This window comes from Haliotis cracherodii, unplaced genomic scaffold (genome assembly GCF_022045235.1).
Source record: "Haliotis cracherodii isolate W230 unplaced genomic scaffold, xgHalCrac1.p SCAF_8, whole genome shotgun sequence".
Lineage (NCBI taxonomy): Eukaryota > Metazoa > Mollusca > Gastropoda > Lepetellida > Haliotidae > Haliotis > Haliotis cracherodii.
The window spans coordinates 31101330-31223225 of NW_027266341.1; the positions used below are offsets into that span (position 1 = coordinate 31101330).

The 121896-nt window shown below is 41.0% G+C and overlaps 4 protein-coding genes across 4 annotated transcripts; 2 read left to right on the forward strand and 2 right to left on the reverse strand.

Annotated features, from left to right (window-relative positions):
- Nucleotides 1-52566: 52566 nt before the first annotated feature.
- On the forward strand, nt 52567-76601 carry LOC139449390 (apoptosis-inducing factor 1, mitochondrial-like). Its single transcript, XM_071230755.1, has 17 exons — nt 52567-52784; nt 54061-54269; nt 56140-56257; nt 57863-57996; nt 59191-59321; nt 61798-61888; nt 62929-63013; nt 63180-63256; nt 64289-64397; nt 64975-65019; nt 65809-65871; nt 66825-66913; nt 68254-68394; nt 69151-69293; nt 71964-72117; nt 73337-73489; nt 74530-76601. Exons 1-17 carry the CDS (start codon nt 52691-52693, stop codon nt 74605-74607), a joined length of 1914 nt encoding a protein of 637 aa, XP_071086856.1. The 5' UTR covers nt 52567-52690; the 3' UTR covers nt 74608-76601.
- Nucleotides 76602-79551: 2950 nt separating this feature from the next.
- On the reverse strand, nt 79552-83426 carry LOC139450029 (uncharacterized). The gene is made up of 3 exons (XM_071231656.1): nt 83302-83426; nt 81043-81245; nt 79552-79891 (listed from the first exon to the last, which is right to left on the reverse strand). Exons 1-3 carry the CDS (start codon nt 83351-83353, stop codon nt 79835-79837), a joined length of 312 nt encoding a protein of 103 aa, XP_071087757.1. The 5' UTR covers nt 83354-83426; the 3' UTR covers nt 79552-79834.
- A 300-nt stretch (nt 83427-83726) lies between these two features.
- LOC139450217 (vacuolar protein-sorting-associated protein 36-like) lies at nt 83727-118266 on the forward strand. Its single transcript, XM_071231890.1, has 13 exons — nt 83727-83908; nt 98709-98777; nt 100022-100092; nt 100963-101077; nt 102387-102467; nt 103574-103690; nt 104959-105036; nt 107330-107464; nt 108160-108225; nt 111118-111182; nt 111820-111904; nt 113740-113816; nt 115089-118266. The coding sequence occupies exons 1-13, from the start codon at nt 83813-83815 to the stop codon at nt 115183-115185; spliced, it is 1152 nt and encodes a 383-aa protein (XP_071087991.1). The 5' UTR covers nt 83727-83812; the 3' UTR covers nt 115186-118266.
- Nucleotides 118267-120154: 1888 nt separating this feature from the next.
- LOC139450938 (uncharacterized) lies at nt 120155-121613 on the reverse strand. The gene is made up of 2 exons (XM_071232763.1): nt 121378-121613; nt 120155-120410 (listed from the first exon to the last, which is right to left on the reverse strand). The coding sequence occupies exons 1-2, from the start codon at nt 121611-121613 to the stop codon at nt 120155-120157; spliced, it is 492 nt and encodes a 163-aa protein (XP_071088864.1).
- Nucleotides 121614-121896: the final 283 nt, after the last annotated feature.

A 121896-nucleotide genomic window follows, 5' to 3' on the forward strand; every position in this document is an offset into this window, starting at 1 on the left:
TCCGGAGTTCGATCAGCGACTGCGTCATACGAAAGGACGTAAAAAGATGGTACTTGTTGTTACCCTCACTGGCGCTCAGCATAAAGGGACTAAAACAAGGACTGGTCAGCTCGGAGTCAGTATACTGTGTCTGAGTGGGGTATTCATGTTAAACTGCGGCATGGTATCTCAGTGAGCTAGCACTAGTACAAGCAACCACACACACACACGTACATGTACGTCGCTATATAAGTGCAATAATCTTGGACGCGACGTTAAACCCCATTTCACCTCACCTTGAATACAATGTGTGTACGTTCAACATCGGCAGATATTTCTTCGTGCCTTGTTCTTATCAAGGAAGAGAGTGTAAGAAACAATAACATTTTAGGAACTTAAAAAGAAGAATTCATTACGCTTGTTTGTGAGAAATTATCTTAATTGCAGACTCCCACAGGTTTTCTCCTTTGCATACCTGTCTGGCAATACCAACAGCTGACTTCCTACTGTGTTTAAAGTATCACGGCCCTGGGGCTGCTTCTGCAAGAGGAGCTCAGTTGAAGGGTTGACATACCAGCCTTCAAAAACGTAGCACTGCGGTAGCTGTGTAAAGATAACTGTGTGTAGGTTATATACTAGAGCATATCCTACCACAGCCGTATCAGGGATAACTGTGTGTACAATATTTACTGTAGCATATCCTACCACAGCCGTAGCAGTAAGATAACTGTGTGTAGGTTATATTCTATAGCATATCCTACCACAGCCGTAGCAGGGATAACTGTGTGTAGGTTATATACTATAGCATATCCTACCACAGCCGTAGCAGGGATAACTGTGTGTAGGTTATATACTATAGCATAGCTTACCACAGCCATAGCAGGGATAACTGTGTGTAGGTTATATACTATAGCATATCCTACCACAGCCGTAGCAGGGATAACTGTGTGTAGGTTATATACTATAGCATATCTTACCACAGCCATAGCAGGGATAACTGTGTGTAGGTTATATACTATAGCATATCCTACCACAGCCGTAGCAGTAACATAACAGTGTACATTATTTACTATAGCATATCTTAGCACAGCCGTAACAGTAACATAACTGTGTGTACATTATTTACTATAGCATATCTTAGCACAGCCGTAACAGTAACATAACTGTGTGTACATTATTTACTGTAGCATATCCTACCACAGCCGAAGCAGTAAGATATCTGTGTGTACATTATTTACTATAGCATATCCTACCACAGCCGAAGCAGTAAGATATCTGTGTGTACATTATTTACTATAGCATATCCTACCACAGCCGTAACAGTAAGACAACTGTGTGTACATTATTTATTATAGCATATCCTACCACAGCCGAAGCAGTAAGATTACTGTGTGTAGGTTATATTCTGTAACATATCCTACCAAAGCTGTAACAGTAAGATAAATGTCTAGGTTATATTCTGTAACATATCCTACCACAGCCGTAGCAGTAAGATTACTATGTGATGGTTATATTCTGTAACATATCCTACCACAGTCGTAACAGTAAGATTACTATGTGAAGGTTATATTCTGTAACATATCCTACCACAGTCGTAACAGTAAGATTACTATGTGAAGGTTATATTCTGTAACATATCCTACCACAGCCCTAGCAGTAAGATTACCGTGTGTAGGCGTTATACTACAAAATATCCTAGCACAGTGTAGCAGTAAGACAACTGTGTAGGTTTTACACTATAACATATCCTACCACATCCGTAGCAGTAAGATAACTGTGTAGGTTTTATACTAGATGAATGGTCGTCAGTGAATGCGTGAACGATCGTCAGTGAATGCATAAACGATCAGCAGTGAATTGGTGAATGATCGTCATTGAATGCGTGAATGATCGTCATTGGATACGTTAATGATCGTCAGTGAATGCATAAACGATCGTCAGTGAATATGTGAATGATCGTCATTGAGTGGGTGAACGATCGCGTGAATGATCGTCAGTGAATGGGTGAATGATCGTCACTGAATGGTTGAAATCTCGCAAGTGAATAGGTAAATGATCGTCAGTGAATTGGTGAATGATCATCAGTGAATTGGTGAATGACCGTGAGAGAATACGTGAATGATCGTCAGTGAACAAATGAATGATCGTCACTGAATGTGTTAATAATCGTCAATGAATGCATGAATAATCGTCAGTGAATGCATAAATTATCGTTAGTGAATAGGTGAATTATCGTCAGTGAATAGGTGAATTATCGTCATTGAATGCGTGAATGATCGCCTGTGAATAAATGAATGATCGTCAATGAATGCGTGAATAATCGATCGTCAGAGAATTGGTGAATGATCGCCAGTAAATGCGTTAATGATTGTCAGTGAATGGGTGAACGATAGTCAGTGAATAGTTGAATGATCGTGAGAGAATGCGTGAATTGTCGCCATTGATTGTGTAAATAATCGTCAGTGAATGTGTGAATGATCGTCAGTGAATGGGTGAACGATAGTCAGTGAATAGTTGAATGATCGTGAGAGAATACGTAAATGGTCGTCAGTGAACAAATGAATGATCGTCACTGAATGTGTTAATGATCGTCGGTGAATGCGTGAATAATCGTCATTGAATGCGTGAATGATCGTCAGTGAATGTGTGAATGATTGTCAGTAAATGATTGAATTATCGCCAGTGAATGGGTGAATGATGGTCAGTGAATTGGTGAATGATCGTCAGTGAATGCGTGAATGATCGCCAGTGAATAAATGAATGATCGATCGTCAGAGAATTGGTGAATGATCGTCAGTAAATGCGTTAATGATTGTCAGTGAATGCGTGAATGGTCGCCAGTGATTGTGTGAATAATCGTCAGTGAATGCGTGAATAATCGCCAGTGAATGGGTGAACGATAGCCAGTGAATGGATGAATGATCGTCAGTGAATTGTTGAATTATCGCCATTGAATAGGTTAATAATCGTCAGTGAATGGGTGAAGTATCGTCAGTTAACGGGTTAATGATCGTCAGTGAATGTGTGAATGATCGTCAGTGAGTGTGTGTATGATCAGAGACCATATACCGGTATATGGTCTCTGGTATGATTGTCAATGAATTTGTGAATGGTCATCAGGGAATGGGTGAATGATCGTGAGAGAATACGTGAATGATCGTCAGTGAAGAAATGAATGATCGTCACTAAATGTGTTAATGATCGTCAGTGAAAGCGTGAATGGTCGATTGTCAGTGAATGTGTGAATGATCGTGAGTGAATTTTTGAATGATCATCAGTGAATGGGTGAATGATCGCAAGTGAATACATGAATGGTCGTCAGTGAATGCGTGAAGGATCGATCGTCAGAGAATTGGTGAATGATCGTCAGTCAATGCGTTAATGATCGTCAGTGAATACGTGAATGTTCGCCTGTGAATGTGTGAATGGTCGTCAGTGAATGGGTGAGCGAATGAGATTCAGTGAATGAGTGAATGGATCCCTTTTTGGTGAATGAGACCAATGAGTGAAAGAAAAGACAGTGAAAGACTGAATGGTCATCAATGAAGTGGTCAATGATTGTCAGTGAATGGGTGAATGAATCCCCGGTGGGCAACTGAGCGTTGCGAAGTGCACAGTGTCAATGAAGGTAGTGAATGAGTAAGAGAGTTAGAATGATGTGTGGAAGTATGGATGCGAACGCCATCCCGCGATGAAAACCTCAACTGAAACATTAATGTGAACCAGCACATGTGCACCGCCTCACCACCAGAATCTTTATTATTTCCCCACGAAAATAAGAGTTTCCATCTGAGATGAAGACTGAATCACGCTCATCATATCAAGAATGGATTTCTCTCTGAGTGCTTCTTCTCACAGCCAGGTAAGTATGAAAAGCTTTTATTTGCACGTTGTACTATTACTGGAACTGCGCAGCGTGTGGCGGAGGAAGCACTTCAGACGGCAACCCTGCTGCCGAGTTTGCAGACTTTGTTTTCAAGTCGACAATTGTCAGTAGGGGTATTATTGATCTAAACACGAGTCGGTTCCTGCAGACAAATTTTGAACGAAGATACTGTGGTTCGTTGTGACATGATCCAAAAGAGCCACGCGGTGGTCTTGATAGCAGAAACCATCCCCTCTGTTAAGGCATCACCTTACAGCTAAATGGTTCAGTAGAAGTACAAACAGGTCGTTTACACAGAGATAAATAAGTCATGGTGATTAATTTGCTCAGGTGTAGCTGTAACTGACGAGGTTGGGGCTTGTATGAAGCAATCTTATCAGTAGGTTTAAACATCAATTCTGAATGAGTATTGTTTTACTCCTCTCTCAGAAATATTCCTATTATATATGTCCAGAGTGGTGACACCAGACTACCTAAGTGTGGTTTTACGCCGCTTTAAGCAAGGATGTTGCTATGTCCCGACAGGAGACACAAGACTACCTAAGTGTGGTTTTATGCCGCTTTAAGCAATGATGCTGCTATATCCCAACAGGGGACATCAGACTACCTAAGTGTGGTTTTACGCCGCTTTAAGCATTGATGCTGCTATATACCGACAGGGGACACAAGACTACCTAAGTGTGGATTACGCCGCTTTAAGCATTGGTGCTGCTATATCCCGACAGGGGACACCAGACTACCTAAGTGTGGTTTACGCTGCTTTAAGCAATGATGCTGCTATATTCCCACAGGGGACACCAGACTACCTAAGTGTGGTTTACGCTGCTTTAAGCATTGGTGCTGCTATATCCCAACAGGAGACTCCAGACTACCTAAGTGTGCTTTTACGCCGCTTTGGCAATGATACTGAAATTGGCTTCAGACATTGAACCCATGTTTCGAATCGAACCCGGGCCTTCGGCGTGACGAGCCAACGCTTTACCCAATAGACTACCCCACCGCGCCGGGGTCCCTTAATTAGATTTCACACATTGTAACACATTAGCCTAGAGGTTAAAGCGTTCGCTCATCACGCCAAAGTCCCGGGATCGATTCCCCACATGGGAAAAATATCTGAAGCCTATTTCTGGTGTCCCCGCCGTGATATTGCTGGATATTGCTAAAAGCGGCGTAAAACACAACTCTGTCCCCCTACTTAATCTGGGGGCAAGTGTTTTTAGGAATGAAAAAGAGAGCTGAAGACTACTAATTTGGCTCCAGACATGTGAACGTTGATGTGCGCTATATGTTTCTTAGGACAAACGTATGTTCAATGTAGGGTTTTTTGACAAACGTATTGGTTTCAGCATATCCGTACGTAAGTTGCGTCGTGCCAGGACATGAATACGTATGTATGAATACGTACGCTGTGACGTCGATATTACCATATGTGTAAATGGCTTAGGTATGAATTTCAGAACGTGAATGGATAGGAACCTTTATGATTCGTAGAAAACAAGTTAATGTGTCCATTCCACTCGCTATCAGCAGTTATGCTATATAAATATCAAATTTCTTATTCGAGGAAAACTTCTTATTCACAATGGCGACATTTTGTTTTTGAAACAGATTAACCAACTTTCTTCCAGATCATCCTCAGCAAGCTCTCTCCTCTTGTCTGGAAACGTCTGGCCGGAGAAACCGGCAGAGCATAAGCTACTTTAAGAATCAGGCCATTGCTGGCATCAACATGATGGTTGTCATCCTCAGTCTGCAAGAGCCGTCACTTTGGGGATAAAACTCCTCCATGGGAATTAATTGGCACTGCAACCTGAAGTGACAGACAGAAATTCCTGTGTTTTATTTACCAGAAAGGTCACGTCGACCTGACACTGCTGCCTGTCCAGAGGAAATGCCTTGAATTCTTGAAAACATCCTCCAACAACCGTTCCGACTTAAGGCTGGATCTATCAGTATCAAATGCCCTGGCTCGCTGCCCGTACCCTCATAATGGCCACATGGCCTTTTTCTTATATGTGTCTTGTATAGTAGTGGGTTATCACACACAACCATCAAGGGGGTGGGGTGGTGGTGAACCAATGAAAAAGTGGTCAATAGGTCTGTCTCGAGTCAGGCCGTGTGGGGCTCTAGGTTATTGATGAAACACAATTTTATGATATGATTCAAAAAATGTATCCTTGTTCGGGGCATGTGATGTACGAGTATAGCCCCGCACTGCGACTGGGTGGATGTCTGATCATCTTTGGCATGGCGTTTAACAGTGAGCTGGTTTTATGCCTTTCCACATGTGAATACTATTTGTGAGATTTATGACCCATGAAAATGTTAAATCGTGTTTTGAAACTCATTCGTATCCATTTTTCAACACTAAAATCCCAACTAAAAACTTTTGAAATATAACATTAAACACATTGGGATTGTTACTTTATGAGATGTCAAGTTTCATAGTTTGAAGGGTTGGCATAGACAAGTTTAAAATGGAAGATTCTCTCTGCATGCTTCCTTGAAAGCGACTGAGGGGGATAGCTCGGTGCTGATTGATTAGTATGGCCAAGGGAATCTGAAATATTGTCCAAACACGGGCTGCAGTTTGATGTGGCCTTGAAAGAGCACTTGATGTTAAACCCAAAGGGAACTGACAGAGCATTTTGAAAGAGTATTTCTCACCACTGTTATTTTCTATCTGAGTTGCTCGATGCAAAGAGTGAGTGAGTGAGTGAGTATGGTTTTACGCCGACTTTAGCAATATTCCAGCAATATCACGGGAGGGACACACATTGTACACATGACGGGAATCGAACCCTGGTCTTCGGCGTGACGAACGAACGCTTTAACAACTAGGCTACCCGACCGCCCCTCAATGCAAAGAACTACCAGTGAGTGAGTGAGTGAATGACAATTGGGCTTCTTACATAGCAACCCGGGCCTTTGACGTGATGAGGGAACGCTTTAAGCACTAGATGGAGTATTGCAGTTGTCTGTGGCATAAACGAACAGCGTGCGGGGCTGCTTGTACTACAGACTGTAGTCTAGACGTATGTGGGATTTATAGTGCTGGTCCATTGATATACGAGCCGACCACTCCTTGTTTTAGCCCCTTAACACCGAGCGCCAGGCAGGGTAACAACAAAATCAGCTTTTAACATCTTTTGGATTGACGCAACCGGGGATCAAACCCCGACCTTCCGAAATTCGGGCAGACGCTCTATCTACTAGACCACGGATGCGGTCTTCAGCAACAAGCACATGTGAACTTCACCGGGGACGAAAAGGTTCCACTCAACACCTTCTGAAACAGAAATTCCACGATCTGTTTAAGGGAGGCGGATGGCAGTGACTAGCCAATGCAGGTGGACTGTCGACAGGATGGTGTTAAGAGTTCATCATTCATTCACAGCGAACAGACTTTTTGATGGATTTCGGCGTCAACACTGAGACTGATAAATGGCATCACAAAACCCGATATACATTTGGATAACTTTTTGAAAAAAGACCGGTAAAAATAGGAACAGCGAGATGATATATACTAGAGTCTAGGACGTCTTTCGTCTTCAGTCTGCTTTTGGTACAGAATTGTGTCTCGTTGTTACAAAGACAATATCATTGGTAGAAATAGTATTGGTATTAGTATTAATATTTCTATCATCATCATCATCATCATCATCATCATCATGATGTTCTTTTTGGTATTGCCACAATGACAAAAATTATTATTATCAGTAGTAGTAGTAGTAGTAGTAGCAGTAGTAATAGTAGTAGTAGTATAAATATATTATTGTCATTCTTAATTACTATTGCAGACGCACGGGCGGCCCAGTCGTCTATGGCACCGCAATTCGGTGTGCAGAGTTGCGGCCATTGGGCACGCCAGAAACATGAACATGGGTTCGAATCCGGGTTCGCCCCTATTCTGTTTCAATAGGTTTGTCAGCACCATACCTGTGCTCGTGGGTTTCACCAAAGTGGTAAACGTCTGAGACATCCATCACTTCGAGCTTTCACACTTACTTGTAACTTGAAAACTGTTAAAAGCGGCGTAAAACTCAACTCACTCACGTATCACCATGTACCGATGTCAAATTACTGCGACTTTGTAGCAATAAGTGAATATGCTAGATTCACCAGAAAAACTTTCAATGCAGTAAACCTATTAATAGTTATACCATCCTTTTCACAAACTTGACTGCCACAAACTCCATGGCCTTTCAGTGGATTAGCTGAATGAAAAACTCACCTGGGTTCAACTGTCATGGCACCTCCCGGTAATTTTTAGATTTCTTCTAGTGACTTAATTCAGAAATCAAGCTTCCTCTCCGTTTCCAAACTAATTATTTTTTTGACGTTTTCGCCATCGCGAAGATTGCTCTCTCCGGAGAATGAATCTTCAAGAGTTGTTTTTATGGTATCATCCGTTCCAGTCTTGTGTGCAGCATCACGAACTTGGGTAGTGGTGAAAAACTGTGAGGATTTTTTTCAGGAAATCGCCGTGCCAAGGAAGACAAAGCTGTGAAATGCTTCCTGTTTGTTTGTTTGTTGTTTAATGCCGCACTCAGCAATATTCCAGCTATATGACGTCAGCCTTGACATTATAGGCACCAATGACCTGCATCCACCATCCCGATCACGTCAGTCGCCTCTCACGACAAGCATAGCCACCTCTTACAAGAATGGGCTGCTAGAGATAAATTATCTACCCGGATCTTAACGGGTCGTCAAAACTGAAAGACATGTTACCCGACATTTACCCCACCGCCCGAACCCTGTGGAGACTCGGGGACATATATACCTCAATTTTCTTCGCTGGCCGTATGAGCCGACTGATAGCGTGTGGTCGATGACTGCTTGATAGTATGTCACTTTACCCCGATGGCGTGGGTCGTTGCTCATGCTATCGATCATCGGTTCAGCCGTGATGTAGTTGTTATGTTATGTTGTTAAATGTCTTGTAAATCAACAGTCACTCCCATGGGGATTCAGGATTAACTTTGGATCCCAGCAACCTATACGTAGAGTGATTGAGTTGGGTTTAACGCCGCTTTTAACATTATTACAGTTATATCACGGCGTGTCAGCTTAATGTGGGAGGAAAGCCCGAAGTGATTCAGGTCTCAGACGTTTACCACTTCGGTGAAACCCACGAGCACGAGTATGGTGCTGACAAATCTACAAACATAATCGAGGCGAACCGGGATTCCAACCCAAAATCATAGGTTTCTGACGTGCCCAAGGGACGCAACTCTGCACAGCGAATCGCGGCGCCTCAGACGACTGGGTCACCCGTGCCCCCTCCGACCAAATAGAACAGGGCGGTCAGGCTCAATGACTTGGTTGATAGCGTGTCATCGTACCCCGACCGTTGCTCACAACATCAATCAGTGGATTGTCTGGTCCATACTCGATTATTTACAAGCGGCCGTCATGTCGCTGGATTATTGCATTGTGGGGCGTTAAATAAGAAACAAACACAGCGAAACACATCAGGACGAGATTCGAACCGGATCGTTTATGTATCGGAGAAAACACGCTTACGAGGTTTTGGTAGACAGAGCATGCCCTGGGTGAGAGGGAAAAACCAGGGGGCGAAGCCCCCGCGGTTTTTCCCGACCCCCAAGGCATGCTCTGTCTACCAAAACCGAGGATTAGTGTTTTTCCATACTTATAAACCGTCTAAACTGATTAAATGTTATAACGAACATTTATATATGAGGCGCTTCATTATAGCGCTTCCTTGAAGACGTGATATCATAACTTGCTCGTGAAATTCGCTGACAACAAAACACAACTAAAATACTTTCTTTTAAATGAAAGTGAAATCTTCGGTTTCTAAATGTTTGTGTTGCAATATTCCACTTCTTTTAAACTTTTCAAAACGACAATCAGCAAATCTTAAAGGTGTCTTTTGCTTTACAAGATTTTCGACTTTAAACGATCCAACTGTTACATAAAGGTAGTTGTGACGTAACGGCTAGCAGTTACTGCACGTGCAAATTGTGCGGCATTGATAAGCACTTGTTTAAAAGCACGTGTTTTGAAACCTCGATGTCCTTTCACCAGAGACTATGAAGTGGAAAGATGAGCGACGACGACGACTTTCATTTTGTTACCCAGTCTTCATTCACTGAAGAAAGCGATGACTTTTCTTGTCGATTTGGAAAGCCATTAACCGAAGAAGAACTTGATAAACTTTTGAAATATGTGTATCGAAATTTTGAATTGCTACTTCTTGTCATTTTTTCAGTTACTTGGTTAAACCTGGGATTTGAGGTTTTACGTGTTAAGAGAGTTCCACCAAATCTGTATCATTTCCAGACAACTCATCTGATTCCAAGATATCACTTTTACCCACATCAAAATCTGGTACAGCCACGTTAAGTATTTCAATATGAGCATAAATGAGTCTTTCAAAATCTGAGTTAATTGCTGCCTGGTTCGAGCTCGTGTAATGAATGTTCATCACGTACAAAGACTGAAAGCTAAATGAGAAATCGCACTTGCTTTTCCGCGCTCATATTAGACGAGACCGCCAATAGTTTTGCTCGAACTTTAGCGCGTTCATGCGCGCAGTTTCAATCGATTCAGCATAAACAAGAACGACCCTCCATTATATATGCACGTGCATATTGGGTGGACATTAGTTTAACATGCATTTTGAATGGGACTTTGTTTTAAGTTGGATATGGTCCTCAAAGTCACGATTATTTTTGCACGTGGGGCAAGTTCTCGGCCTGACGGCCTCGAACTGACCCCACGTGCAAAAATAATCGTGACTTTTCGGACCGTATCCTACACGTAGCAGCAAGTATTCCCCAGGCCATACAAATTCCCGTTACAACTCATAACATTGATGACGCAGATAGTATTTGGAATTCCTAACCGTTTAGCAAGCCTGTGTCAGAGCAAGTCTAAATTGTAATTCGGCTTCTTCTCAGAACACAGAAAACAAGAGTCTCAGAACACAGAAAACAAGAGTAGATAGGCCGTCAACGTCTTCCAAGCGCGGGTCAAGAAAGGAAAATCCCATTGGTTACGTGATGACGTCGTGTTAAACCCCGACAGTATTGCTCTTTCGCATCGTGAAACAGATATTAATAAAAAATCTCATGCGTTTCTTGGTGGAAGTACGAAACCTAAAGGGCGAAACATATCGGGGAAATACGTTATATGAACTGATCGCGATCGCCTCATCGCAATACTATCGCCGAAGACATGATATCGAGATTAACGTTAACGAGTCTCCTTATTTCAAGGGGGTGACAAACGTCTTGGATGCTCGCATGAAGTCATTAGCTAAGCAGGGTATTGGCAGTTAGAAAAGACAGGCAAATGCTGTTTCTGTCAGAAATCATGGTAGTTTTATAGTGTTAACACAAATACAGGACGGTTCCTGTATTTGGGGTTTAGTGACCTTTTGGGATCTGCCGCCTCTGGTCCTGATATCTCAACTTCGAAAACGTTGACATCCACTGCCTCTACATCGGCTGAGGCAAAGTTGATGGCTACAGCGGTGACCTGTGAAGATCCGGGGTAGAATAGGTCTTCAGCAACCCATGATTGCTGTAAAAGGCGACTATGCTTGTCGTAAAAGGCGACTAACGGGGTCGGGTTGTCAGGATATCAATCACTGGATCGTCTGGTCCAGACTCGATTATTTTCAGACAGCCGTCATATAGCTGGAATATTGCTGAGTGCGGCGTAAAACAACAAACCAACCAACCAACCTACAGCGGTTCTGGATGAAACGTCAACTCTCGCAGTAACTGAAACAACTACACCCGAGAGTGCAGCACAAAAATCCATGAAACTCGTATTACCAGATGGGGCAACTTTGCCGTCGTCTTTCTGAAATAAATTTATTGCTAATGTGTCTCCGTTTCATTTGCCTCAGATGTCAGAAATCATGGTAGTTTTATAGTGTTAACACATATACAGGACGGTTCTTGTTTTGGGAGTCATGCGCCCTTTTTAAATACAGAATTTCAGTTATATCACGACGGCATATTACATTTCAGAAGAAAAGTCTGCAAAACCAGGTTATGTGTTGCAGGGTAACGTGCGAACGTCGACTGGTACATGCAAACCAATGGGGAGCGTAGTTCCTTAACTTATTGAGCGGGTGCGTTTCTACGTTTTGTCTATCAAAGATCACAAACACGGTTCGACTGACATGATCGGGTAATGGAGTTTAGAACTATTGGAGGGTGAACATTAGTTGATAACTATTGGAGGGTGAACATTAGTTGATAACTATTGGAGGGTGAACATTAGTTGTTAACTATTGGAGGGTGAACATTAGTTGATAACTATTGGAGGTTGAACATTAGTTGATAACTATTGGAGGGTGAAGATTAGTTGATAACTATTGGAGGGTGAACATTAGTTGATAACTATTGGAGGGTGAACATTAGTTGTTAACTATTGGAGAGTTTATCTGCAATACACCGACTACTGGAGGATTACAGTATGAATGTGCATGACCAAGTTCACACAAACATTCATGTGACTTTGTTTTAAATTCAAAGTAACACCTCCCGAACGAAAATGAAACCTCATAATAGGTTTTAATGCCTATAGAAGGAACTATCTTACTTGATATCGATCCCAATGAATTGGTTTATAAGTGAGTCAACGCATAACTTCTCAACTTCAAACGCACCATCGGGCTCGTCTGCGCAGAAGAAACATCTACAGCATCAACCGAACTGCACCCAGCATCACCACCAGTGACGACATCACCAACCCTGCATGATGCCATCTCCTCTGCTGTGGCAATGATGCGCTTGTTGTGTAATGATCTAGTTTGTCATCATCATTTTGAAACCTGCTGTCAGTGCGTCGCAGTAAAGAGAGACAAAGTAATATGTTACTCCTTGGGTGACAAAACGTTTTTGTATTTATCAAACGCACAAAACCTGTTTCCTCCGACAAATCAGTAATATGATACTTTCGTAATTACCAAGTTACGACAGAATTTTGAAGCTCTCCCTCATCCACCCACTAACTACGGTTTGATAGAGTAGTTTGTTTGTAAGTGAATTATGGCGAGTATTGTCCGCCGACATGAAACGTTCCGATCAATAAGGTGCTTTAGAGTCAGTGTTCTTATCCTGTCTACGTGGCTCGTGAGAGGTGTCGAGTGGGAAGAGGCTTGCGAAAACAAATCAGCAGGATCACGAAGCTAAGGATATTTTCTGAAGAGTTTCTGAGAGAAATACTACCAAAACATTTTTTCTAAAAACTACGTATGAAAATAAGCCATGATTTCCAGGTGATTATCTCCCTTGGTAAACAGCGTTTGGCGAATCAACAACACCACTGTTGGGCATCAAAATATAATTTGGTTTTGTTTTACCCTAAAGTAATATTCCACCTTATCATCTAAATAACAGAGACCGCCTCTGTGGTCTAGTGGTAGAGCGTCCGCCCGGAGAGCGGAAGTTCCGGTTTCGATCCCCGGCCACGTCATACCAAAAGACGTAAAAAGATGGTACTTGTTGTTACCCTGTCTGTCGCTCGACATAAAGGGACTAAAACAAGGACTGGTCGGCTCGGAGCCAGTATACTGTGTCTGTTAAACTGCGGCATGGTATCTCAGTGAGCTAGCACTATAAATCGGAATCAGTCCGGACTAGTACAAACAGCCGCACATACACGTACATGCACGTCGCTATATAAGTGCAATAATCCTCGAGGCAACGTTTAACCCAATTTCACCTCACCTCACCTGAATGATAGAGTCTGGGTCAGAGGTATTTGGATTCAATCAACAGGTGGCACTGTGGGTGTCAGTTACCTGAAAATGGTTTACGATTCTTGTAGCAGTATTCCACGGGTGGCCCAGTCGTCTTAGGCGCCGCGATTCGCTGTGCAGAGTTGCGTCCCTTAGGCACGCCAGAAACCTGCTCGTGGATTTCACCGAAGTTTTCCTCCCACATTAAGCTGACACGCCGTGATAAGACTGGAATACTGTTAAAAGCGGCGTTAAACCCAACTCATTCACTCACTCACTTTCAATGGTGGGTGGATTAAACAACCCTTTCCGCACCAAATTTACTAGGAATAGATCATATAAGGCAATACAACCCAGGGTTTTGTCGTGTCGAGCCAACATTTCAACCACGGAGTACTTTTAAATACATTGTTAATGCTTACATTTTGTAATATTAAGCACGATTTAAAAGACTTAAGTTTATACATGATTGTTAATATGTCTATTCAAAAAGGTGAGTTTGGGTGCATGGAAGGGTAAGCGGGTGGATGATGGATAGATTTGAAGGATGGACGGACAATCTCAGTCCAGGAAGGCAGATTCATTATTTGGTAGAGTGAGTGAGTTGGGTTTAACACCGCTTTTAACAGTATTCCAGTTATATCGCGGCGTGTCAGCTTAATGTGGAAGGAAAGCTGATGTTTACCACTTCGGTGAAACCCACAAGCAAGGGGATGGTGCTGACAAACCTAGAAACATAATCGGGGCGAACCGGGATTCGAACCCACAATCATAGGTTTCTGGCGTGCCCAAGGGACGCAACTCTGCACAGCGAATCGCGGCGCCTTACACGACTGGGCCACCCGTGCCCCCCTTTTGGTAGAGAATGAGTAAATGAACAGTTAACGCCGGATAAGCGTGAACCTCATTGGAGAGGACGCTCCCAACATACCTACAGCATTAGACTCTGATTGTAACATATACACTGAATACGATAAAGCTGAGGGGGAAAATAAACCCCGCGTTCCTCACTCCCTTTCCGAACTATGTCTTCAATGTCTGGAATTCACAAACTTCTGAGACGTATTTATTAAATCACGCTTAACAAACAACACACCGAGGGAGGGTTACGTAAGAGCTTCGCCTCATTCCCTCAGTACCTACATTCGGAACACACGCAGAGAAATTTCGCTTCGGGAATACGCCTCGGGAGTTGGAGAGGTGACTTTTCTTATTGAGGCGGTTTGGTAGCCAAGCGGGTGACGCGTTCGCTCGCCACGCCGTTAGCACGATTTCGAATGCCGATCCGAGTGACGTGTGTAGCCCGCCATGGTATTGTAGGGCTAAACGTGGCGTAAAACCACACTCACTCAACCATCGAGTTTTCCAAACTATAATTTGCTGCTACTTGAACAAATTGACGTAAATGAAAATGATATTCAGTAAACTGGCAGATCTTGGTGCATCTTAAAGTGAGAGTGGGTGACTGAGTGAATGAGTGAGTGGGTTTAACGTCGCTTTAAACAATATTTCATTTATATTACGTCGTGTCAGCGAGAACCGACAAGGTGCTGACAAACCAAGAACCATAGTCGTGGCGAACCGGGTCACGGTCATATGTTTCTAGCGTGCCCAAGGGAAGCAACCTTGCTCGGCGAACTGCCGCGCCTTACTCGACTGGGCCTCCCGCCATTTTGACACGCGTTTATAACTGACTACGTACCACAGACAAGGACGTTCACCAGATGAGGATCTACCTACCTTGAGTCTTCTCGACATACCTCTTGACCTGAGGAGTGATTGAATGTTGACTAGCGCCTCAGACAGTAATATCAAGGCTGTCTGTTAATAATTACAGGTGAGGTGAGATGAAATGGGGTTTAACGTCGCGTCCAAGATTATTGCACTTATATAGCGGACGCTCTACCACTATACCACGGAGGCGGTCTAATAATTACAGACAAATCAGTCACTTAGAACATAGCAAACCTTCCACGAAACCCCGAGCCACGCCATAGGGACAGGAGTGTCAGGCAATCAGCCAGGCTACTGAGTTAGGGCACCCGATACATTCTAGTCTCTGCTCACGTCTAGCTTGAATTGCTGGGGATTAAACAATTATGCTTTCGTTTGTTGTTTAACGTCGCCCTCAGCAATAGTCCAGATATATGACGGCGGTCTGTAAATAATCGAATCTGGACCGGACAATCCAGTAATTGTCATCATGAGCATCGATCCACGCAATTGGTATACGATGACTGGATTGTCTGGTCCAGACTCGATTATTTACAGACCGCCACCATACAGCTGGATTATTTGCTAAGTGCGGCGTTAAACAACAAACAATCTTTTCGCGACCACCTGCTGTCATCACTGTTTTAGTGATCAATTCATATGATTTTCACCCTTTCACCTCTGTTTCTGAAGATGTAGGGACTGATTCTCAGGCTTTGACGTTTTTTTTTGTTTGTGTGTCGTTTTAACGACGCTCACAGCAATATTCCAGCTCTATGACGGCGATCTTTAGATAATCGAGTCTCGACCAGATAATCCAGTGATTGACATCATGAGCATCGATCGACGCAATTGGAATTAACTGACATGCATCAACCAAGTCAGCGAGCCTGACCATCCAATCCCGTTAGTCGCCTCTTACGACAAGCATGGTCGCCTTTTACGGCAAGCATGGGTTGCTGAAGACCTATTCTACCCCGGACCTTCACGGGTCTAAACCATTATGATGATGTCACGATATTGTCGTTGCAGTTAATTCTGAGCCAGGAATTCACTGGCATTTCTGAACGTGAAGTTTCACATGTAAAACTGAGTCAACCAAATCAGCGAGTCTGACCACCCGATCCCGTTAGCTGCCTCTTACAACAAGCATTGTCTATAGTAATCCGGATCTTCACAGGTTAATATATTATGACAAAGCCTGAAGCCGTGCATGGTTATACGACAAGTTACAAATAACTAAACCATGTGTATATCTGAAAACGACATACCACGAGATGACGCTTAGTTTGATCTATTATAACACAGTTAATTGTCCTACAAATTATTTTATTAAAAACCGTCAAAGTGACCGAATCTAGCAGGATGCAATTCTACATGTTGTTTAAATCTTTTTATTTCGCACATAAACCGCGGGACAAAAACAACGTTTACACCCATGCCGATGTGACTAAAATGAAACAAACAAGAAAAGGTTATCGGATGGTGATGTAGTTGATACGGTTATCATTTTAGTGTTTTGGAGCTTCAGTTTGCAGTGTTTCGGCGACTGTTTTCAGCCTAGCAACATATTAATAACGTTTGTAATTCGTTGGTCAAATCCATCTTTCTTCTACCGGGCAGTTTATATTAGCAATATCTAAAGCACAACTACGTGTAATTATAACAAAGCTTTCTCAGAATCTGGAACTTTTCAAACTTTCTATCAAAGTCCATGTGGTATGTGATTCCACGAACATACAATCTAAGTTAATACACGTTTTTGGGTAACACAGTAATTATTTAATGTTTTTGAAAGTGTGTGTCAAAGAAATTACCCTCCGGTCTCTTGATCTATGAGGTAATGTACCTTTAGATCTTCGGAAAAGATAATTTACTTATTTAAGAAACGTGACGTAAACACAATAAACATCTATATGATCATGGTATGAAAGTATTTACCATAACCACCGTTCCATCCCGCTCTGTTCGCAATCCATGCCAAGTTCATAAATACATCCATTAAAAACTTATAAAATCATAAAGTTTTAAAACAAATTAACCTTTGCTACTTAACCCTATCTTAAACAAATTTTGTGTTTATCATATGAAAACCAGAAAGCGTTTTTAAAGCCAGTTTCCTCTCGACGTGCCGCATGTTGCTATACTCAATGAATCTCAACCAAAACAGATGCGGCGGGGATGTCGATAAGTTTAGGAAACATAATTTGCCGTCCGCGATATCGAAAGAATTCTTTTTATTCATCCTCTGTGAATAATGAGATTACCCTACGTTCTCAGCATAATTGAGTCTGTTGGCATAGCGCCACCTGCACCCTATAGTTTTGAAGAGCAGTTGTTTTCCTTTCATCGTCTCACCTGTACGGCAATGTTAATGTGATAGATGTAATCCCATAATCACGTCAGTGTTGTAAACATATTTATGATATGTTTACGATTGAAAAACTAGGGTAAACATGGCTACCGGTATTCGCAAAATTCACCTTTTTTTAAAAACATGCATTTTTTTAATTCACAGGAGGGCCAAACATTGATGTAAGATGTGAAGTATGTGAACATTTTTTACGTGTTTCGTGTTTTTTATATTCTGAACAAAAATGTTCATACAAATATCTTTGGGATATTATTTTATGTGAAGACTGAGAACACGGTTTTATATGCAATATCCCCCAAAATATTCATGATCACTAACTGTTATTGTTCAGTATATATACGAGCAATAAACTTTCCTCAGATAAGCTTCGCATCAGTGACACTTCAAGTCTATATTGCGCGCTCATCTCGTTGAATTAAAACTGGCGTTACACAGTATAGAGTCCCTGTTGATGTTCCAGCTCAGAACAGGTCTCCAGCCCTCCATGCTCGTCGTAAGAACAGAATAAAACGGGGATCGGTCGGCTGGTCTGTTACTTTTCTGTTTGTGTGACATCATACCCCGTCGACGTAGGCCGCCACCAGTACAGCTTCGTTAACAAGCATCGTATTATAGACAGATAATACCTGTCTGCGGTGTGCAACCACAACCACAACCACTACCACCGCTACCACTACTACTACTACTAACACTTCTACTACTACTACTACTACTACTACTACTACTACCACTTCTACTACCTCTACTACTACTACTACTACTACTACTACTACTACCACTTCTACTACTACTACTACTAACACTTCTACTACTACTACTACCACTTCTACTACTACTACTATTACTACTACTACCACTTCTACTACTACTACTACCACCGCTACTACTACTACTACCACCGCTACTACTACTACTACTACTACCTCTTCTACTACTACTACTACTACTACCACCACTACTACTACTACTACCACTTCTACTACTACTACTACTACTACTACTACCTCTTCTACTACTACTACTACTACACAGTGAGGTGCGGCGCCCTAGACGACTGGGCCAAGCGTGCCCCTACATTCCACAGACAAAACACCCCCATGGTTGGCACCAATGTTTTTCTGTTGTCAAACAACGCAGGACCCGTCACAAACACATGCAAAGGCAAGTGATTTTTTCAACAGAAAAACACGGGAACAAATCAAAATAGGGAATTGCTAATGACCTCATTTTGGTCACTGATGTTGGAAATGTTCTCCACATGTCTGTCATAAAAATCGTTTTAAAAGATTTACTGAGGCCTTGAATGCTGTAACGTTGATTTAGGAAGTTTTGAGCAAGAGTCGTATGGCGCTCTTTGAAATCTTCGTAGAGCGCATGTTGGATGGTACCCTTGAGATGTAGACACCAAGGGCTGGAGCTGTAGGAATATGGATGGACATGAAGGGAAAGTTGACTATTGGAAAGTTGAAGGGAATTGGCTGTTTGATGATTATAGAACGACTGAAGATCCGGGGTATTCAGCAATCCATGCTTGCCGTAAAAGGTGACTATGCTTGTTGTAAGAGGCGACTTACGGGGTCGGGTGGTCAGGCCCGCTGGTTGGTTTATGCATGTCAACTATCTCAATTGTGTGGATCGATACTCATGATGCTCACGTGTGCACTGGATTGCCTGGTCCAGACTCGATTATTTACAGACCGCCGTCATTTAGCTGGAATATTGCTGAGTGCGGCGTTAAACAACAGTTAAACAAAAACAAACAAAACTACTACTACTACTACTACTACTACTACTACTACTACTAAGAATCATCATCAGCAGCAGCAGCAGCAGCATCACCTGGGTACCTCAGTACCTATAGTTCTCGCCACTTGAAATAGAATCACGAAATATCGCGATTTTTAATTAACGATGACAGCTACATGTGTGTTAATACTTATAAAGTGAAAAACAATCGTTTCCGGTAATAGGGAATATTACTTACAGTTATGACAAAACTTGCAAAGAGCGATTTTCAAGAAATATCCATTTTGCCAGCGATAAACATCATCAGTGAGTTTTGATCACGTGGTTACAATCCGGGTAAGGTCAGTCAGGTGACTGCGTGTGGCTATATTTAGCAGTGTGTGCATGTCGAACTAGGTCAACAGCGCTTTGAAAACATGTGCACGTTTTGTTCTTTCTCGGATAACAATATTTCACTTGATGACTTATTTTGTTGATCGTATAAACCATGCCATTGTGGTATGTTGATGAGTATATGTTTTATTCATCGGTGCATTGTGGAGGTGTCTGAGACATGCGCTAAGATTTAACCGTGTTTATAACATGTGAAAGGCAGGGGGGGGGGGGGGGGGGGGGGGGGAACAGGAAATATGTCAGTCAGTCTGTCTGATTTATACCACTCGCCAGAACCTAACGAGGGACGCATAAGACCCACGTACCCCGAGTGATCCTGCTACAACGAATTTATCTTACAGACATGTTTTAATGTGACAGTGTAAAAGAATTAATACAAATTAAACATTAAAGATGTTCGATTGAGCTGAGGTTAACTTGTGCTATGTCACTGACACTCTTTGAAGCGGGATTTAAAGGATTTATTCTGCCTCTCAGAAATCCAGCCGGTATTGCTCGTGGCGGGGTATAAGAGATTTTTTCTCCCGCTGAGAAAATTATAACCCTCCAAGGCGGGTTACATAGTATTTTAGCAAGATCACGTGGACCAATCAGATCTCATCATTCTGACATGGAGGTATGATAATGATTGTTCAGCTACCATGTACTCACAACAACATGTTTGTAAATGACCTAATGCCACGGCCGTTGGTATGCTGAAAACAGGAATGGCGCAAAACAAAGTCAACAGACAGTTTGATTTCTTTGGAGACGTTATCCACATCAGGGCAACACTCATGACATGCCACCGACCGGTCGTCCACGTGTGACGTCACGTCAACACGGCAACCATATTCGGTTGGTGCATCTACAGAACCGAAACCAAATTGCCACATGAACAGCTCGGAAAATTCCTGGGTTCAGATCAATCAGTGGCAGATGAGGGCCTACAATATCCGGCCCCGACGTCCAGCGATAGGCCACATGTTGCTTCCACGCCTAGCTTGGTGATGACAGCATCTGTGGTTCAGAAGACGCGACTGGGACAGTATACTGTTCCCAGATGAGTCCGGGTTTCATCTGGAAAGCTCCAATGGTCGTACAAGGAACTAGAGGCGTCCCGGACGCTTACGTTACTCAGCGTCATTACTTTGGGAGTGTGGGGTGGCATCACGTCTCATGGGAGAACACAACCCATCATTGTTATTGGCTATTTGACAGGCGTACACAACCGGGACGACATTGTTCGAGGTCATATGGTACCCCATGTGCGAATGCAGGGACGCTACGTTACGCTGCATCAGGATAATGCACGCCTTCATTTTGCACGTGTTGTAACAGACCTTATTGGGCAGCATAACATAGCTGTTCTGCCTTGACCGGCTGTTTCTCAAGACGTCTTCCTAATAGAACATGTCTGGGATGTGATAGATTGACGCCTACGACAGGACCAGAATCAGTCGGAAACGCTAGATCAGTTAGGCCCATCGTTTGTACATTTGGAACAACATCCTCCAGGATGTTTTCAATCATCTTCTGTCTTCATGCGCCACATGCCTCGCCTGTTTCAACGCAAAGGGTGGTCACACCCGATGTTGACATTGTTAATGGCTTGTTACACCACCTCTCTTTCAGGTCGTGTTGCTCTACCTCCTGTACCAAGAATGGGTTTTGTAAACGAATATGTTATGATAAATCATTGATCAGAACAATGACCGAATATCATGTTATTATTTACAATAATATAACATTTACATCCCTTTATATGATACAAGATTTTCCCCGTCAGTTTCGCAAGTTGAAAGGCCACAGTGGGTAACCAAGCAATGTTAATATGCTAATAGATTTTTATGCGTATTTGTACCCAAGCAACTAAATTCATTGGGTTATGGTGATTTATTTTGCCAATGCACTATATCTTAATTCTATTATGATACATACCCTGAACCCATTATCGTACGCGCTATTTTGCACAAAGACCATACTATTCAAAAGAAGTTAAGAAAACTCGATTCTTTCCTATTGCTGTAGTTAATCTGTCATAGCATCAAGTGTCTTTAACTTGTTTTGAAAAGTATATGATAAATAACAATTAGTTCTGAATGGTATGCACTGAAACAAGGAACTAAATATTAACCTCTGTGAGGTACTTTTTATATTCGCTTCCCTTTCCCCGTCACATTGCATGTAATTACATCTAGTAGGCACCACATCGACGCAAGTCAAATACCGGAAGTCCCCTTCAAACCTAACAAGAGCAAGAAATGCTCTAAGTTTGTACATATGCCGGAAGTGAAACCGAAACCACGTTTTTTGTCAACCAGTTGGCTCTTAGATCACCGTCAGAAACATCGCTGGAAGCTTGTTTACCAGGAAACTTTGGTTATTTCGCGAACATACTAAACACTAATCTTCGACCTGACTTATCTGACGATCGTCCTTGAAGTCATAGGAACCAGCAGCAGCAGCAGCAGCAACAACAGCAGCATTCATGATGTAATGGTTGGCAGTTCTAAAAGTAAAGTTGAATTCTATTCTGGTGTCGTAAGAGTTATTAGCAGCGTCATTTACCAACAGACGAGTATTTGCTTTCCGTTGTTTCCAGGTCACTGATGTACATACGCGGGTAATGTCAAGGACGTTTTGGGTACGTTACACGATCCATCAATTTTCCATCAACGTTGAAAAAGAGAAGGATTAATATATGTCAGTGAAACTTTGTCAAAAGACTTAAAAAGCGCATGGTGTATGTATATATGTATTGTGTTGTATGGTCAGACCACACGACTTTCACTTTTTTTCACAGGATTCTATCGTTGGCTATAATGTGGGACAAACATTGGTCTTCTTTTCTGTTATTTCAGTGGAACAGCTTTTAACATGTTTCTTAAACTCTCTCGATACCTTGTACGCAACAGATCTCTGAACGTCTACACGACAATTCAAAATTAACATTAACGTTTTCAGTTTAAAAAAACACAAAACTGTGAATGCGTTATGGAGTCACTGGATTGTCTGCTCCACTATCACTTGATTTTCTCGTGTGTTTACAGGTGAGTATGGTTTTTCGCCGCTTTTAGCAATATCACGGCGGGGGACACCAGAAATGGGTTTAATACATTGTACCCATGCCGCAAGAGGCAACTATGCTTGTCGTAAGAGGCGACTAACGAGGTAGGGTGGTCAGGCTCGCTGACTTGGCTGATGCATGTCATCGTATCCCATTTTCCTGGATGGATGCTCATAATATCAATCAGTGGATTGTCTGGTCCAGACTCGATTATTTACAGACCGCCATCATATAGCTGGAATATATCTAAGTGCAGCGTTAAACAACAAACACTCTTTTCGCGAACACCTTGGCCCACTTGCACAAAGCGATCTTAGCGCTAAAATGATCTTAACTCCCATACATTAACATAGGCTTACAATAGTTGTAGCGCTAAGATCGCTTTGTGCAAGTGGGCCCTGGTGTCATCACTGTTTTAGTGATCAATTCATATGATTTTCACCCCTTTTTCGCCTAGTGGGGTCTGTTTCTGCAGATGTAAGAGACTGATTCTCAGGCATTGACGTTTTAGATTTGTTTGTGTGTTGTTTTAACGACGCTCACAGCAATATTCCAGCTCTATGGCGGCGATCTGTAGATAATAGAGTCTCGACCAGATAATCCAGTGATTGACATCATGAGCATCGATCCACGCAACTGGGATTAATTGACATGCATCAACCAAGTCAGAAAGCCTGACCACCCTATCCCATTAGTCGCATCCTCCGACAAGCATTGTCGCCTCTTACGGTATGCATTGGTTGCTGCAGACCTATTCTAACCCGGATCTTCAGGGGTCCGTTATATATTTAACTAATGCACCAATACTCCCTCAAGCAGTTGCGGTGTTGTGCTGCGGTTGTTTTGAAAGCAATTATAAAGATTTTCGTTTATTAAGTATCCACAAGTCAATTTACCAGCTGCCCCGGTAATAAACTAAATGGTCATTCGACGTGAGTATGCAACAAGAAACGTCTCACTGGAATCGCAATTCGTTCTGAAATCGTGCGAAAGGACAGAAAATAACAAACCATGACGTGTAGGAAACGTGAAATATCGATTGATGTATCTGTGAAATATAAACACCTTCATTATCCACTCAAACATCCGGGCGATAATTGCACCTCACTTTGCACGGCTCCGTGTATCCACGTCAACAATTACCACGAACTACACGGTACGCTCGTGGGCGGGCAACGCACGTGCAGAACGTGAAGGAGATAAATCGTGGATGACAGGCTGATGGGTGTTTGTTATAAAACAATATTTGGTTGTTCGAGAAGAATTGTCAGCTCTTGGAGGTGCAACAGGACATCAAAATGACAGTTTGGGTTTCATGCTGGCGTTAACGCTGCAATGGTGTTGCCAACACAGCCCTTGTGTCGTTGTCATAATGTTTCTGGATTATTTGGGGCGGTAGGGTAGCCTAGTGGTTAAAGCGTTCGCTCGTCACGCAGTAGACCAGGGTTCGATTCCCGACATGGGTACAATGTGTGAAGCCCATTTCTGGTGTCCCCCGCCGTGATATTGCTGGAATATTGCTAAAGTCGGCGTAAAACCATACTCACTCACTCTTGATTAATTAGTATCACAAGTGGCAGAAATGCACGATCCTTTTATATCCTTCTGTAGTATATTTTTCTGTACAGATATAATAGGATAGGGAATTTCTGACACTCGTGTTATTAATTATTCTAGAAATATTTAGGTAACGACACAATGGCCTGTTGTTCCCAAGTTGTTAAATGATTTAATGAGTGAGTTGGTTTTAATGCCGCTTTTAACAGTATTCCAGTTATATCCCTGCGTGTCAGCTTAATGTGGGAGGAAAGCTCAAAGTGAAGCAGGTCTAAGACGTTTACTACTTTGGCGGAACCCACGAGCACGGGTATGTGCTGACAACCAGGAAACATGATCGGGACGAACCGGGATTCGAACCCACAATCATATGTTGCTGGTTTGCCCAAGGGACGCAACTCTGCACAGCGAATTGCGCCACGTCAGTCGACTGAACCACCGGGCCCCATGTCTTTCGTAGAGCTTAAGACCAGAGTTCGATTCCAGACCATTGTATTGCAAGAAACGTCGTAAACCATATTCATCCACACACTTATCATACAACAGGTTGTTTCCTTCTTGGCAACAGCTGTTATTTCAATCTTTCTGTTTCGAGTGCCAATATATTTTTCTTTAATGGCCCATACGCTTTCAGTAATATCTCTAACCGCATTCCACTTATTTGTTATCAAAACAACCACGTATCTGTTAAACTTTAACAAACATGAATAAAACGGTGGTAAAGTTCAGATATATATTTACAATACACCCCCCTCACATTTGTGCAAATAATATCGTTTACGTGTTCCACAAAAAATAATTCGTTAACCCTTTCGACACCCGTTTTCGGAATTCTCCGGAGTACATTACAAACGCTTCCTGATTACGCCTGTACTTTCAGGAAATATCGTGAGCTAAAAACGTGAATGACTCGATGTGATAACTAGCTGGCTTTACAGATAAAACAACGCATCGCGTTGGAATTCAGCAGTAAAACGTGTTGTTTCAGCATGTGTTTTCCTGAAATATGTTTTCTTGTTCATAATGAGTCTCACTTTCTGCACCAGGTGAAGAGTAACGTGAGATGTGATTGAGTCACCAAACATCCCTCTTTTACGCTGGAACATTTGATATCACTGCCACATTTTGGGGGTGTTATCAACAGTCAGATATACTGCTTACTTTTTATTGTATTTATCTAACATATGTGCATACGCCTACGTGTATATATGGCTAGAAAAAGGGTGTTTACTTTGAAAACTCGGATAACGTAAATAACCGCCTGAAGATTGGAATATATATAAAAAAAATGGAGCACGTTTTGAGATTCTCCCTGAAAGATGTTAATTTCATAGTCACGCGCACAGCTGTAGGTGGCCATGTTGTTCTTAACGTAAGCTGATGGCCGTTTGCAGATGGTGTGGCGTTGGTGCATTTTATAGAGGAGCTGAGTGAGCTGGGTTCAACGCTACTTTTAACAGTATTTCAGTTATATCACAGCGTGTCAGCTTACCGTGGGAGGTAATCCCGAAGTGAGGCAGTCTCAGGCGTTTAGCACTTTTGCGGAACAGGGTTTTCGAACCCACGATCATAGGTTTCTATCCCAAGTATATTGCAATGCATCAACCAAGTCAGCGAGTCTGACCACCCGATCTCGTTAGTCTCCTTTTACGGCAAGCATGGGTTGCTGAAAACCTATTCTACCCCGGAATCTTCACGGGTCCTATTTTATGAGGTCGTAAATCACAGGTACAACGGTAACAATAGATAAGGGTGTCCCTCAAATTCCAAATTCATGGAAAATCTATTCTCACTCAAGTTGATAAAGTAACACAAGCATGAAAACATCCTGTGCACATTCGACCATGTTCATTTAAAACAATGAAGTATCCTGAAATATAGTTATATTATATCCCTTGAGGTCTCTGTAACGTTTTTGGATTTTATTGCAAAAACAACTGTTTTTATGGGTGCTTTTGTATCTGAGTGGTTCGTGTGTTCTGTCGTTGCAAGGGCGGCCGGGTAGCCCAGTGGTTAAAGCGTTCGCTCGTCACACCGTAGACCCGGGTTCGATTCCCGACATGGGTACATTGTGTGAAGCCCATTTCTGGTGTCCCCCGCCGTGATGTTGCTGGAATATAGGTAAAAACGGCGTAAAACCATACTCACTCACCCACTCTGACGTTGCATCATGGTCGAAGCCACATTGGTACATTATTGGAGTTATATTATTAATTGTAGCAGGATCATGAGAGATAAATTGGGTTTTATGCGTCCAGCGGGACACATACAACCCCATTTACCCCAGGTTAGGCAGCTACAACGAATTTATCTGAAAACACATGTTTTAATATGATATTGAAAAGAATTAAAACAAATTCTTCAAAATTGAGCTGTTTGATTGAGCTGAGGTAAACTGCTATGTCACGTGACTATCACTGACTTGGAAAAAGCGTAAGGCTTTGTGCTTCGAAGCGGGGTATAAGGGATATATTCTCCCGCTATGAAATTCATGTGCAGCTTGTTTTCTCCGTAGCGGGGTATAAGGGAATTATTCTCCCGCTGAGAAATTGTTTTCCCTCCCAGGTGGGATACATCGTATTTTATCAAGATTACGTGAGCCAATCAGATCTCATCATTTTGACATGGAAGTATGATAATTGGTTGTATTCCAACGCAGGGTGAATAAACGCGAGTTTGCCATGCAAATAAGTTTCAAAATAATGAACACATTCAAATTATTCTTCATTTGGCGGCAATCGACTGATGCTTGTCGACGATGTGGTGGTACGCGCCTTGAGGTTGTCATGTCGCCATGAACGCACAGTTCGTGACTAAGGAGAATGCAACGTCTACGTATCAGCCGAAATCTCGTACAATCACCAATATTTATGATGTCATTCACTGGATTGTCTGGTGTAGACTCGATTATTTACAGACTGCCGTCGTGTATTTGCAATGTCGCTGGGTGCGGCCCGGCATTAAAAAACAAATAAACAATAGTCATCAGTGTCACGTTATGCTGCCAGGACAATGTTTTTTGAGGACCAAACAACAGTCTGGAGACACATCTTTACTGTAATGAGCAACCACTTTTTTGCATATGCTAAAATAGGTGATCACGTGACAATCCCGACCACCACGTGCGTCTTGGCTCCAGAACTCGTGTCTCGACGGTGGTCACACTATCGACCACTTGTTTGTCCGGAACTGATTTGAATATGTGTACAGCTGGCACGCAGAGGTACGCTTACAACAGTTGAAACAGTCCACTCTCTCATTCACCGTGGTCCCTTTAATCACCGAGGACAGGGGTTGCACAGATGTCACAGGCATAACAACTTACTGGGTCGAGTTGTGTCCCTTCGCAGCAATGATCCGCTAGTCGTGCCTTAAATCGCAGATCACCCCGATTATGATACTTGGTTGATGACCCGCGATTATCCGGGGTAGACTTGGTCGTCAGCAACCCATGTTTGTTGTAAGAGGCGACTAACGGGATCGGGTCAGGCTCGCCGACTTGGTTGATGCATGTCATCGCATCTCATTTACGTGGATCAATGATCATGATTTTCAATCACTGGATTGTCTGGACGGGACGTCATATTTGAATAAATCTAAGTACAAAACATTCTAATGTACACCAAAATGTATCACTATATTTATGAACAAACATAGTTCTATTTTATCAAATAAACAACTTATAAATTTAAGCATTACTTAGGGACTAGGCATGTATTATAGATGGGGTTGGGGTGGGGGCTGTGTTCATGGGAAAATGTTACATTACAGTCCTAACACCAATCTCACCGACTTCGAGCATATAACATATTTCAATTATACGACAACGTGTCAGCTTAATGTCATCTTCCCGAGGCAATGGTGTTAACAGACTACATAATTCCAGTTTCCACCCTTGTCGATGTAGCCTGTAATTTCGTGGCTCGGTCGTAGCGCCACCAGTGGTTATTACGAGTTATGTCCCTTCTATGTCGCGCCTGTTGACCATTCAGATTCCACCCCTCATATCACTGGCATTTGCTTCAAACAAAATGGCAGCGCCAAGTCAAGACGATCTGATCGATAATCAATATCTATATTGTAATACAATCGGTCTTACCTAGCGAAGTTCATCAGATCATTTGAGCACCTGGATTAAAAACATGAAAAGATTTGGGAAATATCTGTCGACGTTGAAGTTGGGCGAATGGGCGTTGAATTCCTTGTTGTTTACGAACCGGGTGTCTAGTTCGTTGCGCGATTTTGATTGGACAATGCATAGAGCCAAAATGTTAATCTGGAATTCCAGCCTACTTCATCAAGGGTGGAAACTGGAGTTTTACAGTCAGTTAACTCCCTTGCCTCGGGAAGATGGCTTAATGTTGGACGAAAGCCCAAAAGGATGTACGTATTAGGCGTTTACCACTTTCATGGAACCGAAAGGGCGTGATGCTGTCAAATAAAGAATCATAATCAGGGTGAATCTGGAATTCGAATCCACGATCATTGCATATTTGTACACCTAATGAGGGTGCCAGCCCTCATCTCTGGGCATCCGACATACCACTTTATTTGTTTTGTATCCAGTTGAAGAACTCAAGGGTCACATCATTATAAACAGCTGGTTCAAAAAATAGAATGTGATTAGAATGCTTAGGGTTTACCATTTTATTGATTTGTGACTCTTTGAAAGAAAAAAAGACGAAAATAATGTCAACATTGAAATATTGGCATCAGCGTACTGGATAAACATTTCATGGCATCCAGCGTACTGCAATACCGGAATGCCACTTAACAGGGCTCGGCATCCGGCGTATCAAAAGGGAGTTGGTATCCTTCATGGACGCTATTCTGCACATGGGCATTACACGACGTGGGCTCCTGTGTCCAAGGTGGGTGTAGTAAATCATTATAAGTACCATGAATCTAAAACCCAACTCCATCTTCTCTCGTGTTCCATTTTGTCCTACTTAACCAACAACCGTGGGTGTCGGTAGGCGAGGAATTCGTGTAGATTTATGGCAAAGCCTCAGGGCATCGCTTACTCAAAATCACGAACCGCAGCTGCGAGGAAATATATCCATTCGCCTTGGAGGATTGCTGCCTGTTGGTCTGTAAGGAGCTCACCCCATCGTTTCCATTCGTCATGATCCGCCCAGTTCCGTAATCTGGAGACTACGAGTAGACTGTTTCCATTCTGGTAATCACAGTATGAAACCAGTTGCCACGAACAGTCCAGACCTCGCTCTATCTCGGAGTTTCGCGTGAATGCGTGTTATCAACTTCCGGTCACCTGACACTCTGGCCATCTGGCGTTTTCGTTCGTGATTAACCGTGTTATTCCGGGACAGCGCGATTAAGAGATGTTCTTGTTATTCAAAGAATGGGCACTAATTAACACGTGAACATCATTCCTGCAAACGTCACCTTTTTCGTACAGCGTTGTTCCAAATCAAAATGGAAACTCACAAATTTCCAAATATTATCGACTTGTAAATCTCAAAGTGAATCTCTTTGTATAATATATGCAGGTCAAGCAAATAACAAAAACGAAATTTTGCTCAAAGTGTTTGTCTGAAATGTGCGCAACATTTCAGAAACCAGTTTATTGACGTAAACACATCTTTCTGTCTAGGACACAATACTGTTTAGTGGTATTCTAATGTTCAGTTTAAACCTAAATCGGTCCTCGACTCATGCTTGTCGCCTTAAAGATCCGGGTTAGAATAGATCTCTCAGCAACCGATGCATGACGTTAGAGGCGACTTACAGGATTGGGTTGTCAGGCTCGCTGACTTGGTTGATGCATGTCATCGTATACCGATTGTGTGGCACGATGCTCATGATGTCAATCACTAGGTTGTCTGGTCCAGACTCGATTATTTCCAGACCGCCAATTAATGTGTTCAAATATTTAGTCATCCATTTCCACACCAAACACTTAGTACTCTATATATTTCCTGGAATATTGCTGAATGCGGTGTTGAACAAACAAACAAACAAACACATAAACAAATCCTACCCGATCGTCTGTGTGACGAGCGAACTAACCATCGAACTACCTCACTACCTAAAAGGAAAAGATTTGAACTCTTTAATTCAGATTCTTCCCAGCTCCTCAAGCACATTGCGAGACAACACGAAACAAAAACGTGAGACAAGGATGCTGGAATGAAAAGATGGCATGCTTGATTGTATTTAAACAGAGATAAGCCTATCTCCATGTCACGGATCCGTTGATTCCCAACTTCATGTCTACTTGTGGTCCTGTACCGTAAATGAAATATCGCTTTCTCTTTAATCTAAACCAGTCTAGATGATAGAACTCGGCAAGACTGGCGAGATAAATCAGTATTTGATTTTTGTAAAAGAGTTTCATTGGGTAATAAAAGATATCAAAGAGTATACCTTAAAGACAAAAAATAATCTTTTTTAAACAGAGATGTATAGAGTAACAAAGGATTTCACAGAATCTCAGTCTAGTCTCTCGTTAGTCTGCAGGTCACGCTGACACTGTGTTGAGAGTTGCTGCTTGAAGCAACCCAGTTTGTACTTATAAAACGTCCGATCAAAGAGATATCAGTGACGATGGTGATGAAGAGAGTTGTTCCCGATTGACTCTCTTCAATGCCAGCATCCGAGGATGGGAGTTAGGTCATTACTCTAAATGTTTATTCCCAATCTGTACGTTAGCATTGTAAGAGTACTACGTTGAGTATTGTCAACGTAAACATTTTCATAGCCGAGCGTGTACACCTAACACTCGCCGACTCCCTGCGGCGATATCTCAGCTCTGGTACGCCATTCAGCCCGCCCAATCAGGTAGCATTCGGCACCACTCGCGTCCCTCCGTAAAATGAGGTGGTGGGAGCACGCGCCCGACGGCTGACCTTGGTTATTCTAATTGGATATGGAAGTGTATAGACGTGGAACTATCTCCTACGATTTACATCTGCTTTGAAAAAATGCTCAATGGCAACGGGATGTTATGTTTATTTGAGTAAATAATTATTTACAATCTAGCAGATACAAGACGGTTGTATGGCAGGGTCCGTTCCACAAAGAGATCTTAAACGATTGTCGGTATTTCAAGTAGGCATATGATACCCCACGGACCTCTAGCTAGCTGCATGGACTAATAATTAGAAGCCGAAAATTAGAGTGGAGCTAAGATCGCTTTATGGAACCGGGCCCAAGTCCGATCCACAACCCGAGTGAGGTTTGTTTATTTAAAATATAAGGGACAAAACCCTTTCCATATTCACAAAAAAAAAGTCTCAATTGTTCACCACAATATCCTAAATACTATCTAACACTTATTTCACTCAACAGAGGCAGAATGCCGATCACAAACGAAAACGTATAGAACACGTTCATAGATCACCAAAGGGTGCGATTTAATTGAATGAAAAGATATCGAAAAAATAGATACATAAAGGAAACATGTATGACAAATCCCTGTGGCCCCCAAATAGCAAAAGGCACCACTTCAGCCCTTGGTTAATACATGTAGCAAGTTGGGATGAAACATCTTTCAAGTTATGCTCCGGAAACGTAATACAGACGGACAGACAGAGCATTGGATGACTATATCCTGTTATATACCGGGGAGATATTTGCTTCCCGCGTACCACACAGCTGAGCCCCGAATACCCAGTAAATAGGCCCTCTGATACTATTTCAATAGGAATTTGGCAGCCTCAGTATCGCTCGACATAAGGGAAAAATAAATGAAAGATTTAATTTAGAGAGCACGACATCATCCGCCATGTTTCGTTTCGAATGAACGCGCCGGAAGTGGAGAGTTTTCCGGGGAGACAACTCTGTCTAATTCTCTTCACGACTTTCTAATAGAGCCTGTACTAATAAGCCTGAGTTAATCAATTTCACAAAGTGATGATACCACGTTTTCGCGAAAAGGTAAGCGAATCCTGCTCCACCGGGGCACCCTTCATAAACAGATCCACTTTCTGCGACCTTCCAGTAAAATCACTACGGGACACGTCACATGGGCGTGGCACACTGAACAAATGTTGGATCAGGTACATTTACTATGGCGCGGCCAGAGAACGCTTTAACCACTGAGCTACCCCCAATTCCCAACATCCGGGGTGCAGCAGGATAACCGGCTTTCCGTCACACACTGGCCTGCTATTCACTGTCCAGTATACTGGTGATGAATTGACGGGCATGGGATCGTTACAATCAACTCGTTGAAAAGAGAGTGAGTATGGTTTTATGCCGCTTTTAACAATATTCCAGCAATATCACGACGGGGACACCAAAAATGGGCTTCACACATTGTATCCATGTGGGGATTCGAACCCGGGTCTTTGGCGTGACGAGAGGAGGCTTTAACCTCACCGCCCGCGTTAAACGGAGACTAGACACGAGCTGAAGCCGCTGCCGACATAACAGCATTGAGTGAACTTGAGGCATACTCTTTGAATGATGACTGTAACCACGTGCACCTAGTGGTACATTGATTTCGAGAGTGAGTGAGTGAGTGAGTGAGTTAGGTTTAACAGTATTTCAGTAAAGTCAGCTGGACGTGAAATAATGCAGGTATTAGACGTTATTTTCGTGAAACCCACGAGCACGGCGTAGGATACAGATGAAGCTAGAACCCACCAGGCCGAACCGGGATTCGAACCCGCCACCATACGTTCCTGGCACACCCAAGGGAAGCAACTGTACACGGCGGATTCCGTCGCCTAAGATTCATGCAGCAACTACACTGCCCTCCAAGAGAAAGCCTAGCTACACTTGAAAATTGGTTTTGAGTGAGTGAGTGAGTATGATTTTACGCCGCTTTTAGCAATATTCATGCAATATCACGGCGGGGCAAACCAGAAATGGGCTTCATACATTGTACCCATGTCGGGAATCGAACCCGGGTCTTCGGCGTGACCAGCGAACGCTTTAACCACTAGGCTACCCGACCGCCCCCGAAAATTGGTTTTGACCTAAAAACATTATCAAAACGTTCCCAGGTTGAAAACTTTCGCGGAAACATCACAGACCTAGATCCAAAACACAGGTGTGACACCCGTATCAAATACATCACCACCTTATAACCATGTCACCATCAAACTTGGCGTATACTTTCTCTTGCTCTGCAGTTAAAGTGTCCTTAGCAGGCAAATTGAAAACTCATTATATTTTGTTCAAAATTGCAATTTTGAAACTTCTTAATTTTTTTATGACAGAGGTATTATAACATTGTACTTTTGCATTTTAACACTGAATTTAATGCAATAATGTTAATTTAAGCGTTAAAGCCTCTCTTCCTGTCCTGTTATGAGTGAAATACAAGTCACTGCGACTGAGACATAACATATTAGGTATCACTGTTTACATGCATTTGGAATTGTGGGAATTTTCACTTCCATTTACTATAGACCAGGGCCCACTTGCACAAAGCAATCTTAGCGCTAAGATGATCGTAACTCCCATACTTTAACATAGGCTTACGATAATCTTAGCGCTAAGATCGCTTTGTGCAAGTGGGCCCTGGAGCCGAATATCGGCTTCTGTGCAGGTCTAGATACATCCCAGCATTGAACAGGTTTTTGCAACGTGATCAGTAAGTAACGAATAAATTACATAAATGCCTAAAGTTTTTAAACCACAAAGTAAGATCATTTGAAAACGTACCAGGTATCTGTGCAGTTTCTGATGAAATCCTTACCATTTGACAGATCGAGCTGACGGACGACGAACAACGAGCCATGACAAAGCTCAGTGGACCTCAGCTGGACACATTTGCCAAACCACTTCAGGGCCCACTTGCACAAAGCGGGCGTTAAGATGATCGTAACTCCCATACTTTAACATAGGCTTACAATAGTCTTGGCGCTAAGATCGCTTTGTGCAAGTGGGCCCAAGTGTAGTCCGTTCTCTCTTAGACGCGGACCTCGGAGAGAACATGATGGTCGGTTCACTACCCAGAGTAAAGGTACAATGGTATAGGTGGCCTAATGATGACGAATTCCACTATCTTTTCAAATGTAACGCCTCTGTACACTCTTGATCCAAATATATTGCATCTTGTTATTATGAATGGCCTTACCTGTATAAATAAACGCTTGTATTGGTATAACACACAACTTTATGAGAGATTGACTCGTCTATCATTGCTTGACACTGCTGCCATTGTACCTTTTTCTAAATTGCAAGTTAAAAACAATGCGAAGAACATCAAACAGAGAGACAAATCACCAGTGCTACAGTACTGATTGTAAAGAATGTATATGAACAGGACCGACCTCGGTGGTCTAGTGGTGTAGCGTTCGCGCGGAGAGCGGAAGGTCCGGGGTTCATACCAAAAGACGTTAAAAGATGGTACTTGTTGTAACCCTGTCTGGCGCTCGGCATTAAGGGGCAAAAACAAGGACTGGTCGGCTCGGAGTAAGTATGCTGTGTCTGAGTGGGGTATTCATGTAAAACTGCGGCATGGTATCTAAGCGGGATAGTACTATAAATCAGCACCGGTCCGGACAAGCACACACACACACACACATACACACACACACACACATGCACACACACACATGCACGTCGCATACCATTCACCTCACCGTATAGCAACACTCGAAAGTTCCCTTGGAGCATATCATATTACATATATACTATCAATACCTAGTAACATATATTCTTTAAAATATTTTATTCCTGGTTGAATCAATAAAGGAAACTAATAAACTTTAACGATGACGTCAGTTTAGTTTAGCCTAGCCCAGGGGTTCATTAGGTGTTGACAACTTAAGTCAACCGTAGTATAACGTAAATCAGTTAACATGTGCTTACATTGGTCAACCGTGGTTAACTTGGGTTATACCATGGTTAACACGTGATCCCTGTGGTGCAGGTCTCAGACGTTTACCAGTTCGGTGAAACCCACGAGCACAGGTATGGTGCTGACAAACCTAGAAACATAATCGGGTCGAACCGGGATTCGAACCCACAATCATAGGTTTCTTGCGTGTCCAGGGGACGCAACTCTGCACAGCGAACCCCTCTTTGAGGATATAAAACATGGATTTGTTTTATTTACATTTCTTCCACCGACTCGAATAGTCTGGCCTCTGTATAAACGTCATAACTGGCAGTGAAACAGTCTACATGTTTACGTTGTAAAACTATCCTTGTTTCAAAATACCAAAGTAAACTAGCCTTCACGTTATCCGACAATACGCAGATTCCTCTTCCAATTTGCAGACAGCTTTACGTAACCCATGTCATGTTCAAAATATAAGGCTTGTGTTGATGCCTTTCATGTGAATGACCCCAGAAGCTAGCATCCACAAAACCTTTATTTACGTGTGAAGACAGACACGGTACAGTTTGCGATATGAACCTACTTTGAGTCAGCTAACAAAATGTGTAAGGCTGTCGTACTTGTATATGGTATTGATATGTTATTTCGACAATCTTGTCATAAAAGTTGTTTTAAGGGAAACCGTATGCGCCTTCCTTCAACGCCAATATAGCAGCGTAGCATAACAGTAGCCTCGTGAAGATCCGGGTTCGAATTGGTCTTCGGGAGCCCATGCTTGTCGTAAGACGCGACTAACGGGATCGGATGGTCAGCCGGACTTGGTCGATGCATGTCATCACATCCCAATTGCGCAGATCGATGCTCATGGTGCCAATCAGTGGATTGTCTGGTCGAGACTCGATTATTAACAAACCGCCTATCTAGCTGGAATATTGCTGCGTTAAACAACATTAATTGGTACATACACAGAAATACATACTTTAGTACTTTTGTACTAATGGCGTAATGCTTTTGTCAGTCTTCGCAACTTTTGTAACACGACTTTTTTTATTACCGACTGTTCGCATAGGATTTGAAAGCTGTCGACATCACTGTTCTAAAGTAACGGCTCTCGTATAAATACGAATTAGATCGGAATACTTTCGCACGAAAAATCGATTCCCGAACTCTCCAGACATCATTCAATGGTCAATATGACCCCGGAACACGAAAAGCTAAACCATCAACATACACCTACGCAAGTCGTAACTTCTACACTTGAACAAATATGCACGCCAGCCGTAACGCCATTACTTAACTAGAAACAACTACACATGCCAATCGTAACTTTTGTATGACCCGACGGTCTCACGTCCCGGCTCTTATCCAACAGCTCTATAGTTTCTGTAAAAAAATAATTAATTTCTATGTTTATTACACAGTATTTGCACATGTTTTGAAAGTAAACTGTTACCACCATTGTCATAAAGGAACGGCCCCTGTGGAAAGTATGAATTAGATCAGAAGACTTTGGCAGAGAAATCGATTCCCTAATGTTCCGAACAGACAACGTTATACGGTCATGGTGGAGTTTGCGCGTCTGTGGTATAATTCCCAATAACGTATGTCGTATCTGGTCGATACCAGTCAAATGTCACACACACCCAATAAGGCGTGAATCAATGTGGGCGACTGCATCCAGTACCACCTGGGTTCTGTTCAGTGTTGAATCTACCGTCAATAATAATGTCTTTAACGATTACTCATTCCCACGCCTTTCAATGTTTTAGACACTTCCCACTAGAAGTAGTTTCGCTTTTATGTATACATTATATTATGTATAAACGTCTCTTATATCAGCGGGGGCGGTCGGGTAGCCTAGTGGTTAAAGCGTTCGCTCGTCACGCCGAAGACCCGGGTTCGATTCCCGACATGGGTACAATGTGTGAAGCCCATTTCTGGTGTCCCCCGCCGTGATATTGCTGGAATTTGCTAAAAGCGGCAAAACTCACACATCTTATATCAGCTGTCAACTTAATGTTGGAGGTAAGCCCCAAGTGATGCAGGTCTCAGAATTTTACCACTTCGGTGAAACCCATGGGCACAGGTATGGTGCTTACAAACCTAGAAAAATAATCGGGGTGAACCGGGATTCGAACCCACATTCATAGGTTCCTGGCGTGCCCAGGTGACGCAACTCTGAACAGCGAATCGCGGCGCCTCAGACGCCTTGGCCACCCGTGCCCCAAAACAAACAATGAGTACATGCATATTGGTGCTGTCTAATAACAACCTTATTTTTTACTGCAAGTCATGCCACTGTTTCTAAAACTGACACGATGCACGCAAGACGGAACTCTTCCAACTTGTAATTTGTGAATGCCAACGATTAGTTTGTTTCAATAAAACACGTGGCGGCACGTGGTCCTGTGAACGGCGCACACGTCACAAATGAGGTGAAGGTCGCGGAGATAGGATGAGTGGGTTCGGCAGCTTGACTCCTGAGAGTTTCTCCGGCTTCACGAATCCTGCCCCACATAGACTAACATTTAGTCTCTGAAATTTTATATTACACAAGATCCTTCTTGACTCTAAAAAAAATAAAAATAGAGCTAGCTTGAGCTGGCTAGACTTACTTTTGTATGCATTTCTGGATTATGTTTTTTCTTAAAATAAATATATTCCACGGTCATGGTGCAGGACTATGCCCCACACAGAAGCACATGTTACATGTGGGGTCTCCTTAGGCTGGTGACTTTGTGTGTCTGTTTATTGTTTAACGCCTCATTCAGCAATAGTCCTGCTATATGACAGCGGTCTGTATATAATCGAGTCTGGAACTGACAATCCAGTGACTGACATCATGAGCATCGATCCATGCAACTGGGATGCGATGACATAGATCAACCAGGTCAGCGAGCCTGACAAAACGATCCCGTTAGTCGCCTCTTACGACAAGCATAGTCGTCTTTACGGCAAGCATGGGTAGCTTGAAGACCTATTCTATCCCGGATCTTCACGGGTCGAAATGTGCATCTGTCCACCTCTATTCACCAGCAGTGAATGGGTACCAGGTAGGAAGAGATGGTAGTGTGGCAGTTAACCTTATAATGCCTAACAGGCAGCTTGGGTTGTATACTCCCCAAGGAGCTGATAATGATAAACGAGTGACCGGAATTGATGCTTTGAGCGCTATAAGCACACATGGTCAGGTGTGTGCGTTTTGATCATTTTACGATTTTTAATACAACAAATACAACTGAGTAACGTCGGTTTATTACATTTAAGGTCTGTGCTGCTGGTAGGTTAGAGAGAGAGAGAGGCCTTGTCAGAGCCGACGAAGGATCGCGGTGACTGCATGTGTGTCAGAGTGCCCTAATCTCTTTAAGATCAGATCTTAGGTCTCGCTACAGCACTTAGCGAGAACTGAGATCGTATTTTAATGAGTGCCCAGATAACATGGAGTGCTGTACATGAAGTCACACACGTCTGACTAGCCTTGACTCGATTATTTACAGGCAGCTATCATAAGGATAGAATATCGCTGAATGTGGCGTAAAAAACAAGGTTCACTCCCTCACGGGAAGAATGCCTCCATAAGATCTGAATGTCATTTTTGTGAACGAACTGATTTCACTGTAGCTGATTTTAATCATATCTAAAATGTATGTACATGCAGCTATCATTTTTTGTCGTGTCCCATCCCATCTTCCCGAGGCAAGGGCGTTAACTGACAATAATAGTCCAGTTTCCACCCTTGCCGAACCATCCTGGAATTTCTTTACTCGATCGTATCACCACCAGTGGCTATTACGAGTCATGACCTTCTTATTGATCAATCAAATTCCACCTCTCAAATCATTTACATTTGCTTCAAACAAAATCAAACCCAGTCAAGACGATCTAATCGATATTCAAGATCTATATTGTAATAAAAACGGGTCTTCCCTCGCGAATTACATCAAATCACTTGAGCAAGTTGATTAAAGACATGAAATAGAATTGGAAAATATCTGTGGACGCCCATTTGTCGGAACACGTTTTTTTACTTCTATCGACCGAAATCTGCACGGCAATTTCGTTACGCAATATTTAATCGGACCATGCATAGACTCGTTAGTCCAGCCCAATTCAACTCAGACATTCCAGCCTAGTTCGGCAAGGGTGTAAACTGGAATTTTATAGTCAATTAATTCCCTTGCCTCGGGAAGATGGATACACGTTACGACTGACTTTTGTGTTCTGCTTTAAAACAACTGTCAACCTGAGTTTCCCCGAATATGTTGTGATAAATTGCTTTTAAAACAAAACAAAATGCCTTGAAGATGTCAGTTAATTGAAGTCCGTTGAAGTCAAACGCCTACCTCTCACGACGTGTTTTATGTTTCTTGTTAAGTTATATTTTACGACACATAAATCTTAAGAAAATAGATTTATAATGCTAAACATATTTAAACCTTTAAGATTTTTTTCCCTTCATGTCATTTGTGTGCGTTTAGATCTTTTTTCCGATTTCTGAAATATTCTGCCTTAAAATGTCTATTCTATTACGTTAAAACAATAAAGATAATTCAGTTACGTCGTTTTATTACACCTAAAGTTCGTGCCGGTGAGTTTAGGAGGGGCCGTTTCAAAGATCATGTCGGATATTTTTCCAGTGTAAGAAAGATGGACCAAATTCACGATGCATAAGGAAGGATAATAGATTCAATGATACATGAACGTGTGTGAGTAAATTAACAATGTTTGCCAGAACATATCAATATCAACAACGACGATCACTTAAATAAGCATAACTATTTGAAGTAATGGGGACATTCCTTGTCGTGTACATGTAAACTATTTTGAGATTATCCCTAATGGTGAAGTCATATCTGTAATTCAACAATCTGTACTGAGATGACCCCCTACCGTTCTCTACATCTGCGCGATTAGATTTCACTGCATACGTCATCTCTCGTTACATCACGCCTAAGACGTGATCTGCAGCTGGTTACGATGCGCACAAATCATCGGCGCAATCATCCAAACTTGTGAAATACAATCCTTCACCAGGACAACTAACATGGGACATATATTCTCCCGACCCAGAAGCACATATGTTGCAGCTCTGATTTTTGACGTTTCCTTGCGCGATTGGTGTAATATTTGACGCAATGCTTCATTAAGATTCTACCACCATTTCAGCCGCCTTCCGATACACCAGTTATAACTGTTTCTGTAATTAAATATCATAACTGCATACCTTCTCAACGTGATTTCTTTGCAACGTAAAACTTTGTACGGCTTCCCTGCTAGTGACCTTGACCAACATTAGGGGCGACGGTAAGACATGTGCAGGTTGTATTGAGAAGACATTTCGCTCCTCGCGAGACGTGTTAGTATATTGGTATTGGCGAGGAGCGGCATGTGCCCGTTTGTGTAGTACGAGGAAATAAAGATCAACACGGTCGAGCCGGAAAACACCCACAAGAACTTGCAAAATGGCGTTTCTACTGCAGCTTTAGTATGAAGAGTGACGCGTCTACCGTCGAGTAATATTACAACTTATATATACTGAGGCTGGTGTTGGGTGGGGTGGGGGTAGGGGGTAGGGAGCAGATAAAAAGAGGGCCCACACAACTCTTTTCACTAAGGGATGAACTTACATAGGTTAATTAAGGGGTAAGGTTGTCTGGATTTTTTTTTTTATCATATCAACATATTTCACAGGTCAATGTCATACATAGAGTATGCATTGATGAGTTGTTACATTAAGCAAAATATAAATTGTCTGGAATTATGCATTTTCATACAAAGAGCTGCGATTGATAGGAAATATGGCCACATGTATGTCCTAGTTATAGGATTTGAGTCTTACTCCTCTCTTCTCTCATACAATAACACCTGTTTCTGTTCCGTTGTTTGTTTGTTGTTTATCCCAGCTATATGACGGCGGTCTGTAAATAATCGAGTCTGGACCAGACAATCCAGTAATTCACAATATGAACATCGATCCACAAGATTGGGATACGATGACATGCAATCAACCAAGTCACGCGATCAATTCAGACGCGCCTTGGGCCAGCTTATTATCGGGGATCTATATTCTTACTCGGAATCCCCACGGGTTGTCGGTTGTGTAATAGGGCTGGGACGAGTCCAAATTTACTACCCGGGTACCCACCGCCCTATTACCCGACCCTACCCGGTACCCGCTGTAGATATTTAGAGATAAGTACAAACTGTCCGATTTGGAAAAGTTTGACCGTAGCCCTGGCAAAATGTATTTAGATACACGTGTAAAAGGATCCGGTCCTGCATACACTGAAGTTTACTGCATGAAGTTTTATCTTTATTCAAACATAAAAGTCAGAAGGAATGGGTGCATTGTCAGAAAGAAATGGGAACGTTAGTGACTTATAATGTAACCATAGAGGTTTAGACCATTTTTGTCATTAAACAATATCTCACGTCTTACTCAGGACCCACCCGACCCGAGTACCCGAGTTACCCGTCCCTGACCTATTTTGTAAAGTCGCACCTTGGCTTATTACACACATGAGGACAGTGGTTGCGTGGAGATATGGGTAAACGAAGCGTATCACATAATACGCCTTGAACTGACGCAGTTTCAGCCTCGGTTAAATATATGAAAACATACACATCTCATATTAAGTCCCATAAGAAATCCTCAATCTTTCAATCTGTTTTCACCCGAGACGTTCGATATTTGAAAATATTGGGTTAATGAAGTGCTACGATGATGCCAAATGATTCTATCTCAAACTCACCATGATTTACGGCAGCTCCTGTTGAGGCCCTTATACAGCGTAAATTATTTACGACAATCAGACGATTGCTTTGTGAAAGTGGGACCTACTTTTGCCAGCACGAGACACTCTAATGGGAAGATAACTCTGTAACTACCTCATAAACATGACGATTGGTAAGGGCCTGTTTGACCTGTTATACTTAACATCATACAACCATAAATCGGGTTTTTACTCAAAGTCGTAAATTTACGTTACGAATGGTTAATTCGTGCCAGTCGACCACAACCGATGTCTACGATAAAGACGATACAAAAAAATTTCCTACTTTCAACGTAAAAATCAGCGCTGTTTGTAATATCTAGCTCCAGAAATATCAAAAAAATAAAATTTATACATAAACTAGAAAATATAAAAAGAAAATCCGAATTGAGCTAAAGCTTAATTTTAGAGCTGCGGCAATCTTGATTTGCTAAATCATTCCAGACTTAATTCTGTAAAATATTCGCTAGGGTTTGGGAGCCAGGCTACATTACATGATGCAAAAGGACTTACCGGGGATGATAAGGTCTAGAGTATTACGTAACCCACCCCACCCCGTCTACACACGCATCCATCTGTACTAAAGACGTATACGGTTACCAGCATCTGTTAAGGCGTGTAATTAAAGACAGGCGCACACCATGTGATTGGAAGTGCCACGAGTTCGGCCATGCTAGAACAGGAAGTACATATATACAGGAATGCCATGGACAGCACATGCACAGTACTCAACACGTTGTATGGTAGCCCCGACCCATCTCCGTCCCGGCGATACAAAGGTCACGCCAAGAAGTAGCCTGTTGTTTGCCGTATAAGATTTCATGTATTGCAACCGTTTACATTATTTCCAGTTTTGACGTTCCATATATAAATTTCAAAGTGAAGAATTGAATGAGTTAAAAATTAACGTCGCATCGGCATTATTTCAGCCATATAGCGACTGAAGAATTGAGAGCGAATAGGGAAAAAGTGTGTTTATGTGACGTTGTTTTAAGGAATACAAATGATACATAATGCACAAGTATCATTGATTTGAATATGTTTTTGTTTTGTATTTTTATGTGTCCGTAAGTAATACTAGCAAACCATTTTAGGCATTGTGGTTTATTAGATATGATAAAAGAAAACTGCTACAAAAGATTATTTTAAAATAACAAAAACGAAATCATTTTAGGCAGAGGAGAGAGCAATTCGAAAAAAAACCCAAGTAATTAACATGTGGATCCACGGAATAATTTTTTTTCAATAAATACCAAGTATTTCAGTGTAAGTTAGTTCAGACCTGGAATAGAGATACTTTGATAAAGCCAGATTTTCTAGGGTCAATCGGTTAACGTCAAGATTAACATTCGGAGATGATCGGGTTCGGGATAGATTGTACAGTCTCTGAGATACAAGGGTGTTTTGGTGTGCAAGGCAGGTGACCTTCGAAGTGTAACTGTCTGTGTTTACTGGGAGTCCGCAGCCACGATAAGTAAAGGGCGAGAGTGTCTTATGATACATTTAACACAACCTTTTAGCGTAACACACTTTTTACTTAATGTCATTAGGGGCTAAAATGGATTATTAACCACGTTCGTGTCTTTCGCTGTGAACCACACTATTTCATATAATTCCCCAGTATGCATAGCGTTAAATAGCTCATAAGGATTATCGAAGTATCGATGCACTACGATATTTGTGTCAACGATACGTGTATCTTAACACCCCTTAACATAACAGTAAGACGTAAAAGTATCGCAACACGCCTTAACATTAGGGTAAGAAAAATATTGTAACATCCCTCACTAAATGTAAAGTTCCGTGAAATTACTTACATCCCATACTGTATCGCAAAAAATAAACTATATACCACAAAACTTAAAGCCTCCGTGAAGATCCGGGTTAGAGTTAATCTTCAGCAGCCTATGCTTGTCGCAATAGGCGGCTAACGGGATCGGGAGGTCAGACTCGCTGACTTGGTTGATACATGTCATCGTATCCCGTTTTTTGTAGATCGATGCTCGTGATGTCCATCACAGATTGTTTGTTTTTTACAGACCGCTGTGATTAAGCGTGAGTACTGCTTAGTGAGGCATTAAACAACAAACAAACTTACCATATACGACACATCGTAAAGCATCGTAATACCCCGTACCATACGCACCAATACGTGTATCATCATTCCAACTCAAAGACCTACTGTTAGACACTTCCATTTTGTGTTTATTAGCAATGGACAGTTCATATTTAGGTCGCAGAGACATGATTCTGTATGAAAATGGCTTCCATGACAACCGAGGCCCTGTCAGATATCACCGCCGAGCTGCTGTTCATAGCTATCGGTCATGTGATCCGTAAAAACAAACAAACCTTTGACGCCGATCTATCTACATACGATTTCAAAACAAATGATACATGATTCATTTAACTATGAATATATGGCCCTTGTTGTCAAATGAGTCTTGCACAACCGTTAGGTAACGTGGAAGATTCGTTATTTAAATATGTCGGAGGTGAGTTGAAATGGGGTTTAACATCGCGTCCAGGATTATTGTACTCAAATAGCGACGAGCATGTGTGTGTGTGTGTGTGTGTGTGTGAGAGTGTGGCTGATTGTACTAGTCCGGGCTAATGCCGATTTTATATAGTGCTAGCTCACTGAGATCCCATGCCGCAGTTTACCATGAATATAGCACTCAGACACAGCATACTGACTACGAGCCGACCAGTCCATCTTTTAGCCCCTACTTTCGAACGCTAGGCAGGTTAACAACAAGTACCATCTTTTGACGTCTTTTGGTATGACGCGGCTGGGAATCGAACCCCAAACATTCCGCTCTCCGGGCGGACGCTCTACCACTAGACCACGGAGTCGGTCGAAATATGTCGAAATCCATACAGACTACATGCTGTCGAAAACGTCGTTGTAACAAAACAGGGTCATTTGTATTAAGACAGATAAAATATTCTTGTATCTCGGGACTTTTGACATTGACTCGTGACGTGAGAAATAGTTACTTACGCAAAAGGCTACATTACAAGTAACTGCACAGGTAAATGTCTTGTGGTGTCACGTTGTCATGGGTACTGGAGACTCTTCATAAATCAGGTGACCTTGATGATATAGGTCGCGGATAGTAGCTGCATGGGTGACAGTGTTCGCCAGCTTGACTCCTGGGTGTTGCTAGGCCTTCGGTCCTGCCCCAACAATGAAACACATGTAACACATGTGCTGTCTGCTGAGGCAAGTGTCTTTGTTCGAGGGGGCACGGGTGGCCCAGTCGTCTAAGGCGCCGCGATTCGCCGTGCAGAGTTGCGTCCCTTGGGCACGCCAGAAACCTATGATTGTGGGTTCGAATCCCGGTTCGCCCCAATTATGTTTCTAGGTTTGTCAGCACCATACCCGTGCTCGTGGGTTTCACCGAAGTGGTAAACGTCTGGGACCTGCATCACTTCGGGCTTTCTTCCCACATTAAGCTGACACGCCGCGATAAAACTGGAATACTGTTAAAAGCGGCGTTAAACCCAACTCACTCACTCACTCGTTGTTCGAAATATGCCTATGTCCACCCAGCAGTGAACCGGGTACTCGGTAACATCACAGGCAACGTGGGTTGTATACTCCCTAGGGAGCTGATAATGAAATCGAGTGCACGCTTATCCATTGACCAGGGTGATAATAATGTAGTGCTTTGAAAATGCCCCTGTGTGCATGGTGTGGATATATACCGCAAAATGACTTTTAAAATTATTACTGTAGAGTGTAGGTGCCTTAAAATTGTATCCCGCCCAAGCAGCTTGTTCCAGGATCGCTAAGCATACCTAACTCTTCGGTTAACTAAGATTTTGTTCGATTACAGGATTTGCAAAACATGTGTACCGCCAACTCGGCGTCAACAGATATTTTCCAAATCTTTCCTCTTTTTTTTAATCAAGGTGCTTTGTGTGATTTGATGCAATTCGCGAGGTAAGACACGTTTTATCACAATATAGATTTTGATTATCGATCAGATCGCCTTGACTGGGCGAAACCAAGGTAATATGAGAGGTGGAATCTGATTGGTCAAAAGAAGGGGTATAGAAGGGACGACACACTCTCCTACCAGAGTTCCTTGTAGTGTCTGCCACAGGCCAGCGCCATGTGACGATTCGTCACAACGTATACAGTCCATTCAAGATATCGCATGTGTTTTCAATCTGTTTCATTTTTGACAAGTCTACACATCTTTATAAACATATGTGGTAAACTTTCATTGAGAAAATATCCTAAAACGTAACAAACTATTTCTATTTGCGAAAATATCCTTTGTTTACATTGGTTGTATGCCATAGCTCACACTAATTACATATGGTTTTGGTTTGTTGTTTAACGCCGCACTCAGCAATAGTCCTGCTATATGACGGCGGTCTGTAAATAATCGAGTCTGGTCCTGACAATCCAGTGATTAATAACATGAGCATCGATCCACGCAACTGGGATACGATGACATGCATCAACCAAGTCAGCGAGCCTGACCACCGATCCCGTTAGTCGCCTTTTACGACAAGCATAGTCACCTTTTACGGCAAGCATGGGTTGCTGAAGACCTACTCTACCCTGGAATCTTGACGGGTCTATTTACAAATATGGAAACAGGTAGATACACTAATACTCCCAGAGACCAGTGGTTCTGTGAGCCATGTAACACGGGCTATGCGGAGGACGAATATCGTTTCTTGTTAATTTGCAAAGCATATGGTAACCTTCGCCAGCCAGTTTCATGTCCATCCCACGTCATCTAAGTTGAACATTCTAATGTCAAACCGAGAAAAATCTTTAATTAGAAATACAGTACGTTTGTACATCACGCAATGAATCGCCGTTGGTCATACTGTCTTCTGTCGACTTTCAGTTGTACCATGAGCAGTAGGCCTACACAAGTACTGAATAAAGAATCCGGGGTAGAATAGGTCTTCAGCAACCCATGCTTACCGTAAAAGGCGAATATGCTAGTCGCAAGAGGCGACTAACGGGATCGGGTGGTCAGGCTCGCTGACTTGGTTGATGCATGTTATCGATCCCAATTGTATGGATCGATGCCCATGATGGCAATCAGTAGATTGTTTGGTCCAGACTCGATATTTACAGTGCGGCGTTAAACAAAAAACAAAACAACAACAACAATTATGAATCGCCGTTGGTCATACGGTCTTCTGTCGACCTTCAATTGTACCAGAGCGATGGGGTAGCCTAGCAGTTAAAGCGTTCGCTCGCCACACCGAACACCCGGGTTCGATTTCCCACATGGGTACAATGTGTGAAGCCCATTTCGGGTGTCCCCCGCAGTGATATTGCTGGAATACTGCTAAAAGCGGCGCAAAACACCACTCATTCACTCAAATGTAGCATGAGCTGAATAAAGGATTAGAATGCGTCACACACATCTCATATGGGTATAAACCCCCTCTCACAGTTATGTTCGGACGCTTCAGACGTACCATATGCAAAGTGAAATCTGGAACATTCGTAAAAAGAACATTTTAAAGTTAATCGTTTGTGTTTACAACTTATCGCGCGTTAGATTTGAAGACGTTTTCTTCTTGCCGTGACTCAGAATACGCTTCTATCCAAACATATGTTATCTCACTCACAATAAAACAAGATGCATCGTGTTGTCAGACTGGCTTCGACTTTGTTCCTGTTTTCAAGGGAGCCCCAAAACATCCATGCCAGATGTGGAGCATGAAGACGCGTTTCTGCTGCTCGTGACTGAAACAATCTGTTACTGTTAACCTGACAGTGATGAACGTAATACAACCGCCGAAGAGGAAGCAATGAGATGGGGAAATGAACCTTTTTGTTCTTAGTGGAATAATCTCTGTCTGCAATGGGATATCACAAGAGACGTATTATCTGTCTTTGCGTGTTGCGTAGAGTGTATTCGGGTTGTATCTGTGTAAGGTCGCACTCAGCAATATCCCAGTATGTACAAGGGCGGATCCAGAATTTTTAAAACAAAAAAATCCTCTCAGATAATTTTACTGGACTACCCCCTAACACCCCCCCCACCCCCCCACCCCCACACACACACCTCTGGATTCGCCTATGATGTGACCACGGCCTGTAAATATGCTGGGCCAGACAATCCAGAAACGGTCCACACCGTCGGGGGGCGTCGTTACAGTTTCAAACCAATCACCGAGTCTGACCACTCGGCCCATTAAGCTCCGGGTCAGAATTGGCCCCCAACAACCCATGCTTGATGTAAGAGGCGACTAACATGATCGGGTGGTCAGGTTCACTGACTTGGTTGATGCATGTCATCGTATCCCAGATGTCCAGATCGATGCTGGTGATGTCAATTTCTGGACTGTTTTGTCCAGACTCGGTTATTTACAGACGACCGTCATATAGGTGGAAGATTGCTGGATGGCGCGTAAACCAACAAACAAAGTCTACTGTAACTGCCTCCACGGTGACGTCTAAAGCGCTTTCTCCATCGTACCACGACTACATAACAAGATATTACTGTTGTCAATGACACTAAAAGTTGTAAACGGTCGTTGGCCAAACACTTTTCGTTTGATGATTTACGGATAATGTTGTGAAAATTCAGGGTCGGTATGTGTAAAAATAAGCAAAACATTCAAAGACAGACTTAGTATTTGTAACATACGTGCTTTGGCAGTCATAAAAAATAGTGCTCTTCAGATTTATTCTTTCTACTAACATTTTAAACCAAACATTTTTATAAAGTCTGACATTACATTTGGGCTCCTCACGCCAAAGCGGCGGGTTCTATTCCTCACGGTGTATGACTCCCAATCTCGTTTGTAAACCAAACCATGGTTATTTTGAAGACTCTTCATTTCATATTTGTGAATAACGTATAAGGGTGCTTCAAAAACTTGAGAAAAATAGGTTATATCATCTGAGGTACGTTAATATGACATTCGTGAACATCTTAATCTCACAGAAGCCAGAAACGTCTCGCTTCACGGCTGCAGTCATTTGCGTTTTGGTGGAAACTGGGGACTCGTTTTCCGATTCTGGTTTTGTCCATCGTGAATTATCCTTGGAACCTTATTGAAAAAACTCTATAGTGATATGTCATCCGCCGGGAAAAATTGGAATATTGCTCAAAGCGGCGTAAAGCCATACTCACTCGATGCAATAGCATCGTTTCAAGCCTGATTCAAATTAGACGTTAAAAGATGGTTCTGACACTAGCTCGGAGTCAGTGTACTGCGCCTAAGTGGAGTATTCATATTAAACTGCGGCATGGTATATCAGTAGGTACTATAAAATTGGCTTCAGACCGGATAGTACAAGCTGCCACACACATGCACATCACTATATCAGCGCAATAATCTTGAACGCGAAGTTAAGCCCCATTTCACCTCTCCTCACCAAAGCAAACCCCAGAGCTTACGTTACTCTGGGAAGATAAAAGATAAAAAAGATAAAAAGATATGCGAGATAAAATAGCAAGCATTCCCCGCCATACTGGCATTTCAGTCAGTTGAAATCTAACAATATCCAAGGGTTAGCTTTTTTCTTTCATTAATTGTATGAATGCAGGTCTTGTATAAATGATTTATTTGCTGGGGTGAGATGGGTTGAGATCAAATTGGGCTGCCATAAATGCATGGTACCCATCCACAGGATATCGAACCCCGATGTTCCGAATAACGGGCGAATGCCTCAAGGCTACACACCGCTCCAACGTTCTGGATGCCAGTTAGGAAAGTTTAACCTAAACATGATAAAACGTATCTTGGGAACTTGTTTCGAATAATTATCCAACTAATTAGCATTAACAGTATTAGAAAAGGCTCCTGGCCCCGGTTCCATGAAACGATCTCAGCGCTAAGACGATCGTATCTCCCATTCTTCAAACACTCAAATATCACTTGTGTTATAAGTCCTACCCGGAGGAAGACTTGAGACGAATGTCTAAAACGCATATATATTTCGCTTGGCTCTGAAGAAAGCAATTACCAAGTTCACCCCAACACACAGAAACTGACATTGATGATTTTGTGAGGGGGAAATATCTCTTCCTTTAAGCGAAAAAGCAGTGATCGCAAAAACTGTCTCTGACAAGTCCCCGACAGAATATCAAATTGTCGATTGCTTTACTCTGTAGTGTTGACAAGTCCCGGGGGCCTGAATGTTTGTTGTTTAACGCCGCACTTATCAAGCTATGTGACAACAGCCTGTAAAAAATCGAGACCAGACAATCCAGTGATATCTATTTTGAGATAACACTTTTACGACCACGTCGCGGAGCCGGACTACCAGATCCATTATTTGCCTCTTGCAGCGTATAGGATGATGGAGACCTATTGTCATAAGAAATCCCCAGAGGTGAAGCTCTATCCATTGGAACAGAACCGTCCCCAGTGAAATCATTGTTACGGTGTCATATGTGGTGAAATCATTGTTACGGTGTCATATGTGGTGAAATCATTGTTACGGTGTCATATGTGGTAAAATCATTGTTATGGAGCCGTATGTGGATATGTGAAAAGCCTAGTGCAGTGCGTCTGCAGTCGCAGTCAAATAATGCTTGTCTAGAACTACCGATAACTCAACATCCGTTCGAAAGTCGATAGGACTTCGAGTTAACTAGGTTTCATTGTAAAAAAATTTCACTTCAAAAAGTAATTTCTCAAAAAAGAAAATGGGAAGAAAATAAAAAATGAATAAACGAACCACCAAGTTACATTAATTATACATCTCAGTGTTAATACGGGAATGATAAATATGATGTATTGTTTGAGAAATTTTCTTAGAAGTTGACGTATTACAAAGTAGACGATTTTTTGGAAATAATAACTTCTTTATTATACTGTAATACCGAAATTTCGATCCAGAACCTTTTCCGTTGCTTGACAGGATCTACACCGAAAAGTCGCTATTTCTTGAATAATAAAGAAGTTGTTATGTATAAAGTGTTTACTTTGAAATAGGAAGTGGATTGTAATCAGCAGACTCTACATCTCCCATCCAAGCATGTGGGGAACAAGGAATAGCATCAAATCAGCTGGCCTTATCATCTCTCCGTGGGAGGCTGATCACCACGCAGCAGCATGCAGAAGCCATGAGGTGCATCACTACCTCTTGGTACTCGTGACGCGGGGATGTATCTCTCCCACTGATAGTACAGGGGGAGGAGAGGGGAGGGTTAGTAAGAGTGTCTTTACTTACCGTTTCAGTCACGTACACGCTATGCCTTTAGATCTTCTTGATAAATCCAGACTTACTTCACATATATGAAAGATGTTTCTAAGGATGAACATAGCGCTGTCAGCGTATTAAATTTGGTTAGCGAAGGTATTTCATATCAAACGTGCTTCTGTCTAACTTGGTTATTTTCTTATTAAGCTGGTAAATGCCAGCTTTGTAATACGATAGTTGAGGGACTTCGTGGAACAGCTAAACAGTCTGTGCTTAATCAATTCTAGATTATTCTCAACGTGTTGACCAAAATCTGACATTCGTAGAATCCCATTCATTTTGTGGCTGTACTTTATCTAACGTAAGATGAGTTAAATACCCTATCTGGGTGAAGTGAATCTGCATAAACACTTTCCTACAGAGACCAAGGACACCAGGTGTTCCAGTCAGCTACGCACTATCATAAACAATCTGTGCAACCAGTGCTAAAATTCCCAAGGTAATATACTTAATCAAATGGTCATAAAAACGAAGATTAAAGCTGTAACGTTTTTTTTATTTTACAGAAAGATCCGAATAACGAAGGACCCTAAACTGAATTGGTTATGATATAAACTGGGATGAATATGATGGCTTATAAAACAAACAAACTTGTATAATTATAAGTTGGATAATAAATAATGTCCGAGTGGTCCTTTACACAATGGCGAAGCAGTTCACAACAGACAGTTGTTTAACAATCACCCGGCCTAGTCTTATGTTTCAGTCGATGTCCATGTCGTTTCAGCATCGTGGTAGTCGGAAGGCAGTAAACACAGCCTCTGTCTTAATATCCATCATTTGACCACGTTATTTCGTATTCCGATCCGAATTTGCGCTGAATAATCGAATGCGTGATTGAGTGATCCGCTCGCCCATATCCTTGTGAGTAGCCATATATGTGAATGCTCTTCTTGGAGGGTTCGTGATTGATGCGTCCTCCTCCAACACACTCGCAATCCAGTCCCCTTGCTTCGATGTTGGGGGAGAATTTGTCGTAAATGTCGGCGTGGTAGCATGCCTTGGTGTATCCACGGACAATGTGCTTGAATTCCCGATCCTTTTCTGGGTCGTGGACCTTCATTAGAATGTATTTGAATTTTCCACTCTTATCAATTTCCACATCTCTGACGGCGAGGAGTTTGGGATTCTTGTATGAACCAGCTGTAGCAATGTTTGCAGCCATTTTCTGACGCTTCCGAAACACAGCACTTGTCTTGTCGTCAAAGTGTTGTTAACCGAAAAACTTGTGTTAGGTGTCGGTACAGTGCTTCCTGGTGACACGCGGTGGTCTTGATCTTGCGAGTCAAACAAAGAGAACGAACACTGCGAGTGTTGTGAAAGTTTTCACAGACCAAATCGTCTCATGCCCACAACAGACAACGGAAGCTAAGTAATGTATCGCAGGTCGAGGTTCACGTACTCGTCTCTCTGATTGGTTGAAGCTGCTTTTGAGTAGAATGAATGAAATCCGATTTCGGAGCTTGCCACACCTGTTACGCTGTGTGGAGCTTTACTCTCTAACGTGAGAGGTTGAAAAGTCAACAAATATGGCGGCGCTGTTTAGGTGCGTGGTCCAGGGAAGAGCTATCCCTTTTTCAAGAGGGTTTGCAGTTCTGTCGCGACGAGTTATCACTGAGGCTTGTAAGAGTTTCTTAATTAATGCCCGACATACATTACACTCCTCGCACTTGATACATTATATATGCACGTGAATTGTTTACCGGCAACCAACTTCACATGTTGTGATTGGGAAGTTTGAAGGTCATTAATCCCGAAGGAAAGAAACAATTTTAGCCGAGTCAGTGCAGTTGGATCTAGAATGAAAATTATGCATAAACTATTTCCTATCCTTTGTTCATATGAATGAAAGCAAATGTTGAGTCTCAAGTGCCCCGATAGAACCGAACGTTGTACCGTCTCTTAGAGTTACGTCCCTTTTTTAACACGAACGATTTTATGTTTTCAAAGTATGGTTCCTGGCTCCTTATTTATATATTTTCATTCCATCATCTTCAGATAAATTTTGTCCCCATTGTTAACGTATATAATGCAAAACATTTTGCTGTCGATCTGGAATATGATAGAAATTGGGTATTGACGAAATTCAGTGAATAGCTTGTCATGGAAAGGCAATAAAACTGCTGTTGTAGGATGGCAGAGATGTCATGATATATGGATAAATGTTTTATTCCGATACTGCATAGTTACAAATGTATGAATATTGTTTCTAAATTTATAATTCATAGCCACAGAAATGTTTACATTTATAAAGATTACCATGGTTAAGTTTGAAAATGAGAAGGGGGGGGGGATTAAATTTTAAACATTTACTGTATCCAACGTAATAAGTGCCCAGGGTGCTCTCAAAATTAGAAATAGGGGGCTCTTATTAGAATAATATTTTAGTGAAAATAAAACAGAGTTGAAAGATAAATTTCGTGGTTAATGCTGTCAGCCTGAAATGTTTATATACGACATATATATTTTTCTAGAATTTAATTGCCCATAATTAAGGATGCATATAACACATGAGTGCATATTATACGCGAATAAATAAGTCTTTTGTACATTGATCAATCAGAAGGGGTGCTGATTGGGATTTCAATAGCCATTATATTAAGAAATTTTGCCATCGGCGCTTATTAGAGCGGGGCGCTTATTACATCGAATACGGAAATGGATCAGCCTAGTTGATATTTAGCATAAAATTGCAGGTCTTCATTGTTCGTGTTTATCATACACATACAGAATATGAATCCTTTAATCATGTTGATTAATCAGAAATTGTCATCTTAGATCAGTAAGCCACTTGAAACTTAAAGGCTTGTCATCAGAATCACTTTTATGCAAATGTTTCAATTCAATTGAACATGTTTAACGACCTTATGAAATATTTATGGTATGATCCACTTTTTAGTGCCTCAGACGCAGCATGTGCGATGTATGGGAGGCAATGTCCCATCTCACTGGAAGAGCGACAAACAGATTGCAGAAGAAAACAAAGTGACCATGACCTATCACCCTGTACCTGAGGGGTCATGGCAGGAGGGGTACGGCCGACGAAATGCCAAGTGGAACATCATGCTGGGGGCCAGTGCTGCTGTCCTTGGATTGACATATTTTGTGGTAAGTTTGGTGTTTTTCAAATTTGAATTTCGTACAAACTCTATCAAAATCAATGGGACTGGCCGCCATGTTTTTGATATCGGCAACCCAACAATGAGACTGGTTTGTAACTCGCATTTTGATTGGTCCGTTAGCATGGTTAGACTGTGTAGCATAGCAAATAAAATTGGCAGATGAAAATCAAGGGCGAGTAATTTGAGAACCACAGGAATGGATCCAGTGATTAGTGTAGGTTTACTGAATGAAAGCCGGGGGGATATTGAGAATACATGTAGGGTAAATAATCATAAGTGCTTGTTGTTGCTCCTGATGAAGAGAAAATGTGTAAGAGAATTTATGAAAAGTGAGTGAGTGAGTGAGCAAGATTTGATACCGCTTTTAGCATTATTCCAGCATTATCATGGCAGGGGAGACCAGAAAAAGGCTTCATACATTGTATCCATGTGGGGGAATCGAAACCTGTTGTCTAAGGCGCCGCAATTTGCTGTTCAGAGTTGCGTCCTTGGGGCACACCAGAAACCTATGATTGTGTTTTCGAATCCCGGCTTCGCCCTGATTATGTTTCTAGATTTATTGGCACCATACTCGTATTCGTTGGTTTCACCAACGTGGTAAACGTCTGAGACCTGCATCACTTCAGGCTTTCCTCCCACATTAAGCTGACATGCCATGATATAACTGGAATAATGTCAACAGGGGTGTTAAACCCAACTCACTCGCTCACTCATTTTCATTTGGACAGAATAATCTCTGAATTATCATGGTATTGTTGATTTTATCACTGTATAAGAGAGTATATATTAATCATGTTCTACCAATATCTTGAAGTTGGTTAAATACAGCTTTGACAGTCCTTTAGATTTATATTAGCTGTAGAATTGATGATATAGCTGTGTGGGAATATCAACTTGATCAAGTGATCTTGTATTACTTATGTTTTGTTTGTTAATTGTTTAATGCCACACTTAGCAATGTTCCAGCTATATGACATTGGTCTGTAAATAATCGAGTCTGGACCAGACAATCCAGTGATTGAGATACCCAATCCCTTTAGTTGCCACTTGCAACAAACATGGGTTGCTGAGGATCAACTCGGATCTTCATGGGTCTATTACTTATGCAGGGGGAGTGGGGTAGCCTATTGGTTAAAGTTTTCACTCCTCACACTGAAATCCTCGGTTTGATTTCCAACATGAGCATAATGTGCAAAGACCATTTCTGGTGATCTTGCGAAAAGCAGCATGATGCCATACCATAAAGATCTATGTTAGAATTGGTCTTCAGCAAACCATGCATGTTGTGAAAGTCAACTATTAAGATCAGGTGGTCAAGCTCACTGACTTGGTTGATGCATGTCAACGTATCCCAATTGTGTAGCAGCATCAGAAACTAACAGTTTTCGTCCACTTGTCCTTATAATGATAACATTTAGCTAAACTTTTAAAAAGAGCAAATTTCTGCTTATTATCATACCTTAACTATTGGACAATTTGGCTAGGATTATAGGACTAGTGCCAATTTCTGACGCTGCGTTGATTGAGGATCATGGTGTCAATAACTGGATTGTCTGGTCCAGATTCAATTATTTACATACCATCATCATTAACTGTTCTGGGGAGTCGGGTAGCCTAGTGGTTAAAGCGTTCGCTCGTCACGCCAAAGACCCGGGTTCAATTCCCGACATGTGTAATGTGTGAAGCCCATTTCTGGTGTCCCCCGCCGTGATATTGCTGGAATATTGCTCTAAGCGGCGTAAAACCTCACTCACTCACACTCATTAACTGTTCTATTGGCATGATTCGTGATTGCAGCATTAACGATTGCAACAAATGATTTTGATAACTTGGATGTTGTGTTACCATGGTTACAGCTATGGAAGTCAGGTGCTGTGTATCTTCATAGCACGCCTCCATTACGCAAGGGCAAGAGCTCAGATGGTGCAGCTGGAGTTATACCATCAGGCACATCAGAAAAATCACCAGAGACAGGTACATTATTTCAAAACATTAGTGACATGTTTCAAAAGATGCTTTCACAATAAAGGGAAAACATTATGCCGTTTTTCTGTTTGAAAATGCTGATAATTTAAAATGTCAATCTGTTACCTGAATAGTTTTGCAGCATCCCATGCTGGTTATATGAGGCAACTAGATTAGGAAACAGTTGTCAACAAAGGCTTGAGAATAATTAGTGACCGGTGAAAACAAGTAAGACCGTCCTTGACCTTAGTTTTGCATGCCAACATCATGAAGCACTTATGGCCATGTTGCTTGATGGGCTCTGTTTCCAATGTTGTACCATGTAGAAAGCCTGATATATGGAAATATAAATATAATGCAAGTGATTGTATGGAATTTGATTGACCAAGCAAGCATTTATATTTGGTTTAAGTCTCCATAAACCCCCCAAATATTGGTCACATGAACTAACAAACTAGTACAATCTCATTAAAATTAGATCTAAGTTCTCGCTGCCGCAAAACAAAGATCTGAGGACATCCCGTTACGGGTCACGTCAGAACGACCTTTCACGAACTTTGACCGACCACTGAAATGACTAACAAGAAGTCGACATCAGCCAATTAGAAAGCAGCTTTCACGAGCTTTAGGGCATTTGTTTCAACCTGCGACTTCCATTTCAGCTGACACTTAAAAAATATGTTGACACAGTTCTCAATTAAAATTTTGAAACTGAACAAATGAACATTCCGGAATATCTAATCTATGGATGCGATTGTTTCCCACATACTGTGCAACGCCTCCTCCGTTCAGATGTTAATCCCAAGGAAGCGAGAGACAGACAATAATTTTGACGGAATCAGTCATACGGGCTGTAACTGTCATTTGGAATACCCTGTGTTAACGTTTTCGAGGTTGCATGATTAGAAATTATTCCAAGTGTCACTTTCATGATCTGGTAAGCGAAGCTTTCATTGGTCTGATGAAAGGTCGTTCTGACGTGACCTGTAATGGGATGTCCTCAGATCTTTGTTAAGCAATAACGAGAACTAAGATCTGATTTTAATGAGATTTCAGACTGTTTTTTTCTGATATTAGAATGGACGGGGATCGTGTTGCATTATTGTGCTGAAACACTGATGCGTACTGTTGTCTACATTTGTTTGTGCGTAAATGATTCAGACAGCAGTATGTGAAGTTATTATTGTTGACATATGTGTTTATAAGAATAATGGAGCAAAGTAATTTGACCATTTGGTCTTGTTGATATATTGGAAAGTGCAACTGTTTTGGAAATATTTATGGGCTTGTCATCGGGTGAGCTTTGGGCAGGGACCAATTCATCCTACCAACAGATTTTTGAGATTGTGATGTTCGCAGCAAGATCAGCCCTTAACTGTAAACATTTCCATAAAACTATCAGATATTTCTGAATTTTGAAAGTATATATGTTTTGCTCTGGATTTAAAAAAACATACCATGTACAAAAAAATGTGGTACAAAAAGGAAAAAGGAAAAAGCTTGGTCACATTGACATTTTAAGATCTATTTGATGAGAAACAATGTTTTTGTGGCCTTTCATTCATTGACTCACTGAAATACACATTAAATGTGATGTTGTGACCTCACCCACAGAAGCAGCACCGGCAGGGATTGACTGGAGCACGGTCCCCGACATCCCCAGCCATGCCCAGTACCTCCTTATAGGGGCGGGGACAGCATCCTTCGGTGCTTTCAGGGCCATCAAGTCCAGGGACCCCAAGGCCCAGGTTCAGTGTTGTTAATGTTATTTGTTTAAATGGCATGTAACAGACCAAGCTCCTTTCCAGTGCATGACACCTTTGTTACACTCTCGGTAACATCGCTGCCACCAGTGTGGAGAGAGTGAGTGAGTAAGGTTTTACGCCGCTTTTAGCAATATTCCAGAAATACTATGGCGAGGGACATCAGAAATGGTCTTCACGCATTGTACCCATGTCGGGAATTGAACTCGTGTCTTCGGCGTGATGAGTGAACGCTTTAACCACTAGGCTACCCGACCGCCCTGTCAGTGTGGAAGTGGCCAATACAAGAATATTGAAATTTGCCCTCTAACCTCAAATGTAGTCACGGGTATATTTTTGTTAATGTCTTTGGGAATTATAGTGAATTTTGAAAAGGTTAACAGCTGACCCGATTTCCCTGATAAATTTATCTTTTTGTTTGAATTTTTTGTCAGATTGGTTTGAGATTGCAACAGAAAATCACTCAACTTCCCTCTACATTCTTACTGAACCAATTACATGATAGCTGAAATGAAATAGAAATTCAAATTGCAGACAAAGAATAATTTAGCTTGGATTAGTGTATTTGACATCATGGCAGACATCAGTGGTTTGTGTACATAACGGTCAGTCGTTTGCGAGTTCAGCTTTGACTGGTGGCAGCGATAGTATAGAGAGCTCTGTGAATGGGCTTTTGCCGAGAGGAGTTCGGTAACAGCATGCTAGGTGCAAAATCTGACAGAAGTACTTATCTTCAGGCCAAACTCCTGAGAGTTTCAAGGGCTTCACTCCTTCGCCAGACATAGGAACATGTAATTCTCGTGGTGCCTCCTTTGGGAAGTGACATTGTTCAAAATATGCGTCTGCTCACCCAGCAGTATATGGGTACCTGGCAGGAAGAGATTGTATTGTGACTGTTAACCCTTTAGCACCTCACTACATGCAAATTGGGAGCTGATAATGAAAATCAGCCTGGTTAAAAGGATCATTGTTCAATAAATTTTTCATTCTCAGCTCCTTTGGTGAGTATACAAGTTATAACCCTAACTCTCTCCTCAGAATATTGCAAAACCCATCTCAATCTCACTGTAACATGTTAACACCATCTCATAGTAATGATGATAACATCATTTCAATCTCACTGTAACATGTTTATACCATCTCAAACTCCATTGTAACCATGGCAACATTGTGATGCAGGTACTCCTGATCGGTGAGGAGAATCGCATACCCTACATGCGTCCACCGCTGTCCAAGGAGATGTGGTTCAGCGAGGACAAGGAAGGTGTGCAGAAGCTGAGGTTCAAGCAGTGGAACGGAAAGGAGAGAAGGTGAGGACCCGTGCTGTGGGATGTCCTCATTATAACAATCTGTCCAGCTCCACAATGCTGTCACAGTACACACATCCAGTCCAGTGTCCGAAATAACGCCTGTCAGTGGCTGGTAACGTTTCTGTCGGGCTGCATGAAATTTTCCCTCACCTGCCTGACTGCCTGGCAGATAATTTTAAGACTATTTATGTATTCAGTTATATTATACCTCATAGATTCTCCAGTAATTGTTTTGCATTGTGATTGTCTCTTGTTTTTCATGATTTTTCAATATTTATTATCTCTGAATGCAGACAGGTAACTTTGAAGATGTGCAGGCAACATTTATGGGGCACCTGCCTGACTGTCTTGTTGGGTTTTATATTTATTTTAAACACAGGTTCAGTGTCAGAAAACCATTTTCCAAAAACCATATTTCGCTCATCCTCAGACTAGAGTTTGTAGCTAGTCCTGCTTGATCGAGGTAAAAATGTTTACTGCTGTCAGTTTCATTCAGTTCCAATTTGTAGCAATATTAAAAATGCTGAGAACTGATGCAGAATTAAGCCCTTGAAATGCTAGTATCAATGACTTCCATCATTGGAGTTGTCTCCTACTGGGCACAGGGGTGGTCGGGTAGCCTAGTGGTTAAAGCGTTCACTCATCACTCTGAAGACCCAGGTTCAATTCCCGACATGGGTACAATGTGTGAAGCCCATTTCTGGTGTCCCCCGCCATGATATTGCTGGAATATTGCTAAAAGCAGCGTAAAAAACATACTCACTCACTTCACTGGGCACAATGTTGTTGTGTCAAGCTAGCAGACTGGTGTTGATTTTGAAGGTTGCAAGTCACGGTAGAATGAAAAGCACTGATATTCTTGACACAATTTTCTACTTTTTGTTCTACAATTGGATTAGAAAATGAAATGCTAGAATCTTTTACAACAGTAAGGTTTGTTCAGAAAGGCTTTTTGTCAGATTTTTTAGTGTGAGTTTGAGGTGAAATGGGGTTTAACGTCGCGTCCAAGATTATTGCACTTATATAGCGACATGCATGCACGTGTGTGTGTGGCTGCTTGTACTAGTCCGGACTGCTGCCGATTTATGGTGCTAGCACACTGAGATACCATGGTGCAGTTTAACATGAATACCCCACTCACACACAGTATACTGACTCCGAGCCGACCAGTCCTTGTTTTAGCCCCTTAATGCCGAGCGCCAGACAGGGTAACAATAAGTACCATCTTTTAACGTCTTTTGGTATGACTAGGCGGGGGATCAAACCCCGGACCTTCCGCTCTCCGGGTGGACGTTCTACCACTAGACCACAGAGGCGGTCTTTGTTCATAAAGATATTGGTCAAATTTCTGTACCCATGATCTGAGGTTACTCATTGGTGTATGTTGGCTGAGGACAGACTCTTGGATACATTAGCTGTGACAGGATCATCTGATCTTAGGTTTGATCCATCACTTGTGGCTATCAATAGCAGAGTAAACATCTATGACCGGCATCACTCCAGACTTTTTTCCATAATATGCTGACACGCCTTTGTGTAGCCATGGTAACTGTAATGCCCTGGGGATTCTAGGTTAGAATCATCTTCCCGAGGCAAGGGCTTTAAAGGACTATTAATGTCCAGTTTCCACCATTTCCGAACTAGGCTGGAATTTCCAGGTTTGATTGTTGTGCCACCAGTGGCTATTATGAGTTATGTCCCTTCTATGTCCCTCCAATTGACCAATCAAATTCCTTCAAACAGAATGGCATCGCCCAGTCAAGACGACCTGATCAATGATCAAGTTCTATAATGTAATAGAAAAGGCTCTTACCTTGCGAAGTCCATCAGATTATTTGATCACCTTGATTTAAAAACATGAAATGATTTGCAAAATATCTCTCGATGCCCAGTTGGCCGTACACAAGCTATGCAAATCCTGCAAATCCTTTGCATGTTTACAAACTGGATGTCTAGTTAGACTCATTAGTCCAGCCAAAACGTAACCCCAGAATTCCAGCCTAGTTCAGCAAGGTTGGAAACTGGACTTTTATGGTCAGTTAACTCCCTTGCCTCAGGAAGATGAGTTCGAATAGGTTCCCAGCAACCTTTGCTCATAAGAGGTGATTAAACGAATTGGGTGGTCAGGATATGTGACTTGGTTGATTGTGTGTCATCTTACTATGACGGCATGGATCGTGGTTCACTGGATTGTCTGGTCCTTACTTCATTATTTGCAGGCATCCATCATACAGCTGGAATAATGCTGACTTAGGCATTAAACAAACAAACAAACAAACAAACAAACAAACAAACATGTACCTGTTCTACTATTCACGGAGGTGTTAAACCAAATTCTAGTATTTTGAGGACAAACTAAGAAACGATTTCTTTTCTTTTTTTTATTCTTTCTTGCAGCTAGTTACCTGGCATTTGTTTGGCTGTTAGAAATATGAATTGGACATCAATGTGAAGAAAAAGATGTTTTCTGCTTCAGCCTCTTCTTTGAACCAGACAGCTTCTATGTGGAACCAAAGAAACTATCACACCAAGATAATGGTGGTGTCGCAATTCTACAAGGGAGGAAGGTAACTTTACCAGTCCTAGACAAATGTCTGATGTTCTCTATGTAATCAGCACTCTAGTGTTCTCTCCATGTGCCCCGCTGCCTTCAGTCAGGCATACATGCTTGCTTGTCAGAATACCTTGGAGATCTGTGTTGATTCCAGTTCTCCAGTAATACATCTGAATCATTTAGCATGAAAGTACGCAGGAGAAAAGGAATGGATGTCAGCTTGAGTCAAAACTGACTGATCCGTATCAGTCGGATGGATTGATGGATGGATGGATTGATGGATGGGTGGGTGGGTGGATAGGTGGATGGATGGATGGGTGGGTCGGTGGGTGGGTGGGTGGATGGATGGATGGATGGATGGATGAATGAATGAATGATGGCAACTGTGTGTTTGCCATTAATAAACTCATGTTCCTGATTCAAGCATGTCCACTTGCCTCTATCAAAGCCAACCGGGTAGTTGCCACGTCAGGCCCACTTTCCTTGGCTCCAAATTGATTTAAAACTTGGAAAGACTAAGAAAATACTTGTCTTCAGATAATTGTTGAAAGAACGGTTGTATGAAATGTTCTCAGAATGGACTGTTGATATGTGTGATAGTCTTATCATATTTTGCACAGGAATTTGGCTTGATGTGGCAAGGGTGGAAACTAGACTTTGATAAAAAGATGAAATAAACTTTGCCACTGCACTTTTTTCACACTTATGTCAACCAGAATTGTTCACTGAAAAATTGTTAAACTAAGAAACACAATATTGCCTAAGATCATGGAGATCGACCAAATTCACTGTTGCACACCGTATCAAAGAATTACTTCTACACTGTTGCTTTGGATACGTTTGTAATTATCAGTGTGTACCAAATCCAAATATTTTCATGTCAGCAATACTGCAAACATTAAAAGATACAAACTTGTAAAAGTGGACAGCATCTTTGAAGGTTTCAAGAAAATAACACTAACATTTCCAATACATCATTACATGTCTGTAAACTAAGAGAAATAACATGAAGACAGACCAATTTCACTACAGGTATATTGACATTGATTTCAGGTGACAAAGCTTGATGCTTCAAAGAAGAAAGTATGGTTGGACAATGGATCAGAAATCACCTTTGACAAGTGTCTAATTGCAACAGGTAGAGTAGTTGTATACTCCCCAGGGAGTTGAGAATGATAACTGAAATGTGTAGGGATCGAACGATCTGAGAACCAATATTAACTGCAATAGAGTTGTCTGGATATGTACAGTATATAAATGTATAATTATAAGACACACTCACTCACCCGTCTCCTCTGTTTCAGGTGGGAAACCCCGCAACTTGCCAGTGTTGGAGAGAGCGGGGAAAGAAGTCAGTCGGAGGACAAACTTGTTCCGTTCTGTGAGTTGGAAACATTTGCTGGGATAGAACTTGACTGTTAATTTCCTCTAGGGTAGAATGATCGCATGTTACAACTATTAAGATGTTTGCACTTTGCATTTTAGCGATTCTCAATGCTGAGTAATCAATTTAAGTCATGTGCTTCATTGTTGAGAAAAATACCACATGGCGTCATCCATTGTTCATGACATCACAATTAGATCAGATTACATCATCTGAACAATAGCCTGCCTTTAGTGAAGTTTCTCTGTTGGGTTGACATTTCACATGTTTTTTCTTCATTTTCTCCCGTAAAATGCCAATGAGTGATATATAGATACTCAGAGTTACAGATTATCTGTCCCTTGTGAATGAATTAAGTAAGTCTCTTGACACAAAACTCGGGATTACAGCCATTGATTCACTGGGGACAGATGATTCCCTGTAGCTCATTGATTATTTTTATATATAGGTGTTACTAACAAGATCCTCTCCAAAGTGAGGTTCCCGGATTCTACATATAACCACCCATTCACCTGTATAATGTATATATGTACTACTCAAAAAAAAGAAGAAAATGATTTGTGTTCTGTAACTTCTTTTGTGTAGTATATTTACAAAAGAACTACTTCACAACCATAAGTCTGGAAATGTATTAATCTGGAGCCGTAAATATCTGGGGTAGAATAGGACTTCAGCAACCCATGCTTGCCAAAAAAATGTGACTATGCTTGTCGTAGGAGGCAACTAACGGGATTGGGTGGTCAGGCTGACTTGGTTGATGCATGTCATCGTATCCCTGTATCTTACCCCAAATATGCGTGGAACAATGCTTATGATATCACTGGATTGTCTGGCCCAGACTCGAATATTTACAGACTGATGTCATATAGCTGGAATACTGCTGAGTGCCGCGTTAAACAACAAACAAACAAAGACAAATTAATCTGGACCATGCTATTAAAACATAAGAAATAATGGTGGACGTCCCTGTAGTTGCAGCTGATGGACTGAAGATGTGATGTCCACTCTACCTCATCTTTGTATTTACAGATCAGTGACTTCCAGCATCTGGACGAAGCAACACGAAAGGCTAAATCGGTGGTAGTAGTTGGTGGGGGTTTCCTCGGCAGTGAGCTGGCTTGTGCCCTAGGAAAACGAGGTGGGTGGACCATGGCATGCAACCAGTCACCAGAATTTTCCTCTTTGATCAAATGTCTATAATATATTTTGTTTTGATAAATGACAGAGAATTTAGAATAGTTGGTCACCGGTCTCCTTGCACAAACGGACTGTACAACTCCTGAACTTTAACTTTGTCAGGCTCTACTATATTTTAAAACTGTGTTTATGAATCAACCAATTCCAAAGAAATTAAATGTAAGAAAAGTAATTAATTAAAAAAGCAAAGTGAAATGTTGAAAACAGCTCATTTACTTTTGCTATCACATTAAATATATTATTTCATATATTGTTCTTAAAAACTGTTGAAAATGTAACCTAAAAACTTCTGGAATTTTTTGGTTATGATTTTTTGTACCAAATTACCTAAAGTTTGGGACCAATATGCTTAATACACTTTGGTGTGAAAATAGCCAAAAGTCTGAACCCATGGGAATAAAAATATATTGAATACCCAAAGCACTATCAATACCCAAAGTGAATGATTATTTGAGTAAATGTTTTCAGACATATCTTAGTTATAGAGGGGATCAGTACAAAATAATTTTTGTTTCCAGGCAAGAAGAATGGAATGAAGGTGTATCAAGTGTTTCCTGAAGCAGGTCAGTGAATATTTGATGTACAGAAAGCTGATTGATGAAAGAAAGAAGTAGCCAGAGCTAGAGCTTCAATAGCAAAGGGGGTGAGGGTGAAAACTGGCTGCAACCCTTGTGGACATCATGATGTTGTTGGTGGAAGCTGTGAAACTGTTTCCTGCAATCACCCACCATCATACAGCTGGAATACTGCTTAGTGTTTGCCCATAAAAATTCGGGATCTTCAGCAACCCATGCTTGCCTTAAAAGGCGACTATGCTTGTCGTAAGAGGCGACTAACAGGATCGGGTGGTCAGGATCGGGAGGTCAGGCTCGCTGACTTAGTTGATGCATGTTATCGTATACAAATTGTATGGATCGATTGTCTGGTCCAGACTCAATTATTTTAAGACTTTCGTCATATAGCTGGAATATTGTTCGGGGTTGAAATAGGTCCTCAGTACTTGTTATATGTGTTTGTGTTTGTTGTTTAGCACCGCACTTGGCAATATACCAGCTGTATGAAGGCAGCCTGTAAATTATCAAGTATGGATCGGACAAGCATAGGTTGCTTGGGACCAAGTCAATCCCGGAATATACCCTCTTATGGTTGTTGTAGGAGTCCACTTAAGTGGATTACGTGGTTAGGGTCTGTGACGTCACTGATGGTCGATGCTCATGCTTTCAGTCACTGGTTTGCCTGGTCCAGACTTGATAATTACCAGTCTGCATGAAATTGGTAGACCTTAGTTGACTGCAGTGTCCCCTGACTCACTTGTGGAAGCTGCTGCTAAGATGAAGTCCTGTCTGTTGCAGGTAACATGGGCCGTGTGCTGCCAGAGTACCTCAGCAACTGGACCACCAAGAAGGTACAAGCAGGTACGAGGACATATTTAAACAAGGCACAGGCAGCTTAAGATTTGGGGGGGGGGGGGGGGGGGGGGGAGGGGTCTGGTGCTGGTGGAGGGTGCACATGGTACACAACCCTTTCGTTTTTCAGACATCTTACATGTTAACTGCACCCTCGGCCAAGTCACTTTGTGGACTGCTTCTTGTCATGGACATATTGTGCACCCCCTCTTTTCAAAATCCTAGATAAGACTCTAGAAGGGATTGGTATATGTGAGTTTTATGAAGACAGGAAGTATTTGTGGATAAGAAATCTTTGCTGTTTGAAGGGGCAATAAACAACCCTGAAATGTCATTACAAACAATAGGGAGTTGTTATCCATAACAGCTTCATATGTTCTTGTTCTTCCTAATTCTCAATGCCCATCAAAGACTTGACAATATTTATGTCAGACTGTTGGAGTTTTCTGGAGTCTTGAGAGATGTTGGCGGTGTTCACAATAGATTTATGTTCAGGTATGCAATTACTACATAACACAAATCGTTTTTAGCAGTATTTGTATACAAAGATTTTGAATAGATATGCTGGTAGTTAAACAAAAAGCTAAGTAAATTGTGACAGAGCATCAAAGAAAACAACAACAATGACAAACATGTTTTTTATATTGTAACAATTACACTGTGTATGCTCAGCTGATGTTGTTCTCTTTTGATCTCAGTATAGACAGCGTATGTATATTACCATTGATTTTGAACATTCCTACTGGGGTTTGCATTGTAGTCGTATTATATACAACAGCACAGGGTAACAGTCAAAATAGAAGCATGTCTCGTACACAGTTTGAACTCTGATTATACATGTTTATTATTTCTTCTTCGTGTATTCTTTTTTTTAACACAAGATACTTGGAAATTAAGCGATTTGGAAAGCATTGATTTAAGTAATGTTTTGTCCTAGCTGAAATGTATTTGTTATATTGCAGAGGGTGTCAATGTCATCGCTAACAGTCTTGTAAATTCTGCTGAGTTTCTCAAGAATGAGGTTGTCCTGGGTCTGAATGATGGAAGCAAGGTGAGTAGAAGGAATGGTCTCTTTTTTTATGGGGGCGGTCGGGTAGCCTAGTGGTTAAAGCGTTCGCTGGTCACACCGAAGACCTGGGTTTGATTTCCTACGTGGGTACAATGTGTGAAGCCCATTTCTAGTGTCTCCTGCTGTGATATTGCTGGAATATTGCTAAAAGCGGCGTAAAACCATACTCACTCACTTACTCTCTCTTTTTTTTTAAAGAGATTAACCTTTTTTGTTAAAATTTCTATTCCAAAATATTTTCTTTAAGTTTTGATACATAGTTCTTCATTGGATGCAGATCTAATTCCAAATAGTGAGCTTAATATACAGAACAGACAGGGGGTAAAGATGCCTTACTATACGCAGCGCTATATTTTGACTGGCACAGTGGTCTAAGGTAACGCCATGCAAGGATCCTGTACTTGGTTCTATTCCATGAAGGCTGTGTGGTAGCCTCGTGGTTATAGCGTACACTCGTCACCTGAAGGCTGAGGTTCGATATCCCACATGGGTACAATGTTTAAAGCCAATTTCTGGTGTCCCCTGACGCAATATTGTTGGAATATTGGTAAAAGTGGCGTAACTTCTATTCAGTGATTGGTCTGATTAAAGATCGTTGGTCTGTCAGAACCATTCCTGTGCCTGTAGTAACCATCTAAGATCTACATCACTTGGGATATTGGACTGTGGTTTTGGTTAATAACTTACAATACATGAATAAATTAGGACTTAATGAAGTTTGATGTCAGGGCCACTGTCAAATAGTTTGATCGTGACATAACCAAGATTAAATCTCACATGGGAAAAGGGAATAATTTTGACAGATATTCATGGATTTGGATCATAATTTGGACCAAATATAATATTTGGACATGATAATAATGAATGATGTGCATATTTATAATGTACCAAATCTGCGCCCTAAAGCCATCTGTTAGCGCTACGTTATTACCCTGGTCAATAGATCAGTGTGCATTCAGTTTTCATTCTCAGCTCCCTGGGGAGTATACAACCAAAGGTACAGGAAGGTTAACAGACATAACCATCTCATCCTACCGGGTACCCATCTCTGCTGATGTGTTCGTAGATTATTTCTTCTTGAGGTGTAAATATATATTAACCTTCTATTTCGGAAGGGGACACAGGTGGCTCAGTTGTCTAAGCCACTGCTGCAGTTCATGGTTCAATTTCTGACCTTAATATGTTTCTTTGTCTGTCAACACCATACCCGTGCTTGTGAGTTTCACCAAAGTGGTAAAGGTCTAAGAACTACATCACTTGGCTTTTTTCTTGATAGAACTGAAACACTGTTCAAAGTTTGATAATCGACTCACTTGTTGCAGGTGAGTGCGGAGCAGGTAGTGGTAGCGGTGGGTCTGGAACCCAACGTGGAGCTTGCCAAGACGTCCGGCCTGGAGCTGGATGAATCTCATGGCGGCTTCCGCGTCAACGCTGAACTGGAGGCGAGATCAAATGTGTGGGTGGTGAGTAGACATTATTATGAGTCTGTCATTTTCTTCACAAGAAGTATCAAGTAGAAGGTAGCTGTTTTATGATGAGACGTTTAAAAAGTGAATGTGTTAGCATCTCTCCATTCGACCATGACGGGCTGATCCAAGACTCTTTGGTGATGGCATCAGTGAAGAGATATTAGGCATTGGTTGTTTGCGACATAAGAACACACATTGTCCCAGTTTAACAGTAGCATATGCTGTAAGGTTTTAAAGCTTTTTGTTAATGACATGGTTGCAGCCTAAGAATGCACACAACTTACTAATTTTTCCAACTGAACTCTAGCATTAGCTGTAAGGATTTAGAGCTTTTGATAAAGACAAGGTTGGAGAGCATAAGAATGCACACGACTGACCCATGTTTCCAACTGAACTCTAGCATTAGCTGTAAGGATTTAGAGCTTTTGATAAAGACAAGGTTGGAGAGCATAAGAATGCACACGACTGACCCATGTTTCCAACTGAACTCTAGCATTAGCTGTAAGGATTTAGAGCTTTTGATAAAGACAAGGTTGGAGAGCATAAGAATGCACACGACTGACCCATGTTTCCAACTGAACTCTAGCATTAGCTGTAAGGATTTAGAGTTTTGATACAGTCCAGCAGATATTCATAAGGTTTATGGCTACGAAGATGCTGAGGGTTAATATTCCTCTCTGCCATCATGTTGCTGCTGTCAGTCTGTTTGTTTGTGTTGTCTGTGAACCGTCTCCCAAATGTCTTCTTTAGGCTGGTGATGCTTCCTGTTTCTATGACATTCGGCTGGGACGGCGCCGCGTGGAGCATCACGACCACGCAGTTGTCAGCGGGAGACTGGCAGGGGAGAATATGACGGGGGCAGCCAAACCCTACTGGCATCAGTCCATGTTCTGGTGAGAGTTGGTTTTCTGTTCAACGAAGGACTCAGCAATATTCCAGCAATATCACACTGACTTGTAAATGATGTTCTCAGCAATACCCGGTCCATTATGTCACCTCTTATGACCGTCACAGGTTGCTGGGGACCTACTCTAACCCAGAATCTCCACTGGGTTCTGGTGAGAAATTCAGAGCTATACTGGTTGATGTTTCCGTTAGCTCACCGCCAAGCATTGGTGTATTTGTGATATTGTTGGATTATTGCTTAAACCAGTGTAAAATCAAACTCACTGAGTAGGAAATTTAACATTTGAAACCCCTTGCTATTGTTATTTCTGTTGTGATCCCCACAGTTTGAAAAGGTTTGAAAAACAGGGGGATATGGTAATCAGCATGTCTGTCCATCCTTTTTCCCTTTTCCGGAGCAGGACTAAAAAACGTTAAATACTTCTTATTGAAATTTTCCAAATAGATAATTCTAGTTGGGAACTCGTGCCTTTTTGATGATTTGGGATTTGTATTCTTTTTTTTTGTTTTGTTTTTATGGTCTTTCATGATGAAAACAAGTTTTTTTCCGTTTCCAGAGCAGAGATTTATTTCACAGATCATTCCAATGGTGTACTGGTACCTTTTGATGGTTTGGGATTTTGAAAAATACTGAACAGTATTATTTTTATCATCAGGTATCCACATGGCAATGAACCAAAAATGGGGTATAAGTAGCCAAACTCAATTTCCGAATTACACCAGACCGGGGGATATGTCATCTGATGACTCCTGTTATTACATTCGATTCCCGACATGGGTACAATGTGTGCAGCCCATTTCTGGTGTCCCCCGCCATGATATTGCTGGAATATTGCTAAAAGTGGCGTAAAACCATACTCAATCTTGTTATTACTTTGCAATGAGCTGTTGTGAGGGATTTTCTGTTATGAGTTGTCTCCCTTGACAGCTGCCATGGGACAATGTTTGGACTGGTCTCATTTGCCAGGAGCATCTGTGTAGAAGGCTTTAAGCATTTAGACATGCTGTTTTCATTGCTCAGATCGTTCATTCTATTTATCAACAGATTGCCAAGAAGAAATAGACAAATCTGTTACATACAGCAGACTAAAAGCTCAGACAAGTGAATCATTCCATTTTCATCGCTGCCGTCTAACACCTCTGACTTCACCAAATTATATTTGTAATTTGAAGATGTCACGCCCAAGTTGTGTAAATACTTCTCAAACTGAATAGTTTGATCTGTTTTTTTGTCTTTTATAAAACATTGTGAAAAGTCCCTGTTATGTCAAAATACAAGGAATGATAATGTGGCTTATCTGTACTGCCCTGAATTTTCAACCGAAGTCCAGGCTTGTTCTGAGAGCTGTCAAGAGCCAGTAATATTTAAGGTGGACATTTGTGCTATACAGTGTCTCTTAGACTTTTTCCAATATTTTATTAATAAATATTGCTTGAATTGAAGATTAGAAAAAAACTTTTCGATGTAGAGACAGGTAATTTGTCGATTGAACAGCACTAAATTCAATATGGAACAGCGAAGGTAATGGGTGAAGCTGCGTGGGTAGTCCAGTGTTTTGCTGGTTTTTTTTACCTGCACTCAGATAATAGCCTTTACTTTACTTGCACATGTGACAAGCATTGAAAAAGTGTTGAATACACCCCAAAACATCTTCCTTTACTGATTGTAATAGTCCAGTTTCCTATTTCTGGGCTCAATCCTACCGCCACCAGTGGCTATTATGAGTTATGTCCCTTCTATGTCTCTCCCATTGACCAATCAGATTCTATTTCTCATATCGCTTGCATTTGCTTCAAACTACATGGTGGCGCCCAGTGAAGACTATCTGATTGATGATCAATATCTATATTGTAATAAACGGCTCTTACTTTGCTAAGTGCATCAAATCACGTAAGCACCTTGGTTAAAAACATGAAAATATTTGGGAAATATCTGTTGACGGTAAGTTGATGGTACACGTGTGTTGCAAATTTTGAAATCAACCAAAATCTGCACAGCAGTTTGCGAACCGGATGTTAATTTTTTTACTAGATTTTGATTGCACTATGCATAGACGTGTTAGTCCAGCCAAAGTATAACTCCATGTTTCCAGCCTAATTCGACAAAGTTGGAAACTGGACATTGATGGTCAGTTAACTCCTTTGCCTCAGGAAGATGCCCCAAAATCTATCAATACCCAATGTGAATGATAACATGTGGGCAATAACTCAAATGCTCCAAAAATTATCGACCGCCTCTGTGGCCTAGTGGTAGAGCGTCTGCGAAGGAGAGCGGAAGGTACGGGGTTTGATCCCCGGGCGCGTCATACCAAAATAAGTTAAAAGATGGTACTTGTTGTTACCCTGTCTGGCGCTCGGCATTAAAGGGCTAAAACAAGGACTGGTCGGCTCGGAGTCAGTATACTGTGACTGAGTGTGGTATCCATGTTAAACTGCGGCATGGTATTTCAGTGTGCTAGCACTATAAATCGGCATCAGTCGGACTAGTACAAGCAGCCACACACACACATGTGCATGCACGTCGCTTTATAAGTGCAATAATCTTAGACGCGACGTTAAACCCAATTTCACCTCACCTCACCAAAGATTATCTGTAGTGTGAAACTACATGGTCGTTAATAGAACAGCATTATGTATGAACCTACACTTGAATTCAGGTCAGACCTGGGTCCGGAGGTTGGGTACGAAGCTATTGGCATTGTGGACTCCAGTCTGCCGACAGTAGGAGTGTTTGCCAAAGCAACTGCACAAGACACACCTAAAGCTGCTGTTGAGGAGAGTGGGGAGGGACTTCGCTCAGAGGCAGAACAGGTTCGTTTGTTTGTCTGTCTGTTGTTTATGCCAGGCTATATGATGGTGACCTGTACATAATCAAATTCTGTGCCAGACAATCGAGTGATTATGTCTCCATTACATTTCACCACTTTCTAAATGGCATTGTGTATTCATATAGCTTTCGGCCAATTTACATTTGTCAGAGGGGTACACAACGTATGTGGTCTAGGCTACCAGTTGTCAGACTTTTCATTTTGTTGAAGCCTCGGTGGCTGAGTGGGTTTGGTGATTATGTGCCTCACTCTCTACCCCAAAAAGTATTAGAAATAGAGAATCTCACCCGAGTGTCTTTTGATATCAAATATATCAACACAAGTTGATAAAAGTGGAAAAATTCTGAGGCTTGTTGAGGATTTTTGCCACTTTTATCAACGAGTTTTGATATATTTGATATCAAAAGACACAAGGGTGAGATTTTATTTATTATCCAACATCATTCTTCCAACTTTTTCAATTTGTAGACAGTAATTAGCAGTGACTTCAGTGTAAAAAGTACTGCTAACAGCTTAAGTAGCAGAGCCATTAGTGATGTCATTTGATTGTGACATCATGGTAACCAGTGACGTCACAATGGTCTGCAAAGCATTGTGATGTAATTTCATTGCAGCGATATCTACAGCGTAGATATCGCTTGATCTAATCCAAGCGATATCTCCTGTGGGGCCAGTTTTGGATGATAAACTGTTTACTCATTTGACCACTTTCTAAATGGCATTGTGTGTTCAAATAATGTTCTAATACAGTCAATGCTGTATTTCCACCTGCCTTCACAAGCTTGGCCAGAGTGAATATTCAAGAATGTCAAGGCATTTTTAATTTATCAGCCAAAACTGGCTCCCACAGGAGATATCGTAATACGAAGGGGTTGAGCTTACTGCCACGGATAGTTACTATTTTTAGACACCACAGTAAACTCATCCTCATCATGTGTGCAAGTTCATGACGTTATTATGAAATACATTTTCATTTGAAGTAGTTCGTGTGAAAGCAATACAGTATATATATGTACGATTTTGCATTATACTATTCAGAAGAAGTTAGAGAGCACTTGATTTTTTCATATGAGTATAGTTAATCTGTCATTGTCATGGTCACTCATATGAAAAATCAGGTGTTCTGTAACTTCTTTTGAGTAGTATAACCCATAACTGATTTAAAGTGCATCGAATATTAACGATGAACTCTTTTCTTTCAGAAGGCCAAGCCATCCTTCATTCCTTCTCCACAACCAAAGGTGCCACAAGAGGGCGAGGACTTTGGCAAGGGCATTGTCTTCTATCTGAAGGATAAAATCATTGTTGGCATTGTGCTGTGGAATGTCTTCAACAAGATGCCCATTGCCAGAAAAGTGAGTTATCTTCTTCCCCAATTCTGAGATGCCTCTGGTCGAGTGGTAGAGCGGAAGGTCGGAGATTCGATCCCTGGCTGCGTCATACCAAAAGATGTTACTTGTTTTTACCCTGTCTAGCGCTTGGCATTAAGGGGCTAAAACAAGGACACATCGGCATGGTGTCAGTATGCTGTGTCTGAGTGGGGTATTCATGTTAAACGGCAGCATAGTATCTCAGTTGGCTAGCACTATAAAATCAGCATTAGTTCGGACCAGTAGAAGCAGCCACACACACGCGTGCATGCGTGTCGCTATATAAGTGCAAAAATCTTGGATGCGACGTTAAATCCAATTTCACCTCACCTCAGTTTTTCAGGCAGAATGCTTCCTCATCCCATGCGTGTTTGAGAGCTGAATAATTTATTACTAAATTATCACTACATTATCACTGCATTATCACTACATTATCGGTGGCTTATCACTGCATTATCACTACATTATCACTACATTATCACTGGCTTATCACTGCATTATCACTGCATTATCACTACATTATCACTGGCTTATCACTGCATTATCACTGCATTATCACTGGATGAGTAAATTATCACTGGGTGGTTTCAGTGGGCGTCCGGGCTTCATTTCCTTATGGTATGGATCGTTCCACATGCTATTTACAACTACATTTTCTTCTATTAATTAATTGCTCTAGAAATATATTTGTGTTTGCTATACAGTAAACTATGTTTTATACGAACATACGTACAACGCTCTGATGGATATAACAAACTATTCTTGTCCTGTCCATTTGCGGCATATACGTTGTACGTATGCTTGTAACGAACTACGGTTATAATGACTTAAAATTAGTGGTCCCTTTGAGTTCTTTATGAGCGTATTTTACAGTATACAAAACAATAGTCTTTAAGTTATACATGATATTAAGTATAGGGAAACGCTTGGTTAACAGTCTCTGTATCGTATCCGATAAAATTCTTTTGAGAACGGTTTTGTTATTATTAAAGCAGTGATGTTACCGTTATCCCTGTTTGTTTCAGGTTCTCCGTGATGGGGCTGAAAATGAAGATCTCTACGAAGTGGCCAAATTGTTCAACATTCATGAAACATCTTCATGATAACAAGTTTCCATTCTGTATGATTGATTGAAAATGATTGTTTTCTTCAGATGTGTGATTAATCTGAAAGTGTGCTTTCAGTGATGAGGTTTTTCTGATGTACAAAATAAATACTCCTGTTTTCCTCTTTTCTCCGTTAGACATCACTTCTGCTGTCTGCACCATCTGATCATGGGTAGACACTGTTGTTTTGGTAGACACTGTTGAAGATGCTTGCACTTCAATACACCTGTATTTGGTCCATCACCTGATGATACAATTTGTGAGAACAAATATTGTGGTTAAGATTATGACCGACCCAATTAGTAGGTACTGACCCAAATGATGTTCTCGCCATTTTGAACAGATATGATGTCACATTTTCAATTCCGCAGGATTCTCTTCAAAATCAAGGAAAAAAGTACAAATCTTCCTCCCAGCAGACCCGTATCGTCCTTGGACCTTTTGTTTTTTATTATTTGTTTTACAAACCAAAAATCAATGAGGTGGTCGAAGAATTAAAGAAAACAATATTTTCAACTTCCATATTAGTACCGTTTCTCATAAATGAAAAACAAACAGAAAAGTAGAACACAATGTTTCTGGGAGCTCCGTTAACTTGTAGGGCCCACCATCATGGGAGTACAATGCAAAGCAATGCCAATACCAAAGAAAGTTATTATTTTTGGTTAGAATAAAGATTATATATGTAATTTGCACCATTTCTTACAAACAGCAGTGATAAAAACTCGTAGATTTTTCATTTCACCTAATTGTAAAATCCAACTAACATTGTTGCACTTTTTACATTTGCAAATGACTATAACAGTGTGAAAAGTAAAAGTATATACCGTATTCGACGTAATAAGTGCCCAGGGCGCTCTCAAAATTAGAAATAGGGGGGCTCTTCTTAGAATATTATTTTGGTGGAATAAATAGAGTTGAAAGATAAATGTCGTGGTTTATACTGACACACTGAAATGTTTATATGCCACAGATACATTTTTCCAGAATTTAATTGCCCATAATTAAGAATGCATATAACACACGGCTGCGTATTATACGTGAATAAATAAGTCTTGTGTACATTGATCAATAGGAAGGAGCGCTAATTGGGATTGTTCACTAGCCAATATATTACCAAATATTGCCGTGGGCGCTTATTACGTCGAATACGGTAATCTTTTGGCGTGAGTCAGTTCATGAATGTCTGTACAAGAATGTATATGATTATATATATATATATATACCTTTTGAGCAACGATGGTCTGTAAGCAAGACCTTTTCTGTGATTTCAGATAGGGGTGTAACAATATGCTGAATGTTAAGTGCATCACGATGCTCTGTGCCATGATACAAGTATTGAACCAGTAGGTTGTGTATCGATACAAAATGATACAGTATGTATAAGGACAACTTTTACAGTTGTTTCTTATGATTCTGTTTGATGGTGGAAAGTATTTCCTTTCACCTCCTTTCTTGTACTACTGGTCATTGGTTGAGTTTTCATGTATCAAATTGCAGCCTCACTGTCGAGGTTTGTACTGTATCATGACAAAGTTAAAGATACAGCCCTTCAGTTCATTGATGAAGTTATCCGACATGTCAATGTTCATGTCATGTCACAATATCAGATCTATTTTGAATTTCAATAGTGTAGTGATGTTATTCACAGTGAAACTGTTTCCTGCATGCACCCACCATCATACAGCTGGAATACTGCTTAGTGTATACCCGTGAAAATCCGGGGTGGAAAAGGTCTTCACCAACCGATGCTTGCCGTAAAAGGCGACTATGCTTGTTGTAAGAGGCGACTAACGGGATCGGGTGGTCAGGCTCGCCGACTTGGTTGATGCATGTCATCGTATCCCAATTGGGTAGATCGATGCTCATGATGCCAATCCCTGGATTGTCTGGTCCAGACTTGATTATTTACAGACTGCCCTCATATATAGCTGGAATATTGCTGAGTGTCACATTAAACAACAAACAAACAAACAATAATTCACAGTGAGGGGCTGGATTCTGGGTTAGATCAACTCCCAGGTTAGATCTGACTTCATCAACTAAAAACAATGGTGTATATGTTTCACTGTATTAACTATTTAGAAGTGTACTCAACAAAATGCCCTTGCATTTTTTCATGTGTTAAACATAATGTGTTAATTTTAAGTCTTTAATGACAGTTTCAACTGTATTACTTACAAAGCGCACTCTGTGTTAGAGATTTTCAGCTTCTGATTATAGTCAGGGCAATTGATCAAAATTCAAGATCAAATACCTATGGCTTTATTAGGTCCCAGCCACACATACATACCATATGAACAGCTGACTTCAACATGTCCTCAACATGGCAGAAATATTGTCACCTTGACTGAACTGTCATCTCAGTTACAAGGCCCTGTTAACTGGTATGTCCTGAATAGGATGACAGGAGGAGTGCTGATATTAAATCACAATGCTGATACGGAGTCTGCTGGGGTGATTCAGTTGCATCGCCTTAAACCATAATTTGAGATAATGGAGTTGATCTGTTTCAGTGTTTATTATGAACAAGCATAGGGAAGAGTGTTAACTGACTACAAAGTCCAGTTCCCACCCTTGCCAAACTAGACTGGAATTTTCAGGCTCGCTCGATTGTAGTGCCACCAGTGGCTATTACGAGGTATGTTCTTTCTATGTCCCTCCTACTGACCAATCAGATTCCACCACTCATATCAGTTGCATTTGCTTCAGTCAAAATGGTGGCACCCAGTGAAAATGATCTTATTGACAACCAAGATCTATATTGTAATAAAACGGATCTTATGCCTCGAAAAACATCAAATCACTTGAGCACCAAAATATCAGTCGACACCCACATGTTCACAGGTTTTGCAAATCCTGCAGTCAACTGAAATCTGCATGTTGAAATCCATGTAGTTCGATACGCAATTTTGATTTGACTTTGCATAGACTGGTTAGTCCAGCCTAAATGTAACTCCGGAATACCAGCCTAGTTCAACTAGCTGGACTTTTATAGTCAGTTAACGCTCTTGCCTCGGGAAGATGAGGAAAGGGGGAAGAGGAGTTTGATCAATATACATGTAGTTAGAAGGGTTTCTTCCATTGTCAGTATTTAGGTTTGATGTTACAATATTAGTATTTGAATCTAAGAACTAAAAAATTTCAAGGGGGCACAGGTGGCCCAGTCTAAGGTGCCGCGATTCGCTGTGCAGAGTTGCGTCCCTTAGGCACACCAGAAACCTATGATTGTGGGTTTGAATCCTGGTTCGCCCCGATTATGTTTCTAGGTTTGTCAGCACCATACCCGTGTGCTTGTTGGTTTCACCGAAGTGGTAAACGTCTGAGACCTGCATCACTTCGGGCTTTCCTCCCACATTAAGCTGACACACCGTGATATGACTGGAATACTGTTAAAAGCGGCGTTAAACCCAAGTCACTCACTCAAAAAATTTCATGTTTGGCATTAAGGTTGTGAGTGAAAGTCGTCTTTCATCCTTATTTCGAAACACTTGACATATTTTAGAGGTTATCAGAATGAATGTGATAGTAAGATCAAGCTATCAATAAAAAGGGCACACTATTTTACAATAACATGTACCGTATTGAGCACCCTGCTCCAACAAGCACCCTCCATCAGAATCTAATATCCGGACGTTAACCTTTGTAGGGGTACAGAGTTGTACAAGTGGCTGCAGTTGTGAGAATTTTCTTTGATCCATATCAGGCCAACATTACAATGTCGGAGATCTCCATAGATTTGACTCGGGTAATTCTGTTACATTGTTATGGCTGTTATCTGTGAAGGCCGTTATCTTAGATAACCTAGCTTCATTCTCAAGATTGTTTGCTTTTGATGGCACATTGATCTGATGAATTTGTACACATAAATCATACAATCCTTACATGTGAAACTGGCTGAATGAAAGATTTGTATAGTGCTAGAATCATGAACCAACATGATGCATGCGAAGAATTGGAATAAATTATTTTTCAAACCATTAATGTTGCTTTTCTTACTGCAGCTTTTAAATTACCAGCAAGGTGCCGATCAGTGACATGGGATGAACAGCCGGGACTGGAGAAGTCTCTTCATGTTCCCAGCAGAATCCATTATTCACAAAGTTGAGCTAAATTGTCAGAAATAGAAAGATGTTGTGTGGCGGCTATTTCATCAAGATAAACAATAGCAGCAGTGCAAAAATTATATTAAAACTAATTTCTGATCCATTTAGAATAGAATCACAGATTGTATCTATAATTTCCTCTCTGATCCTGTGACAATTTTGGATGAACTTGCTGCTTGTCAACATATGGTCAAAACTCTTGATTCATTCATTTACGTTTGCTAGACTTCATCCATCAGCATGCTGTCATACAGTTTTCATCCAGTGCTTATGTTTGTTAAAACAAGCATTTCCTTCCAATTTCCAAGACTACTTTAATTGATTTGTCAAGCTGGCTCTTGGCATTTTGATACATCAGCCGTGTCGATCCCCGGCCGTGTCATCCCAAAAGATGTTAAAAGATTGTACTTGTTGTTACCCTGTCTGGCGCTCGGCATTAAGAGGCTAAAATGAGGACTGGTCGGCTCTGAGTCAGTATACTGTGTCTGAGTGGGGCATTAGTCTTAAACTCAAGCATGGTATTTCAGTGTGCATCACTCTGGACCAGGGAGGCAAGCAAGCAGTGTGCACTTGGCACAAGATATAACTCTTTGTCAATAAGCTTAGCTGAAGCTGTCAGAAGAAACGAGCAAGGGCATAAACTTGCATCTGCAACTTCAAACACTATTCTGAAAGAAGAATCTGGTAAAAGTTTGTTCGGTCTTGTAAGCGGAGCTAGTAATTGTCTAAATATTACACTAAAATCTACAGAAAATGATTCTTTTTAGCCAGGTTCAGGCTTGTGGATTGAACTTGTCTTTTCTGGAGTATGTTACAGAACAAAAAATAACACAAGTTCAAGTCCAAAGTTTATTCTCTGAAGCTCCAGTCATACTAGGGGTAGCTTAAGTATTTCAACAAAACAAAATGACTCAGTCACACATTCTTAAATTACATTTTATCTGACAATTCAAGCTGACAACATGGAGCGTATGATATTCAAAAGCTTCCTGATGACATGTCCTCAAAGGCGATATGTGGTGACCATTCAGTCATAAGATTTATCACGCTCCTCTGCAAGGCTAATGGCATCCCTGATGTGTGCCTGATGTCAAAAAATTGCCCTAACATTGACAGAGTTATCTTTTCTTGAGTGGAGGAGTGGAATGGAGGTACACTGCTCCAGACTGGTACAGCTGAAAATAAACAGAATGATACAGAATGATACATACACATACAGATCACTTCAAGCATGCCTCACATTAGAACATGGCAGGGTGAGTTGGATTTAACATGTTTAACACCGCTTTGAACAGTATTTCAGTAGGCTATTTTGAGTATTTTCACTATGGTGATTGTATTGCATCAGTAATGTACACATTTTCCCCAGGCAAGGGTGTACCTGACCATAAAAGTTCAGTTTCCACCCTAAACTAGGCTGGAATTTTGTGGCTCAATCGTAGCGCCGCCAGTGGCTTTTACAAGTTATGACCCTTCTATGTCTCTCCAATTGACTGACCTGATTCCATAACTCCAAACTCTTGCCTTAGCTTAAGAAAAAATTGGTGGCACCCAGCCAAGACAATCTGATCTTTAGTGAAGATCTATATATAATATGAAACATGTCTTGCCTCACAATGTGCATCAAATCACTTGAGCACATGAAAAGATTTGGAAAGTATCTGTCGACGCCCAGTTGACAGTAAACATGCTTTGCAAATCCTTCAGTTGACTGAAAACTGCACATTGAAATCCATGTAGCTTATTAACCGAATGTCTAGCATGTTAAGTGATATTGATTGGACTATGCATGGATTGTTATGACTCCGGAATTCCAGCCTAGTTCAGCAAGGGTGAAAACTGGACTTCTATGGTCATTTAATTCCCTTGCCTCTGGTAGATGTACACTTTTGCAATAGTATTGCGATAGTTGTCAACTACTGCAATAGTATTGTGATCTGGTGATGGTATTAAACCAACTTTAAGGCTTGATAAATATATTAATCAAGGTAATAGAAATGAGTAAAGTATTGCAAACAAAGTTACAGTTTGCCATTTTTCTCCATGAGGCCACTCAAACCAAAAGGAAGTAATTCTAATCTGGAGTTGTAATTCATGATAATCGACACACAGCATGTATGAAATCTATCCGTAAAAACTGAGACGCACACTTTTGGTTCACATATTATAACTAATTGCTACTATCATTAGTATCAAAACTATTGATTGTTATGCATATTATGAACAATATTACTGTTGTTTTCAAATTCCTATTGATACAGTACAATCATTGGGCAAACAATTGTATTTCATCAATATTTTGATAGATTGTTACATTCATACTTACTATGAAACCTGTGACAGCCAAGAAGAGAGAGGAAACAGCAATATACATGTTGTATTTGCTGTTTCTCTTATTGTAGTTCTCTTGCCAGGAGCCTTCAGGAATGGGGTGGTCATTCATTGTAACACGGTTCTCTGTGACAACTTCAAGGTCACTCTTCCAGTGTGCAGGAGCTTGACCCCCCATACAGCGAACTGCCTGCAATCCTGAATAGAAAATAGGAAAAGATTATACAATGTGGATTTATGGCAACAATTAGCTCCGGAACAAAGTTAAGCAAGAACCTTCTTAACTGTGGAAGACTTCAAAATAACTTGAACAAATCAACAATCTCATTAAAATCCGATCTTAGTTCTCTCTACCGCTAAACAAAGATCTGAGGAAATCCCATTACGGGTCAAGTCAGATCGACCTTGCACAAACTTTGACCGACCAATGGAATGACCAATCAGAAGGAAGCTTTCTTGTGCTTTACGTCACTAATTTCAACTTCGAAACATATTTTGACAAATTCTCGATTACAAATTTGAAACCTAAACAAAAGAACATTCTGGAATGGCTAATAGATGGTTTACATTGTATGGATTCAGTCGTTAAACCCGTAACTATCTTTCGGAATACCCCGTGTTAAAGTTTTCGAAATTGCATGATTAGAAATCACATTCCGACTGTCACTTTCATAATCTGGTAAGTGACACTCTGATTGGTCGGATGAAAGCTCGTTCTGACGTGACCCCTAATGGGATGTCTTCATATCTTTGTTTAGTGGTAGCGAAAACTAAGGTCTGATTTTAATGAGATTGAACAAATCAACTACAGGAATTATAATTTAGCTTCATCCAGCATTGTCAAGGGTATTTCTCACAACAGAAAAGGGAGAGATAGAATACACTAGATACCTGAAGGTGGCCTATTACAGGGATAATGCTTATTTGGAGAAGAGGTGAGGTGAAATGGGTTTTAACATCACATTCAATATATTATTGCACATAAACTGTGATGTACATGCATGTGTGTGTGTGTGAGTACTTGTATGTACTAGTCCAGGCTAATGCCAGTTTTAAAGAACTAGCCCACTGACATTACATGTTGTATTTAACCGTTGATACCCTACTCAAACAGAAGACTGACTGAGAGGTGACCAGTTCTTATATTATTGTTGTATTCCAGTGTAACAACAAGCACCATTTTTTGCAAGGCACCACGCAGGATAACATCAAGTATGACTTGAGCAGAGATTGAACTCCCAAACTTCCACTCTGGGCAGACACTCTACATCCACTTGATTACAGAGACAATGTCAGTTATATTTTATACTTAGGGCTACAATCAGTCCTACTAGTAGTACAACTGCTTTGTGTAATTGGATGTGCTCTCCCTTGGTACTATTTGTATTTGCTGTTTAACAACGCTCACAGCAATATTGTTGCTATATGATGGCAGCCTGCAAATAATAATAATAAATGCATTTGTATAGCGCAGCATTCACTGTGCATAAGGGCTGTGTGTGCATAACCAGACAATCCAGTGGTTGACATCAAGAGCACCAATCTATGTAAATGCAGCGTAAGAAATTGGCACTAGTCCTGTAGTCCTTGCCAAACTGCCCAATAGTTAAGAACTAGTAGAATATATGTCCCTTTTTAAGGGTTTTGCTATATGTTATCATTATAAGGACTAGTGGTTCAAACCTGTTAGTTTCTACCGCTGCAAATGGGATACAATGACATACATCAACCAAGACAGCAAAGGCTGACCACCCAATCCTGTTAGTCGCCTGTTACGGTTACATGGTCACTGAAGACCTCTTCTGAACCTGGGTCCCCTTGATACTATATTACATACTTATAGTAGTTCCCAATTTGAGCCATGTCAAACATTTCAAATGTTCTTCTAGAAATGAATTGGAATGCCCAGCCACAAGGACCATGAAACTGAAAGGCTGTTTGATTGTAAAGGGGTACTTAACACGAGGGTAGATCTATATGGAACTATCAAATTCCGTTCTGAAATGGTTCGATGGTCAGGACAGATAAATTTGTGATACAATAGTTTTCAGTCGACTTTTCTCTTCCTCCTAACATGCCTAATGGTGGTCTCGGTTGGTCTAGATCTACTTATTTCCAAAACACCGGCCATGCAGGCCCAGCTCAGTGAACTTTATCAGTGAAGGAGAGAAAAGAGTCGACAACGTTCACAGTACCAAACCTTATCAAAACACATCGGAATTCCCATGAAAGGACGCTTAATATATAAACATACGGGAAACAGAGGCTGTGGCAGATCTGGCCACTGGCAAAATTCTTGACAGCATTTTGGTTTCAGTACGTGCGTGACCTCCAACAGTCCGTCCTTCTGTCAATGGCTGATGGCAGAACCGCACAAAATGATTTAATTTTAGTATTAAATTTTATAACCGTTATCACGTACAGACGCAAACGGTTTTAAACAATAACTTAAATATATAAACAGCTTTGACACTCGCATTTAACTCATTTGTATGTGTCGGGGGACTATTTTGACTAGGTTCAGTCTAATAACATGAATAAAGAGCAAAAAGAGCATCGACGCTGCAAGTCCAGTTAAGCTGGTCCCCGGCTCCCAAATGCGCGTCTTAACGTACGACATGAAAAGACGGAGCCAAGCTTACAAATTCAATAAACCATTTACTGCGGGATCGTGATGTAAAGCGCCCTCTAGATTTCCTGAAAATAACAAAGTACTAGAAAACATCTTGAATACCCAGATATTGAAAGATACATTTGATAAGAAGATGGATCGCTTGGAATGGAGCGACGGATCGCTAATTGGCGGAGAGACGCTAGTAGAGCAACAAACAGGAGTTTGTCTCTATGACGGGCATGATAAGGTAGGCTTTCGATTTATAGGGCGATTTTATGTTTGCTTCAATGTTGTACTCATGAGTAGCCTCGATCAAAAATGTCAAGCAGGTCAGTAATATCTCATTGTTGATGTTGAGCAAAGTCAGTAGTGTAGTGAATGATTGCTGTGACATTTCTTAGGGTTCTGGAGAGTATATATATCCCGAATGAACCGGAAGTTGGCCCCACGGTGCGATGTAAATAAGAGTTATCTATCTTACATTAACTTGCCAAACACTTTACGTCGAATTGTGCAATATCTATTCACTATTTTCTTGCACAAGCCTGTGACAGTATGGTTACTAGGCTAGTCTACATTATTCTATTTGTCATTTATCCCACAACACGGGTATGAACAGTTGTATCATTCTGCCTCCAAAATGCATGCAAGGTGTAAGTCTATGGAGAGTGTTAAAGGGGTTAGCAGTATGTTGTCAGTGTGTGATAAAACTGTATTAACAGACAATACTGATGAACGATGTGAAGGAGAATTGTTTTGTGATGAAACGATGATCCTTGAAGCTGACGATGGCTGTCGGAATCTAGACGGACGTGAGCTGATAGAGGACATGATGAGAGCAATCGAGATGAAGGATGAGGCAAAATTTCAATGTCAGCTACAGCGAATCTCTATGTGCAAGACAAATAAAAAATATTTCAAGCAAGAAAGTGGGTCTTTGATGGCTACAGCTGTTTTGTGTGACTGCGAAAATGCTGTTAAACATTTAATCAGAGCAGGTGCTCAAAGATCTAACTTGAATTCGTATGGAGATACCCACATCCTGATGGCAATTCGACACAACAAGATGTCAGTTTTGAAGACTTTGGCAGAGCTTAAACAAGACATCAATTCCAAGAACAAACTTGGTCATTTTCCCTTGTTTTTGGCAGCAGAGTTGAACCGTGCAGATGTTGTGAAGTTATTAATTAAAGCTGGAGCAAATGTCAACACGAAAATGGGAAGGGTGAAGATGATAAGTCAGGACTATCTAAAACCTCACAGAGTTTCAGCACCAGGTGACTCAGTTGCTCTCTTAATTGTTCGCAGAATGGTGTATGAAAAATCAAGAGCATACAATGAAACAGATCAAGATATTTATGGAACATGCCATGAAATGTTATTTGCCATTCTTGATGAAAAAAGCTTCAACTTTGCAAAGTATTCACACTCAATACTGGATGAAATGATTCTGAAGAAGATAGACGATGAAGATATTTACAAAAGATTACTACGAGATGATTACAAGATAAAACAATCTGATCCTTACCATTACCTGTGTTTAAATAACACAAAAATCTGTGTCCTTCTACTTGAACACTTGAAGAAACATCAACCAAATGTTGATATTTTATGTAAACAGAGTGATGGTTCTTTCACGGCTCTGGACGTTGCCTGTGGACAGCTTAATGTGGATGCAGTTGAATGGCTTTTGCTCAACGGCGCAAATCCAAACTCACAGACAATAAATAGTATTTACGGATTCAATTTGATCACGTTCTTTAACATTCGATTCATGTCTGGAGATCAGTACTCCACATTGCTAACACCAATGTACATTGCTGTATCTCAAAGATGCTTTTCAAATGGTGTTGCAGACAAGTCATGCAAGATTATAAAGTTGTTGATAAGATATGGTGCTGATGTCAATGCAAGAACTTCAAAGGGTGTTACGGTTTTGAACAGTGCTGTGACTGCCATGGCTAGAGAACCAACTCTGTCAGCGGAAGCTTTTTCAGTAATACATCTGCTCTTACAGGCAGGGGCCAATCCAGATTTCTGCTTTGTGCGTGAATCTTATCAGGCAAAAGTTAAGATAACATTGGAGTCCTGTACAGAAAAGGCGTCTAAAAGCATTGTCGAGATGATGATGGAGATGTCATTCTCTCTTGGCAGGGAAACAGGATTACCCATCTCTGAAATTGTCCATCGTTTTCGTCATCTTCGGCACATGATTTCAGACGAGATGATCGACCGCTGCTTCTGTCAGCCTCGCACGTTGGTGTCACATTGTCGTAAGGTGATACTAACCAGATGTAAAGCCTGTCATTTGTTGGAGACTGAAAAAAACTTTTCCTTGTTACCTGTCAAAGTACAGGACTATTTGTCTTTGAAAGATTTGCTAGATTACAAAAAATGAAATGTATTAGAACACATGTTTGTTCCATGTGTGTGTACACTAGGGGTGAAACAATACAGCAAGATCATGATACAAAGATTACGCTACGATACATTTTGCGATATGCATGTTTATGTCAAATCGTATGAAAACGTCGACTATAAATATTTTTTATTTGTGAACTTAATGACCACACATTTTGCAATTTTTGACTGACAAAAAACACTGGGGGTCATTAAAGAAGAAGTCATATATTTTAGCAAGTGTATCAACTTGTTTTGATACAGAGTAAATGTATCGTGTATCATATCAGCGCAAGAAAACTCATGGTGCACCACTGTATTGTTTCACCTCTATTGTACACGGAAGTTTGACCTGTCTACAGGTCTAGAAGAAGAGTTTATGTGCCATAACTTTTGAGAATGCATTGCTCTTAGCATCAATATCATTTTAGTTAAGGTCTGTGATGTGAACTGTTATGATCTGAGCAAACAAGACCAGGTACAATTTTACCAGACTCAGGCTTTGCACTTGTGGATAAAGTCGCAGGACGTTGATGCTGCAGGAACACGATGAAACCGAGATTTCGTGGACTAAAATCTGTAATATAGAGTGAGGGTCTGTAAATAATGAATCTAGACATGACAACCAGAATTGACAATACAGACGTTATACACCTTGTACAAGTATTGGCAATAAGCTAAATGCCTAATTTATTTACTTTAGGCATATTGATATATTTATGAACCATATTATTTGTGACAATGCTACATACAAAACATGTAGCAGGGTGAGCATGGCGTGTAACTGTGATAAAACGTAAGGCATGAAGTATTTTGTCACTGTGACCTGGTTTGTAACCATGGTAACCAGGTGTCTTGACTTCATGACCATATCATCTGCTGAATGAAGGGTTTAGATCTGAATTTGTTTTCAAGTTATCGTTCTCAGTTTGTTTGTTTATTCATTAAATTTGTTGTGAATAAAGTTGAAATTTTTTAATTTGTTCTAAAGTTTGTTTGTTTGATTGTTGTTTAACGCCTCAATATTCAAGCTATATGACGACAGTCTGTAAATAATCAAGTCCGGACCAGACAGTTCAGTGATTGACAACATGAGCATCGATCCATGCAATTGGGAAACGATGACATGCATCAACCAAGTTAGCGGGCCTGACCACCCGATCCCGTTAGTTGCATAGTCGCTCCTTTCAGCAAGCATGGGTTGCTGAAAATGTATTCTTCACGGGTCGTTTGAGGTTGCGCTTTGATTGAAACAGTGACTGTCCTCTGAGAACAGAAAGTTGGTGGTTCAATCCCTGGTTGCTTCTTATCGAAAGACATGAAAAGATGCAGCTTGTTGTTACACTCCCTGGCGCTTGGGAGTAATGGTATAAAACATTAATAGGTCACATTGGAGTAAACTGCGGCATAGTATCTCTGTGGGCGAACACTATAAAACTGGCAGTAGTCTGTACTCTCACATTTCTTAAATTTTCTCATTACGTTAACCACCGGTTTGTGTGGCTGCAGTAATATGACTAAAATAATTGTTGAACAACAAACAAGCAATGCTTAATAACTCACAGCGAGACACCATGTTTGCAGATGTACCCTCTTGTGAGACTTGATAATTTCATTGCTGGATCTACTGGAAACAGTTATCGTTGATCACTTTAACTAATGTTGATTCTACATGCTATAGTGAACAGTGGGAGACATCACAATATTGATTGAAAGAATAAAGAAAAAAACAACTTTCCAAATACCCAATTGTTATGATTGATCAAAAGTTTTTTTGGTGGCACATTTCAGCAGCAAAGGACAGAACTGAATATCTTCATGAATATGAGGGGCAATTTGCATACTTGAAGACACATGCCCTGTAAATTTTGATCCCTTAATATGTATGGCTTAAGTGTAGAATAATGAGCGATTTGGATTTGACAGCGCTTCTAGCAGCTTGATTCTCTGATGCGTGATATAAATTTTGATCCCTGAATAGTGCTGTCTTGATTCTCGTATGATTTATGTACATTTTGATCCCTGAACTTGATTCTCGAATGCATTTTATATGTCATATGATTTTATCATCTTGTCATTTTCACCCAAACAGGGCCCCTATATTGGCAGAGTGTTTACAAGTATAAAGAATCTAGAGTTATTTCCCTTGGTCACGTTGTGCAAGAGTGAATAGACACCCACTTTTATCACAGTGTGGGATCCTATCAATAGGCTTTTGAAGCACTTCCACTTTGTCAGGTAAAAATAGATATCAAGTTCATTATTTCCAAGAAATGTGTATTGATGACAGCAAGAATGGAAGTGACAGACACTTTGAGGGAGGACGAAGAGGACTGTTTTGAGGACTTCTTTCATGAAGGCAAATTCTTACCAGAGGATGATTGTATGATGTTATCCGCTGCCGAGAATGACAGTGTTGGTGTTGCTAAGAGTGTTGTAATGAACTACACTCCGAGTGAGAACAAATTGCTTGAATGGTTGAAAACAGCAATACGGGCTAAAGCAGAATCTGTCTTCCTGTTTCTCTTGGAGACAATCCTTGAATTAGATAGGGAATATTTCCATGAAGAAAGTGCTTCACTGGTGACCATTGCCATCATGTATGACACAAGGAAAATCATAAGATATTTAATGTGTGCTGGAGCTCAAAGGAGCAACTTGAATGCTGAAGGGGATTCTGATTTTAATCTGGCTGTTAAGTTCAAAAGGATTGAAATCTTTGAATACACAATGCCATTTAGAAAGTGGTCAAATGTAACAAATGTTATATTTGGGATAACACTTTCTTAGTAAAGTACAGATTCTAGTACTTTTTTGGGTTGAGTCCCGTCCGGGACTTTACTAAGAAAGTGTTATCCCAAATATAACATTTGTTACATTTGACCACTTTCTGAATGGCATTGTGTATTCATAGCTTTCGGCCATGGGAGCCGTGCCAATTTATGCTTGTCAGAGGGGTGCTCAAAGTATGTTATCTAGACTACCAGTTGTCGGACTTTCATTTTTGTGGAAGCCTCAGTGGCTGAGTGGGTTAGATCGCTGACTTTGTGTGCTGGCAATTAGGTGCCTCACTCTGGCAAGTGTGGGTTCGAATCCTGGACATAACATTTGAATCAACATCGAATATAACATTTGTTACGATTGAAATCTTGAAGATGTTCTGTGAAGATGGAGACTTTGTGAATGTTACAAACAAGCTTGGACATTTTCCATTGTTATCAGCAGCAGTGATGGACCTTCCTGAAGCTGTGCAGATGTTGGTTGAGGCAGGCGCTGATTGAACCAAAAGTTGCACAGCGTGGAATTGGTCAATATGTTCCATCATTATCATCACAAAGTTTCTGTGGAAGGAGATACGGTTGCTCACTTCATTATCCGGAGAATGGATTTGACAGACCCAACCATGCGTAAGACTTCCTGTGAAATGCTTGAGACAATTGTAAAGGACAAGTTTTGTAAATCTGCTTGCAATTGCCTTGGTCATTCATTGTTGGATGAACTGATTTTAAGTCATGTCTCAGACAAGAATGTATTGAACAGATATTTGAATGGTGACTTTTCAGTCAACTTGGCTAATCCTTACCATTATGCCTGTCTCATGAAATCACAGGAACTGAGAGTTTTCCATTTTCTAAACAATAACAACATTGAGGTTGATGGAACATGTGAAGAAACGCCTTTCTCTGTTCTGTTCTTGGCTTGTGGTATCGGTAAATTGGAACTTATGGAGTGGTTAGTGCAACAAGGTGCAAACCTGAGAGTGACGGCTTCTTTTGAGGGCATGACTAAATGGGTTCCAAGTTTATATGGACATGTAGTTAGTTTTACACTTACACCATATAAGATTAAGAACATTTCCATTATACAGACAGCAGTGAGTGGTATATTTAGCTATGACTTTAGGTTAGGGAATATTTTATCTATCCTCGATCTGCTGGTGAAATCCGGTGCTTATGTGAATGCCCCGGCTGTGGATGGTATACCAGCATTGTCCTTTCTCTTGCAACTTATCCAAGTAGGAGGGTCATATGTCTTTAGTTTCGGGGAGACATTTGAAAAGATGTTATCCGAGTTGCAGTGCCTGGTGCTGTTGCTGGAGCTAGGGTTGATGACTGTGTCCCAGTGGACAGACTGTGGAGTGATGCATCTTTTTACACTGCTCTTGATTCCTTGAACAACATTACTATGATGCTGATGGAGATGTCAACATCTGTAGCAAGCGTTGACGAGGTTCCACGTAGCTTTGGTGGACCGTCATTCCAGTGTACTCCTTCCTTGTCAGCCCGACCTCGTAGTCTTATGGTGCTAAGTCGTAAGGTCATACTTGAGAAATGTCACGGGCAACATTTAGCTGATGTGGGAAAATGTCTCTCTATGCTGCCAATGCAGCTTCAAGACTATGTGTGTTTGAAAGAATTAATGGACATAGATTGGCATGGAAAGTAATTAACAATGATTAAAGTTGCAGAGACAGACTTGGAAGAATGCACATGGAGTGATATAAAAGTGCAGGATCAGCAGAAAGAAGTTGGAGGGTTCTTTTATTCTTATTCTTCTTGACATGGAAAAACAAGCATGAATATGAGATGTGCTTTGTGTGATATAGATGGAATATTGCTCACTGTGGAACACAGAAGACATGCACTCAAGCATCCAATTTCTAAATAACATGCCCCTCTGATGGACACTCACTCTCTACATCTGATGCTATTGTAATAGACAAGTTTAAATAAGTATGAAACTTTGTTGATTAATGAAATTTGAAATGAATAAACATTGTTTTCATTATTATTGTTTGTATTTACTTTGAAATGGATTTCAAATAGATATTTATTGGTTTTTAGATGGTATGTGATGTCATGCATGATTCTACTTGATCCAAAAGTCACTCACAAACATACTTGCTTTGATATCCAAAATATGTTCGCAAGATATTTATGTTTTGATTTGTCTTCTTTGCTTCCAACTATCAACACTGCTCAAAGCAATGTTAACCCATTCTCACTCACTCCAACATTCAACAGAAGTTGACACAAATTATATGCATACCAATATTGGACAAAATGAAGACCAAGAAGTATTTGTGGATGGATGACATCATTTGTAATTATTGATACAAAGTTATAATATATTCATAACATTAAATTAGGGACTGTTCCCTTGTGTGCCCGTTTTATGTATCAAAATAACTACGGTACTGAAATGTAAGCATTGTGTTACCTTGGCCCCACACATGTATATTCATGAAAATGATCTTACAAAAACTCCCCACCCAAACAGGGCCTCTTTATATAGTGTTTAGAGTTACTTCCCTTTACATGTCCTACTTTCAAGATCCATGATGGTGGAACAAGGCAATGTTCACTTCTGATGGTCATTGACACAAGTCATATGAAGGTTATTTTGTAAAGTTAGATGTGACAGTACTTTTATATAAGCATGGCATATGATATTTTCCATTATGACATTTATGAAGAGGCCATTTGTGAGGACACTCTGTCCAAATCAATTCACACTGCCTTGGACAGTGATAACCCCAAGTTGTTGGATATTTTGATTGACAGTACGGCGGAAGCTATACCCGAACAGTTGCACTTCGTGTTACTAGAAGCTTGTACTAAAGGTGCATCAAACATTCTCCAGTTCATTCTGAAGGAACTTGGAGTGAAGCAGACTCAAGATTTAAAGGAAAATAGAAGCTATGTGCTCGGGGCAGCAATTATTAATGGCCATGGTGGAATAGTACAGCTGTTATTAGATGCTGGAATTGACAGAACAGGTTTGTCTGGTCATGGTGATAGTGATATTATACTGGCCATTCGCTATAAGAGACCAGAAATATTGAAACTTCTTCTGGAGGCAGGTGTAGAAAATGTGAACATAGCCAACAGTTATGGAGTTTTTCCACTGTACATGGCTATCAAACAAAAACAATTGAGCTGTTTGAAACAGCTCATAGCTGCAGGGGCAAATGTGAATCAGAAGATTGAAAAAGAGAGTGTCAATCAGGATAATCCCGAACCATCGGATAACGATATACAGACGAAGGCAACTGTTGGAGACAGTATGATCCATGTTCTGCTACGGAAGTTAGGATTGAGAGTGTTTTACGAAAAAGTCTCCGAATATTTTATCTTTGATAATATGTTCGAGATATTTGTAAACCTTGATGTTGATTTGTCAGTTGTCAACAATTGTGGACATTCTCTTCTTGATGAGGCTGTAGTCAGTTTGTGCGATACAAAGTTAATGAGAAGACTTGTTGATAAAGGATGTCACATACGTTTGGCCAATCCATATCATTATGCCTGTTTAGATGATTCTGTGGAAAGGTTAGAGGTGATTCAAAAACTTGGATTTGATGTCAACACTTTCACCCCAGAGACACCATTTTCACCCCTTTTCATAGCATGTTGGGGGCAGAATATGAAAATTGTTAAATGGTTGTTGGAAAACGGTGCCAAGCCTACTGTGTTTGTCGACTCGAAGATCTTATGTGCTTGGATAGCCAGAGTGAACAAGTGTGTTGATGCTTTCTTCGCAGACCAAGATGGCTTCATCACAAATGTGTCCAAAATGACGCCTTTACATTTCATGTTGATGGGATCCCTGAGTGTGTTCATGTCGGCTCAACCTGTAGTTGAGATGCTTTGTGCTCACGGTGCTGATGTTAACTCACAGACTTTGACTGGAGAAACGCCCCTGTTATACTTCACCCGAGATCTCCTTGGAGAAGATAACTTTCCTATTATTCCATCTTCCTTTGCAGCTTTGGGTCCTGAGGAATCGTTGTTTGTGTCATTAATCCAGGCAGGGGCGAATCCAGAAGTGGGGTCAGGTCGGGGGGTTTATCCACTCACATACTGCATCCCTGAGATGCTGAGCAGGATTGCCCTCATGTTCCTAGAGGTTTCAGTCAACCTTTCTCACTATGTAGGGACGGACGCAATTCAGGTGAAAACCTTTTGTTTATCAGACCTATCTTTCCTTCCCCTGAACAAAGACTCGTTACAGTCTATTGTTCAGAATCCACGGAAACTCAAAGTGCTGTGTCGAAAAGTCATTCTTCAAGCAAGCAGTGGACGTCTTATAAACAACAAGAACAGCTTGCTGGACCTGCCCCAGGAGGTTCGAAATTATGTGATGTTGAAATATTTGAAGGACCCAGATTGGTATGAGAATCCATACACATTAATGTGAAGCAACTTTAAGTTTGTATTAAGGTACCAACAGCTGGACAGACAAATGTTTGGAAATGGGTTTGGACAGGAAAGAAATATGTATCTTTTTGTCTTATTTGATAATACAGTTTTTATTCTATTTGATTAAATGATTTGATCAGACCTTAAATTGTTATTGTGTTGAAGGTCCAAGTTTATGTTTGTGTACCTGTGAAGATGTGTTTGGCGTGAAAATAGGGGAAACCATTGTACACCCATGAATAGAAAATAATTTTGTGTGTGAAAAGCTTGCAGTTCTCATTCTTCTGGTTTCCATTGAGAAAGAAATGGCAGGTTCTCTTCCCAGACAATAAAATATAAGTATATTTCCCTTGTGATATGGTATTTGACATAAGGTCCTAAGTTTGTCATTAAATCTCTAATTAAATACCAAGGATAAAGTGGTTCCAAACTGATTAACAATTTGTAGAAGATTTTCTTCTTATTTAATTTTTGACATATTTGACACATGATAAGCATGGGGCGGATTGCTGAAGACCTATTCCAACCCGGTTCTTGAATGGTCTCAGGAATGACTAGGTATTGAATGATTGTAATGTATAATTATGAAACATTCACCTTCATAAATTTCATGTTTTTCAACCATTTTCATGTTGTAACCATGGCAACCTCAAGATTTGAATAATCAACAATGATTAGGATATTTTTACTTATTACATAACCTTTTTTTTTTCTTGAGATATTTTTACCTTTGTTTTGATCAAATTTGGTACACATAGATCATGTAGATTAAATGAGTGAGTTGGTGAGTTGGGTTTAATGCCGCTTTTAACAGTTTGTGGGAGGAAAGCCTGAGGTGATGCAGATATTTACCACTTTGGTGAAACCCACGAGCACAGGTATGGTGCTTACAAATCTAGAAACATAAACATAGAATCCAACCCATGTTCATGTTTCTGGCGTGCCCAAGGGCCGCAACAGCGAATCATGGCGCTTAAGACGACTGGGCCACCAGTGTCCCCCTCAGACATAGAGAAATATGCAGGCAGAAGAGCACATGAATAGATTCAGGTATAGAGAAATATGCAGGCAGGAGAGTACATGAATAGATTCAGGCATGGGGAAATATGCAGGTAGGTGAGCACATGCATAGTTTCAGGCATAGACAAATATGCAGGCAGGTGAGCTCATGAATATATTCAGGCACAGAGAAATATGCAGGTAGGTGAGCACATGAATAGAGAGAAAATGCGGCAATGATTTCATTTCTAAACTACACATCACTATATTGAGGTAATTGACAAATTAAAGCCATGTGACCGGTTAAGAATGATCAGGGATCTGTCAAGGATAATAAAAACTGGTAATTTTTGTTTGTTAGCTTAGTTTTGGGATATTTAAATTTATTTTTTCCCCCTTAAATTCAGAGCTATTTTAACATTGTATTTTGTGATTGTGTTCAATGCAATAATATGAAACTAAGCATTAACATGATTAAGACCTCTTCCTATTTATTGGTTCTGTTATCAGTGAAATACAGCTGTGTCTACAGAACCATAAATTAGTTCTTATGAATTGGAAAGTTTGTAATTTTCCTTACGAGGATGTTCCCCAACTTTAAACTATCCCTACTTTTACACTTGGGCAAAATATTCTGTTGTGGAGAATATTTGAAAAATATACCAGAACTCTTTGTAGTCTGTATTTATACTGTGTGAGTCGCCCTTGCGTAATGCATGAGGATCGTGTTCTCTGCCGCTGTTGCACGTGCACCAAGCTCTGTCATGTGCTGACATTTACAATGCATGGTACACGGCTCTTCATATTTTCGTTGGGTCCTAAACTAGTATTTATCAATCCTTTGCACATTGTCAATACACGCTGACGGTATGGCAAAGGTAGATTTTATGTATTTGATGCTTTTGTGCATATGTATGGAATCCAAAAGGAGTATGGAGATGAAAATGCAGTCAAACAATTTTGTAAGGCTAAGGAATACAATATTATCAATTCTATATCTCCTCGACCAACCATGCCACATCTTCTAACCAAAATATTAGTAGTAAAGAATTTTACAAGATTTTATCAGCACAGGAGTTTGTTAAATTCCATGACATTGAAAAATGGGAAAGTATGCTAAATAAGACATTTAGTGAAACAAATTGGCAAGAACATATATTGATGGCAAAAAGATGCACTCAAAGTGAGGATATTAGATGGTTTCAATTTAAGATTATTCACTACGTTCTTACAACTAACAAATATTTATGTAATATTGGATATGTTGATTCTCCTATGTGTACTTTCTGTACAAATCAACCTGAAACTATAATCCATATGTTGTATGATTGTGAACATGTAAGAAAGATTTGGGAGAAACTGTATACCTGGTTAAAATCCATTGTGGAAGGAATCATTGATTTATACAGAGAAAATGTTTTGTTTGGATTTCAAGGCAGACACAACAACCCATTGAATATTGTACTTTTAATAACAAAACAAGTAATATACAGACAATGTAGGAAAGGATTAAGGCCACATTTTGAACACATACAGCAAGAGATAAAAAGTTATTACAATGCTACTAAGGTAATGTCATTCACAAATTGTAACTATGCAAACTTTTTGAGTTTTTGGTCTTCCTTCCACACTTTGTTAAAAACTGAATAGTGATACCCTGATACAGTACGTGGATTTTACAGGCAAGAATTTATTGTATGGAAAGATGTACATTTTTTGAAAACCATGTACCACAATTGTATTGACATGACATGTATATATAAATGCTGTACCTGCTGAGATTAATAAAGAGGGGAAAAAAAAAAATACATGCTGACGGGAATAATAGGAAATATAGAGCCCCGAACAAGGATATATATATATTACCAGGTTTGTTTTTTCTCGTTTATCTGATTGCTATAAATATGAACATTGTTGAAGGTAACCTGTTCTAACAAAAAATATATCCATATTATTTTGAGCTTTTAACATGTTTAAGCATTATGCAAAATTATGAAAATATTTCATAGTTCATTTCACACCATGCCTTCATTTGCCGCCATAGCTGAGGTTGACAATAACATGTTCTCAAATCGAACGATGTGGGTTCAAACCCTGCTGGCGACACGTTTTCGGAAAAAAATTGAAATTATTCGCTTGTCAATCAATGTAAAAACTAGTTCCATCCATTCCAAGTGGACATTAATTCACATGTTGGTTCAAGATAACGTGTAGTTGACAAACAACTCTCCATTCCGAAAAAATAATGGAGCGTTAAAACAATAGATTGACGTCACAGATGTGTTTGAAACACTGGTAAAGTTATTTTTGTTGTTTTCTGAACAAAATATGTAAGAGCGTTTGCTGGAAATATGCACTGCCAAATTTGTTTTGTAAAATCAGTACTTGAAATGACCGACTGGATGGATGTGCGACATGTTTTTCTTTCTCAGTGATGTGGTCATTGACTAAATGCAGGTCCGACATAGATTTAGGATTGCTGGCTGATGAAACCCCTAGAGAAAAATTACTGTGGGAAATTTGGTTGGGATCCCGGTGGGAAATTTGGTTTGGAAATTTGGTTTGGATCTCGGTGGGAGATTTGGTCAGGATCCTGGTGGGAAATTTGGGTGGGATCCCACCAAGGATGCATGGTCTTGGTCAGAATCACATCCCACAGGTAGTACTAGTCCAAACCTTTGCTGGAAATATGCACTGCCAAATTTGTTTTGTAAAATCAGTGCTTGAAATAACCGACTGGATGGATGTGCGACATGTATTTTCTTCCTCAGTGATGTGGTCATTGACTAAATGCAGGTCCGACATAGATTTAGGATTGCTGGCTGATGAAACAGTATGCAGGATTTCTTATGTCAATGGTTGTTTATGTATATTTTGTATGTAAACCTGATATACGTTTTCTGAAAACATGGAGTAAGTGGATTTATGTTGAATAAAAATGTTATTTATGAACATGAAGTATTCTTATGTTTTCTACTATGTTTTGTTTTGTTTTGTTTTGTTTTGTTGGTTTGATTGTTTAATGCCGCACTCAGCAATATTCCAGCTATATGATGGCAGTCTGTAAATAATCAAGTCTGGACCAGACAATCCAGTGGTTGACATCATGAGCACCGATCAACGCAATTGGGATATGATATCTCAATTCTCAATTCTTTATTCGCGTTTAGCTTTACAGCTAATCGGTGGTATACATTCAAGTGAAATAGTGCGTTCAGGCATGTTAGTTGTTTAGGTACAATATTCAAAAGGAGAAAGTACTTAAATTGAATTTACAAAAATTCTTGTCTTATATTTCATTAGATGCTCTGAAAAGATATCATGGTTACAAAGCTCTTTAACAATTTTGACACTTAAAAGCTGGACAAGTTGAAAAACTGATGGGTTATTCAGTTGTATGGCTAAATGTATATTTTTCTCAACTTTTGCATATAGAGGACATAATAATATGTAAATATTTTACATTTTAAAACTACCCATGTTCTGTCTATATCAGCAACAAAACATTTTAAGAGTTAACTCAGTAACGTTAAATATACAACTCAAAATAAGTTAAGGAACACCCGTTTCTTTCATATTATTATAGTTCATCGGTCATGGTGTGAAAAGACTATGAAAGAATCTGGTGTTCTTTAACTTCTTTCGTGTAATATACAGTTACAGAGACAACATTTCTGAAAGCATCCCTTTTCGGAATCCTGGTTAGAATATGTCATCAGCAATCTGTGCTGGTGCAGTGGATTGGGTGGTCAGGCCTGGTTGATTGTGTGACTTTGTGCCCCGACGGCATGGAACTTTGTTTATTTTGTGCTGGTTTGTCTTGTCGGCCATGATATAGTTGGAGTGAGTGAGTGGGGTTTAGGGCCACTGTGAACAGTATTCCAGGTATATCACTGCATAGACCGCCTCCCTGCACATTGTCTAGAGGTAGAGCCTCTGCCCGGAGAGCGGAAGGTCCGGGGTTCGATCACCGGCCGTGTTAAAAGATGGTACTTGTTGTTACCTCACCTTTATCACTGCATATGGGCTTGATATGTGAGGAAAACCAGAAGTGATCTGGGTCTTAGACACAGAGTTAGAAATTGGCACTAGTCCTATAGTCCTTGCCAAACTGCTCAATAGTTAAGGTATCCTAAGGACTAGAAGAAATTTGCCATTTTTAAGGGTTTTGCGATATGTTATCATTGTAAAGACAAGTAGGCAAAAACAGTTACATGTAGTTTCTATTGCTGAGACGCTCACCAGTTTGATGAAACTGACGAGGATGGATATGGTGCTGACAAATCCAGAAACACAGTAGGGTGAACTGGGATCAAACCTACAATCATAGTTTTTTGGTATGCCCAAGGGATGCAACTCTGCTGGACAAGTAGGTAGACCCAGAGTTTTCCCACCCCACTTTCACCCATGGACATCTGAGGTACAGCATATCATTTCATGTTTCAGACATCTTTTGAATATGGTGTGCTCTCGCTGACAACCCATAGACTTCTGTGGAGAGACCACAGGAACAGGGTGAGTAGTCAGTATTTATAATAGACAATGAAATGCCCAGGCAGGCAAATTGTGGAAAAACATTTTTAGATGTAGGTAGGTAATGAGGTAGGCACTATGTTTTAGTCAAGGACCCGCAAGCTTGTTGTGTTATAAGCACCCTAAATGCAGCGAGGTAAATTGCAGTAGCCCTATATCAGTTTGCTGATATAAACATATACTGCTGGCTATCAAAGTTCAGGTTATTTCACATCACTGTATTATAAGTCAATTCGCTAAACTTGCCAAAGGTAGTGCCATTTGGTCATAAGTTTTGCCATATTGTCAGTTTAAATGACAATTAAGTGGGGCCAAAGTCACGTACCAAAACATATGGCGATAGGTCATTTCAACATGCTGGCCCATTGCTATGGAACACTCTACCACAAGAAATCCGAGAAACAGAAAAACTGACAAACTTTAAGAAGTCCCTCAAAACCTGTCTCTTCAAGAATGCCTTTGATTGGACCATCATGGTCTAAGTGCATTTGAGCAGTTGTTAATTGGAAAATGCGTAATACAAATTCTTCATGTAATTTAATTTAATGAAATAGTTTTCGGGGAAAATGATACGGATAAGAATTCTAGAATAACAATGAAGAATGCTTGATTCTGTTTGGTCTAAATGATGTATCTAGTTCCATCTGACACCTCAAAATCAACATGTCTTTTCACTCAAAAGTTTCATGTATGAAAACATCTATCTCTCGACAGCCTAAAATACCATATTCGACACAATAAGCGCCCAGGGCGCTCTGAAAATGAGAAATAGGGGGCTCTTATTAGAATGTTATTTTGGTGAAAAAAAAACAGATTTTAAAGATAAATTTTGTGGTTTATGCTGACAGCCTGAAATGTTTATGTACGACAGATATATTTTTCCAGAATTAAATGCCCATAATTACGGGTGCATATTACACATGATTGCATATTATACGCAAATAAATAAGTCTTGTGTACATTGATCAATCGGAAGGGGTGCTAATTGGGATTGTTCAGTAGTCAATATCTTAGCAAATGTCGCCGTGGGCGCTTATTAGAGCGGGGCGCTTATTAAATCGAATACGGTAGCTTAGTTATCGAATCTAAACACAGTAGGTTTATCACTTATATTGATTCAGTCTAGTGTGATGAAGTAATCAAATAGGCATGCAAGGCTTAATGTACCGTCAAAGGTGTCAGATGTAGGCCTAAGGTAGATATATGACTCATTGTTTCTGTTGTAGAACTGTGTGGTTGCATTGCCCCTGGCTCTAGTGGTGTATCTGGAGGAGCAGGCATCAGGCTTTGCTAAAAGGTATGTTCACAGTTATCGTTGATAACCAGTTTTGGTTCTTAATGCTATCACAAGGATTGTATCGTCTTCCCTTAACTGACTGTAAAAGTCCAGTTTCCACCCTTGTCGAACTAGGCTGGAATTGCTGGGTTCGATTGTAGCGCCACCAGTGGCTATTACAAGCTATCCCTTCTGTGTCCCTCCCATTCACCAACCAGATTCCACTACACATATCACATGCCTGCATTTGCTTCGAACAAAATGGCGGCGCTCAGTAAAGACGATCTGATCGATAATCATGATCCATATTGTAATAAAATGGATCTTACTACTCTAAGTGCATCAAATCTCGTGAGCACTTTGATTAAAAACATAAAATTCTTTTTTGAAAATACCTGTTTATGCTAAGGTGACGGTACACATGCTTTGCTAATCCAGCAGTCGACTGAAATCTGCAATACATGTTGATTTCGTTACGCGATTTTGATTGAACTATGCACAGTCAGGATAGTCAAGCTCAAGTATAACTCCGATTCCAGCCTTGTTCGGCAAGGGTGGAAACTGGACTCTGAGAGTCAGTTAACTCCCTTGACTTGGGAAGATGGGTTTGTATCATAAATAATGTGTATTTCCACAATGACACATTATCATTTATTGTGGTATGGATGAATTTATGTAACAATTGCTGTTATCAATCTGTTAATATCTTGCTTTATGACACTTGACTGATCCTGAACTGGACTTGATTATATTCGGCTAATCTGTTGACAGTTTGTGGTAACATATTGGAACTGAGTGCTGAGAAAGTTGTTTTCCCTGCTCATGAATGCATCCAATAATATTTCCCCTGATGTCCATGTGTGTATCCATGAGTGTCCCTAACTGTTTCAGTGCGAAGATCATTGTCCATCTGAGCCAGACCCCGCCCAACAAGCCATCAGGGCCCACATCCCACAGTCCCCACAGCTTCATCAGGTTGTCCTTCAGGGAGGCCGGCCAGAAGGAGGTCAGTGTCCACCTGCAGTCTGTCTGTCAGGCTTTGTTTGCTGTTTAATGCTGCACTCAGCAATATTCCAGCTATGTGACGGCGGTGTTTGTTGTTTAATGCTGCACTCAGCAATATTCCAGCTATATGACGGCGGTGTTTGTTGTTTAACGCTGCACTCAGCAATATTCCAGCTATATGACGGCGGTGTTTGTTGTTTAACGCTGCACTCAGCAATATTCCAGCTATATGATGGCGGTGTTTGTTGTTTAGTGCTGCACTCAGCAATATTCCAGCTATATGATGGCGGTGTTTGTTGTTTAGTGCTGCACTCAGCAATATTCCAGCTGTATGATGGTGGTGTTTGTTGTTTAACGCTGCACTCAGCAATATTCCAGCTATATGACGGCGATCTGTAAATAATCTAGTCTTGAACACACAATCCAGTTATTGATAGCATGATCCACACAATTGGGATACGTCAGCAAGCCTGACCACCCGATCCCGTTAGCTGCCTCTTACGACAAGGATGGTCGCCTCAAACGGCAAACATGTGTCGCTGAAGACATATTCTAACCCGAATTTCCACGGGTTTATATATGATTCTAATCTTACTGTAAAAAGTAAAACTCTAAAAAGTAATTATATTGTTCAAAATAATGAATGTTTGTAGAGCTATTTTTTTCGTAAATTCAGAGGTATTTTATGAAGTTTGACATTTGCATTCAATGCAATAATGTGAAATTAGGCATTAAATGATCTTCCTCTATGTTTTCCTGTTGTCAGTGACATGGGTTATAACTATAATTTTTGCTGACATTTGATGCAGATTTGGGACCAAATATCGGTCTCAAATCAGGCCTAGATAAACCACTGTCTGTACACTTCACAAATATTACTGCATCACATTATGGATGTAGAATACATAACTTTCACAGGTTCGTCAATGGAGAACCGAGTATCTCTGCCTTGCACCATGTTGCACGAGACACATTGTTGTTCATCCTAATGCTATATCAGTGGTGGCATCTACCTGGAACCTGATTTTCAGTATGGGCGGCAGGCACGAGAAACGAAAAATAAAAAATGTGTGGCCTAATCAGCAAACGATAACACCAAGACTGTAAACTTGGAATTTCAGAAAATTATATGTATTGGTTGCACTTCATTTGAATAATATCATATGTGATCTTCACAAACTTAGCTTTAACTGCTTGACATGATGCCCTGGTAAGTCGGGGGAAGGTCATGGAAAGTTGGCAGGCTAATAGTGTGTGAAACCTGTATGGACTGGAGATACTTAATATATATTTGTTGATTATTTTTCTAGTTCTTCCGACGTTTCCAAGTTGAGTTAGAACAGAAGAGATGGGAACAGAAGGTTCAACCAGCAGCCGCAGCCCTTCCATCGGTGAGATTATAGTTGTACTGGTATAAGTAAGCTACAAGACGTTGTACACTAAATATAGCTTTGTTTGTTTGTTGTTTAACGCTGTCCAGCTTTATAAAGAACACCTGTAAATAATCAAGTCTGAACCAGAAAATCCAGTGACTGTAAATCCTGTGCATCGACCTACGCAATTAGGATATGATGACATGCATCAACCTGGTTCAGCATGTCTGTCCTCTCGGTGTGTAGATTGATGCTCATGATGTCAATCAGTGGATTGTCTGATCCCTACTCAATTATTTACAGACTATCATCTTATAGCTGGAATACTTGTGTGTGTAACGTTAAACAACAAACAAACACTTGATTCTGGTTTCCATTGGATGGATTTCGAAACAAAGACATTGGTTATGGCCCTTTGTTTGATTGTCGTAGCTTGCCTTTGTCATATTTCTGTTGATGTTCCTGTCTACCATGTTTCAACGGGGCGGTAGGGTAGCCTAGTGATTCAAGGGTTCGCTCGTCACGCTGATGACCCGGGTTCGATTCCCGACATGGGTACAATGTATGAAGCCCATTTCTGGTGTCCCTCGCTGTGATATTGCTGGAATATTGCTAAAAGCGGCGTAAAATCAAACTCACTCACTCACTCACCATGTTACCACTGTATGACAGCATTGTTATGAGTTTCTACACTCCTTCTGAGGAATCCTGTCGGTATGGGGGGCACAGGTGACCCCGTCCTCTAACGTGCCGCTGTGCAGAGTTGCGTCCCTTGGGCATGCCAGAAACCTATGATTGTTGGTTCGAATCCCGGTTCGCCCTGATTATGTTTCTAGGTTTGTCAGCACCATACCCGTGCCTGTGGGTTTCACTGAGGTGGTAAACGCCTGAGACCCGCATCTCTTCGGGCTTTCCTCCCACATTAAGCTGACACGTCGTGATATAACTCAAAAACTCAAATACTGTTAAAAGCGTTGAACCCAACTCACTCACTCACTCACTCACTCACTCACTCACTCATGGAATGTTGTTAACAAAATCAATCACACACGTACATGCACACACAAGCAAATACAAGCAAACACAAACACAGAGGTTCTACAATGACTGTAATGTTGTTTCAGCTGCCTCGTCATCGTCCTGGCATCGTTGGAATAGAGAGATCCATACAGAAGAAACACCATGAAACAAACAAGAACATTTCAGTGGCATTTGAGGATCTTAGTAAACTCATTGAGAAGGTTTGTATTCACCATGTTCTCATGTTATTTGTCACAGACTAGACTCAAATTACCGTGAAGACATCGTCATAGCTCAGTGATTCATCATGTAAGGTGTTGGATGGTAATGTGAGGGATTTGGTTGTGATGGGTGGGACATTCTTGTTGCCTGGGTCAGTTCCACATTCTTGCATCGCTGGATCGCAGTGGTGTTTCATAACTTATTCATAATGTAATGTCAATGTGTGTCACTACGAGTAAGTCAATGTAAGTCACCAATACTGTTATGATTAAAGGGCAGTGTCTTACACCTTACCCATCTTCCTAAGTCAAGGGAACTAGGCTGGAATTATGGAGTTATATTTTTGCTGGACTAATGAGTCCATACAGTGCAATCAATATCGCGTAACGAAATCAACAACCGGTTTGTAAACATCTTCCCGGGGCAAGTGAGTTATCTGACTATAAAAGTCCAGTTTCCACCCTTGCCGAACTAGGCTGGTATTTTGGAGTTACATTTTGGCTGGACTAATGAGTCTATGCATAGTCCAATCAAAATCGCGCACCGAAATCAAAGTCTGATTCATGTTTGTCATCAAGGTGCTCACCTGATTTGATGCACTTCACGAAAAGTTTTTATTTACAACATAAATCTTTATAATCGGTCAGATCCTCTTGGCTGATACCATTTTATTTTAAGCAAATACGAGTTATGTAGGAGTTGGAATCTGATTGGTTAATAGGAGGGACATAGAAGGGACATGACTGGTCTCGCTAAGATTGAGCCAAGAAATTCCAGCCTAGTTCAGCAAGGGTAGAAACTGGACTTTTACAGTTGGTTAACTCCCTTCCCTCGGGAAGATACACCCTACCAATTTTACTGTAAAAAAATATAAATATTCTTTGCAGTTTTATATTTACAGTAAACTTGGGTTATCACAAATTCAAAGGGGCCACTAATTTTAGTTTGTAATAATTGTAGTTTGTTATGAGCATATATACAGCTTATATACAACAAATGGCCCGGAACTAAAAATAAGTTTGTTATATCGGTCAGTTCGTTATAAACGCGTTCGTTATAAACATAGTTTACTGTATTTCATTTCGACAACCAACCATGTGTTTTGAAAAAATAATCCATGAACCTTGTAGTTTCAAAACAGTCTAAAATATCAATGCTGTCATGTTTGAAGGCAGTATGTAAATAGTGTTTATAAACATGCTTTTACATTGATGTGCTATAACCCTTTACATGGCTGCTCTGTAACCCTTTAGCTATATTTTTCCAGGCCAAAGAGATGGTGAACTTGTCAAGAACAATAGCCACAAAGATCAAGGACAAACAAGGGGACATAACTGAAGATGAAGTAAGTTCTATTATTTTGAGGACTTCTTTAATTGGAGGAAACACATATTTAAGCTTTTGCATTTTCTGAAAGGAGTAACCATGATTTGATTTCAGTGTGGACCTATCTTTGAATCAGCTTAATGCACTTACAAAGTTACATCCCTTTGTCCTGCCAGGATTTGCCATGAGTTCTAGTCACAGATTTTACCCGGTTATGACCCTTGATCATTGGCCTGCATTATTGGGACCCTCTCCCACCTAAGTGTGACATCTCATGTGATACCTGAAATATGCTGCTGTACAGCTGAAGAATAGCTGATGTGAAGTACAATATAAATTTCTCACCTACCTGAAATAAACTGACGGGCAAAAGAAACTATACCAAAGTATTTTTTATTTTAAAAATATCACATCAGACATGACTGGAGTTTTCATTGTCAAACAAAATCCCATGAACGCAGCTTCATCATTACTGAGTTTAAAAAATCCTGCTTCTTCCCGAATATGGACTTTATCGAGCTTTTTTCATTCAAAATGGGATGCACGTGCACAACGACAAAATGGCTCGGAACGGTATAAAATCCGCCAATCTGTATGTTTTACACCACAATCGTACCGACCACAACAGCTGACATGCCGAGACTGACCTCACAAGAGCGAGAGAGAGCAATTGGGATGTTGCAGTTGGGAGCACGCCATGCCCATGTTGCTCGCATCTTCAACTGCACCAGAACAACGATAACGAGGCTGCAGACTCGACTCACACAAACAGGTCGTACAGATGACAGGCCAAGAAGTGGAAGACCCAGGTTCACAACCGCCAATGAAGATCGGTACCTCCGCATCTTACATCTATGCAATCGTTTCGTCACTGTGACGTCATCGGTAGCCACAGCCTTACATCATGTGGTCAGCAGAAGGACAGTTGCCAGGCGTCTTCAACAACACGGTATTCGGGCCTACCGGCCCTTACGCCGGATGACCTTGAGCCGTCGTGACCGATGTAACCGCCTCCATTGGGCAAGAATGGTACAGCGGTGGCAAAACAGGAACTGGCAACAAATTCTGTTCTCTGATGAGAGCAGGTTCCAGTTGTATCGAGCTGATGGCTGTGTGCGTGTGTATCGTCGGAGAGGAGAGAGAACAGCCCAATGTTGTGTTCAGGAGACCGTGCCATTCGGTGGTGGAAGCGTCATGGTCTGGGGTGGGATTTGCAGGGACCGTACAACAGACCTGGTTGTCTTTGACCGTAATTTAAATGCTCAAGTCTACATCGACCATGTATTGCGTCCTGTGGTGCTTCCCTTCCTCCAGAGGAATCCCAGAGTAATCTTCCAACAGGACAACGCTCGCCCCCACACCACCTGGATCACCAGAGACTTCCTAACTTCAAATAATGTAAATCTTTTGCAATGGCTAGTAAGATCGCCTGACTTAACACCCATTGAGCACTTGTGGGACTATCTGGACAGATAAATAAGGGAAAGAAATCCCCCTCCGCCAAGTCGTCAAACGTTGATTCAGGCACTGTTGGAAGAATGGCGAGCCATCCCCAATAACGTCATCAGGGATCCTGTAAACTCTCTGCGGCGACGTGTCCAGGCCTGTATTGAGAGCAATGGAGGCCATACAAGATACTGACAGTAATGCATTTGTCAAAAAAATGCGTTTTCTGTTTTCATTCAGATGATTTGTTTATTTTGCAAATTGACATTTACCCCCATGTCATTCCTTACCTGATATTGAAGTTCCTGTAAATGCCACCTTTGTGGAATTTGAATCAGAACATTGTCAGATAAATTTTCTTTCCAACTCGCAACACTATATTTTTGTGATATATTTGATAATGTTGTCAACACAAAATCAATGTTGGTATAGTTTCTTTTGCCCGTCAGTTTACTATTTAAAAGTAATGTTGAGCCTAGCTCAGGGTTTTATGCGACACACAAATGAGGGAATGGACGCATTAAAAAAAATACTGTGTCTCGAGGAACTCACAATAACATTCATTGTCCCTACAACGCATCAAGAGCAGTGATGGGTGTCATCATTTCATCTATCAATCACGACCGCTGTCCACATGATCATTGATTCAAGGCTCTAAAGTAATTATTTAGAATTACAGTACAGAACACCATTTCATTACTTTACATGACCCTCATATTGTCTGCAAGGAGAATTAACATTAATTATTGGGGGCCCCATGTTGTAAATCAAGATAAAATCCTGCCAGCTCCTATACTCACTCACTTCACATTTAGAAACAGGTCAGGAAGGGAATATTGAATTTTCAACGTTATTGCATATTTCAGACGGTGAAGTTCAAGTCATACCTGCTAAGCATGGGCATCCCCAACCCAGTGACGAGGGAAACACATGGGACGGGGGACAAGTACTACGTGGAGCTGGCTAAACAACTAGTGTCGGTGTTGGAGAAACCCGTGGAGGTAACCTAGCATCCTACTGACTTGCTCTGGTTTACACTTTAATAGTTGTCATTCTGTGTGATGTGGGGATGGAGTTAATTGTGTTACTGGAACAGATTTTAGTGGAAAGAACCGAAACACAATGAAACCTGATATGATCATTTGAACACAAGGTAGAAATGTCATTCATCCCTTGTAGCTGTGGTTCACTGTATAAACTGTCTATGTACAGTTGTCTCCCTTGTCACCTGTCTCTGTCTGACGTTGGATTGTTGAACTTGGACCTGATACTGATTGACTTCTTCGTTTAGATGTTTTAGCCTGTTATCCATTTATCATCTGTACAGACAGACTGTATTGCTGAAAACAGTATTGAATCTAGTATCAAGCAATAAGCAGGTCCTCATGAATAAAGAGTTCCATCCATCTCCTGCAAGAAATTTCATTTGGAACATGAATAATGTCTCTTTTGCCTCTAGATCATGAATGAAAAGTTGAAAATGATGTAAGCAAGTGCATTGCAGTTAATGAAAGTACCAGTGACTTGTGATTCATTTAATCTCTTTTGAAAATGCATTATATTTGTAAATCATGAATGTGCATCGTGACACTTTTATTATCATTTAGAATAGAACTGAGAATCTGATGAGATTTTATGCAAAGAGTCCTGGTGATGGATGATCATCATTGTTCTATTTTTGAATGGCTGTTTGCAGGAGGCTGGCGGAATGATGACCCTGACTGATGTGTACTGTCGCGTGAACAGAGCCCGAGGAATGGAGGTGGGTTCAGGATTCAGGGCAAAACAAGTCCCCAGTACCTCATGCTTGTCTTTTTGTGGGTTAGGCAGAAATGGTCCACAGTACCCCATGCTTATCTCCCTGTAGGGTTGAGGGCAGAATAGGTCCCCAGTACCCCATGCTTGTCTCCCTGTAGGGTTGAGGACAGAATAGGTCCCCAATACCCCATGCTTGTCTCCCTGTAGGGTAGAGGACAGAATAGGTCCCCAGTACCCCATGCTTGTCTCCCTGTAGGGTCGAGGGCATAATAGGTCCCCAGTACCCCATGCTTGTCTCCCTGTAGGGTAGAGGGCATAACAGGTCCCCAGTACCCCATGCTTGTCTCCCTGTAGGGTAGAGGACAGAATAGGTCCCCAGTACCCCATGCTTGTCTCCCTGTAGGGTAGAGGACAGAATAGGTCCCCAGTACCCCATGCTTGTCTCCCTGTAGGGTAGAGGACAGAATAGGTCCCCAGTACCCCATGCTTGTCTCCCTGTAGGGTTGAGGGCATAACAGGTCCCCAGTACCCCATGCTTGTCTCCCTGTAGGGTAGAGGGCAGAATATGTCCCCAGTACCCCATGCTTGTCTCCCTGTAGGGTAGAGGGCAGAATATGTCCCCAGTACCCCATGCTTGTCTCCCTGTAGGTGTTTCAGTGTAGGTGTTGTGCGTGTTCGATTGAAGGTGTTGTGTGTGTTTCAGTGAAGGTGTTGTGTGTGTTTCAGTGAAGGTGTTGTGTGTATTTCAGTGTAGGTGTTGTGCGTGTTCGATTGAAAGTGTTGTGTGTGTTTCAGTGAAGGTGTTGTGTGTATTTCAGTGTTGGCGTTGTGTGTGTTCAAGTGTAGGTGTTGTGCGTGTTTGATTGAAAGTGTTGTGTGTGTTTCAGTGAAGGTGTTGTGTGTGTTTCAGTGAAGGTGTTGTGTTTATTTCAGTGTAGGTGTTGTGTGTGTTACAGCGGTATAACGTCTAGGTAATGACGACGAATACTTGTTTGGGGGTTCATGGGATTTATTCGGTCTTTTCATATCAGGGATATGGAGATCCCACCACAATATGGCTATGGATGATAATTCCCTAAAACATAATATAATAAGGTTGAATTAGTAATATACAATTACAAGAATCTATAACATGTATAATTAAACAAACATATTACATTTACTTGTTACCATGAGCATGAATTTAAGCATATATAATCAGAACAGCCATCAGCTCTATATATATTACAGCTACAAATCCCATTTATATGATACAATACACCTAAAAATACAACAATATATACATACAACTATTAGCACATAAATACCAACCTCGTCTCAGGGACGCAGGCTCATCACGTCAGTGCCAACAGTATGGCTTTATATGTGCCTCTATGCCTAATAATGAAATGACACAATTAAGTAAAATGTATATAATACGCACACAGACGCTTTCTCTCTCTCACACATTCTCACACACACACAGTAATATAAACCTAATATTTATATGCATTACATCAGTACATATTTACTAATACTTTCATAGAACTATGTACATAATCATCAACTAACTCATACAAGTCTTAGTGTACTAAAATACTGTACAATATATTATTACATTTATAGCTGTAAGCTATAAATTATTGCTAATGATAAATCTATTCTAATAGGTACAGCTTCAAGCTATAAACTATATAAATTACTGAAAGCACCTTATAACAATATGGTTGCTTAACATTAGGTCATGGCTAGTGTAATTAGTATCTCACTACTCACTAACGTATCATGACTTTGAAGAATAAGTAATATATTTACAACATTGCGTATCATGTGGATCATACTGCAAATTATACTATATAAGAAATATGCAATTAAAATGATAAAAGTATACTCAACAAGACTAAAATATCAGATCCTAACCTCCTTATGATGAATATAAATACTAAAGAAGTCTAAATTAACTTACCCCAGTCAGTGCAGTGCAGTGAATCATGCAGAGTTGTAACGCAGCAGTGACCAGAGAAGAGAAATATTGAAGTGTTTAAAGCTAAAAACCTGGTCACATGCTACAGAAACAATAGAAAAGGCAATCACTGGCCAAGCTGTGGCTGGACCAGATTACTAAAGACCTTACATAACTATACCCCGTACTTTACCTAAGGATTAGTAGAGAGTGCTCAGGTTAGCTTAAGGACCTATTACCATACTTAACTCAGTTATTTACCTAAGTTTAAGATATGTAAGTTAAAATACATACTATTTTACACTCTGCTACATGTGTGTTCCAGTGAAGGTGTTGTGTGTGTTCGATTGAAAGTGTTGTGTGTGTTTCAGTGAATGTGTTGTGTGTGTTTCAGTGAAGGTGTTGTGTGTGTTCCAGTGAAGGTGTTGTGTGTGTTCCAGTGAAGGTGTTGTGTGTGTTCCAGTGTAGGTGTTGTGTGTGTTTCAGTGTAGGTGTTGTGTGTGTTACAGTGAAGATGTTGTGTGTGTTTCAGTGTAGGTGTTGTGTGTGTTACAGTGAAGATGTTGAGTGTGGTCCAGTGAAGGTGTTGTGTGTGCTTCAGTGAAGGTGTTGTGTGTATTTCAGTGTAGGTGTTGTGTGTGTTCCAGTGTAGGTGTTGTGCGTGTTCGATTGAAGGTGTTGTGTGTGTTTCAGTGAAGGTGTTGTGTGTGTTCCAGTGAAGATGTTGTGTGCGTGTGTTCCAGTGAAGGTGTTGTGTGTGTGTGTTCCAATGTAGGTGTTGTGTGTATTTCAGTGTAGGTGTTGTGCTTGTTCGATTGAAGGTGTTGTGTGTGTTTCAGTGAAGGTGTTGTGTGTATTTCAGTGTAGGCGTTGTGTGTGTTCAAGTGTAGGTGTTGTGCGTGTTTCAGTGAAGGTTTTGTGTGTGTTCTACTGTAGGTGTTGTTTGTGTTTCAGCTTCTGTCTCCGGAGGACCTACTGCATGCATGTGAGCTGATGGAGCTGCTGAAGCTGCCTGTCAGGTAGGTCCTTACAGGGGAGCTAGACTCTAGTGAACTGGAAGTTATGGAACAGTTCACTCTTCTCTTCCTGCCCTTGACCACCACCTCCTTGACCATCTCTGTGGTCTAGTGGATAGCACATCTTCCTGGAGAGCAGAAGGTTGGGGGTTGGGTCCCCAGCCACGTCTTACCAAATAACGTTAAAAGATGGTACTTGTTACCCTGCTGGCGCTCGGCGTTATCATGACAGGCTTTATTTAATTTATTTGTTGGTTGTGAAAATAAATCTTGTTGGAAAATGTGTGATGTTCATACTGCATTTTACGTCTTGCAACTAATATAGTATGCTAGATTTAAAAAAATATATTGACTATCTAAGGCTAAAAATGCAACTAAAATGAACTTTGAAAATGACAGTTGAAAGCCTTGAAAAGGCCTTGAAGTTAAGTGTTCCATATCTGTATTAACCTTGGAGGTATCAAAGATCTGGGAACAGACACCACAGAGAGCTAGCCTGGTTATTTATGCCCTTATTTGAAATTCTGATTGGAACCATAATATCCAAATTGCCGTTGAAGCCGGAAAGACCAGCCATATGAGGGAACTGTGTTTATGTTGTGAGAAGTGTTTACACCAGTGTTTTGTGTCTTCCCAACAGGCTGCGGACATTTGACAGTGGGGTCATGGTGTTGCAGTCCAAAAGTCAGAATGAAGAGGAGGTTATCACAAAGACAAGTTCTTTGGTGGGTATTGTTCAGAAATAACATTGCTTGAGTATCAAACCTTCATCGCTTTGGGTTTCCCTCCAAACATGCTGTGTTGGGACTGAAGTACTGTTCAAAACGGCGTCAAATCAAACTCTCTGGTTTGAAGATATGTCAAGCATGAACTGACAGCTGGGACAGAGAGCTGGAATGCAACTTGCTTTTTGGAGAAAACAAAGTATGACATGGGACATGCTGTCTGAGCACATGAAAAACGAGGCAAATCGTACTAACTTGACTTTAGGTCAGATTGGCATATGTCATTGCGATAGGACATACATTCAACAGATTTGATTTATAGCTTGTCAAGGTAGGACGTAGGTAGGACACAATCATTTAGATAGGTTGTCTCAGTCGGATGCACAATAGCTAGCTACAATAGGGCTAGACTATTGATACCACCTGATAGGTTTGATAGGAGGAAATAGACTTACAAACTCATATTTACTCCATCTTGTTACATTTACATTTCTTTATTATTCATGTTTTTGTGCCCGCTAGTACCACATTACACAATATGGTGACATGTATCATGGGCTTGTGGAGTCTACCCCTGTAGGTCCCCAGCTTATCGTAAGAAGTGTTGGAATGGTGGTATGGTTTCAGTGTCTTGAATGATTGTGTGTCATCGTACCCTAATGGCGTGAATCACTGCTCATATTATCAATCACTGGCCTGGCTCAGACTCTATTACTTACAGGTCGCTGGCATAGAGCTGAAATGTAGCTGAGTGTGGTGTTAAACAACAACAGTTATCTCTAAATTATTCTAGCACATCTCTCTGGTAATATTCATCCTGTTTATGAATATAATGGGATGCCATACACATCGTCCTGTGAAGTGAAGTGAAGACTGACAACTGTCAATTTAACAGCTATAAGTGTACTTGGCAGCAGGATAGTGACAGTATCTATCTGGGATAAAGGTTCAGTATCGCCAGTCGAAGCCAAGCATATTTGTTATATGGCAGTACCTGTGTTTTCCAATAATGTACCAGCCCACACCTAAATATCATGGTTTTAATGAAGTACACCTGCAACACTCAATTGATTTTCCAATCTGAGTGGGGGCGGTCGGGTAGCCTAGTGGTTAAAGTGTTCGCTCATCATGCTGAAAACCCGGGTTCGATTCCCGACATGGGTACAATGTGTGAAGCCCATTTCTGTTGGCCTCTGCTGTAATATTGCTGGAATATTGCTAAAAGCGGCGTAAAACCATACTCACTCACTCACTCATACCAATCTGAGTGATTATAAGGAATATCCAAATAGTCAAACGAAAAAAACACAATGAAGATTCAGCCTGTTTATTAACCCCGAACTATGTAGAATATGCACAAACTACTGTTCCATCACACATTTGACACGTGCAGGTTGCACAATGAAATACAAACAATGCTTACAAACATTCCGGTATTGTTCAATATAATATTACCCTGTTATGGCAACATTATATGTCTATAATTCTGAATAATGCCCTGTTATGGCACTATACTCATGTGTGAGAGTTGTACTCATGTGTGAGAGAGTCCCACGACACGTCTTACACTGTCCAAACTGAAATGTCTCACTAACTATCAGAAACTCCCATGTCCCAATCATTAACAAGGTCTTCACAAAAAAATTTCCGCGAAGTCCATTCAAACATCAAAATTTTTATAGAAGCATTAAAAAAATAGAGAAGTTTTGTGCTGCTATAAGATGACAAGATGATCATGAGTTGATGTAGCCAAGTGATTCAATCATGAGCTGAACCTTGAACCTGTAACTAATGATGTCCTAGTCTGTTGTCATGGTTGCTGTTGTGGTCTCCAGGTTGAAGAGAAGGGGTTGCTGACGGCTGAGGATCTAGCTAAGATAGTGGGAGTCTCCGTTATATTAGCTAAAGAAAGGTGAGATTCCTTACTTTCCCAAATTTGTGATTTGTTTTGTCTGATAATTATTTGTTATCATGATTATGTCTCCTGCATCTTCACACATTGGTGGAGAAACTAAGAAAATCAATGAGATCTGGACTCAATTTAAAAACAAAAAGTAACCCTCTAAAGTGAGGGTTTGAATAATGTTTCAGTAGCCAAACTGTAGGTAACAAATCCCTGGCATTCTGTCATGGAGTAGTGCCGAGCACTCTGCCCTTGTCACCGAATACACTAGTAGTGAGGTTCAGGTGGACACAATGAATGCTGACCAATGCTAACCAGTGTGATGAGCATGACATTTGAATTGTGTCTACTTGGTTCTCATAGTTGGTATGTGAAAGATGAAGCTCATCTTCATCTGCATCATGCCAGTCCTCCTGAAAAATTAAACAAATCTTTTTATATTCATCCATTTGCTGCTTGAATTATTTTGAACATATATCATTTCGGCTTGACAAATAATCCTGTTTCGTTAAAATATTCTGAGTTGCATTTTATAAAAACGATATCTGAAGTAGGAGAGTAACCTTGAATATCATAATTGTGATGCCAAGAGTTTGAGCACAGGTGCTTTTGGAAATTTGGAAATTTTTAATCTTAATGACCAGTTTTGAACTCTTGATGTCAAGTTTCTTATCACTAAAGGTGAACTCCTGTACCTCTTTTTTGTATTTTTTGCCTTCTTCTACCCACCTACTCCTGAAAATGACCATGGCAATGAGAAAATGATATGGAGGACCTTAAATGATTCTTTTCATCATTCGGGCGCACGGGTGGCCCAGTCGTCTAAGACGCCGCGATTCGCTGTGCAGAGTTGCGTCCCTTGGGCACACCAGAAACTTATGATTGTGGGTTCGAATCCCGGTTCTCCCCAATTATGTTTCTAGGTTTGTCAGCACCATACCCGGGCTCGTGGGTTTCACCGAAGTGGTAAACGTCTGAGGCCTGCTTCACTTCGGGCTTTCCTCCCACATTAAGCAGACAGGCCTTGATATAACTGGAATACTGTTAAAAGCGGCGTTAAACCCAACTCACACACTCACTCACTCTTTTCATTATTCAAAGTATTCTATGATTTTTAGTTGCGCACGCCCCCTTTTTTATTTCGAAAAAAATCTTTATTTCTGTATAAATTACCACCAAAGACAATAAATAGATCTTACTTGTGCACCCCCCTTTTTCAAAAAAGCTGTATCCGCCCATGTACTGAATCATGTGTTTTCACTTTACATTATTTTTTTTCAGATTATTACTTACAGAGAAGGTTGGAGGAATATGTCGAGACGAAACTGTAGAAGGACTTAAGTTTTTTCCTAATTTGTTCCTCACACAGCCTGTGTGACAGTATGCAAGGTCTGGTGATGTAAATATTCTTGTTGGTGTTAGTATTTGTAAAGAAGTTGATATGATGTTGTGACTTCAAATACAGGAGTAAGTGGTCAAGTTGCTTCAACTGAGTAAATACAGTAAACTACGTTTATATTGAACACGCTTATGACGAAATGACGGATATAACAAACTTATATTTTATTCCCAGCCATTTGTTGTATATATGCTGTATATATGCTGATAACGAACTACAGTTATTGCGAACTAAAATTAGTGGTCCCTTTTAGTTTGAGTTTGTTATAACCTTAGTTTACTGTACATCACTTGCCACTGCAGGAGTCGGCCTTGAGGTGGCATTTCTTCCCAGATATAGTCTGGTCTATAGATATCCCTCCCTGCTGACCCCCCCCAGGTAGCAGTAAATGGACTTGTTCCCTGGAATTGAACAGTATTGGTCAAGGGTGGAGTATGATGTTGGATAATTGTTCTGATTGCCTCAGTATAGTGATAAATTCAAGGCCTAAATGTATCATGTATTCACCATCTGTCGTGCCCAGTTATTTCAGCTGCTAGTAGGACTCAAGTCCTCTGTATGATGATTATGGGTAGGAAAGAAACTTTTTAATGGAAGCAGTTGAACAGTTGTTGACATGTCTATGTTGATCTGGTTTCTGTAAACATTTGCTCAAGGAGGTGAACATTTTGTTTTCAGCTTTTTCGGTGTTATCAAGTATTTCCTGCCAAGAAATTCCATTACAGCTGATAGTATCAGCTAATAGTTTTCATTGCTGAAATTTCCACTTGTCAAATACTCAATAACATGTGTATTGACATCGAAATAAGGAACGTTTTCACAATGTGGTCAAGCACACTCTTTCAACATGTTCTAATGCTCTGGTGTCATTTTTAAGATGTTGCCATATGCTTCTATGACAACTGAATAATCTGGTTTGCAGAAAGCAGAGAAAATATCAGCTTTAGCAAAGATAGTCTTTGAGATATTAATCAAACTATATATCTGGAATTTCTGGGCTCGATCATTGCGCTACCAGTGGCTATTATGAGTTATGTCCCATCTTTGTCCCTCCTATTGACCAATTAGATTCCACCTCTGATATCACTTGCATTTGCTTCAAACAAAATAGCGGCGCCCAGTCAAGATGAACTGATAGATAATCAAGATCTGTATTGTAATAAAATGGGTCTTACTTTGCAAAGTGCATCAAATCATGTGACACCTTGATCAAAAACATGAAATGATTAGGAAAATATCTGTTTACACTAAGTTGATGTAACACATGCTTTGCAAATCCTGCAATCGACCAAAATCTCACAAACTGGAGGTTGATGTCATTTTGCGATTTTGATTGGACTATGCATAGACTTCTTAGTCCAGCCAAAATATAGTTCCATAATTCCAGCCTACTTTGGCAAGGGTGGAAACTGGACATTTAATGTAAGTTAATTCCCTTGCCTCAGGAAGATGTGTAAGGAGTGGTAGTTTCTTCAACCAATAATCTATTGATGAGACAACTTGCAGCCTTGTATTCAGCCAGTGTAGATGGATACTTGTGCAGCTGTTGGGTTGTTTGTCTGATCCATGCTTTCAGCTTGCTGACTAAGACCATGAGTGAGTGAGTGAGTTGTGTTTAACGCTGCTTTGAACAGTATTTTAGTCATATCATGGCATGTCACCTTAATGTGAACGGAATCCCGAAGTGATGCAGGTGTCAGTCAGTCATTTACCTATTTGATGAAACCCACAAGCACAGCATGGCGCTGGCAAACCTAGAAACATAATTTGGATAAACTGGGATTCGAACCCACAATCATATACTGAGAGGCATTAGAAACTCATACTCAATTTTAAGATATAATTTTTTAAGAACACATGAGGTCCGTTTACATTTTACCTTGTTGACACTGTCCATTGTTGCTTATTACTGTAAACATGTCATATGGGTTACAAACAAAAGCTGTTTCTGGAAACGAAGCCAGTCACCAAAACGCAACACACCACTGGAAATGCTGCTATCGATGCACATTTTGTGAAAGGCATGATGCACGTGCAAACCTCAAAGGTAGGCCCTATAAATGCACACCATGACATTTTGCCATCACTTGCCTACACAATGCCACGGTTAACGCAAGATCAGTGTAATGAAGCAATGGGGATGTTAAATGCTGGTCGTACCCAAGAACAAGTTGCTGCTCATTTCCATTGCCATCAAACAACAATATCGAGATTACATGAGCGGTTGAGAACCACAGGCAGCGTAAGGGACCGTCCTCGACCGGGTGCACCGCCTGTGACGTCACAGAGACAAGATCGTCAAATCGTTAACAGACACCTCAGAAATCGCTTCACGTCTGCCAGGTCAACGGCATTCAGGGGAACCTTAATGCCAGATGTTACATCGACAACGTTCTACAGCCTGTTCTGCTGCCATTACTGACTCAACGTGGTTTACGTCGCCATGTCTTTCAACATGACAATGCAAGGCCTCACACTGCCAGGATAACAAATGCCTTCTTGCAACAGAACAACGTTAATGTGTAGTACTGGCCTTCAAGGTCCCCAGATTTGAACCCCATAGAAGATTTGTGAGATTTGGCCGCCGTGTCCGACGTCAACAAAATCCTCGACAGACGGTTCCACAACTGACTCAAGCTCTTCTGCATCATTGGAGACGTATTCCTCAGGCTGCAATTCATCGACTGTGTCTCTCAATGCCTCGCCGGCTTCAAGCGTGCATTGCTGCACAAGGAGAACACACTCGTTATTGACACCACTCGCCTTTGATGTCATTTTCATAAGACATTAATTCTTTGTCACACAGTAACTGTTCATGAAATTCATCAGTGTAATCATTAATTAGTCATTTGTATTGATTGTCAGTTGTATATTTCATTTCAGTAAAAAGTTATTGACACTTAATTTTGAGTATGCGTTATTTGTGCCTCTCAGTATAGGTTTTTGGCGTGCCCAAGGGACACAACTCTGCACAGCAAATTGCGGGACCTTAGAGGACTGGGCAACCTTTTGGACCATGGTGACATAACCTTGCTCCTTATCAATAACAAATACACTAAATTGTGCAATAATAAAGTGAAAATGTGTAACAATTTCTTGTTTTGTGTGTACAGTGCCGTTTTGGTAAGATCATTTTAATGACTGCCTCTGTTGTCCAGTGGATAGAGCATCTACCAGAGGAGCAGGAGTCACGTCATACCAAAAGAGGTTAAAAGATAGTATTTATTGTTACCTAGCCTGATGCTGGGAATTAAGGGGCTAAAACCAAGGACTCGTCTGCCCAGGTCAGTATGCTGTGTCTGAGTGGGATATCCATGTTAAACTGCAGCAAGGTATCTTTGGAGGCTAGCAATATAAAACCACACACATGTCGCTTTTCACCTGAAATCACCTCTTAAAAGTTTTTATTATTTATCGGCAAACTACTTATGTCACTTGAAGGCAATCAATCCAGTGCATTGATTAAGTCTTTGTTAACAAATACTCAGCATACTCGAAACGCCAATCAGGGTGTTCTGTGGTAAAGTGGTTCTCCTCGCCAGATGTTACTTGTTACCTCATTAAGAGACTGGCCTGGTTGCTGCACACTGACAAGCCAATACTATCGACAATAGTAAGGGAAATGTAAGGCGTCAATAATCCAATTTGCACGAATGTTTGCCAAATCAAAAGTGTACTCTCTCGACATGGGTACAAGTACCGTCAAACGAAGGTGTAGCAGTGAAACCTGGGCGTGACTGGCCTATACAAACGACACCAACATTTCATTAATTGCAATACGCAATCGATCCAAAACTGCTTCTGTTATCAATGGAGAATTCAGTACAATAATGGTAATGCGAATTTCAACGTCTGTCGCTAAAACCGGCTCTATGCATCAATAAAGCAAGGTGTCCTGAGAAGGGCGTGGCCCTAACTGCTTACCATAGGCGATAAAGATTGAGGTGGGCTAGGCAACCCCAGGGACGGGCTGTGCGTCACTGGCGTCTGCATCATGTTTAGAGCCATTGGCATCAATGCTTTTTTTTGTCAGTATTTGTCAGCATTTTTGTCCATTTACCTACGGCCGAACATTTAGGAGCGTATGAAAGTAATTGAGGCCAGCGGCCTGGAACTACTGCTGGCTTCTGATTGGTCGAGAGGGTCACGTGACCTCTGATGACGTCACTTCCGGTGCGCATGCGCGCAGGGCATGGTGGGTCCTGCGTGCGCATCCAAGATGGCGGCACATCCGTTTCCGGTGGCGTGCGCATCCAAGATGGCGCCACATCCGTTTCCGGTGGCACAAGCATCCAAGATGGCATCACATCGTTTCCGGTGGCGCGCGCATCCAAGATGGCGTCGCATCCGTTTCCGGCGGCGTGCGCACCTCCAAGAGGGCGTCGCATCCGTTTCCGGGGAGGAGGGAGGGAGGGAGGGGGAAAAACCCAGAGAAGCGGTCGTAAAAGGTGAACAAGATCGACATGGTTGTTCTTTTGTTGTTCCAAAAATAGACGTGTAGGAGGGAGGGTGGTGGTGAAGGGAGGGAGGGAGAGAGGAGGAGGAGGTGGGTTCATTGTTCGGGTTTGAGGGTCGTCAAAGCAAAGTATGAAAGCGTTCTTTCGGGAGAGATGGGTGTCCCTGAAAAGGGCCGTTTTGAGGAAGATCGCTTCTTCACATACACGTACAGTCGTACACGCAGTGGTGCAATGGCACGGGTGGATTGACACCTGTCTCCTGACAGAACACTTACTTGTGTGCATTAAACGCCTCACGTAGGTGTCCTTCAGGACAGTGTTGCAATAGATGCACTGGAAAGTGCCATCCCTTGCCCTTGTGCCAAGGGCATATACTGGCAGGCACCCTTGGCACCTGCTGCATTGCCATGGAGGTAGCGATTGCAATGCTGGTACTGCTTCTTTCTTCTCCAACTCCGAGCGGTACCCTTTGAACAGTGGCAAAGGGTGTGTCACTGAAATGATCTCCAAATCCCAGTTTTCTGAGTTATTTTCCATGCTGCTGCTGCTGCTGCTGATGATGATGATGATGATGATTTTCTTTTTTTACAAGTGGCACTGATCCACTCGAATGGTTGTTCTCTTGTTTTATAGGAGAGGCACTGATACCCTGCTTCCTGGTTGGTTCGCCAGGCAGCAGCTCCGATTGGTTCGTTCCGGAGCCTGGCCTTCACCTCGGTTTTCCAAAACGGACCGACCCCTGTGTTTCTTTTCCAGGAAAATGCATTTTACCATGGGAGAGAAAGCACAACCCTGGTTCGACCAATCAGAGCCCAGCATGACCCGAGCGCGGCCTCTGATTGGCCGACAACCCAAGCTTCTGATTGGTCAGATTTCGATCCAGGTTTTTTTTCTTGGGTAGCCTTGGTATTTTTTAGGTAGACGGTCGTCTGAATGCTAAAGGTGGACCGTCATAGGTAGTCATGAACGTGATGTGGGAATGCCTACGTGATGTACGTTGTGTCACCCCCCATGCAAATCGTGATGTCATGTGTGTGTGTGTGTATGTCTTCAAACAGACGTTGACGTTGATCCATAGGATTGTTATGCCATGCCTACGTGATGTACGTCATGTTGCCAGGCACACGTGGTGTTTCACGCGTCTTTATGCAAAACGTGGTGTCATGTGTGTGTGTGTGTGTGTGTGTGTGTGTGTGACTGCAAACATTTATTTAGTAATTAGATGAATAGAGAAAGATCGATAGACATACGTGGTGTTTCATGCAAACGTGGTCATGTGTGTGTCTTCAAACAGACGTTGATCCATAGGATTATTAATTATACCGAGGTGTTGACACTCGTGTAGGTCTACAGACGTACTGTTACACGTGTTTTCATGCACACGCGATGTTTGACTGGTGTCTCCATGTACTACGTGTCTCTATTTATATATATTTATTTTATTTTGAGACGTACAATGATGGTGCCTCCAAGTGGCCTAGGGGGAGGGTGTGGGTTCTTTGTTTTGGATTGTTGTTGTTTGGGTTGGCAAAGCAAAGGATGAAAGTTGTCTTTTGGGTGAGATGGGTGGCCCTGAAAAGGGTCGTTTTGGGGAAGAAAAAAAGCTTGTTGGTAACAGGAACTTGAATGGGAACTTGAATGGGAACTTGAACAGGAACGCAGGACATGGGAAACGCCCTCCTAGGCAGCCGGTCATGCTACGTCATTCGTGTACCTCTGATTCACATTCTCCTGGCAGAGATAGTGTAGTTGTAGCTTCTTCTTGTGTTTCACCAGACCGGTTAGCTTGAGGTAGTCACAGTTTGGGGACCAGTTGTGGTGTTCCACCCAAGGATAGTCGTGGGACGCCCATTGTCTCAGCCAGAGCCCCATTGGACTCCAGTACTCACCATCGGCACTCTGAGTGTAGACAAAGCCCGCATGGGCCATCTCTTCAGCAGTCTGATACATTTGGTCGGCCACGCCTCAAATGAAGCGAGCCTTCTTTCAAAGCGTAGATCATAGGGCGATGGCATGTTACTGAGCGGTGACATTCCATCCTCAGCATCCGTACTCTTACTCCAACATCCACGAGTATCTGCACTATCCGTCACCACGTCTCCGTCACGCGTCGTCATAAACTCTTCTTTGTCTCAGCCATTCTTGATGCGATGATGATGATTTCTTTTTTATCACAAGTGACACTGACCCACTCGAGTGGTTGTTCTCTTGTTTTAAAGGAGAAGAACCGGAT

What these genes read in the sequence shown, in the direction of transcription:
- LOC139449390 (XM_071230755.1), top strand. Translation starts at nt 52,691, where the DNA reads ATGGCGGCGCTGTTTAGGTGCGTGGTCCAGGGAAGAGCTATCCCTTTT. An exon ending in TTGGATTGACATATTTTGTG is followed by an intron (nt 54,270 to 56,139) that starts GTAAGTTTGGTG and finishes CCATGGTTACAG; the next exon opens with CTATGGAAGTCAGGTGCTGT. An exon ending in AGAAAAATCACCAGAGACAG is followed by an intron (nt 56,258 to 57,862) that starts GTACATTATTTC and finishes CCTCACCCACAG; the next exon opens with AAGCAGCACCGGCAGGGATT.
- LOC139450029 (XM_071231656.1), bottom strand. Translation starts at nt 83,353, where the DNA reads ATGCTGTCAAGAATTTTGCCAGTGGCCAGATCTGCCACAGCCTCTGTT. An exon ending in TGCCACAGCCTCTGTTTCCC is followed by an intron (nt 81,246 to 83,301) that starts GTATGTTTATAT and finishes TTTTCTATTCAG; the next exon opens with GATTGCAGGCAGTTCGCTGT. An exon ending in TGGCTGTCACAGGTTTCATA is followed by an intron (nt 79,892 to 81,042) that starts GTAAGTATGAAT and finishes GTTTATTTTCAG; the next exon opens with CTGTACCAGTCTGGAGCAGT.
- LOC139450217 (XM_071231890.1), top strand. Translation starts at nt 83,813, where the DNA reads ATGGATCGCTTGGAATGGAGCGACGGATCGCTAATTGGCGGAGAGACG. An exon ending in ACAGAGCCCGAGGAATGGAG is followed by an intron (nt 108,226 to 111,117) that starts GTGGGTTCAGGA and finishes TTTGTGTTTCAG; the next exon opens with CTTCTGTCTCCGGAGGACCT. An exon ending in TCACAAAGACAAGTTCTTTG is followed by an intron (nt 111,905 to 113,739) that starts GTGGGTATTGTT and finishes TGTGGTCTCCAG; the next exon opens with GTTGAAGAGAAGGGGTTGCT.
- LOC139450938 (XM_071232763.1), bottom strand. Translation starts at nt 121,613, where the DNA reads ATGTATCAGACTGCTGAAGAGATGGCCCATGCGGGCTTTGTCTACACT. An exon ending in CAGGAGAATGTGAATCAGAG is followed by an intron (nt 120,411 to 121,377) that starts GTACACGAATGA and finishes TTCCTGGAAAAG; the next exon opens with AAACACAGGGGTCGGTCCGT.